At 34.9% G+C, this 144,179-nt stretch overlaps 6 protein-coding genes across 6 annotated transcripts; 4 read left to right on the forward strand and 2 right to left on the reverse strand.

Annotated features, from left to right (window-relative positions):
* Positions 1-2,326: 2,326 nt before the first annotated feature.
* LOC141392697 (long-chain-fatty-acid--CoA ligase heimdall-like) lies at positions 2,327-9,443 on the forward strand. Its single transcript, XM_073965577.1, has 7 exons — positions 2,327-2,369; positions 6,942-7,641; positions 7,724-8,127; positions 8,179-8,473; positions 8,610-8,900; positions 8,964-9,264; positions 9,342-9,443. The coding sequence occupies exons 2-7, from the start codon at positions 6,967-6,969 to the stop codon at positions 9,425-9,427; spliced, it is 2,052 nt and encodes a 683-aa protein (XP_073821678.1). The 5' UTR covers positions 2,327-2,369; positions 6,942-6,966; the 3' UTR covers positions 9,428-9,443.
* A 12,450-nt stretch (positions 9,444-21,893) lies between these two features.
* On the forward strand, positions 21,894-29,440 carry LOC141392698 (long-chain-fatty-acid--CoA ligase heimdall-like). The gene is made up of 6 exons (XM_073965579.1): positions 21,894-22,642; positions 22,702-23,102; positions 27,948-28,245; positions 28,308-28,598; positions 28,662-28,959; positions 29,036-29,440. Exons 1-6 carry the CDS (start codon positions 21,986-21,988, stop codon positions 29,110-29,112), a joined length of 2,022 nt encoding a protein of 673 aa, XP_073821680.1. The 5' UTR covers positions 21,894-21,985; the 3' UTR covers positions 29,113-29,440.
* A 14,667-nt stretch (positions 29,441-44,107) lies between these two features.
* On the forward strand, positions 44,108-71,659 carry LOC141392699 (uncharacterized). The gene is made up of 5 exons (XM_073965580.1): positions 44,108-44,285; positions 65,645-66,760; positions 70,196-70,786; positions 70,961-71,152; positions 71,215-71,659. Exons 2-5 carry the CDS (start codon positions 65,867-65,869, stop codon positions 71,323-71,325), a joined length of 1,788 nt encoding a protein of 595 aa, XP_073821681.1. The 5' UTR covers positions 44,108-44,285; positions 65,645-65,866; the 3' UTR covers positions 71,326-71,659.
* An 8,275-nt stretch (positions 71,660-79,934) lies between these two features.
* Positions 79,935-88,698, reverse strand: LOC141393890 (long-chain-fatty-acid--CoA ligase heimdall-like). Its single transcript, XM_073967500.1, has 7 exons — positions 88,437-88,698; positions 81,715-82,417; positions 81,249-81,649; positions 80,887-81,184; positions 80,539-80,829; positions 80,192-80,489; positions 79,935-80,126 (listed from the first exon to the last, which is right to left on the reverse strand). The coding sequence occupies exons 2-7, from the start codon at positions 82,369-82,371 to the stop codon at positions 80,050-80,052; spliced, it is 2,022 nt and encodes a 673-aa protein (XP_073823601.1). The 5' UTR covers positions 82,372-82,417; positions 88,437-88,698; the 3' UTR covers positions 79,935-80,049.
* A 5,692-nt stretch (positions 88,699-94,390) lies between these two features.
* LOC141392700 (uncharacterized) lies at positions 94,391-101,571 on the forward strand. The gene is made up of 4 exons (XM_073965581.1): positions 94,391-94,506; positions 100,203-100,793; positions 100,966-101,157; positions 101,220-101,571. Exons 2-4 carry the CDS (start codon positions 100,467-100,469, stop codon positions 101,328-101,330), a joined length of 630 nt encoding a protein of 209 aa, XP_073821682.1. The 5' UTR covers positions 94,391-94,506; positions 100,203-100,466; the 3' UTR covers positions 101,331-101,571.
* Positions 101,572-109,500: 7,929 nt separating this feature from the next.
* On the reverse strand, positions 109,501-116,066 carry LOC141392701 (long-chain-fatty-acid--CoA ligase heimdall-like). Its single transcript, XM_073965582.1, has 7 exons — positions 115,937-116,066; positions 111,307-112,009; positions 110,843-111,243; positions 110,481-110,778; positions 110,133-110,423; positions 109,782-110,079; positions 109,501-109,714 (listed from the first exon to the last, which is right to left on the reverse strand). Exons 2-7 carry the CDS (start codon positions 111,961-111,963, stop codon positions 109,638-109,640), a joined length of 2,022 nt encoding a protein of 673 aa, XP_073821683.1. The 5' UTR covers positions 111,964-112,009; positions 115,937-116,066; the 3' UTR covers positions 109,501-109,637.
* Positions 116,067-144,179: the final 28,113 nt, after the last annotated feature.

Raw genomic sequence — 144,179 nt, forward strand, 5'->3', positions numbered from 1 at the left:
GGGAGTGACCGATGTAATCCATACTTTGCACATCCTAATATATCTACCAGATATAGATCAGGTTCGAATATGGACTATATTTGTCTACCCCTTCTGGTACCTCTCACACACAATTTCGGATAAGTTCACTTTCATTTTTGTTGAAGCGATTTGCATTCGCTTCCTCCATTACGACGGTAAAAGTTTAGGGGCATGTCCATATTTCTTAGGAAAACAGCCCGAAAGGTTACAAAAATCCCTATAACTCTCGAACTGTTCAACCGATTTGGTCCAACATTTGGTCTTCGTCATATTATATCCAAACTTAGTTTCATGGGGCAATACCGGTCCACAACTTCTAGGACGATATCACTTGAATGGGGCAACCAATTTGGTCTACAATTTGGATCTCCTAATATTTTGTCAAAATTTAATTTTACTTCTAAAATGGCCCATATCGGTCCTCCGTAAAGGTACCTCCCCCACAAAGGTTCAACATTTGTGTCTTAGTGCAGTTAACTACTAATCCACATTTTTGTCGACAAGTTCAAATGTCGCAAAAGGGCCACAAAATTCTGAAGAGACCTTAAATACATTCGATCTGTCCGTAGGTGAAAGTTTCACTTCACATTGGATGAGGGTATATATCTGTCGGCAAAGCTGACTGACTCTTTTTTACTTGTTTTTAGACTGAATTCAGTTACACATTTCAATTTTAATCAAATTCGGTCGTCTGTAGTGTGTTTGGTGCAGCAAATACGTCAAATCGGCCGAAAATATATATGGGAGCTATATCCAAATCTGAACCGATTTTCACCAAAAGCAATTGCTTTCTTCCTATGGCTAAACAAATTATATTACCCAATTTTCAGCTGAATCGGACAAAAAATGCGACCTGTACGTTGAGAACAAAAATACATGGACAGACTTGCAGTGTCGCCATTTGAGATTTTTTTTTTGAAAGTTTGACAGTTTTTAGCCTAGTCGTACTCAGGTCAGTTTGACATATGACCATGTATTGGGTTGTTTACAGTGGCTCCAAAACATGGTTTTGAACAACATCTTCTGGCGAAGATGATTTGCTGGAATCAAATGAAGTCACTGGATCCCCAGTTGGGGCTGTACGGCGTATAACCCATCAATTTCACGGTTTGCCCGGTCAAACAGGCGCTGGTTTGAATCGATGTGTGAGATCTCGCATAGTCATGATGCAGAACGATTCGTCTTCTCTAGTTCGTTTTTCGAATTTCTCAGGAGACTTCTTTCTTTGCACTAATCCACGAGATTTGCTGGATCTAGCGAGAAAAATCCATTTTTGCGACCAGGTGTTCATGCACTATCGAATGTTAGTTGGTAGAAAAAATGCAAAAAAATGTCTCTGTCTCATGGTATTTAACGTGGCGATCTTGAATTATCCTTTCACGCACGGCTTAATTTTTTTCTGACACAACGGCCGTTTTTGGACGACTCTTAAGACCTTCGTTTTTTACCAAGCGTCTGCCTCAATTAAATTCATTGAACCAGTTTTTCATAGTCCTATAGGATGGTCCTTTATCGACATACAAAGATTTAGTTTGATCTATGCACTCTTGCCGTGATTATCCACGTCGAAATTTGTGAAAAATTATGGGACGAAAATGTTCACATCTAAATTCCATTTTTTCGCAAAGTAATTTATTCAAGTCACGGTAAATAATCCAACACATGGTCATATGTCAAACTGGCCTGAGTACGCCTAGGCTAGAAACTGTCAAACTTTCCAGAAGTTTTTTAGTACCCCTCCTATTCCACAATAAAATTTTTTTCAATTTGCACAAACATAAATCACCCAATAGTTAAATATAGCTGATTTATTGTTTGCTGGAGGAAGAAGAAGAGTTGCAAGTGATTGCTAGAAGAAATTTGTCCAGCAAGAATTTGCAAACACTCAGTAAAAGAACTGTCAAAATGTCTCTCTTGATTCGCTCTCTTTTGCTGGACTTTTGTGCTAACAAACGGCTTCCAGCAACAGTTGGTACAAATTGTTACAAATTTTAGGGTAACCAGACAAACCTAATGTTCATAGCCAGATTTCATTGATAATAAAATCGTTAGAAATCAATACTGATATTATTTGAAATGCATAATTATTTAGTAGAGCTGCTGAATGTAATTAATTGTTGTTCAACAAGTACTGATCATTGAATTAACAGTAAGCATACATGTGTATGTTTGTTTGTACATTTGTTCTACGAGTACATTGCCAATTATGACTTGAGATCAAATTTCAAATATCATGGAAAATTTAAATCAATGTACAAAAAAACGAATTATAAAACTATAAATATGTACTCCATAGATGCACGACGTTTAGTTTAAATTTATATATAGGCGGATAAATGTATAACCAAGTAAGACAAGACAATATATTTAAATAGTTTTAAACATTTTTAAAAAATCCTGCTTGGAAGTGATAAAGTTACATTACACGGTGCTCTTGAACCAATTTCAAATGAAAGGTGCTTAAACCAGGGAAGTTTTTGCGGATTCTGAAACTACAATGTCCATAGACGAGAAAAATATAAAACAAAAAAAAAATTGCAGGAGCGCTTTTTAAATAAATCCCGATTCAAGTTGAAATTTTTAGGGGTTTTTTGGTTTTCACGATTTTGCTTGGAAACCACAAGTCCTATCGAAATTGAACTAAAAAAAGTGTTGGAGCTATGAAAATTCTTTACAAGATTGACGTCTATGATATTTTCGTAGGTTTTACCGTTCAAATTGGGACAATACATTGACTGTACAACAATGTCATACATGGTGCGCCTTAACTAACTTTAAGTGATATCCGCTTACACCTGGGAAGTTTCTGCGGATTTTGAAATTTGATGAAAAAAATGCAAAAACAAGAAAAATTGCTGGAGGGATTTTAAAATAAATCGCGTTCAAAATTCACATTTGTGGGTTTATTTTGGGGTTTCGCGATTTTGCTTGGAAACCGCAAGTCATATCGAAATGGGGCTAAAAAAAGTTGTAGCTGTGAAAATTCTCTAGAGGACTGACCATAATGATTTGTTCCTAGATTTACCATTTTTGCGATATATAAGTTTAAGTTGGGAAATTGCAGTCATTGTTTTATAAGGATACGATACAGTCAATGCATTGTCCCAAATTGAACTTCTCTTTCTCAATAACGGTAAAACTTACGAAAATATCATAATGGTCAATCTTGTAGAGAATTTGCATAGCTACAATATTTTCTTTAGTTCCTTTTCGATAGAACATGGGGTTTCCAAGCAAAATCGTGAAAACCTAAAAATCCCTAAAAATGTCAACTTACGAAACAAATACAAACACATGTAAGAGGTTAGATCGAGGAAATAGCAGATTTCATGAGTCGGAAGAACATCAAGGTCGCTGCGGTGCAAGAAACCAAGCTCAACAACAACTGTAGCTTACAACATTGTGATGGTTACAATGTGCTAAGGAAAGATCGCACCAGAAGTGGAGGTGGGGGATTAGCTTTCCTATTGCACCAGTCTGTCCAATACAGACCTATCTCGCATGAGCCTGTCTCTAATGACCCGTACATGGAATGTATGGGGGTAGCAGTCAGGTGTGGAAGTGCCGAGATAGATTTGCTGAACGTATACATCCCGCCGAGAAATAGCTGTATCTCAGATTACGTGCTTAACATTAGCCCGCTTTTGGAAGGTCATAATCGTCTGGTCCTGGGGGACTTTAATGCGCATCATGAGATGTGGCATTCGGCCCTCGGAAACGACAACAGAGGTACAGCGCTGGCTGAGCAGATTGACAGCTCTACGTTTTGCACGGTCAATGAGGACGCTCCTACCAGAATTAGAGGAGAGTGTCACAGCTCGCCAGTCATAACCATCATGTCACCTGGTCTGACAAATGACGTTACCTGGCAACCCGTCATTTCCCTTGGATCAGACCATCTCCCCATAATTGTCTCCATTAGCAGACCACCCGATTTCATTACCTCTGAACGCCGCACATTCGTCAATCATAAGAGAGCTGATTGGCCGGGTTTCAGAGAGTTCACCAATCACCGGTTCAGAGAACAGCCCAATCCTTCTGATGTTCGGGTAGCGGAATGGACGTTCCGACACATCATCACTGCTTCAGCCGCTCGCCATATCCATGCTGGTCGAATACCCGAAGTAAGACCAAACTTCCCAGCAGAGGTGACGAGATTAGCAAATGAGCGTAATGAGCTTCGCCGAGCCAACCCCGATGACCCCAGAGTCAGGGAGCTGACACTGGAAGTTAACAGGCTGGTCGGCGAGCATAAGCGGAACAAGTGGTTAAATCATCTGAAGAGTTGCAACATTGGAGCCGGTATAGGTGAATTGTGGGCAACGGTTAAGTCACTCTCGAACCCTGGAAAAAGGGAAGGCAGGACCTCAGTCACGTTTAGCGACGTTACGTTGACTGACCCGAAGAGGTGCCCAAGTTATTTCAATCGACAGTTTGTCGAGCATTCCAAGAGTGACAGGGCGAAGAGAAGATTATTACGTCGCATCATATCTCTTCCTGCCGAGGAGGAACCACCACAGTTTACAATGGATGATGTTGCCAATGCCATCAGGAACGCTAAGTCATCTAAAGCGTTGGGCCCTGATGGAATCTCCATGGTAATGCTGAAGCAGCTGGATGAGCCGGGAGTGGAGTATCTCACTTAAGTTCTCAACTTGTCGCTAACCACCCTCATTGTTCCCGAAGTCTGGAAAATGGGCAGGGTGGGCCCACTACGGAAGCCCGTCAAAGATGCCAGCAAAAGTGAATCGTACAGGCCGATTTCAGTTTTGTCGCCCTTAGCAAAGACCCTTGAGGCCTTAGTCCTCCCCAGTATCAAAAATAGCTATCAAGTTGCCGATCATCAGCATGGATTCCGTAAGCAGCACAGCACGACAACTGCGCTGCACGCCATTACCACACATATTTGTCAAGGACTCAACCAGAGACGGCCGTGCGATAGAACAGTGATGGTAGCGCTTGACTTATCAAAAGCCTTTGATACAGTCAGGCACTCCACGCTGTTTGAGGACATTGAGCAGACAACCCTCCGGCCAAGCTTGAAACGTTGGATAGTCAATTATATGTGTGGACGCCAGTCGTACGTGGAATTCAGGAACAAGAAGTCCAAACCCCGTAAAGTTAAACAGGGAGTTCCCCAAGGTGGGGTGATATCTCCGGAACTGTTTAACCTCTACCTCTCCTGTATTCCGCCCCATCCAGACAGCGTCGAGATCGTAACGTATGCGGATGATTGCACGATCCTGGCGTCGGGTACCTATCCTGATGACATCGGTGAGAGACTGAACAACTATTTAACCGATCTTACCACCTTTTTCCATTCGAGGAATATGCAGATTTCCGCCACAAAATCAACAGCCACTCTGTTTAACACATGGACAGCGCAGTTTGGAAGAGAATTGAATGGCGTGGACGACGGTAGCAGAATTCCGACCACAAACTGCCCCAAAATTTTAGGGGTCACATTCGACACTACTTTCACGTCGTGCGCGCACGCCATAGCTATCTGCGACAAACTGAAAAGTAGGAACAAAGTCCTCAAGTCCCTAGCCGGCAGCACTTGGGGTGCAGATAAAGAAACCTTTTTGACCACATATAACGCGATAGGTCGGTCTGTGGTAAGCTATGCGGCGCCAGTCTGGTCCCCGAGTTTATGTGATACGAATTGGAAAAAGATTCAAACTTGCCACAATGCCGCCCTGAGAACAGCAACAGGGTACATCCTCAAATCTTCAGTGAACCATCTACATGAGGAGGCAAAGATTCTTCCAGTAAAGCAACACAATGAGATGCTTTCGTTGCAGTACCTGCTTGGATGTTACCGTGTGAGCCATCCCAATCACCATCTTGTGGGTATGCCCGACACATACTGGCAGATCAGGAAGGATATCCATGCTCTAGAGGGAGAGGTCCAACGATACAGGAGAGGACCCCTAGATCAACAAGCGTGTCAAGCAGGTTTAAATAGTATTCACACGGATGCAGTTGCCAAGGCCGTAAGCATTTATAGTGTGAATAAAGTCCGTCAGCTGTCACGACAAACTAGAGTAGTTTTGGCTCAACTACGCTCGGGATATTGCAGTCGCCTAAATTCTTATTGGGCGGAAATCGACTGCGCCGTGCAAGACATCTGCCCAGTATGTGGCATGGGCCCGCACGACACAAAACACCTTTTCAACTGCCCAGCCAAACCTACTCATCTAACTCCAGTGGATCTGTGGTTACATCCCATCGAAGCAGCCACTTTCCTGGAACTGGAGATAGACCCAGAGCCAGATTGAACAGAAGAACGAACATACAAACATAATAACAAACACTGTTACAACAACTACAACAACAAAAATTTCAACTTGAATCGCGATTTATTTATAAAGCGCTACGGCGATTTTTTTTTTGTTTTTTAATTTTCCAGAATCCTCAAAAACTTCCCAGGAGTAAGCACCTTCCATTTTAAGTTGTTTCAAGAGCACCGTAATTACATGTCGAAATAAAGGAGGCGAATGTACAATTGAATCCAGTATTCAACGAAAACGACTTCAAGACTATGCCAGATTAATCAGTGGCAAAATATTGAAATTCTTTCTGTTATACCAAGTCCTGTAGTGCGATTCTCTAACACATTTTTTGAGTTACTGACAAAAATCGGTAAAATTAAACATAAAAGTTGACAACACTCTTGCTATCGGTAAAACTTTACGACTGCTTTTATTCGTCGCTAACATACCGAAAATCGTCGGTAATTACCGAAATTATAAGTATTTTAATTTTACCGACAATTGTCGGTAACTCTAAAAATGAGTTAGAGAATCGCACTACTGACCGGTTTTACAAAGAAAATTTGATTGTCTCTGTCGTTATTTGAAACCAAAGGTCCCTTAGTTTTTTTATACCAAATGTTGCTTTCTTCTTTCTATTTCCAGTAGCTTCAACTGGAAACCATTTACCATGGCCCAACTTAGACCAGCCGAAAACATTATCTCTTGTAGTCTTCAGGAACCAGTGAAAATATGTGCTTCAGCTGAAAACCTAAATGAATTCAAACCAAAAACTATTCTAGAACTTTTTCGCGAATGTTGTGAAAAATATAGCAAATCCACAGCATTAGCCTACAAAGAAGGGCAACACTCCCCTACCAACAACAACTGGATTAAGGTAAACTATGAAGACTATTACAAACGTGTAGAAAAAGCTGCCTTAGCATTGCTATATCTAGATGTTGAGCCTCGTTCTGCGGTTGCTATTTTGGCGGGAAATTGTCCCGAATGGTTTTGCCTAGAATTGGCAGCGATGCGTATAAACGCCGTCGTTGCTGGTATTTATACAACAAATTCCGCTGAAGCGGTATATCATAATTTAAATATATCCGATGCCACAATTGTGGTGGTCGATGATAGCAAACAAATGGCCAAGATACGGGCAATACGAACACGTTTGCCGAAGTTAAAAGCTGTTATTCAATTGCATGGACCCTATGATTTTGTGGAAGATAAAAATGCAAAAGATGGTTTTTATTCTTGGAAGGATTTAATGGCAATGGAGTTTGATGAAAGTTTACGAATGGAGTTGCGGTGTCGTGAACGTGATGTGGCGCCCAATGTGTGTGCTTTACTTATATTCACTGTAAGTATATCTTTCCAAAGGCCAATATCAATTTTGTTATTAGGGGAATACTCTGTTATTTCTGTTTGTCTCCCTCCTCTAGTCTGGTACTGTGGGCCTACCAAAAGGTGTAATGTTATCACACGATGCCATTTTATATGCAGCACAAGCCTTGAATAAATCTTTGAGCTTTTTAAAACCTGGCCAGGAATCTTGCATAACCTATTTGCCTCTGAGTCACATAGCTGCACAATTCTTTGATATTTTCTTGGGTATGATCAACGGTGCAGCGGTGTATTTTGCCGATCGAAATGCTATGAAGGGTACGTTGGCTGATACACTCATGGAGGTTCAACCTACATGGTTTTTTGGGGTACCACGTATATTTGAAAAGCTTATTGAAAGTCATAGGAAAACCGAAGCTAAGCTATATAACAATGAAACAAAAATATTCTTGGAAAATGCCCGAAAAGTTATGTTGAAATATCACATGGATCAAATGACAGGGTAAGAATTGGGAAAGTAATGTGAAATTAATATAAAATATAATACTTCTAGAAATTCGGAAGCACTTGGGGCTCCATCTTGGGCCTCACAACTCACCAAAGATATTACAAAAAATTTGGGTTTGAGTCGTGTAAAAGTTTGTTTTGCTGGTGGTGCCCCAGTCTCTGAGGAGATAAAACGTTATTTCCTTAGCCTAAATTTACCTTTGGTTGAGGCTTTCGGCATGTCTGAGACCAGTGGTGGTATTAGCTTTGATTTCGAACAACCAAATCTACAAACCTGTGGTAAAGCAATTGCTGGTACTGAATTTCAAATTTACAATCCTGATTTGTTTGGTGAGGGGGAGGTAAGGTATCTGAAAAAAAAATCGTCACCCGAAATGCCCAAAGACGTAACCCTCAAAGAGTTACGTTGAGGGTTACGTCTTTGGGCATTTTAGGTGACAATATATAATGGATTTCTCAAATTTCAACATTTCCTAGATTCTAATACGCAGCCGTGGTAATTTCATGGGTTACCTAAAAGAACCGATTAAAACTTTGGAGGCCTTTACAGAAGACGGCTATGTAAAAAGTGGTGATCGAGGCCATTTAGATGCCAACGGCAATCTTCACATTAACGGCAGGATAAAGGAGTTAATAATTACCTCTGGCGGTGAAAACATATCACCGGTATATATTGAAGATATTATCAAAAAGGAATTGCAGTGCATAAGCAATGCCATGGTTGTGGGTGATAATAGGAAGTATTTAACAGTCCTCTTAACTTTTAAGGTAAGAAAAATAATATTTCCTTTTTTGAGAAATTAAATTAAATACGAAACATTTCTTTTGTAGACCCTTATTGATCCCGACACTGGTTACCCCACAGATATTCTATCATCCGAAACCCTACAATGGTTGGCAACACTAAATATCAACCACTGCACAAAACTTAACGAAATCCTCAATATTCAACTGCCAGAAAGTCTTCACAAATTGGATCGTAATAAAATGGAAATCGTACTAGATCCCAGAGTATTTCAAGGTTTAAATGATGGCATTCAACGTTATAATCAACAAGCCCTTTCAAATGCCCAAAAGTTACAGTATTTTAGTGTGTTGCCACATGATTTCTCTATACCAACTGGAGAGTTAGGTAAGAATGTTAACACCATATTTTTCTATGCCGATTAGAAATAGGAATATTAAATGTTATTTTGTTATGTTTTTCAGGACCCACTTTAAAAAGTCGTCGCAGTTTTATCCACAAAAAATATGCCACCATTATTGACAGAATGTACCAAAATAAATGTTTTTAAGTTTAGTGTTTTAAAATTAATTTTCTTCATTTTATTTATTTACTTTTTTGTACCTTCCATGACAAGTTGGTTCAGAACTCCACTCCTTGGTAGGTTGGTATTGCACATGGACTATACAATTATACCGCCCAATTTTTGCATTTTTATTTATATTTTTATATTTTTAGTGGGGTTTCAGGATTGCAGGATTGACTGTAATAGGTAAATTCTTTGTAAGATCGGCATGTCGACATGAGAGGTTGCTCTGTTAAAATGTCACAGTGCTGTGCTCTTGAACCAAATGCAAATGGAAGTTGCTTACACCTTGTTATTTTTAGGAGAAATGGAAAAATTACATTTTTAACGAAATAATGCGCATTCAAAGTTAAGATAATTCAAATTTCTAATGAAATTATTTAAATCACTAAATGATTATGTCTTATTGCTCAGTAGTGCGATACTCTAACATATTTTTTGAGTTACCGACAAAAATTGCACGATTAGAACGTGAGCATTAGGGTTATGACTTTTTTACAACCTCGTATACCTGTATGATATTTTCATGAGTTTTTACCTAAGATTACATAAAATCTTAATTATAAAGAGAGTCGATAAAAAAGCTTCCGCAAAAGCAAAACGGTTTTAAGGTTTTTATTTTTCAGAACTTTTCACAATTTTTTGAAGCCCCTTAAGAAGTTACTTAACTGATAACAGGGTATAGGGGCACATGGCATAGCCAAAATTACATAACCGATTGTTTCTCACTAATTTTATCATCGTATTATTGAATATCGTCATATCACCAAAAGTCGTTACTAACAAAATAATATTTTTACAGGAGAAGCAAAAACGTTCTAAAATGAAAAACTGTTTTATGGAATATTATTACTCTTATGAAGGCGAGTATATGGGATATTATCAATCGTATACGAATGGAAGTAAGTAATGAACGCAAAACCGCGAAAACGATTGGTTTTGGGATCTGTCAATACAACAAAATCGGCAATGTTATCCCATTTTTCGAAATACCTTTTCTTGAATAGGATCGTTATTTTTTAACGTAGAAGCTTGACATTTCGCAAGAGCATGTATTTTAGTCTTATGTACTACATTCAATCAGAAAACTAAATTTGACTTGTTTGGAAATACGACTTTTTTTATATTACGCTGTGTGTAATTTTTTGAGTAATGTTTTATTAACCATATTCTGACCCCGCAGTTTGATAGAAGACCAAAAAAGAGAAGACACGTCTCTCGCCGTTATACCCTATCTCATCAACTTTCGCGGTTATAGGCTTCCAAAGGATTGAGGCGGACCAGAACCAGAGAAAACAGGTTAAAGATCCTATTTGCTTTGCTATTTTGATTTTTAACAACCGTTTTACAGAGTTCGTATGTTATAAAAATATATTTATTGTTTTGCAGTTGGTTATCTGTAGACCAAAACCCGAGAAAAAATTAAAAAGAAATTACATCTAGACGATTATGACCTAGAAGATAAAGTTTGATGGAGTTTATGTGTTCACAATTGTTGTTCTTTTTGAGATGTGCTACAACTTTGCCTCTAAGGTAAATTCAAATTTACTAACGGTTTGGAAGATATAGTTATGACAATATGACCCCTCTTGACATCAAAGTCTCAAACCGTTGAAGGTCTATAACCGCAAAAGTTGATGAGATAGGGGAAAACGGCGAGACATGTATCTTCTCTTTTTTGGTCTTCTATCACGCTGCGTTGTCAGAATGTGGTTAACAATTTTCATGTTGCATAGTGTTATATATAACTTTATTTCACATATCATAAAAATTAACAAGTAAAAAGTCGTTAAGTTCGGCCGGGCCGAACTTTTTATACCCTCCACCATAAAATAGTCTTAATTAAAATGGAATAATTAGGGTCCTTTCACAATTTTAGGTGGAACAATATTTCGACAATGGATAGACTCCTACTGCCTCCCACTATTGCTTAAATTACACCGTGAACACAAATGTTGGGGCAGAGATAATTCCTTTTGGAGATGAAAGCCCTTGGTGTGTGTATATTAAAAACCCCGAAGGACAGATGCGCCGTGAGTCGAACTTCCGCGTTATGGCGTGATGAAGTTTTTGCAAGAGACCCTGTAAGCCATCATGAATTAGCATTATATCTTTGTTTGTTGTTTTTGTAGAGCACTTAAGCAACAGTGAACAAAGATATAACGCTAATTCCTGATGGCCCACAGGGTCTCTAACAAAAATTTCATCACGCCATAACGCGGAAGTTCGACTCACGGCGGATCTGTCCTTCGGGGTTCATAATATACTCACCAAGGCCGTTCTTCCCCAAGAGGAATTTTCCGTGCCCCAGACTTTCACCTCCATTTTGTTGCACAGTGTTATCTGATCTAATCTAAAAAAATGTGTTCAGCTAGGTGAAATGTACCACCTACGGGGCTATATCGAAGAGTCAACTTATCTTTAAATTTTTTGGCGGAAAAGTTTTATAGCTGCAGGGAACTTCAAGAGTCAAATTGAGGGTAGTTTCATCAAAACAATGTAGACCCTCAAAAATGGACCCATGTTGACGAATTTTAGTGAAGAAATTTCGTGACCACTGAAAATTCCCGAAAATCGGGAGGGTCAGTTATATGGGGGGATATACCAAAACATGGACCTATATTGACGATAATTTTTGAATAGACAAAATTGTAGCTAAAATTCTCAAAATACCGATCATTACCGCTAGTTCGGTTAAAAATTGCAGCTAAAATTCTCAAAATACCGAAAATCGGGAGATACCGTTATATGGGGGCTATACCAAAACATGGACCTATGTTGACGATGTTTCGTTGGAGATGTTTTATGACCACTGAGAACTTCAAATGTCAAATTACAGCTATTTCGGTTAAAAACTGTAGCTAAAATTCTCAAAATACCGAAAATTGGGAGGTACCGTTTTATGGGGGCTATATCAAAACATGGACCTATGTTGACGATGTTTGGTGAAGATGTTTCATGACCATTGAGAACCTCAAATGTCAAATTGCAGATATTTCGGTTACAAATTGTGGCTAAAATTCTCAAAATACCGAAAATCGGGAGGTACCGTTATATGGGGGCTATACCAAAACATGGACCTATGTTGACGATGCTTGGTGGAGCTATTTCATGACCACTGAGAACCTCAAATGGCATATTACAGCTAGTTCGGTTAAAAATTGTAGCTAAAATTCTCAAAATACCGAAAATCGGGAGGTACCGTTATATGGGGGCTATACCAAAACATCGACCTATGTTGACGATGTTTCGTGGAGATGTTTCATGACCACTGAGAACCTCAAATGTCAAATTGCAGATAGTTCGGTTAAAAATTGTGGCTAAAATTCTCAAAATATCGAAAAATCGGAAGGTACCGTTATATGGGGACTATACCAAAACATGGACTTATGCCCATATCCTTTATGATATAAGTTTGTTGATCACTAGGAACCCTAAGTGCCAAATTATAGCTAATTCGATCTGCAAATGTGGCGAAGAACGTCAAAATACCTCAAATCCGGAGGTACCGTTATATGGGGGCTATACCAAAAAGTGGACCGATATAGCCCATCTTCGAACTTGACCTGCCTATGGAAAAAAGACCCTAGGATGCAAAATTTCAGCACTCTATCTCAATTATTGCGGACGCTAGAGTGATTACAACAGACGGACAGACGGACAGACAGACGGACAGACGGACAGACGGACATGGCTAGATCGTCTTAGAATTTTATCCTGATCAAGAATATATATACTTTATAGGGTCGCAAATGATTAGTTCGATGTGTTACAAACAGAATGACAAACTTAATATACCCTCCATACTATGGTGGAGGGTATAAAAATGGTTTGTGCGGGACCTTGTTCAATATTTAGATGGAATAAAAGTTATTTCAATCATAAATAGGCAAAAGTCATTCATTCGTACGACAGGAAATAATTTTTTGAGAAAAAGTGTTTTTCACTTCATCGTTAAAAAAAGTCAAAGAGTTTTGAGTGGAAACTTTTTTGATAATAAAATGGAATAAATGTTATTTTAGGCACTAATAGGCAAAAGTTCATTCATTCTCATTCTCTGAGAAAAAATTTCAAAAAGTCATAACTCTAGTGAGCTTCCTATGTCCAGTCCACCAAAAAGGGAGGTAAGACTGTGTGCTCTTATTAAGGGGCATTAGTCTCTTTCTTATTGCATATAATATAGTATCTGGCATATTGTGTGAGTGACTAAAGCCTATAGTGCCTTTAGAGCGGATATTTACCTTGAGACAAATCCAGGAAAAGACTCAATAAAGCAGCCTTCGATGGCCCTATACATTCAAAGGTATTCCAAATCATGTCTGATTTTGGTATCCCCGCAAAGTTCATTCGGCTTTGTATGATGACATTAACTCCGAAGAGTTTATTACCAAAATAGGTTTCAGACAAGGAGACGACTTATCGTGTGATCTCTTCAACATCCTGTTGGAAAAGTTTATACGAGATGCGAGGGTCAAAAGAAGTGTAACAATACAAACATATGGCGAAAACCAAAAATGTTTTACAATCGATGAATCCGAGTTTCACCCATTCAGAATTCGCGAACTGTTAACATATTCTGTATAGTATGATATACATTCTTTAATATGAAGTGTTTTAGGAGGGATCCCATAATATCGACCATTAAAATTAATTTACGTGGAAGCTGTGTTGGCATCAATAGGTAAATGGTAAAAATGGGTTGAAGCCAACAAGTTTTTTTGTGCTCCCTTCCGATTTCTGGCTTAACCTTACATTTTATAGACATATGTCAAAAGAAAGACTCAAAGAATACTTCATGCGCAATATGATACTAGTGTATCATTTTCGATATATCGACTGCATCTACCTAAAATTGATGCTGACATTTTGAAGCCGGAATTTCGGGGTTTTTTGATATTTTTTAATAATTCGGACGCGCAACAAGATAATATTCAAAACTAATAATAGGATTATAAAACTCGTGATTCTACGTCGTTTAATGCATATCTCATGAGTGTGCTCCTTACAGCATCATAGTAATTGGAGTCTAAAGGCCAATATTTGATGCGTGAATTTTTTTAAAAAAAAAAAACCTATTTTTTGTGTTTAAAATTTACAAGTGCCATTCAATTTCCTTTGTACCCCGCGTGAATTTAGTTTTTTTTACGCGACGGATCTAATGAGCCCATCCGTGATCGAATCCATCCACTAAAACCGCGGATACAGATACCCTGAAAATAGGAAAATCATCAAAAATTTATTTTGACAAATCCGAGTACTATGTCGCAATTTTCTTTAAAATTTTTTACGTAAATGAAATCCTTTATAATCCTTTATACGCGATTATGATATTGGCGAAAACGCGAGTCATAAATTACAGAGATTCGCGAGTAATATGGGTTTTTTTACCAATAATAGAATGTGGAGGCACATCCGCGGTTCTTGAAGAATCTGTTTGAAATATGTGTATATATATAGACGTATTTTTGATGGGTGCTACTAAAAACGGATGCGCATCAAAATCGTATGCAAATTGCGCGATTTTTAGCCACTTTAAGGTTTTTTGCATTGTGCGATGCAACTGGCGGCACACTTTGACCGCTGAGTGAAACATCAAAATATGCACAGATATTGAAAGAGATTGATTCGCTGTATCCAAAAACGGATGCGCATCAACTGATTTGAACTAATTTGCGAATAATAGGCTTTTTAATTTTTTCACATTTTTTGAATGATTGTAATTTCAATATTACTCTTAATTTCCTATCCTTATAAGTTATCAAAGTAAGCGAATAAGCTTTCACGATGGTAAACTATATTTCTTGATGAAGTTTTAGCAGTACCACATTAATTATTGTATGGGATTTTAGCGAAATAGTTGCAGAACTCCCAAATATTTTTTTATAATTTTTCGAATCAAACCAAAAATATATATTTGCAACAATATTTTTCAACAATTAGTTTTTCTCCTTTGTTGTTGCTATAATATGCAATTTATGTACCCAATCTCGGCTCTGCGAACAGTGGCCCCAAAACAAAATCACCCCAAACTTAAAATGCAAAATGGCCCCAAATTTGGGGTCTGAGTGCATTGCGAAGTTTGGCCCCATTATGTGTCCAGCATTTTGGCCCCAAAAAAAGACAAAATTACCCCAAAACCAAAATGGCCCCCCAAATTTGGGGCCATATTTCATTACATTTTTCACCCCAAAATAAAAAATACAAATTTACCCCAAAAAAAAAATCACTTTTTTTATTAAAAAAAAAACTACAATACTGTCTTTAACTGACTCCCTGCAGTATGGACAAAGGAAGTGTGCTGAATTTGATAATGTTGTAGTGCATGAGGAACAGCACTTCAAATGTCTACAAGGGAGAAGTACTACATTTGCTAAATTATCCTTGCAAACAACACATTCTCTTTCGTTGTTTTCATCCTCAGTATTCGCCGTTGTTATTTCTTCTTCACCGGATAGACATTCCTCATCTGGATCTTCTTCAAATATATTTTCAGGTGGAATAAGTTGATTCATATTATTGTTGTAAATTACTCTTGTTAAAAATGTTGCAACAGTAATTTTTCCACCGTTTAATAAATTGGTTGCTTCCTCAATTATGGCATCCCTAGCTACATAATTTTTTTGCGGTATTTTTTGAGTGTACCGCCACTTTCGGCAAGCATTTCAAACTCACGGCTTTTAAAAAATTCTTCTCGGCGTAAATATTTTACAAATTTGAAAAAGTTGCCATTGGCAGCAATGCATTTTTTCAAAATACCGTTATAGGCTTCAACAGCGGAAGTTGTGCGGGTATTTTGGCTGGAAACGCTCAAATTTTCGCATCCGTTCTGAAGAAAATTATGAATTAGAAAAAATGTATTATAAAGAGATTTTACTTACTTTCTTTATCCATTGATTTTCAAAATATTTGAGGAACTTTGAGAATTTCCTTTCACTGTCCATTAAATTAATTTCCGTCCGAACTTGACGAAATCCATCTTTTATTAACGCTGAAGGAAGCAGGGGGAGTGCCAAAAGTTTATAGTAAGCTTTTGAAGCTGGCTTTGATTGTCTCAGATAGTTAATGAAGTCTTTACATTTGATCGAATTTCTTCTGACAGCTTGACAAAAGTGAAACCTAAAGTTTAATGTATATTTATATAAGAAGGAAAATCGTAAAATTTGCACGAACTATTTGAAACTGCTCTTATAAGTATCCAATTGAAAAATATTGATTGATATTGATTTTTGCGTCCGGAGGGCGAAGGATGTCGGAAGGGGAAATAAAAAAATCGCGCGCGATTTTTTCCCTTACGGCAGCCTTTACCATTCTGACACAACACATCCTTATCAATATCTTTTTACAAATGTATACATGATATATTTTGTCACATTTGAATTTTTTGGAAAATGATTGTATAAAATCTTACCAACATCAAATACACTTTACATTTGGGAACACAGTCTTCAAAGCCTTCCTCAATCCTTGTTCATAATCTGTTATTACCACAGCCGGATTTATGTCGAAAACATTTTCCTTTATATATTTGAAAAGGTTCTCATACATCTGAGAAGACTTTTTGTCAGTTAGCACAAAAAATATTGGAAATATCTGAAAAAAAAAAACATATATTAAAAACATATTTAACAAAATAGAACGAATGATGTTTTACTTACGTGGTCACAGTACTCGATGTATATTACCAACAGCTGGGTAAAACATCCACTAGGAACAATACTAAATGTTCCATCGATAAGCCATTTTCGTTGATTATCAGTGACATTATCAACAATTAAATTGAGAGATTTTTGAGATGTAAAAATACAATATGTAAACTCGTCCTCGACAATGCAGGCGGTATAAAAAGGTCTAGGATTTTCCATATCTTGGGATTTTCCATAAGCCTCCCACACTGCCTCCATTGTAAATGCGTCAATGATCTCCTTTCCATTTTTTGGAGATGTAATGAAATTCTTGGACGCAATGAACTGTAGCCCCCGCCTTAATTTCTGGAATTCCAAGTCCTTTGTTTCATTTTGTAACCTCGAATGTAAACTGAATTACAAATTTTAACAAAGTGCAAAATGACCCCAAAAATTACAAGGCATTTTTTGGGGCATTTTTGCATTTTCCGAAACATTTACATTTACAAAATAACTATGAAACGCAAATGGCCCAAACAATAAACAACGTAGAATTTTGGGGTTTTCTTGCATTTTAATAATTTGGGGCAATTTTTCATTTTCATTTAAATGCAATTTTTCCCCAAAAAATATATGCAAAAATACCCCAAAAAAGGTGAAAAATAGCCCCAAATTTCGTGTTGTTGTAGCCCATATATTTTTTTGGGGTCATTTTGCACTTTGAATTTGGGGTGATTTTGTTTTGGGGCCACTGTTCGCACTGTTCGCAGAGCCCCCAATCTCTATATATTTGGTATCATATTTTTCTACGCATTGTCTAGATTCCGCATATATTTTTTAATTTATTTTTTGAGGGTTTGTACGGACTCTAGGACAGGATAATTTGGATTTACTTCAACATTTTTTTATTATTTGTTGATTTTCCGCGAAAATAATAATAAATTTAATAGCTATTTAAACATCTACGAATAGATATGGAATGCTGTTAACGATTTATGCATACATTTTCTCATAACAATAAATAAGATATTTTTAAATATTTTTTCTTTATATGAGAATAAAAACCGCTATAACTTTTGCGCGCACCTTCCAATGCACGATGGGGCCAATAGCAGGTTTTCGAGGCAAAAAGTCAATTATTGAAGTGAACAATTTGAAAAAAATAATAATTTCAAATTTCATATAATTTCAAATTTCATCAAGATTGGACATACATAGCGTGATTGGTGCACCAAATACCTAAAATCGGGCGAAAATATATATGGGAGCCATATCAAAATCTGAACCGATTTCAATATAACTTGGCAAACTTATTTGTAGTCCTAATTCCGTGATATTTTCCAAATCGCATAAAAATTGGGCAGAACTTGCGTGTTTGGTCCATCAACTGCTTAAAATCGAGCGAGCTATATGTATATATGAACCGATATGAACCAAATTTGGCATATTAGTTTCTAAGCCCATTATAAACATCTGTACAAAATTTGGAAGGTCTAGCTTGCCCCAGTGATTTGTTGCCTCGAAAACCTGTCATTGGCCCCTTCGTGCAATGTTGTGAACGCGAACAGATTTAAAACCAGAATTTTTTTCTTAACCTCTATGCCAAAAATTGTAGATGTGCTCGCAAAAAAATTTTTTAATTTTTTTCAAATGGAATTGCAAAGGATTTTTGATTTTCGCCATATATATTCTTGATCAGGGTAAAATTCTATGTCAATATAACCATGTCCGTCCGTCCGTCTATCCGTCCGTCCGTCTGTTGAAATCAAGATACAGTTCACAATTTTTAAGATAGAGCTTTGTAATTTGGTATAGACGTTTCTATAACTCCTAGGATGTTTGTTATTGCAAATGGGCTATATCGGTCCATGTTTTGATATAGCCACCATATAATGGTACCACCCGTTTTTCGGTATTTGTAAGGGTTTAGCTTCATTATCACACCGAAATGACTGAAATGTGGTACTTAGTCTTCGCTGGGGTATACAAAAATTTTGTCGATATAGGTCCACGCCTTCATATAGCCTCCATAGAACGGTACCTCCCGATTTTTGGTATTTTGAAGGTTGTGGCCTCAATATTCCTCCGAAATGGCTAAAATTTGGTACTTAGTCTTCGCTGGGGGTATGAAACTTTCCCCCAGAATTTTATCGGTATAGGTCCACGCCTTCATATAGCCCCCATAGAACGGTACCTCCTGATTTTCGGTATTTTGAAGGTTGTGGCCTCAATATTCCTCCGAAATGGCTAAAGTTTGGTATTTATTCTTAGCTGGAGGTATAACTCATTCCCCCAGAATTTTGTTGGTATAGGTCTACGCCTTCATATAGCCTCCATAGAACGGTACCTCCCGATTTTTGGTATTTTGAAGGTTGTGGCCTCAATATTCCACCGAAAAGGCTGATATTTGGTATTTAGTCTTCATTTGAGATATAAAACTTTCCCCCAAAATTTTGTTGGTACAGGTCCACGCCTTCATATGGTCCCCATAGAAGGGTACCTCCCTACTTTAGGTATTTTGAAGGTTGTGGCCTCAATATTCTACAGAAATGTCGGAAATTATTATAAGATATTTAGTCTTCATTTGGGGTAAAAAACTTTCCATATGAGAATTGTCAGTACAGGTCCACGCCTTAATATAGCCCCCATTGAACGGTACGGTAAGAAAATTAAGTACAAAATAAGTAGTAGCCAATACAAATCAAACTGTATTCAAAATTTGCCATCAAACGTATTTTAATTGCAAAATTCTACCTGCAGGAAAATAAAAAGTAAGAAAATAACAAGTTTTTGTTAAAATTTGAAAACACTTTCTGAAAAACGAAAAGCGCCGTAGGCGAAAATATTTAAAAAAATCACAAGATTTTTTACCATATTTTTTCACTATTTAAGGAATTAAAAAATTTGGTTAAAATGTCCAAACACTTTCTGAAATATTTTTGAAAAATCGATCGAGATTGTATACAAAAATATTTTCACAATTTAACAAGATAAAAAGTTTTTGTAAAAATATTTAAATATTTTCTGAAACCCGAAAAGCGCCACAGGTGCAAAAAGATAAAAAGTTTTTGTAAAAATATTCAAATTCTTTCTGAAAAGCGAAAAGCACAGGCTTAAGTATTTTTGAAATAAATTCTACCGATTTTATTAATAAATATTTTCACAGTTTAACAAATACCGTAGTATTGTAAAACTTTTCCGAACAGCTACTTAGGTAATTTCGGGCATAGTTTCGTTTTTAACCATTTTATGAAATCAGGAGGATTTTGTGGATACTTTGGCATTAGTTGGCACTTGGGCCTTCTCAAATGTATAACTTCGCTTACATTCTAACTTCTAGCCTAAAATTTTAACTATAAATTTCAAAATTAGGCAAAGAAATAATTTTGAATTGAAGAAAACAAGGTGGGAGTTATGTCCGCGATTTTTTTGGGTGTTATGTCCGTGAAGCAAAGCGGACATAACACCCAAACTCAATTTGGGAATTATGTCCGTGGGAGTTATGTCCGGGCACCGTAACTTACTATATCTGCTGAAGAATGAATTTAATGTCCTTATTTTTTATTATTTTGTTTTTAAGTCTTTAATAAAACAGCGTATTTATACCCAAAAGTCACTATACATAATATAATTTGACCTATTTTATTAATATCGTTTATAACGTCGATCACTTATGGCGACCGAATTTGGTCGCTCCCTTGACCGACGTTATAAGCGATTTCGACTGTATTACTTGAAAAATATAATTTTTGCCTCAAAAACTGACATCGATCCGATAGTGGATTGTTAAGGTTTTGCCCACATTTGCTTCTTAGTATTTTAGATTTCCTGGGGGAAAACTCTCGCATCATCTCCGGATCTGAACCGATTTTTTCTAATTTCAGTAAAATCGAAGAGTTCAAACATTGGTAAAAATGTATTTTAAATTCAAATCCCGAAAACCCACTGTGCATTTTTTTCTATTTTTATTAGATTGTTGATTGTTGTTCGTTTAGGTAAAAAGAAGGAGAATTAACACAGTAAAAAAACTGATTAGATTCAGTGACGAGAATCGACACTATAGTCTTCCCTATCTTACCTCTTGGCGAACAGTGCCAAATTTTCTCCACTAATAAATTCATTGTTTTAAAGTAATAAAGCAACAATAGGATTAAAGCATTAAAAATCTGGCTTGAAAATGTCTGCATCATTTTAAGGTAGATACAGAAACTTTTTTTAAAAGTATCATGACGCTTATTTAGTATGGTTCTACTTTTACTTTGACAGGAAGATCGTCGAATATGAGATTTTGTCACAAATCATGAAAAAGCATTAAAAACACGTTTACTTCCACCAATTCCAAGCTAATTTTCTTTGCTGGGAAAGATAATTCCAAGTATATGGATAAGCACGAAGTGAACGATTTGACTTTGTTTTAAACATTTTGAAAAAAATCCAAATCAAATATTTTCTCCAAATCAAACATTTCATCAATGACTAAGCAACTTTCAAGCCCTATCACAAAAATTTGCAAACAAAATTAGGTCATGTCACTCTATTTATGTTCACCAGAACTTCTTATTTTCATTCAGAGATAAGGACAAAAAACTCTATGCCGGCCATCTACTTTGTTGAAGTTGAGCTTGTTTACCTGAATTCATATTCTACATTGTTTGACCCTGTATCTTCAGACGGAGGACGGTGTACTAAATCTGTCATGTCTTTTCAACAAATAAATAGCATATTTTACACGCCTTGCCTTGATAAGAAGAATATCAAAGATCAATGTATGTTCTTCCCGCATCAGCTATGCGATTAAATGTTTTTGTTTCTGTAACCATTTCAAGGTTCTTTGTTCTTCATATCACTGAAAAATGCACAGCAATGACTTCTTGTCAAAGATCTGTCAAAGAAATTCAGTTACAAATTGTACGGCCTTACGATGACAACGCTTAAAACGGCAAGCAGTTACACCTCTTGCTCTCTCCACGAGCCTGTAAAAATATTAGCCACTGATGAGAACCTCTTGGATATAAAACCACAAACTATACCCGAATTTTTCCATCAATGTTGTGAAAAATTTAAAGACTATCCCGCATTGGCATATAAAAATAAATTGGATGCATGGACCACGGTCTCCTATGGAGAGTATGAAAGGAATGTGGAACAGGCAGCTTTGGCATTACTCTACTTGGGAGTGCAGCCTCGAAGTTCGGTTGGAATTTTGTCGCATAATTGTCCTGAATGGTTTTACATTAATTTGGCTGCAATTCGTATAAATGCGGTATCCGCTGGGATATACACCACTAATTCAGCTGAGGCTGTATTTCATGTCCTCGAAACATCTGATGCCAATGTTGTAGTGGTCGATGATAGTAAACAGTTGGAGAAAATTCGCTCAATACGTTCCAGTTTACCTCACCTGAAGGCTGTGGTACAACTGCATGGACCCTATGACTTTGACCAGGAACATCAAAAAGATGGCTACTATCGTTGGTCGGATTTATACGAAATGCAATTTAGTTCGTCCTTGAAGGAAGATTTGGTTTTGCGGGAACGCGAGGTGGCAGCAAATGATTGTGCCTTACTCATCTTTACGGTAGTTGTCCAAGGAGATCTCAGTTTTAAAATTATTAATTACAATTTATTTTCTTTCAGTCCGGTACCGTTGGCATGCCCAAGGGTTGTATGATATCTCACGATGGCATTCTGTTCAGTGCTAAATCCATTAATCGCAACTTGAATTATCTCAGTCCTGGACATGAAAAACTCATTTCTTACTTGCCGCTTAATCACATGGCAGCCCAACTCTTTGATATCTTTATGGGCATGGAATATGGTGTTGTCACATATTTTACCGATCGTAACGCTCTAAAGGGTACACTCGTTCAAACATTTGTAGAAGTTCAACCCACAGTGTTTTTTGGTGTTCCAAGAATTTTTGAAAAAATTCAGGAACAAATAGTTTTATTGGAAGCCAATTCCGGTTGTCTGAAGAAATGTTTACTGCAGAAAGCCAGGACCATCATGCAGCAATATCACTTGAATCGGATTGAAGGGTAAGCATTGCACGATTAAAAACAATAATTTGAAAAAAAAACTCGGTTGAAAATTCAAAAAATTTTCAAATGCACACGCTAAAAAATAATTTTTCAAACTCCCGCTGAAAACTAATTAAAAAACAATTTTTCAAATTCACGCTTGAAAAATAATTTCAAAAAATTTTTAAACTCACGCTATGAAATGATTTCAAAACAAAACGCAGAAAAAACAAAGTTTTTTAAAAAAATCCACGTTTGAAAAAATTTGTCAAAAAATTCAAGCTTGAGAAAAATTGTCAAAAAACCCCAGGTTAAAAAACACTTGAAAAAAATTCAAAAAATCGACGCTTAAAAAAATATTAAAAAACACGCTTGAAAAAATATTTTTTTTAAAAAAAGTCCACTATTAAAAAATGTCTTTTTAACAAAATCCACGCTTGAAAAAATATTTTTTTAAAAAATCATTTTTAACCTCACTTGGAGAAATATTTAAAAAAACCCTCCTTAAAAAATATTTTTTTTACAAAAAAATCCATGCTGGAAAAAAATATTGTTTAAAAAAATATTGTTGCAATTTTTTTTAAAAAAGTCCAGGCCTGAAATGATATTTTTTTAAAACAATCCCTGCATAAAAAATATTTTTTTAGAAAATCCACGCTTAAAAACTATTTTTTCAAAAATACATGCTTGAAAAAATTTTTAAAAAAAAATTGCGTTGGCACAAAATTTTTTTAAAAATATCCAAGCTTGAAAAAATATTTGTTTTAAAAAATCCACGCTTGAAAATATTTTTTTTTAATATTTCTTTTTAAATCCAAGGCAGAAAAGTTTTTTTTGATAAAAATCCACGTTTTAAAAAATATATTTTTTAAAAAATATCCACGCTTAAAAAAATGTTTTTTTTTTAAATCCATGCTTAAAAAATATTTTTCAAAAATCAATGCTTGAAAAAATATTGCATTAAAAAATCGCGCTTAAACTATCTTTTTTAAACATCAATGCTTAAAAAAATATTTTATTTAAAAAAATCGCGCCTAAATATTTTTTAAAAAAAAATCCACGCTTAAAATATATTTAAAAAAATCCATGCTTGAAAATTTACGCTTGAAAAATAATTTCAAAACATTGTCAAACTCACGCTAAAAAATGAATTAAAAAAAATGTCAAAAAATTCAAACTTAAAAAAAATATTTAAAAAAAAAAAACCTGGAAAAAAATAAAAAGTATCTTAAAAAATCCACGCTTGAAAAAATATTTAAAAAAATTCCAAGCTTAAAAAAATATTTTCTTAAGAAATCCAAGCTTAAAAAAAATATTTTCTTAAGAAATCCAAGCTTAAAAACATATTTTCTTAAGAAATCCAAGCTTAAAAAAATATTTTCTTAAGAAATCCATGCTTAAAAGTATTTTAAAAAATCCACGCTTGAAAAAATATTTAAAAAAATTCCAAGCTTGAAAAAGTATTTTAAAAAATCCACGCTTGAAAAAATATTTTAAAAAATCCAAAATATATAAAAAAAATTCCAAGCTTAAAAAAATATTTTCTTAAAAAATCCACGCATAAAAAGTATTTTAAAAAATCCACGCATAAAAAGTATTTTGAAAATCCACGCTTGAAAAAAATAAAAAAAATTCAAAGCCTAAAAAATTCCAAGCTTAAAAAAATATGTTTTTAAAAAATCCACGCTTAAAAAGTATTGTAAAAAATCCACGCATAAAAAGTATTTTGAAAATCCACGCTTGAAAAAATATTTAAAAGATTCAAAGCTTAAAAAAGTATTTTTTAAAAAAATCCACGCATGAAAAAGTATTTTTTAAAAAAATCCACGCTTGAAAAAATATTTTAAAAAATCAACGCTTAAAAAGTATGTTAAAAAATCCACGCTTAAAAAGTATTTTAAAAAATCCACGCTTAAAAAGTATTTTAAAAAATCCACGCCTTAAAAGTATTTTCTAAAAAAATCCACGCTTAAAAAATATTTTTTAAAAATCCACGCTTAAAAAAATATGTTTTAAAAAAATCCACGCTTAAAAAAATATGTTTTAAAAAAATCTACGCTTAAAAAATATTTTTTAAAAAAAAAATCCACGAATAAAAAATATTTTTTCTAAAATACATGCTGGAAAAATATTTTTTTAAAAAAATTCGCGCTTGAACAATTTTTTTTTTTAAATCCAAGCTTAAAAAATATTTTTTTTTAATCCACGCTTGAAAAAATATTTTTTAAAAACAAAATCCGCGCTGGGAAAAATATTTTTTTAAATTCAAGGCAGAAAATTTTTCTTCACGTTTAATAAAATATTTTTAAAAAAATCCTCGCTTAAAAAAATGCTATTTAAAAAAAATCCACGCTTTAGGAAATGTTTTTTTTTTAAATCCATACTTGAAAAAATATTTTTTTAAAAAAATCCACGATTTAAAATATTTTTAAAAAAAAAAATCCACTCTTAAAAAATGTTATTTTAAAAAGATCCACGCTTAAAAATATTTAAAAAAATCCATGCTTAAAAATTCACGCTTGAAAATAATTTCAAAACATTGTCAAACTCACAGCTAAAAAATTAATTAAAAAGTTTTTCAAAAAATTCAAACTTTAAAAAAATACTTAAAAAAAACAACACTTGAAAAAAAATACAATACAATACAAAAATTCACGCTTGAAAAAAAAGCGAAGCTTAAAAAATATTTTCTTGAAAATCTACGCTTGAAAATATATATATATATATTTTTTTTAAATCCACGCCAGAAAAAAATATTTTTTTTAAAAAATTCCACTCTTGAAAACAAAAATTTTTTAAATCCACGCTTGAAAAAGTATTTTTTTTTTAAATCCACGCCAAAAAAATATTTTTTTTTAAAAAATTCTTTTTAAAAAATTCCACGATTGAAAACAAACATTTTTTAAATCCACGCTTCAAAAAATATTTATTTAAAAAAATCCAATCTTAAAAAAACAATTTTAAATCCACGCTTGAAAAAATATTTTTTTTAAAAAATCCACTCTTAAAAAAATTTTTAAATCCACTCTTGAAAAAATATTTTTTTTTTAAAAAAATCCAATCTTAAAAATTTTTTTTTTAAATCCACGCTTGAAAAATACTCTTTAAACATCCACGATTAAAAAATATTAAAAATAAATCCTCGCTTAAAAAATATTAAAAATAAATCCTCGCTTAAAAAATATTAAAAATAATTCCACGCTTAAAAATATTAAAAATAAATCCACGCTTAAAAAAATATTAAAAATAAATCCACGCTTAAAAAATATTAAAAATAAATCCACGCTTAAAAAATATTAAAAATAAATCCACACTTAAAAAATTTTAAAAATAAATCCACGCTTAAAAATTTTAAAAATTAATTTACGCTTAAAAAATTTTAAAAATAAATCCACGCTTAAACAATTTTAAAAATAAATCCACGCTTATAAAATACTTAAAAAAAATGCACGTTTGAAAAATATTCGTAAAAAAATCACGATTAATTTTTTTTAAAGATCCACGCTTAAAAAATTATTTTTTTAAAAAGATCCACACTTTAAAAATTATTTTTTTATAAGAATCCAAGTTTGAAAAAATGTTTTTTTAAAAAGATCCACGCTTCAAAAATATTTTTTTTTAAAAGATCCACGCTTCGAAAATATTTTTTAAAAAAATCAATGCTTGAAAAAAATATTTAAAAAAAATCCACTCTTAAAATAATATTTTTTTAATCCACGTTTGAAAAATGCTACTAAAACATCCACGATTAAAAAATATTAAAAAAAATTCACTCTTAAGATAATATTTTTTTAATCCACGCTTGAAAAATACTACTAAAAATCCATGCTAAGAATATTTTCTTCAAAAATCCAGGCTTATGAAAAAATATTCCTAAAAAATCCTGGGTTATTAAAAAATCCAGGCTTATGAAAATATATTCCTAAAAAATCCTGGGTTATTAAAAAATCCAGGCTTATGAAAAAATATTCCTAAAAAATCCTGGGTTATTAAAAAATCCACGCTTATGAAAAAACATTTTTAAAAATCCACGCTTATTAAAAAATATTATTACAAAATCCACGCTTATGAAAAAAAATTAAAACATATTTTTAAAAAATCCAGGCTTATGGAAAAATATCCTTACAAAATCATATAATTGTTCCACAAACATCCCAGATGGGACAAGGGAGACTTCTTTCCTATCAATGAGTGCACCCCGATTCATATTAGCTCAATGATATGGGACCTACTGTTTATCGCCGAGTCCGAACGGCGTGTCTTAAGACACCACTTGTAGAGAAGTTTTACATGGCTGAAATACTCAGGAAATGTCGTCAACATTACATTGCACCGCGGTGGCACCCTTACAAAATCCACACTTGAAAAATTATTCTTAGTAAATCGACGCTTGAAAAAAATATTCTTAAAAAATATTACAAAAATACATTTTTAAAAAAATCCGTAAAGTAATTTCATTTAAAAAAAATCACGCTGGAAAAAATATTTTTATTTTTTTAATCCAAGCTGAAATTTGAAAAAAAAAATATTAAAAAATTCGCACTTGAAAACATATTCTTAAGAAATCTACAGTTGAAAAAATATTCGTATAAAAACAAAACTTAAAAAAATCACTATTGAAAAAATATTAAAAATTCACGCCTAAAAAAATATTATTAAAAATTAGAAGGGTTGGCGTTTTTTAATTTGGGATGACGACTTCTATTTTGTTTTTCAAAATAGTCAGGCATAATCCCATAGTCGTTGTTTCAATAAAATATTAAAACAGCGACTATGGGATAAGCCTGACTATTTTGAAAAACAAAATATTCTCAAAATTTTAAATCCACACTTTAAAAAACTCGCTCTTCTCTTTTTCTCCAGAAAACCCAATTCCTTCCTGAAATATTGGCTAGCATCAAAAATAACCAATCGCATTAAGGAAGCCTTAGGTTTCTCTGCCATGAAAGACTGTTTTATTGGTGGTGCACCAGTAGCTGAAGAACTGAAGCTTTTCTTTTTGAGTTTGGACATACCATTGACTGATGTGTTTGGCATGTCCGAGACGAGTGGAGGTGTTATCTTTAATTTTGAGAAAACCAATCTGGCAGCTACCGGAAAGCCCATTGAAGGAGTGGAAGTTAAGATAAAAGATCCCAGTGGTGAAAAAGGTGAAGGAGAGGTGGGTAGACAAATTTCTATTTAAAGAAAAAAACAATTTATTGATAAAATTTAATTTCACAGCTTCTGATACGTGGTCGAACAAATTTTATGGGCTATCTAAAGGAACCGGAGAAAACCAAAGGCACATTTACCGAAGATGGTTGGCTTTTGACCGGCGATGTGGCCTATTTGGATAACCAGGGAAATGTGTTCGTTAGTGGTCGCATAAAGGAACTTATTATTACGGCAGGTGGTGAAAACATATCGCCATTGTATATTGAAAATATTATCAAAAAAGAACTGCCATGCCTTAGTAATGTCGTGGTCATTGGAGATCATCGTAAATATTTGACAGCTCTGTTGACATTCAAGGTAAAATTATTTTGAAACAAAATTGTTAAATTATAAAATGAAATGAAATTCTTCTATTTTCAGACCGACATAGATCCCCATACCGGTTTTCCCATGGACACCCTATTGCCTGAAACTAAAGAATGGTTAGCCTCTTTGGATTTACATTACACCCATCTGTGGGAAATGTTACACATTGAGATGCCGGAAAATATACAAGATTTTGATCCAAACACTGTTGATGTCCAGCTTGATAACAAGGTTCAAATTGCATTGGAAGATGGCATAAAGCGTTACAATCAGCAGGCCATATCGAATGCCCAAAAAATCCAATATTTTAGCGTTTTGCCACATGATTTTTCAATACCTACAGGGGAAATAGGTAAGAGAGGGCCAGTAATTTTTATATTTTGTATATTAATTAAATAAATTATTATAATTATTTAATTGTTTCTTAGGTCCAACTTTGAAAGTACGCCGCAACATAGTTCAATCCAAATACGCCAAGGTCATTGACAAAATGTATAACAAGTGATAAGAATGATGGGAGAGCCATAACAAATTCAGACCTGCTTGTGTCTGTCAGTTGCCAAAAGCAAAGAAGAAAATTATTGTTTCAATGACCGAATAATGGATGTGTCGCTTATCAATAAAATGTCGTCTACACAAACAAAAAATATAAAGTTAAGAAAAAAATTAAAAATATTTTTAAATTGATTTAAAATATTTATTTATAATTTAAATAAAATACTTTCACTGACCGAATAATGCATGTTTGAGTTATCAATAAAATGTCGCCTACACAAAACAAATATATTGTTGTTGTAAAAAATAAATACAAATTATTTTAAATTGATTTAAAACATTTATTTATAATTTAGATAAAAAACTTGAAAATGAACTGGGTTAATTTAAATCATTATCAAGTTACTATGAATCACTTTATTTATATTCTTTATTGAGAACAGGTTTCACGAAAAATTATGGAGTAACAGATTTTACTCCCCTTATCTTACCTGTCAAAATTTTTGTTTATTTGGTCGAAAAATCAGGTTTGAAAAAAAACTCAAGGCAAAAAAATTGTCAGCAATGTAGGCATGAAAAAACTCTTTAACAAATCCACGCTCAAAGAAAAGTTTCTAAAAAACCATGACAAATATTCAAAAATCCACGATTGAAAAAATCGTAAAAAAATCCACTCATAAAATAGTTTAAAATAAAAAAATTAAAAGATTAAAAGCTTTGAGAAAAAATCTTTAAAAACTACTCTTAGAAAATGTTTAAAAAATCTATTAAAAATCCAGGCTTTCAAAAAATCACGATTGAAAAAATCTTTAAAAAATCCACGCATAAGAAATGGTTTAAAATAAAAAAAAAAATATTTAAAAAAAATTAAGATCTTTAAAAGCTTCTCTAAGAAAAAGTTTAAAAATCCTCACCGAAAAAAACAATTAAAATCTATCCTTGAATTTTTTTCCAAAATAACCACCATAAATATTAAAACAACAACAATGGGATTAAGCCAGACTATTTTGAGAAAACAAAATTGCAAACGCTATCCCAATAAAAAAACGCCACAATGCTTCAATAACCACCCTTGAAAAAATGTTTCAAAATATAGTTCAAATAACCAAACTTGAACAAATTTTGTAAATTTTTTTAAACATAAATGCTAGATTTTTACAGTATTTTATTTAACTTGCTTTGGTGTCCGTTTAGTTCAAATCTGGTAACTCATTTTTAACACAGTTGCAGTTGAACAATCGGAATAAAAGTTTGCACACTTTTCAGATTTGGATGACAACACACGAATATGAAATCAAAACCAATATTGGTCCATTTTTCTAGTATTTTAACGGTGTTTTATTTAAATTACATTTTAAATCTGGTAACTCAATTTTGACACAGTTGCAGTTGACCAATCGGACTAAAACTTTGCACACTTTTCAGATTTGGGTGACAATACATGAATATCCAATATAGGTCCATTTGTTCCTATAGCTCCCATATAGCGGTACCACCCGATTTAGTTCAAATCTAGTAAGTCATTTTTAACGCAGTTGCAGTTAACCAATCGAACTGAGACTTTGCACACTTTTCAGATTTGGATGACAATACATGTATATGGGTCCATTTTTTCTTACAGTCCCCATATAGCATATCGGGTGGTACCGATTTCAGCTATTTTGAGAATTTTATCTTAATTTTTGCCCGAATTAGCTGTCATTTGGCATTTGAGATGTCCAATGATACAGACATTTACCCACCAAAAATTGTGAACATAGGTCCATGTTTTGGTATAGCCCCCCGTATAGCGGTACCACCCGATTTCAAGTATTATGAGGATTTTATCTTCATTTTGGCTGTAACTTGGCAATGGGACCCACCATTGGTACAGAAACTTCCTCACTAAAAATTATGGACATAGGTACAGGTTTTGGTATAGCCCCCATATATCGGTACCACCTGATTTCAAGTGTTTTAATGATTTTATCTTCATTTTTAACCCGAATAGGCTGTAATTTGGCATTTGGGGTTCCCAATAGTACTGAAACCTCCCCACCAAAAATTGTGAACATAAGTCCAGGTTTTGGCCCCCATATAGCGGTACCACTCTATTTCAGGTATTTTGAGGATTTTATCTTCATTTTTGCCCGAATTAGCTGTTATTTGGCATTTGCGATTTCCAATGATACAGACATTTACCCACCAAAAATTGTGAACATAGGTCCATGTTTTGGTATATCCCCCTTATAGCGGTACAACCCGATTTCAAGCATTATAAGGATTTTATCTTCATTTTTAGGCCGAATTGGCTGTAACTTGGCATTTGAAGTCCCAACTGGTACAGATACTTCCCCACCAAAAATTCTTGACATAGGTCCGGTTTTTGGTATAGCCCCCTTATAGCGGTACCACCCGATTTCAAGCATTATAAGGATTTTATCTTCATTTTAAGGCCGAATTGGCTGTAACTTGGCATTTGGAGTCCCAAAAGGTACAGAAACTTCCCCACCAAAAATTATGGACATAAGTCCAGGTTTTGGTATTGCCTTTATATAACGGTACTACACGATTTCAGGCATTTTAAAGTTTTTGTTTAAATTTTCGGCCTAAACTGGCTATAATTTTGTTCTCAGTGGTCAAAAAAATGTATTTACTAAAAACTTAAAAATAAAAAATAATTATAAAAAAATTAAATGTCAGTGTTTTATTTATAAATGCACTTAAAACTAGAAAATAATTTGTCGCGTAGCCTTAATAAATATTTTCTTTCTCATGATGGAATCTTTCAAATAAAACGCTTGCTTTTAAATTATAAATGGTGGCAAAATTAAACGGTAAGTGTTTTATTTGAGAGATTCCACCATGAGAAAGAATATATTTATTAAGGCTAAGCGACAAACTATTTTCTAGTTTTAAGTGCATTTCTAAATAAAACATTGAAACTTATTTTTTTATAATTATTTTTTATTTAAATCCTCATTTAAAAAATTAAGTTTTTTCTAATATACACACTTGGGAAATGAATTAATTTTTTTTTAAGTGCCCACGACTGAAAACAAGTTTTAAATTTTCAAAAATTTTTTTTAATATCCAATCTTGAAGAAACGCCCGATTATTTAAAATCCATTTTTGTAATATGCGTAACATGCATTTTTTAAATCCACACTTGATTTTTTTTAAATCATAGCTTGATTATACCCTCAGTCTTTAAGTAACGAGGATATCTTCACTTTCATGCGGCTAAAATGTGCCTCATCGAAATAATGGTTTTAGACCCCAAGTACGTTTGGATGAAATCCATTTCACACAATTTGGAGTTGATTTAGCCATGTCCGTCCGTCTGTCTGTCTATCTATCTGTCTGGTTGGAGCGCATGATAACTATCGAACGGATCAACCGATTCGGTCCAAAATTTGGCTTGGTCCACTCCTTCAGGTACCTCCCCCACAAATGTTCAAAAATTGTCGCAAAACTTGTGCGCACGATAACTCTTGAAGGGAATAACCGATTTGGTCACTTTGCACATTATGAAATTTCTACCAGACTTAGATGAGGTTCCAATATGGACTCAATCGGTAAACTCCTTCGAGTACCTCCCACACAAAATTTCGGAAAAGTTCAGTTTAGCACCTGCTCTCGAATCGCCTTGGTTTTTGTTGTAACATCTTGTATTCACTGTCCCTTATACGAAGGTACAAGTTTCCTCAGGGGCAAGTCCATACTTCCTGAGAAAATAGCCGGAAAGTTGAAAAACAAACCCTATGATACCATGTTTAAGGGTGGAAGCGCAAGATAATTCTCGAGCGGATGCCGATTCCGGCCTAAATTTGGCCTTCGTAATATTGTTTCCAAACTAACTTTAAGTTCGTAGATAAGCCATATCGGTCCACTCCTTCAGGTACCTACCCCACTAAAGATCAAAAATGTTCGGAAAAATTGTGCGCACGATAACTCTTGATGGGAGTGAACGATTTGGTCCATACTTTACATATTCTCATAAATCTACCAGATATATATCGGGTTCGAATATGGACTATATTTGTCCACTCCATCCCGTACTTCCCACACAAAATTTCAGATATGTTCACTAAAAGACCTACTCTCGAATCACTTTGATTTTTGTTGAAGCAACTTACATTCGCTGCCTCAATTACGATGGTAAAATTTGTTTTAGGTGCAACTCCATACTTCTTGAGAAACCAGCCCTAAGGGTGTAAAAACCCCCTATGGCACCCCCATGGTCTATGTCGGTCCATTCCTTTAAGTACCTTTTCGCAAATTTTTTGAACTTTAATCCTAATACACATTTTTCGGTTTATGCGACCAACATTTTGAAACCCCCTAAATACATGAGTTTTTTGTGAAAAAAGTGTTTCAATTTGCACGGGCTGAGGGTATATCTCTGTCGGCAAAGCCGACTGATACTTTTTTACTTGTTTAGATTAGATTAGATAATTTAGGCTAATTATTCCATTTTAATTAAAACTATTACTTCTGGTGTAAGAAAACGTATCGACTTTTTACTTTTTTAATTCTGTAGTGCGATTCTGTAATTAGTTAACGACAAAATTACTGACAATTCTCTATAACTTACTTATAATTTCAATATTTAACTAAAATTTTTCGGTAAGTTACCGACCAATTTGAATTTGTCGCTAACCTCTACCGATAATATTGTCACTGAGTTCCACAAGCGAGTGGTGTCTACGCATATATTTGATTGCCCAACACGGCTGCTGGGAAGTCTTCTATATGTCCTCAAAGAGCATAGCATGGGTGTTAAATACGTTCGATAGCTCAAGAGACAAAATAACTGTTCGCTCATACGGCCTGCTCTGGCTCCGTCCTCGACTGATATGTGTCGATATGGCAGACAAGGACTTAGCCAGAAATACATTTCGATACCATTTCAGGGTCGCAGGAACAAAATTTGATCTTTTGCGAGTAAAATGTGCAAAAAAAGTAAAGTACTGGCGAGTGGGAGTACTCGAAGAGTGCGAGTAAAAAGTCCGATTTGCTCGTTTTCACTCGCGAGTGAAAACTACCTGCGAGTGGGAGTACTCGAAGAGTACGAGTTTTACAAGAAGTTTACTCTCCATTCCTTTGTTTTATTTGGGAGCACTCGCGAGTACTCTTGGTTTAAAAATAAGAGTGCGAGTGAAAATACTCGAAATAGAGTATGAGTTTGCTCGAAGAATAAAATCGAGTGAAAAAAATATTTTTTTGCTGTTTGTGTGTGGTTGCGTGTATAGTAGCGAACAGGGTTTGATGTTCCAGTGGACTGAATATGGAAAGAGCAAGTTGTTCGGAGGTCCAGAGGAGGTTGTTCCGAAGTTCGGAGAGGGTGGTCGGAGGTCCAGAGGAGGTTGTTCCGAAGTTTGGAGGACAGTGGTCGGAGGTCCAGAGGAGGTTGTTCCGAAGTTTGGAGGTGGGTGGTCGGAAGTCCAGAGGAGGTTTTTTCGAAGTTCGGAGAGGGTGGTCGGAGGTCCAGAGGAAGTTGTTCCGAAGTTCGGAGGACGGTGGTCGGAGGTCCAGAGGAAAATCGAGTATAATCGAGTAGGAAAAATGTATTTTTTGGCCGTTTGTGTGTTCGGAGCTTCGGATGAACTTGTGTTCCGAAGTTCCGAGAGGGTGGTCGGAGGTCCAGACGAGGTTGTTCCGACCACCCTCCTCCGAACTTCGGAACAACCTCGTCTGGACCTCCGACCACCCTCTCGGAACTTCGGAACAAGTTCATCCGAAGCTCCAAACACACAAACGGCCAAAAAAATACATTTTTCCTACTCGATTATACTCGATTTTACTCAATGAGTAAACTAGTACTCTGCATCGAGCATTTTCACTCCCACTCGTTTTTTCTTGCAAAACTCGCACTCTTCAAGTACTCGTACTCGCAAACACTTTTCACTCGCGAATAAAAACGAGCAAGCCTGAAATATGCTTCGCGAGTGACGAGTAAAAATAGAGTATACTGGATTTATTTGTACACCCTACACCACTATGTGGAAAGGGTATTATAAGTTTGTTTTGGTAAAAATTCATGTAACACCGCGAAATATTCGTCGGAGACCCCCAATGTGGTATATCAATCTTCATATCTCGGCGAGATAAAGCGATTTCGAGATGTGTGTCCGTCCATCCGTGTGTCCGTCTGTCTATTATAAATTGTAATCAAACTCCAGGTGACGTAGGGGATGGAAGATACCAAGGAACGGTCCTGACCGGTTTTAACATGGCAAAGCCCAGGATTTATCTTGGTCCCTCTTTCATCTCAAGTGGACACTGACCTCCCCGTGGTGTCACCTGGGGAACTGCCTTTAACACCCGTTAAAGGTAGTGAGCTAACATGTGCCGCGCGTTCACCCATAAGAACGTTAAAAACTTGGGTTTGGGCGTCGGGTTAGTAACCCTCCCCTAGAAAAAAACAGCCTACTATGAAAAAACGAAAGAAAAGAAAAACAAACCCCTCTAAAGTTGACGAACCCCGCAAACGTTTTAAGGATCATGATCTGCGAATCTGCACCTGGAATGTTCGCACTCTTTATAGAGAAGGTGCAGTCTTTGCATTGGCAGACGTACTTGGAAAGTACAAAGCCGATATTACTGCCATACAGGAAATACGATGGACTGGGAAAGATGTCACAACAACACCTAAAGGTGACGCACTGTATTATAGCTGCCATGACACAAAGCATGAGTTTGGTTGCGGTTTTGTAGTTGGTCGGAGGTTAAAACATCTGGTCTCCAGCTTCACCCCAGTGAATGAAAGACTTGCTACAATTCGATTTAAAGCAAAATTCTTCAACATCAGCTTTATCTGCGCTCATGCCCCAACCGAAGACAAGGACGAACAGACCAAAGATATATTCTACGAGAGCTTAGAAGAAACATATGACCGTTGTCCTGCCCATGACATTAAAATTGTTCTAGGCGATTTTAATGCCAAAATTGGAAAGGAGAATATCTTTGGACAAACAGTTGGGAAATTCAGTCTACCTAGTGAAACATCAGACAATGGAATGAGGCTGATAGACTTCGCAGCGGCAAAAAACATGGTAGTTAGCAGTACCAGATTTAAGCATCTCGATATTCATAAGGGCACTTGGCTGTCTCCAGACCAAAGAGCAATAAATCAAATTGATCACGTTGTGATAGATGGAAGACATTCATCGAGCGTGCTGGATGTACGATCGTTTCGAGGAGCAAACATAGATTCGGACCATTACCTCGTTGCAGCAAAGGTACGTACCCGTCTAAACGTTGCAAATAAAGCACGGACAGACACAACACGAAAGTTGGACATCGCCAAGCTGCAAACACAACAGATAGCCACAGCATATTCCACTCAACTGACCCAATTGCTTAATGATAGCGCTTCTCGTCCCGATAACATATCAGCACAATGGCAAAATATTGCCCACTCCATGCAAACAGCCGCAAAATCAGTACTTGGATACCAGAGACCTCCACCAAAGAATCCGTGGTATGACCAGGAGTGCCGTGCGGCTACCGAAGAAAAAAATGCGGCATATAGGGCTACTTTACAATCAGTAGCAACGCGTAGCGCACGAGAGAGGTATCGGGAGAAAAGGAGAGAGGAGAAACGTCTTTTCCGCAGGAAAAAGAGAGAAATGGAAAAGAGGGAGTGTGAACAAATGGAGATGTACAGGAGACAGAACGAAGTCCGAAAATTCTACCAAAGAGTGAAGCATCAAACTGATGGCTTTGGTACAGGAATATCCTCCTGTAGAGATCAACAAGGTAATTTGGTAACGTCGGAAAGTAGCCAAAGTCAAGTTCCGTCCATATCTAGTTTTTTCGAAATGTTTGACTTAAGATATCTTAGAATCCTCGCATTTTAGGTAAATAATGTCTTTGGTAACTTTACTGAGGAGGATATGGGGAATATTTTTGTTAAATGTCTTAACAATGCGGTTCATCAAATGGGTCTTTTGGGTCCTTTTTTTCGAAAATCTTTCAAAAACTCTTTTAAAACGAAACTTTTAATATGAAACTTAGTTCTAGGTTAAAAATTTCAAAAGAAGAAAAATTCTACACAAAATTCCACTATGAGTTTCAGAATAAACCATACATCTAGGTATACTACTTTTAAGACAATTAAAATACAAATTTGTATATTTTAGGATGAAATTATTTGTTTTAATTTTTACTGTTAATTTTACATAATTCCATGCTGGATCAAATTCTCACAAAATCCTTCACTTTTTGGGGATATTGTTAAAAAAAGAAATGTTCCAAATCAAATTTCACTATGAGTCTCTGAGTAAAAGAAATCTGTAACCATAATATATAACATTTTTATCAGCCCTTACTTTTGGTATAGGGTTTAGGGCATTATATTACAATTTTTATCCAGATTGTCGTATTTTTAGTACTTTTAACTTAAATTACACCCTATGTAATTTCTTGAGATTCCTGGCGATTAGATAAGATTTTCAGAATTAGTGTGTTCTGGGACCTATAGTAGAATTTTAGGACGAATAATTTTGTAGAATATTTGAATTTGATAAAAGAGTTTTTGAAAGATTTTCGAAAAAAGGACCCTTTTGATGAACCGCATGAGGATTAAGACTTTTAACAAAAATATTCCCCATATTCTCCTCAGTAAAGTTCCCAAAGACATTATATACCTAAAATGCGAGGATTCGAAGATATCTTAACTCGAACATTTCGAAAAAACTAGATATGGACTGATACAGATAGTGTGCTCAGGATATGAAAAGAACATTTTTCCAAACTGTTGGTATCCGATAGCAGTGAAGACGGCGAAGATACCACAGATCCAATCCCAGATGATGGTATTGAATGTATACCGCCCAGCCAAGATGAGGTAAGGACAGCAATAAACAGGCTGAAGAATAATAAGGCGGCAGGAGCAGATGGCCTACCAGCCGAGCTGTTCAAAACCGGAGGCGACACGCTGATAAGGTGCATGCATCAGCTAGTTGGCACCATCTGGCAGGAAGAACGCGTACCAGACGATTGGAACGTGAGCATCCTATGTCCAGTCCACAAGAAGGGTGATAAGACTGTGTGCTCCAATTATAGGGGCATAAGTCTGCTCCCTATTGCATATAAGATAGTATCTGGCATATTGTGTGAGAGACTAAAGCCTATGGTCAATGAAATTATTGGACCCTATCAGTGCGGCTTTAGACCTGGCAAATCCACCATTGACCAGATATTTACCTTGAGACAAATCCTGGAAAAGACCCAAGAAATGCAGATCGACACCTTCCATCTTTTCGTCGATTATAAAGCAGCATTCGACAGCCCTATACGTTCAAAGGTGTTCCAAGCCATGTCTGATTTTGGTATTCCTGCAAAGCTCATTCGACTTTGTAGAATGACATTAACTGAGACGAGATCCTCAGTTAAAATTGGAAAGAACCTCTCCGAAGAGTTTACTACCAAAAGAGGTTTCAGACAAGGAGACGGCCTGTCGTGTGATCTATTTAACATCCTACTGGAAAAGGTCATACGAGACGCGAAGGTCAAAAGAAATGGAACGATATACACGAACAGCCACATGTTACTGGCTTATGCCGACGACATTGACATCATGGGTCGATCGGTAAAGGAAGTAACTGACACCTTTGCAAAAGTCGAAAGAGAATCTGCTAAAGTTGGTCTGGCAGTAAACGGCGTAAAAACCAAGTTGATGGTATCGACGCGTAATATGTCCATAAACACCGCACCATCTGTGAATACCTATAATTTTGAGGTAGTAAAGGACTTCGTCTACCTCGGCACCGCCATAAACACAACAAATAACATCAGTTGTGAAATACGAAGAAGAATAGTGTTGGCTAACAGATGCTACTTTGGGCTGAGTAAGCAGTTTAGGAATAAAGCCACCTCTCGTCAAACAAAAATAAAACTGTACAAAACACTGATACTACCCGTGCTAATGTATGGTTCCGAAGCATGGGTACTTGCTCAAGCAGATAAGGCAGTGCTTTGTGTGTTTGAGAGAAAAATTCTTCGAAAGATCTACGGGCCAATCTGTGTTGACGGCGAATATCGGCGTCGTATGAACATCGAGCTGTATCAACTATACAATGACATCAATATAGTTGAACGAATCGAGATACAACGATTGCGATGGCTAGGCCATGTTATAAGAATGAGTGATGATGAACCCGCTAAAAAGGCGTATAAATACGGGCCGCATGGAGGTTCTCGCAGATCTGGAAGGCCAAAGCTTCGTTGGAGCGAACAAGTGAAACGAGATATCACAAAGCTACATATCCCAGATTGGGAAAATACAGCAGCAAACAGAGAGGATTGGAGATTTTTTCTTAGTTCGGCTTATGGAACAAATGTTCTGTAAAAGGCCAGCTAAGTAAGTAAGTAATCAAACTCCAGGCCTCAGTTATGGGCCGATCGTCACGAAATTTGGTATGGTGGTTGGTTTCAAATTAGATGATCGCGAAATATTTAGCGGGTGAAATGGACCAAAAACATAATTTTTATCCGATTTTGTAGATGCTCTGTAGGTCGCAATAATAGGCAGATCGCCTCGAAATTTTAAATAAGGTAAGAGTATATGACAAAGAACAAGCTTGCAATTTGGCGATCAGATAATATTTAGAGGGTTAAATGGACCACAACTTATGTGTGAAAATTGTGAAAATTCTTAATATACAGCTTATATCATTCTGGGCAAACAAGCTATACTTTGAAGAGGAACGCTTGACCTTTCTATTGATCTCAATTGTGTTGGTATACATGATATGATAACAGAGTTACAGCCTAAAACACCCTGTTATTTGTTTGCATTGTAATCATAAACACGCTAGAGGTCGCAATTATAGCTCAATAGTCACGAAACTTTGCACGAGGTAAAAGTTTAGGTAGAGGAAGATGCTTACAATTTTGGATGATGATCTGATATTATTTAGAGGGTGAAATGGACCATTACTTTTGTAGGAAAAATACAAAAAAATTTTGGTCTATATTTTATTTCCATACCGGCAAAGTAGACTACATATGAAAATAGAACTACTGATCTTCCCCCTGATGGAAATTGCAATAGAGTGTCTGCTAGATAACGGACCTACTGCTTAATATATAATGGGTTTTGTGTAGAGAACCACATTTACCCATTCCCAGTTGTTGCATTATTGCAAACTACATGGTGCCCTAACGTTTTAATTGTCCAATTGGATTTTTATACATACATTGCAGTATAGGTCGCTTTGCCACCTTTTTTCAAAACGATTCCCCACGGTTGCAAAATATCCTTCAGTAAGGTTTCTGAGTATTTCAGTCATGTAAAACTACTCTACAAGTGGTGTCTTAGGACACGCCGTTCGGACTCGGAGATAAGCTGTGGATTCCATATCATTGAGCGTTGTCCCTTTTGGAATGTTTGTGAAACAATTATTATGTTATTATTTAAGCTTGGTGTACGGTACGGTACCAGAATCCACAAATTTACTTCTTACAATAAGTTTATTTGTTCCATAAAGAAATTTTGATATGTTGAAAGCTAATTCCATGTAATAATAGGGTACACGCACAGAAAAAATATTTTTCGCTTTTGTTGGAACAAAAATATATGTTTTGGTTCCAAAAATGAATTTGTTTTGTTCAAACATTGTAATCCAAATCCAAAAATACCATCTTTTGTTCCAAACATAGAAAACAAAAACAACTTTCGAATTTCCGCAATATTGTTAAAATAACAAATTAACAATACCGATTGTAGGAACTATCATAATCTAATTTTGTTTACAAAAAGTATTGTCAATACAGAAAAACCAGCCCAGAAATTTTTGATTTGAGTGCATATACTTCTCATATACACTTTTCGCATAACTTGGATATAAATGTCGCGTATAATATTGCAATCATTGATGAACACAATACATGGTTTGCTGCATTGGCTGACAACAAAGACAAACAAAAAGCCACAAGAACCCACCACAACATAAGGAATAATTAAACACCATAACAAACATGAAAAGGAAAGAAGAATGAAACAAAACAGAAACAGAAACAATGAAACAAAACAGAAACAAATAAAAACAAGTGAGAAAAGGCTATAGTCGGTACGGGGCCGACTATGGGATACCCTACACCACTACCCCTGTGCATAATCTTTTCACTAGAAAACAATTCTTTTACGGAGGCTAACTGAACCAAAATAATCAATATTTAGTTTTATATTTGACTACTCTCCAACCAACCAACATCAATAGGCTTCTATCTCGGTGAGAAAATTTCGTGATGATCCGATCAAAATTCCGACCTGTAGTGTGATTGCAGAAAAAGTGGGAGAAAGGGATGCATTATCGGATGCATTGCGATATCTCTATTATTTGACCACCTACGCCAACCTAATTTGCATAATTTTAAAGATGGGATTTTCTACTTTCTTAGTCAAGCTTTGCTTTTAGAAGGTCCCAACCAAAGGTGTGACATCCGTCATTATTATTAAAATCGCAAAAATGAAAAGTTGGGTTCTATTAGCGACTATTGCGATATCTTCGTTGTGTGACCACCTACGACAACCTACGTTACATCGTTTCAAAGGTGATATTTTCTACTTTCATTGCCAAGTTTTGCTTTTTATATACCCCTTATAGACGCTGAGATATTTGCTTTGGAATAAAATGTAGACTTTTTCTCCAAATAACTTTTTTGCTCATTCCTACCCCTAATTATTATCCGACCATTACCAAAATCAATAGGCTTGGTTGATCACCTACGAGAACTTACTTTACATCATTAGAAAGGTGATATTTTCTACTTTCATTGTCAGGTCTTGCTTTTGGTATACCCCATACAGAAGCTGAGATATTCGCTTTGGAAAAAAACTTTGTTTTTTATCCAAATAAGTTTTTTGAACATTACGACCCCTAAATATTATCGGACCATCACCAAAATCAATAGGCTTCTTCATCTATGAGGCCCCCATTAACCTTAAAAATTTCGTGACGATCCGATTAAAATTGCGACCTGTAGCGTGATTTCCAAAAAAAAAATGGAAAAATGGGATGTATTACCGACTATTGCAATATCTCCGTTATTTGGTCACCTACGCCGACCTAGTTTGCATCATTGTAAGGATGGAATCTTCTATTTTCATAGTCAGGCTTTGCTTTTGAAAAGTCCCCAACCAAAGCTGTGATATTCGTCATTATAACTAAAATCGCAAGAATGAAAATTTGGGTTTTATTTGCGACTATTGTAATATCTTCGTTGTTTGATCACCTACGAGAACTTACTTTACATCATTAGAAAGGTGATATTTTCTACTTTTATTGCCAGGTCTTGCTTTTGGTATAACCCATACAGAAGCTGAGATATTCGCTTTGGAAAAAACGTTGTCTTTTTATCCACATAAGTTTTTTGCCCATTCCGACCCCTGAATATTATCCGACCATCACCAAAATCAATAGGCTTCTTCCCCTCCGGGACCCTCATCAACACCCAAAATTTCGAGACATTAATTTTGGTATATATAAGTATGGGTCTACGACCATTATTTCGATGCGTTACAAACTTTTTGGGCAAAACCAACTTATAATACCCTCCCCACATAGTGGTGTAGGGTATAACAAGAGTGTCACAAGTACATACACACAAAAACAAAGGTAAAGGCAGCATGTCATACAAACACACCACAACTCACCAAAATTGTTTTTTCAACACGGCATCGAATAGCGAGAGAAGAGAAACAAATTTTCGAAGAAAAGAGAGAAATATTGTTCAGTTGACACAAACTATTTTTGGATTTACAATACTACATGAGGAATCCAACAATATGTTAACAATACATATTTTGCTCTTGGAATATTGTTGGATCAAACATATTTTTTTCTCTGCGTGTATAACATGGTCGGCCCCGTCCGACTATAGATTGGCTTACTTGTTTCTACTAGTGCGAGTACTCCCACTCGAACTTGCTCGAATTTCACTCGCGAATAGAATTCGACCGAGTATTTCGGAGCTCTGATGATGAGCCTGAAATCCAGAATGTCAGGCATGTAATGCGTGGCACAACTATACATCGTCATTCATCAAATACCCATTAATCACCTCTACCCCTGTAGTCCCACAGGGGACTTCCATATTTTCCATTTATGGGTCACAAGAGTGGAGCCAGATATGTTTATATGTTCTGGACAGACTGGTATGTAACGAGGGCAAATTCTCCTCATACGCGTCTTGTAGGATTCTGCAGCAGAACGTTTTAACCATAGAAACGTTGCATATTACAGATAATGGTGAGCTTTAGGGGGACAACTTTCGGCAAAAAGTCCAAAAAGTTCTCTTGAACAGTCCTTAAGACTTCTCGTGTGAGATATGTAAGTGTCCCTTGTCCGTGCTTTGATTTGTTTGTTCAGATAATCATTACGTCTAGCGCGACAACATTACAATGCATTACTCACTTTTAAAGCATAACACGACCTTATCACACCAACGTGAAGAGACCAATGTTCTATTATATCTACATGAATATAATTCATACGTAAACAAACATTAAATAATTTCCATGTCGATGTTTACTCAAAGAGATGCTTCATAGCTCCGAAAGTACATACTTTTTATTGCCAGAAACAAAATATCTCTCTTTCACCATAAATTTCCACAAAATTCAATATGATTATTGGGAGTTGGGGGAGGGGAAACCTTTCCTATAAGAACCTTTTAATTTCCATAATGTACCATTTCTATTCATTACTTTTATAGCTGTTATCTGGCTATTGTTAATCTTCAAGTTAACAGATACACAATTCTATTTAGAGAGCAAAAAATATATAAAAATTGTTTATATTTACTGTTATGGTTAACAATTTGATTTGTTGTTACTGTTGTTGTTGTCGTTGCCACTTTTTTAACATAATTTACAGCAAGTGCTAATTGATATAAAATATTTAACAATATCTCATTTCATATTATCTTGCGATATCTGAGCAGGTAGGCAGGCAGACAGACGGACATTCATCTGTCTCGTAAGTTGGCACTTAGATAAAAGCAATTTGCAAATTTAGTTTCAATTTAACGGTCGTGAATTTAATAACAACGTAGAACAAAATATAGAATCGGAGTGCGGGTTTTGTTTAGTTACCTCGCCGGTTTTATGGTTTCTAAAACGTATAACAGATGAAAGATTGCAAAACACATACATACAAATTTGTTTTCTGGAAAAGAGTTATAAACAAAATTGTAAGAAAATTTTGTGCATTTAAGAACTCAATATTCATTTTACCAGATATATTTCCCTATGGGATATACATAACATACTTAATTGCCTAGTTGGCCTTCTACGGGGCATTTGTCCTATAGGCCGAACTAAGGAAAGATTTCCGTTCCTCTTTATTTGTTGAAATTGATTTTCCTGTTTTGTCAAAGATATTTAATTTGTACATGGGATTGGATAGTAAACATAATAAAATTAAGGAAACCAAAAAATTAGGTCAAAATATTGGAAGGTATAGGCGTGGGGTGCCCCTAAAGACGAACATTTTTCATTTTTGGGAAATATGTAATTTTTGCAAATTTCTGGAGAAAGACGTAGCTATTTCTGTTCATTGTTTTTTTGTAAGGTAGGTAGGATTGTGGTCTTTAATAAATTACAGTAGCGTTTACCCTACAGGTACTAAATTTTATGAAATTGCAAATTTAGTGGAAAAAATAATAGCACCACCACGAATAACTGTGGAAGAATGTGTTATGTAGATGTGAGTGAGGCTTTATGTCTATGCTTGGAGGAAACTATTTTAATTTCTCAGTTGGATGTCCTCAAAAATTCGAAATAGAACCAAAAATATATACTTTGACTTTGTCGTTAGAGACTAAGCCCTATACATGGCAACAAAACTGTGAAGAGTTAACTCGTTTTTGTTGCAATCCTAGAAAATATGACTCTATTTAATTTAGAAGATAAGTTGGAACTAGTTTGGTCCTTCCAAAAGGATACGAACAGCAATAATCTGGGTTATAATCTGGAGGAAAATCAAAGAGATTGTGGTATAGAAGGCCATTCTCTAGGCTTATGCGTTGTTCCTACATTATGACAAATAAAAAAATATCAACTAAGGTCAATAAGGTAACTACTGAATCAAAACCCACGACCAAAAATCATATTGGGAAGTCCCTGAAGAAGAATCCTGCAACCAACACCAGAAGCCGCTTGGTTCGATACCTACTTATCGACAGGCGGTACTAACGCCATCACCTGAAGAATAAATTAATAGGCACTTGCTTCGGTTGACGTACTTCTACTCTTGATGGATACAGTGTAGATAAGTGTCGAATTTCAATAATTTTAAAAGAATTTTTAATAATGTTGCTATTATTTTTTTCGCCAAATTTTTGGGGTTTTTGTAAAAATTGGTATATATTTTAAATAAGTTTCGAATATAACTATAATTTTTAAATTCTTTAGAGTCGTTTAGTCCCAAATACGCATGAAACTGCCAGCAAAATGTGCATATGTAAATATGAATGCTCGCGAACTATTTTTGTGGGTAGTGGAGCTATTATTTTTTTTGCAACTGTTTTTGGAACAACATGGAACAATCTTCTGTTTTCAGAGAAAGATGCCCGACAGTCTCCTATATAATTTTGTCCCCGTCCCGTTCCGTCCGTTTAATACTTTTTTAATTTAATGATTGGGTTTTACAAAACACGGTGCTCTTGAAGCAAATTTAAATGGAAAGTGATTGCACCTGGGAAGGTTTTACAGATTCTGAAACTACAATGTTCATAGATGAGAAAAATCAAAAAACAAAAAAAAAACTCGCCAGAGCGCTTTTTAAATAAATCGCGGTTCAAGTTGACATTTTATGGATTGTTTAGATTTTCACGATTTTGCTTGGAAACCGCAAATCCTATCGAAATGATGCTATAAAAGTTCAAATTGGGACAATTCAAATTCAATTCAATTCTGAATCGCCCCCTTATAAAACAATGTCATGACTGTAAATTTCCAACTTAAACTTATATATCTAAAAAATGGTACAACCTAGGAAAAGTTACGTAAGCCAGTCTTGTAGAGAATTTTCACGGCTATAAGATTTTCTCAGGTCCCGTATCGATAAGACTTGCCGCATTCAAGCAAAATTGCGAAATCCTAACAACAAAACCTTAAATGTAATCTGAGCTTCTTTATCTCAAAAATGGTACAACCTGGGAACAAATTAAAAAGGTCACTCCTCTAGAGAATTTTTTTCTTTAGCATCATTTCGATAGGACTTGCGGTATCCAAGCAAAATTGTGAAAACCTAAAAACACCTAAATATGTGAATTTTGGCCGCCATTTATTTAAAAATACCTACAGCGATTTTTTCTTGTTTATGGATTTTTCTCATCTATGAACATTGCTTTTTCAGAATTCACAAAAACTTCTCCTGTGTAAACGGTTTTCATTAAAAGTTAGTTAAGACGCGCCCCTCATGATATTGTTTTATAAGGAGGTGATACAGTCAGTGCATTGTCCTAATTTGAACTTCTTTCTATATCTCAAAAATGGTAAAACCTACGAAAGTATCAAAAAAGTCAATCTTGTAGGGAATTTTCATAGCTACAACATTTTTTATTTCCATTCAGGATAGGACTTGCGGTTTCCTAGCAAAATCGTGAAAACTAAAAAAAACCTTAAAAATGTCAACTTGAATCGTGATTTATTTAAAAAGCGCTCCGTCGATTTTTTTGTTTTTTGATTTTTCTCATCTATGAACATTGTAGTTTCAGTATCTGCAAAAACTGCTTGCACCTACCTTCCATTTAATTTTTTTTCGAAAGCACCGTGTTTTGTGAAAACCCGAGAGGTATTTTTTTAATCTTAAAAAAAATTAAAATTTTTTGTATTTTTTTTTAATTTGTGAAAAAAAAATTTCGATTTTTTTTAGTTCTTAAGGTATTATTTTAGTTTATTTTAATATATAAGAAGATATAAAAAACACAAAATAGCAAAAAAACTCTAAAGTTTAACTTTGACCTTGAGTTTCTCTGCAACTACCAGACCGAATTTGACCGCTTATAATTTATCTGAATTGTGTGCTGATTGTGTTATCTGTTTAACAAAAAAGAACTATGAAAGTATCTATATCCGTTCAAAAGTTACAGAATTTTCTTGCAAATAATTTTTCTCTCAAATACACCAAACACTGCCTTATCTGCTGCGCTAGTACCCAGGCACGGGTAGTATCAGCGTTTTGTAAAGTGTTATATTTGTTTGATGAACTGTGGCTTAGTTGTTAATCTGCTCATTTAAGCCAAAGTAGCATCGGTTGGCCAATAAATTTTTTCTTATTATTTCACAACTGATTTTATTTGCTGTGTTAAGGCGGTGCCGAGGTAGAGGAACTCACTTTTACTTTAACTACCTCAAAATTATAAGTGCCAACTTCTACAGTTGGTCTGAACTCTATGGACGCATTGCGCGTCGACACCATAATCTTGGTGTTGTCGCCGTTAACCGCTAGACCCACTTTAGCAAATTCTCCTTCGACCTTCATAAAAGTATCATTTACTTCTTTTACTGTTCGACCCATGAAGTCTATATCATCAGCATAAGCAAGTAACATGTGGCTATTGGTGTAGATTGTGTCATTTCTTTTAACGTTTGCATCTCGTATAACCTTTTCCAGCAGGATGTTGAATAAATCACACGAAATGCTGTCTCCTTGCCTGAAACATCTTTTGGTACAAAACTCTTCTGGGATGTTCTTTCCAATTTTAGCTGAGGATCGAGTATCAGTTAAAGTCATTTTACACTCACTTTTACTTTAACTACCTCAAAATTATAAGTGTCAACTTCCACAGTTGGTCCGTCGATACCATCAACTTGGTCTTGTCGCCCTTTACCGCCAGATCTACTTTAGCAGATTCTCCTTCGGCATTCTTAAAGGTGTCAGTTACTTATTTTACGGATCGACCCATTTTTGTATTTTGCGTTTGTATCTGGTATAGGATTTTCCAGCAGAATATTGAATAGGTTACACGAAATGCTGTCTCCTTGTTTGCAACCTCTTTTGGTACTGAACTCTTCGGAGGAGTTCTTTTATATTTTAACTGAGGACCGGGTATCAGTTAATGTCATCTTAAAAAGCCGAATGAGCTTTGCGGGGATACCAAATTCAGACATGCCTTGGAATAATTTTGAATGAAGATGGTTGTCGAAGGCTGCTTTATAATCGACAAAAAGGTGGTAGCTGTCGATCTGCATCTCTTGGGTCTTCTCCGGGATTTTTTGCAGGGTAAATGTGTGGTGTATGGCGGATTTGCCAGGTCTAAAGCCGCATTGGTATGACCCAATAATTTCGTTGACCATATGCTTTAGCCGTTGGCACAATATCCCTGACATTATCTTATAAGCAATGGGGAGCAGACTTATTTATGTCCCTGTAGTTTGAGCACACTGTATCCCTTCTCCTACACTATCTCCCTTCTTGTGGATGGGAAACATGATCCTCAGGTTCCGATCGCCGGGTACGCGTTCTTCCCACCAGATGGTGCTAACTAGCTGATGCATAAACCTTATGAGCGTGTCACCTACGGTTTTGAGCATCTCGGCTGGTAGGCCATCGGCTCCTACAGCATTATAATTTTTAAGCCAGTTTATCGCTGTCTTTACCTCATCTCAACCGGGCGGTATACATTCAATACCATATTCTGGGATTGTTTCTGTGGTATCTTCGACGTCTTCGCTTGTATTGGATGCCAACAGTTTGGCTCTATACATATCCTAAGCACACTATCTGCATCTGTTACCAAATTACCTCTCTACAAGAGGATGCGTCTGTGCTAAAGCCATCAGTTTGATGTCTCTCTTTGGTAGAATTTTCGGACTTCATTTTGGCTCCTGAACATTTGGATTTTTTCGCACTCCCGCTTTTCCATTTTTGTCTCTTTAAGTGTTGATTTTCTCTAAATATATTTTTAGGAGGGTTGGCGTTTTTATTTGTAATTACCACTTCTATTTTGCTTTTCAAAATAGTCAGGCTTAATACCATAGTCGTTGTTTTAATATTTTATTAAAACAACCTTAATTTATTAGTAGGAAAAATTGGCGTTTTTTACCAAGGGGTAAGACAAGGAAGGCTATGTATAGTTTCGGATCTCGCCACAGATCCTAATCAGTTCGCTTGTTACTTGTGTTTTTTTTTTTAACAGAAAACTTTTCATACCCAAGTGTCAATTGCTCGCTCAAATAGATATGTGTTCAAAGAAACTCAAAAAGTTTCATGTTGAAAAACAGGAAACAAGGGAACTGATGATGACTATAGTCTTCCCTGCCTTACCCCTTGGTAAAAATCGCCAATTTTTCCCATTAATAAATTAAAGTTGTTTTAATAAAATATTAAAACAACGACTATGGGACAAAGCCTGACTATATCGAAAAGCAAAATATATTTTTATTTTAAGAATGGATTTTTTAAAAATATTTTTTATAAACATTTATTTTTCTAAGCCTGATTTTTTAAAACTATTTTAATACGCTCGAATTTTTTAATAATATTTTTTCATATGCATAATTTTTTTTCAAATATTTTTTCATATGCGCTTATTTTTTAAAAATATTTTTTTTTCATAAGCGCGTATTTTTAAAAATATTTTTTCATAAGCTCGGATGTTTTAAAATATTTGTTCATAAGCTAGGGTTTTTTAAAAATATTTTTTCATAAGCGAGAATTTTTTAAAAATAAAAATAATCACGCTACACGTCGCAATTATGGACCAATCTTCACGAAATTTTGTGTGGAGGTCGAGTCTAGACCAGAATAGATCCCTATAGTGTTTGGCGATGATCGTAATATATTTAATGGATATTAAATATTTAATGGATGAGGTAAAATGGACCAAAAACAAAATTTTTATCCAATTTTTTTTAGCGGCTCTGTAGTCTGATCGGCGCGAAACTATATGTACGCTATGGGGTTACGACACAGAAGCAGTTTGCAATTTAACGTGATGATCAGATAATTCCTGAAACTACGTTAAACCCATGTAAATTATATTTAGAAGAGGAACACTTGACATTTCCATTGATCGTTATTATGTTGATGTACGTGGTCAGATAACAGAGTTACAGCCTAGTATATGCAGGGATACCTCAGTTTTAATTGAGGGTAGTGTAACCTCACGGTGCTCTTGAACCAAATTTAAATGGAAGGTGCTTACACCTGGGTAGTTTTTGTGGATACTGAAACTACAATTTTCATAGATGAGAAAAATCCAAAAAACAAAAAAAATCGCCGGAGCGCTTTTTAAATAAATCGCGATCCAAGTTGAAATTTTTAGGGGTTTTTAAGGTTTTCACGACTTAGCTTAGAGACCGCAAGTCCTACCGAAATGGGACTAAAAAAATGTTGTAGCTATAAAAATTCTCTAAAAGATTGGCTTTTATGACATCTTCGTAGTTTATACCGTTACTGAGATATAGAAGTTCAAATTAGGACAATGTTATGCACAGTGCACCATAACCAACATTAAATGAAAACCGCTTACACAAGGGAAGTTTTTGCGTGTTCTAAAACAGCAATGTGTATAGATGAGAAATATCCAAAAACAAGAAAAAATCGCTGGATGGATTTTGTAATAAATCGCGATGAAAGTTCACATTTTTAATTTTATTAGGGTTTCACGATTTTGCTTAGAAACCGAAAGTCCTGTTGAAATGCGACTAAAGAAAATGTTGTAGCAGTGAAAATTCTGTACAAGACTGGCTGATTGATATTTTCCTAGGTTTTACCATTTTTGAGATATAGAGGTTCAGATCATACTTTCTGACTTTTTTCTTAGATCTTCAGGATTTAGCTTGAAAACTGCAAATCCATTCGAAATGGGACTAAAGAATATGTTGTAGCTGTGAAAATTCTCTACAAGATAGGCTTTCGTAATTTTTTCCTAGGTTGTACCTTTTTTGAGATATATAAGTTTAAGTTAAGGATATTGCAGTCATGGCATTGTTTTATAAGGAGATGATACAGTCAATCCATTGTCCTAATTTGAACTTCTATATCTCAATAACGGTAAAAACTATGAAGATATCATAAGAGTCAATCTTGTAGAGAATTTTCATTGCTACAACATTTTCTTTACCCAAATTTAGGTTAGGACTTGAAAACCTAAAAAAACCATGAAAAATGTGAACTTGAATGGGGATTTATTTAAGAAGCGCTACTGTTGCCCTGCCCATGACATTAAAATGATTCTAGGCGATTTTAAAACCAAAATTGGAAAGGAGAATATCTTTGAACTAACAGTCTGAAAATTCTAAGTCGATATAATGTCCGTCCGTCGGTTGAAGACAGAGCTTTGTAACTTGGTATAGAGGTTTCTATTACTCCTAGGATGTTTGGTGTTGCAAATCGGTGCACGTTTTGATATAGCCCCCATAGAACGGTACCACCGGATTTTCATTATCGCACCGAAATAGCTGGAATTTGGTACTTAGTTTTCGTTGGTAATATAAAATTGTCCCCCAGAAATTTGTCGGAATAGGACCACGCCTTCATATAACCCCCATAGAACGGCAGAAATGGTTGAAATTTGGTATTTAGTCTTCGTTTGGGTATAACACTTTCCATATTAAATCTCTCGGTATAGGTCCACGCCTTCATATAGCCCCCATAGAACAATAACTCACAATTTTCGGTACTTTGAAGGTTGTGACCTCAATATTCCTCCGGAACGGCTGAACTTTGGTACTTAGCCATCGTTGAGGCTACAAAACTTTCCCTCAGAATTTGGTCGGTATAGGTCCACGCCTTCATATAGCCCCCATAGAACGGTAGCTCCCGATTTTCGGTACTTTGAAGGTTGTGGCAACAATAATCCACCGAAATGGCTAAAATGTGGTATTTAGTCTTCTTTGGGGGTATAGAACTTTCCATATGAAATTTGTCTATATAGGTCCACGCCTTTATATAGCCCCTATAGAACGGTACCTGCCGATTTTCAGTATTTTGAAGGTTTTGGCCTCAATACTCCACCGAAATGGCTCAAATTTGGCGTCTAGTCTTCGTTGTGGGTATACAATAATTTCCATATTAAATTTTTTGGTATAGGCCCACGCCTTCATATAGCCCCCATAGAAAGGTTCCTCCCAATTTTCCATATTTTTAAGGTTGTGTCCACAACAACCCACCGAAATGACTGAAATTTTGTATTTAGTCAACGCTAGAGGTACAAACCTTTCCGACTGAAATTCGTCGGTATAGGTCCACGTTTCAATACAGCCCCATAGAACGGACTTTCCCGATTTTCGTAATTCTGAAGGTTGTGACGTCAATATCCCACCGAAATGACTGAACTTTTTTATTTATTCTTCCATAGGGTTATAACATATTCCAGATGAGAATTATCAGTATAGGTCCACGTCTTTCTATATCCCTCATAAAAGCGTACCTCTTGATTCTCGGTATTTTAAAGTTTTTATGCACATTATCTTTGGCGGTATAGATCGACGTTTTGATATAGCCCCCATTGAACGGTACCTCCCGAATTTCGGTATTTTTAAGGTTGGCCGCATTATTTTACCTAAATTGTTGGAATTTGTTATTTAGTCTTCTTCATAAACGAAATGCAAGTAATTGTTCCATTTTACTGCAATACAAGTCGTGGTGGAGGGTATAACAAGTTCGGCCCGGCCAAACATGACGCCGTTCTTAATTGTTTTTATTAATTTCTCGTTGGAGATGAGCTGAATGATCGTAGATTTTTGCATATGAAAAAGGAAAGCCGAAGAGATTCCCACACAACGGCCACATTATGTGGCCGGTTTCGCTGTTAGTTACGCAGCTCATCAGACATATCGGCTGTGGATGTTGATTCTCTGGCAAGGCTTCGAAACTTATATTTATTTCGAAATTATTGTAATATTGTTTCAGACAATTTGGAGTCGATTTGGCAATGCCCGTCCGTCCGTCCGTCTGTCTGTCTCTCAAACGGATGAGCCGATTTGGTCAAAAATTTGGCTCTCGTAATATTTTGTCCAAACTTAGTATATGTTCGGAGATGGGCCATATCGGTCTACTCCTTCAGGTACCTCCCCCACAACTAAAAACCCCCTATGGCAACATATGTATTGACTGGAGAGATCGAACCGAATATTGCGTTCGTCCACACTTTGGATATCGTAATATTTCTTTAAATATTAGATGAAATTCGAAGCTGGTGCTTATAAGTCCGCTCCTTCAGGTACCTCCCCCACAAAAGTTCAAAAATATTTACAAAAATGGTACGCGCGATTTCTCATAGAAGTAGCAACCGATTTGGTCCAAACTTTGGATCTCTAAATATTGTCGAAACTTAGTTTATGTTCAAATGTGGGCCTTATCTGTCCAATCCTTGTGGTACCACTTACATAAATGTTCAACATTTTTGTGTGGTTAAGGGTCTGTTCGAGGATCCTTTGGACATTTTTACAAAGGGTTTTCATAGTGGCCCTGTTTACAGCGATATAATGTATTTCTTAGACTAGTGTGATAAAAACAGCCCTATATATCGTTATCCCAGCAATTTTTTGAGCTTTAATCGTATCCATACTTTTGTCGGTTCATACGCCCAAAATTTTGAAAACCCCCTAAATACAGTTTTTTGGGAAAAAGTATTTCAATTCACAGAGGCTGAGGGTATATCTCTGTCGGCAAAGCCTACTGATACTTTTTTACTTGTTTTAAATAATTTTTCATTAGCATGAATATTTTTAAATATTTTTTCATAAGCGTGGATTTTTTAAAAATACTTTTCATAAGCGTGGATTTTTTAAAAATACTTTTCATAAGCGTGGATTTTTTAAAAATACTTTTCATAAGCGTGGATTTTTTTTAAAAAATATTTTTCATAAGCGTGGATTTTTTTAAGAAATATTTTTCATAAGCGTGGATTTTTTTAAAAATTTTTTCATAAGCGTGGATATTTTTAAATATACTTTTCATAAGCGTGGATTTTTTTAAAAATACTATTCATAAGCGTGGATTTTTTTAAAAATACTTTTCATAAGCGTGGATTTTTTTAAAAATACTTTTCATAAGCGTGGATTTTTTTAAAAATTTTTTCATAAGCGTGGATATTTTTAAATATACTTTTCATAAGCGTGGATTTTTAAAAATACATTTCATAAGCGTGGATTTTTTTAAATATACTTTTCATAAGCGTGGATTTTTTTAAAAATACTTTTCATAAGCGTGGATTTTTAAAAATACATTTCATAAGCGTGGATTTTTTTAAATATACTTTTCATAAGCGTGGATTTTTTTAAATATTTTTTCATAAGCGTGGATTTTTTTAAATATTTTTTCATAAGCGTGGATATTTTCTAAATATTTTTTCATAAGCGTGGATATTTTTAAATAATTTTTCATAAGCATAAATATTTTTAAATAGTTTTCAATAAGCGTGGATTTTTTAAACATTTTTTCATAAGCATAAATATTTTTAAATAGTTTTTAATAAGCGTGGATTTTTTAAACATTTTTTCATAAGCATAAATATTTTTAAATAGTTTTTAATAAGCGTGGATTTTTTAAACATTTTTTCATAAGCATAAATATTTTTAAATAGTTTTTAATAAGCGTGGATTTTTTAAACATTTTTTCATAAGCATAAATATTTTTAAATAGTTTTTAATAAGCGTGGATTTTTTAAACATTTTTTCATAAGCATAAATATTTTTAAATAGTTTTTAATAAGCGTGGATTTTTTAAACATTTGTTCATAAGCATAAATATTTTTAAATATTTTAAATAGTGGATTTTTTAAACATTTTTTCATAAGCATAAATATTTTTAAATAGTTTTTAATAAGCGTGGATTTTTTCAACATTTTTTCATAAGCATAAATATTTTTAAATAATTTTTAATAAGCGTGGATGTTTTAAAAATTTTTTCATAAGCATAAATATTTTTAAATAGTTTTTAATAAGCGTGGATTTTTTAAAATTTTTTTCATAAGCCCGGATGTTTTAAAATTATATTCCATAAACGTGGATGTTTTAAAATTATTTTTTATAAGCGTGATTTTTTTAATATTTTTTAAAATATTTTTATATATTTTTTTTTTAATTTTTTCATAGCATGGATTTTTCCAAAATAGTTTTTTTCATAAGCGTGGATTTTTTAGATATTTCTAATGTCTGGTAATATTTTCAATGATTGTTGTGTTCCCTTTTGTGGAATATATAAAACACATTTTTTAATTAATTTTTGCAGTTTTTTCATCGATCTGTCATTTTATAGACAACATAAGTTAACCTTTAACTTCAAAGTTAAACAATATGTTTATGATTTCTTGAGTTTGTGCCTATTCTCTACATGTTTCCCCTTTGCCAGACGCTGTCATTCAAACATCAGAACAGCCAACCAGAACATTGCTCATTTAAACTACAGCGATTTTGATAAATTTTGTGTGTTTGTCAAACGAAGACAAACAACTTACCAAGCAACCAACCCAACCAAATAGTCCAAATAGTCTGCTTGTTACTCATTTAACTAGTTATACCAGTCACAGCGTCAACAGACATAAGAAGAACGACGCTGTGAGATTTGATGCAGTAAGATATAGCGCCAGATCTCCATATGTCTAATACACAGCTTCCAACAACTAACCGAACCGAATCAACCAACCAACCCACCAAGCAAGCATTTATTCATTGTAAATATTATTCAATTGTAAACAACGGTGGTATTATCTTGACAGTTAACCACCAAACACATCGCATTATGGCTATGGAGTATGGGAGGACAAGATAAGTACACACGATGTACATGACGGGGGCTACAAACAGAAGAGATCCAGACAGACGACGCATTTGCTAAATGGCATGACATGCTTAGTTAGAGAATGGCAAGTATGTAGCCTGCGATTAAGGTAACATTTGAGACAATAGAAAACGGGTGGAAAAAAAACTGAACAGTAGTTTTGACTAATTTGTCAGATAACAATGGATGACAGTGGGGTAAAAAGTACGTACGTAAGAAATAATGTACGCGTATATATGTATGATATTGTGTAAATCAGATAGTAGTTAAAAAATAAAAAACAAGTAAAAAGTCGTTAAGTTAGACCGGGCTTTTTATACCCTCCACCAAAAAATATTCTTAACTAAAGTGGAATAATTAGTTTACTTTCCCGTCCACAATTTTAGGTGCAAAAATTGTTCGACTACGGATAACCCAAATGTCCACGACCACTGATAACCCGAACTTGCTATATCCTCCACCACGAGTTGTATTAAAATAAACTGAACAATTAGTTTCCTTTCGTTTATGAAGAAGACTAAATACCAAATTTCAGCAATTTCGTCAATATATACCGACAATTTCCTGCGGAAAGTTTTTAGACTCGAAAAAGAGTAAATAAATTCCAAATTCCTAATATTTCGGTAAAACCTTCAAAATGCCGAAAATCAAGAGGTACGCTTGTATGGGTGATATAGGAACCCGCGGACCTGTACTGATAATTCTCTTCTGGAATATTTTATAACCCATGGAAAACTAAATAACAAATTTCAGTCTTTCGGTGGGATATTGACTTCACAACCTTCAGAATTACGAAAATAGGGAGGTACCGTTCTATGGAAGCTATATCGAAACGTGGACCTATACCGACGAATTTTAGTCCGAAAGGCTTTTATCTCCAAAAAAGACTAAATAACAAATTTCAGCCATTTCGGTGGGTTGCTGTGGTCACAAACTTCAAAATACCGAAAATCAGGAGGTACCGTTCTATAAGAAAGCCGACAAGATTCATATGGAAAGTTGTATACCCCAAATGAAGACTAAATACCAAATTTCAGCCATTTCGGAGGAATATTGAGGCCACAAGCTTCAAAATACCGAAAATCGGTAGGTACCGTTCTATGGGAAAGTTTTATACCAGCAACGAATACTAAACACCAAATTTCAGTCATTCATATTGAGGCCACAACCTTCAAAATACCGACAATTGGTAGGTACCATTCTATGGTGGCTATTTTAAGGCATGGACCTGTACCCACACATTTATGGGAGAAAGTTTTATACCACCAACGAAGACTAAATAAAAATTTCAGTGGATTATAAAAAAAAAATCATAATAGTTGATTTTTAAATTATCATTTTCATAATCGTGGAATTTTAAAAATATTTTTCATAATCGTGGAATTTTAAAGATATTTTTTTCATAATCGTGGATTTTTAATTTTCTTTTTCATAGTAGTGGATTTTTAAATTATCATTTTCATAATCGTGGATTTTTAAAAATATTTTTTCATAATCGTGAAAATTTTAAAGATATTTTTTTTCATAATCGTGGATTTTTTAAAAAAAAATTTCATAATCGTGGATTTTTAAAAATATTTTTTCATAATCGTGGATTTTTAAAAACATTTTTTTCATAATCGTGGATTTTTAAAAATATTTTTTCATAATCGTGTATTTTTAAAAACATTTTTTTCATAATCGTGGATTTATAAAAATATTTTTTTTATTTCAAAATCTTGGCATTTTAAAAATATTTGTTTTTCATAATCGTGGATTTATAAAAATATTTTTTTTTTTAATAATCGTGGATTTATAAAATTAATTTTTTTTAATAATCGTGGATTTGTAAAAATATTTTTTTCATAATTGTGGATTTGTAAAAATATATTTTTAATAATTGTGAATTTGTAAAAATATTTTTTTCATAATCTTCGATTTTGAATTTTTGGGTTTTTGTGAACCTATATTAGCTGTGTGGGTGCAGAAGGTCGTGGGTCGATTCCCCGGCTAGGCAACATCAAATTTTCAACGGTGGCAAAATATACCCACAACGAAGCCTAAATACAAATTTTCAGCCATTTCGATGTACTATTGTGGCCATAACCTTGAAAATACCGAAAATCGGATGGTACCTTTCTATGGGGGCTATATGAACCAACAAATTTCTGGAGAAAAGTTTTATACCCCCTGCGAAGACTAAGTACCAAATTTCAGCCATTTCGGTGTGATAATGAGGCTAAAGGCTTCAAAATACCGAAAATCGGGTGGTACCGTTCTATTGGAGCTATATCAAAACGAGGACCCATATGGCCCATTTGCAATACCAAACATCCTAGGAGTAGAAGATACTTCTATACCGAAATTCAAAGTTCTATCTTCAAAATTGCGCGCTATATCTTGATTTCAACAGACGGACGGATGGAAGGCAGGCAGACATAATTATATCGACTTAGAATTTTACCCTAATCAAGAATATATATACTCCATAGGGTCTCCGATGAATTTTTCGATGTATTACAAACGGAATGACAAATTTAATTATACCCTCCATAATATGGGGGAGGGTATAAAAATGTTTTCATTGAGGTGGTACCTTTATATGGGAGCTATATCAAAGTGTGGACCTATGTTGACAAATTTTTGTGGCAAAGTTTTGTAACTGCAGGGAATTTAAAATGCCAAATTACGGGTAGTTCCATAAAGGAATGTAACTAAAACCCTCAAAATACCGAAAATTGGGAGGTATAGTTATATGCGGCCTATACCAAAGCATGAACCTATTTTAACAATATTTGGTTGGAAAGTTTCGTGACTGCAGAGAACCTCAAATGTCAAATTTCGGATAGTTCTGTCAAAAAATATTGCCAAAGCCCTTCGTTACCACTGGGAACCTTTGGTTAAAAATTTTAGCTTAAATCTTCAAAATATCGAAAAACGGGAGGTACCATTATATGGCTGTTCTACCAAAACATGGGCCTATGTTGACGATTTTTGGTGGAGAACTTTCGCGACCTCTGAAAACCTGAAATGTCAAATTACAGCTAGTTCGGTTAAAAATTGTAGCTAAAACTCTCAAAATACCGAACATCGGGATATACCGATATATGTATGGGGTCTACTTCAAAACATTTGCCTATGTTGACGATTTTCGGTAAAGAAGTTTCGTGGCTGCAGGGAATCTTATATGTCAAGTTACGCGTTGTTCAGTCAAAAAATGTAGCTACAACCCTCAAAATACCGAAAATCCGGAGGTACCGTTATGTGAGGGCTATATCTAAACATGAACCTATGTTGACAGTTTTTGGTGGAGAAGTGTTGTGACCCCCTAATAACCTTTAATGTCGAATTACATCTAGTTCGGTTAAAAATATTAGCCAAAATCCTCAAAATACAGAAAATCCGGAAGTACCGTTATATGGGCGCTGTACATAAACATGGACATGGCTAGATCGACTCAGAATTTTATCCTGATGAAAAATATATATACATTATAGGGTCGCAAATGATTATTTCAATGCAAACTTAATATACCCTTCCTACTATGGTGGAGGGTATAAAAAGAGAAACGTGAGAGAAGAGAAATGGGGCTAAAACGCTAAAAAAATCGGACTTGGTAATAATAAGGATCGACCTTAGTTACGTAGCTGGCTTTATCAGAACGTTTGTTTCTTTCACTCTCTCTCTCTCTCTCTCTCTCTCTCTCAAGTTTTCGCCTGAATGGAATGGATGGAGTAGCAGACGGTTTACTGTGAACTTACAATGCCTTTGAATTACTTACCAGCACGCCAGCTTTATTACATTTTAAAAAAACTTGGCCTGGGTTTTTAAAAATTTTTTGTAAACGTGTATTTTTAAATACTTTTTTATAAGCGTTGATTTGTTGAACATAGTTTTTTACGTGTATTTTAACATTTTTTATAAGCCCGGATTTTTTAAAAATATTTTTGCATAAGCGTGGATCTTTTAAAAATATTTTTTATAGAGTGGAGATTTTTTAAATACTTTTGCATAAGCGTGTATCTTCTAAAAATATTTTTGCATAAGAGTGTATATTTCACAAATATTTTTGCATAAGCGTGGATATTTTACAAATATTTTTGAATAGCGTGGATAAAAAAAAAACAAGTAAAAAAGTATCAGTCGCCTTTGCCGACAGAGATATACCCTATGTGAATTGAAATTTTCATCTACGGTATTTTCAGAATTTGATGGCCCTGTTTGGACATTTGAATTTGCCGACAAATATGTAAATTAGGACTAAAATTCAAAAGTGTTATGGAGGAGGTAAGTGGATCTTATTTTGGGAGTCATATCTTTCGATAGATATCGCGCTCACTAGTCGTCGTATAACTCGTATAAATTCGGACCAGTATGCAAGGAAGCATGGATTTGAACAGCATCGGTATACATTTCCAAATGATCTTCGAACAAACCCTACCCTGCACGTAGATGCAAATGTTGAATTTTTTGGGGAGGTACCCTAAAGATAGGACCGATATGGACCATTTGTTGGACAAAATATTAGGAGATCCAAAGTTTGGACCAATATGGTTGCCCCTTTCCAGAGATATCGTGCATACAATTTTAGTGCAATTCTTAAATATTGGGGGGAAGTACCGGAAGTTGTAGACCGGTACTGCCCATCTTCGAACTGAATATAAGTTTCGACAAAATATGACGAAGGCCAAATTTTGGAACAAATCGGTCCACAATGTTTTCTTAAGAAGTATGCACTTACACCTTCAATAAACATCAAAGTGATTCGAGAGCAGGTCTTAGAGTGAACTTCTTCGAAATTTTCTGTTGGAGGTACCCGAAAAAGTGGAAAAATAAAGTCCATATTCGAACCTGATCTATAACTGGTAGATATATTAGGATGGGTAAGATATGGACCAAATCAGTCACTCCCTTCAACAGTTATCGTGCGCACAATTTTTCCGAACATTATTGAACTTTTGTGGGGGAGGTATCTGAAGGAGCGGACCGATATGTCTTATCTTCGAACTTAAACTAAGTTTGGACAATATATTACGAAGGCCAAAAAATTTGGGCCGAATCGACAGATGCGTTCGAGAGATATTTTGCTCTCCAACCATTACACCCGGTATCATAGGGGTTTTTCAGGCTATTTTCTCTGGAAGTATGGACTTGCGCCTGATGAAACTTGTACCGTCGCACTGTGGTCGAAAGCACTGATCTAGCGGCGCGAAATTAATAACATTCAAACGAATTGAGATACGTCACTGAAATTTGGCACAAACTCAGCTTGTACCTGTGGGTAATAATGGGCCAAATATGAACAATATCGGTTGATGTTTTGGTATAGCCCCCGTATAACGGTACCATGAGATTTTCGGTATTTTGAGGATTTAAGTCACAATTACCTGTACTTTGGTACTTAAGGTTCCTAGTGGTCACAAAATATTTTCACCAAAAATTATGGACATAGGTGCACGTTTTGATATAGCATCCATGTAACCGTACCTCCCAATTTAAGGTATTTTGAATATCATGACCAAATGTTTATACCAACTTGGCTGTAATTTTGCATTCCGTGTTCTCACTGCGTATAAAATCTTCTTACAAAACATTTTCAACACGGATTTATGTTTCGATGTAGCCCCTTTTATGGTACCCCGATTCGTTGAATTTTTTTCTTATTATTCCATATTTAATAACATATTTTGCTATAATATGGTATTATAGTGTCTCCGGGGGTAGAACTACTCCTTGCAAATATTTCTCAAGGTAGGTCCATATTTTGATTTTGCTCCCATACAAATGCACAGCTAAATTTGTATGAATTTCATGCAAAATCCCTTATTTTAAAAATGCAGTCATCAAAAGATTTGCAAATATTTGCAGCCCTAATGTGGTTATTCCGTATCCAGAGAGTCCAATTTCATTCCCCAAAAAATAATCGAACCTAAGTTCGGCCAAGTTTACAAGATGCACTCTATGGAACAAGCGCGTACAACCCATAAAAACACTAAAAAAAATTTAATTTATTTAAAATTTAAACAAATATGAATTTAATTTTTTTGCTACAATTTTTTAAAATCTGCTGCAACAAAATCTCTTGTATTTGATAGTGAATAACTGAGTGAATATTTACAACAACAAAAATGAAAAAACAAAATCTTTGCCTGCAAAGTATCTGGAATCGATACAATATAAAATATTTCGCAATTTTATAGTTCGATTTTTTGACTTTCGCGCCGCTAGATCAATGGTTTCGACCAGTGTGCGCTGTAACAAACATTTTGAAGAAAATTATTTTTTAAACAGAAAGTACACACCGCCACCATTCCACTGAATATCACACCTGTGTATTTGAATATTACCAAACTCTTACAAACTGCGTTTAACTTCTGCGCTCAGTTTTGATATTTTTTATTTTGTTTTCGAAATGTTGATTTTAACTTCGAATTATACCGTGAGTTTTGCTTATTTTTGAAAACAAATTGCACATCCATATAATTTGACAAGTTCTTTCTTCGAATCAAATTAGAAAACAAGCGCTTTTAAAAGTGCAAAAATCGCCTTTTTGCCTAAAAACCTGTCCAAATTACCTATAGTGCTTTCATACGGGCAAAATGTGCCTCATCTAAATAATGGTATTAGACCCTAAGTATGTTTGGACGAAACGTGTTTCAGACAATTTGGAGTCGATTGAGCAATGTCCGTCCGTCTGTCTGCCTGGAGCGCACGATAACTCTCGAAGGAATGAACCGATTCGGTTCAAATTTTGGCTTTCGTAATATTTTGCCCAAACTTAGTGTAAGTTCGAAGATGGGCTATATCGGTCTACTCCTACCGGTACCTCCCACACAAAAGTTCGAAAATGTTCGGAAAATTTGTGCGATCGATAACTCTTGAAGGGAGTAACCGATTTGGTCCATACTTTGCAAATCGTGAAATGTCTACCAGACTTAGATGAGGTTCCAATATGGACTCAATCGGTCCACTCCTTCGGGTACCTCCCACACAAAATTTCGGAAAAGTTCAGTTTAGGACCTGCTCTCGAATCGCTTTGATTTTTGTTTTAGAAACTTGTATTCACTGCCCTCCATACGACGGTACAAGTTTCATCAGGGGCAAGTCCACACTTCCTGAAAAAATAGCCCCAAAGTTGCAAAAAACCCCTATGACATCGTGTGAGGTGATTGGAGCGCAAGATAACTCTCGAACGGATCTGCCGATTCGGTCCAAAATTTGGCTTTAGTAACATTTTGTCCAAACATAGATTAAGTTCGAAGATAAGCCATATCGGTCCACTCCTTCAGGTACCTCCCCCACAAAAGTTCAACAATGTTCGGAAATATTGTTCGTATGTTAACTCTTGAAGGGAGTGGCGGAATTGGTCCATATTTTACACATTTTAATATATCTACCAAATATAGATCAGGTTCAAATACGGACTATATTTGTCCACTCCATCCGGTACCTCCCACACAAAATTTTGGGTAAGTTCACTTTAAGACCTGCTATCGAATCACTTTGATTTTTGTTGAAGCAATTTGTATTCACTGCCTCAATTACGATGGTAAAATTTTTTTCAGGGGTAAGTTCACACTTCATGACCAAACAGCCCAAGGGGTGTAAAAACCCCCTATGGCGCCATATGTAGTGGCTGGAGATCCACGTCTATAATTGTCAATGTCGATCCCTTCCTTTAAGTATATCCTCCGCAAAACTTTTGCTCTTTAATCCTAATCAACATTTTTGTCGGTTTATACGCCGAAAATTTTTAAGACCCTCTTATACATACATACGTTTTTTGGGAAAAAATTGTTTCAATAAACACAGGCTGAGGGTATATCTCTGTCGGCTAAGCCGACTGATACTTTTTTACTTGTTTTTATAATCGTGTATTTTTAAAAATATTATTTTTCATAGTCTCGAATTTTTAAAAATATTTGTTTATAATATTTATTTCATGATCGTGGATTTAAAAAAAATTGTTTCATACTCGTGAATTTTTCAAAATATTTTTTTTTCATAATCGTATATTCTTAAAAATATTTTTTTTTTTCAAAATCGTGGATTTTTAAAAATATTTTTTCCATAATCGAGGTTTTTTAAAAATAATTTTTCGTGGATTTTTTAAAATATTTTTTTCATAATCATAGATTTTCAAAAAATACCTTTTTTCATAATCGTGGTTTTTTTAAAAATATTTTTTTTTTATAATCGTGGATTTTTAAAAATATTTTTTTCATAATCCTGGATTTTTAAAAATATTTTTTCATAATCATAGATTTTTAAAAATATTTTTTCATAATCATATATTTTAAAAATACCTTTTTCCATAATCGTGGGTTTTTTAAAATATTTTTCCTAATCGTGGATTTTTAAAAATATTTTTTCCTAATTTTTGATTTTTAAAAATGTTTTTTCATAGTCGTGTTTTTTAAACATATTTTTTCATAATCGTGGATTTTTAAAAATATTTTTGTTTCATAATCGTGGATTTTTAGAAATATTTTTTTCATAATCGTGGATTTTTAAAAATATTTTTTTCATAATCGTGGATTTTTAAAAATATTTTTTTCATAATCGTGGATTTTTCAAAATATTTTTTTCATGATCGTGGATTTTTAAAAATATTTTTTTCATGATCGTGGATTTTTAAAAATATTTTTTTCATAATCGTGGATTTTTACAAATATTTTTTTCATAATCCTGGATTTTTAAAAATATTTGTTTCATAATTATATATTTTAAAAATACCTTTTTCCATAATCGTGGGTTTTTTAAAACATTTTTTCCTAATCGTGGATTTTTAAAACATTTTTTCCTAATCGTGGATTTTTAAAACATTTTTTCCCAATCGTGGATTTTTAAAAATGTTTTTTCATAATCGTGTTATTTAAACATATTTTTTCATAATCGTGGATTTTTAAAAATATTTTTTTTCATAATCGTGGATTTTTAGAAATATTTTTTTTCATAATCGTGGATTTTTAAAAATATTTTTCATAATTATGGATTTTTAAAAATATTTTTTTTATAATCGTCGATTTTTAAAAATATTTTTTCCATAATCGTGGGTTTTTAAAAATTTATCTTTCCTAATCGTGGATTTTTAAAAACATTTTTTTCACAATCATGGATTTTTAAAAACATTTTTTTCACAATCATGGATTTTTAAAAACATTTTTTTCACAATCATGGATTTTAAAAAAATATTTTTTTTTACATAATCATGGATTTTTAAAAATATTTTTTTCATAATCTCGGTTTTTTTGAACCTATATTAGTATTGTAGCCGCCGAAGGTATATCCTACCCTTCTGCAAGCTTTATTACCAGTACTTAAAACTCATGGTCGGCCCCGTCCGACTATAGCCCTCTCTTACTTGGTTTTTCATAATCTTGGATTTTTAAATTATTTTTTTCATATTCTTGGATTTTTAAAAATCTTTTTTTCATAATAGTGGATTTTTAAAAATATTTTTTTATAATCGTGGATTTTTATAAAAAATTTTTTCATAATCGTGGCTTTTTAAAAATTTTTTTTTATAGTCGTGGATTTTTTTAAAATTTTTTTTTTATAATCGTGGATTTTTTGAAATATTTTTTTTTTATAATCGTGGATTTTAAATTTTTTTTTTCATAATCGTGGATTTTTTTAAATTTTTTTTTCATAATCGTGCATTTTTAATTTTTTTTTTCATAATCGTGCATTTTTAATTTTTTTTTTCATAATCGTGGATTTTTAAAATTTTTTTTCATAATCGTGGATTTTTAAATTTTTTTTTCGTAATCGTAAAAATTAAATTAAAAATTACTTTATTTTCTCTCTTCCTCCCACTGTATATTCCTCATTTAGCAAAAACAACGAAAGCTGAACAAACAACTCTGGGCTACAATAAATCCTTTTAGCTACTGTAAAAACAACACAAAATGAATAGTTTATGAAACAAGAGAAAAGAACACCACAGACAAAAGCACCTGAATTAAACAATAAAACGACGTGGGACCATCAAGTTGCTGCAGAAAAACCAGGTATAAATCAAGCGGAACGGAGAACACACAAACACACACTTTTAACATGGATATAAATGGCTTTTTCCTGGCATTGACCACAGTAATCGTGGTCGTGCTGCAAAATAGCCACAACACAGCTGCTAGCAGTATCCTGCGAACAATACATGGACAATCGCATCACCTGCATAATTGTAATAAAGACAAATTATTAGATTTCCCAGACTTTGGCATTATCACAGAGCTAAGTGTTCACAATTGTTATGTGCCATCGCTGGAGAATGCATTCTTTATACGCTTTAACTCGCTTACACATTTGGAGATAGTTGATAGTCAACTGGCAGAATTGGAGGATTATGCATTACATGGTCTGCGCCAATTACGTTCATTGTCATTGGCCCATAATAACATTACCGAAGTCAAATCATGGTCTAATGAACAAATGACAGCCTTGACAAGTTTAGATTTGAAGCGAAATTCCATACGTGTGCTGACATTGAAAAGTTTCTATCGTTATCCCAATTTGCAACGTTTACATTTGGCTGGTAATCTTTTGGAGGATATTGATGATGGTATATTTCGTTGGATGCCCCATTTGAAATATTTGAATTTGGGGAGGAATCGTTTAATAACTTTGGATAATCGTAACTTTCATGGTATGCATCGTCTGTCATATTTGGCTTTACATTTCAATGAAATCAGGGATATTGAAGCGGCATCTTTTGATACAAATTCCCATTTGAGAACATTACGTTTGGAGGGGAATTTATTGCGTGATTTGGATTTCCTGAAAGTTAAGAGTTTAACACGTCTGCAGCATTTGAATTTGTCATTTAATCTGTTGGATAATTTAGATGTTTTTGCATTTTCAAAGGACTTCGAATTGATGACATTGGATTTGTCACACAATCGATTGGAGGAGATTGCTGAGGATGTTTTTCAGGGTTTAGAGGCTCTGGAGGTAAGATAATGAACATTAAATCAATTCAAAAATATTTTTTCATTAGCGAGAATTAAAAAAAGTCATAAGTGAAGTTTTTTTAAAAATTTCTTTTCATAAGCGTGGATGTTTTTAAAATAAATTTTTCATAAGCGTGGATGTTTTAAGAAAAACTTTTTCATAAGCGTGGATTTTTTAATTTTTCTTTTTTTTATAATCGTGTTTTTTTTACAAATAATTTTTTTCATAATCGTGGTATTTTTAAAAATAATATTTTCATAATCAAGGATTTTTTAAAAATTATTGTGTCAGAATCGTAGATGTTTTAAAATTTTTTTTTTCATAATCGTGAATTTGTTAAAAATTATTTTTTCATAATCAAGGATTTTTTAAAAATTATTGTGTCATAATCGTAGATGTTTTAAAAATTGTTTTTTCATAATCGTAAATTTGTTAAAAATTACTTTTTCATAATCGTGGATTTTTTTAAAATTATTTTTCATAATCGTGGATTTTTTAAAAATTATTTTTTCATAATCGTGGATTTTTTAAAAATTATTTTTTCATAATCGTGGATTTTTTAAAAATGATTTTTTCATAATCGTGGATTTTTTCAAAATTATTTTTGCATAATCGTGGATTTTTTAAAAATATTTTTTTTATAATCGTGGATTTTTTAAAAATAATTTTTTCATAATCGTGGATTTTTTAAAAATTATTTTTTCATAATCGTGGATTTTTTAAAAATATTTTTTTATAATCGTGGATTTTTTAAAAATAATTTTTTCATAATCTTGGATTTTTTAAAAATAATTTTTTCATAATCGTGGATTTTTTAAAAATTATTTTTTCATAATCGTGGATTTTTTAAAAATATTTTTTTATAATCGTGGATTTTTTAAAAATAATTTTTTCATAATCTTGGATTTTTTAAAAATAATTTTTTCATAATCGTGGATTTTTTAAAAATTATTTTTTCATAATCGTGGATTTTTTAAAAATTATTTTTTCATAATCGTGGATTTCATAAAAACTATTTTTTCATAATCGTGGATTTTATAAAAACTATTTTTTCATAATCGTGGATTTTATAAAAAATATTTTTTCATAATCGTGGATTTTATAAAAAATATTTTTTCATAATCGTGGATTTTATAAAGAATATTTTTTCATAATCGTGGATTTTATAAAACATATTTTTTCATAATCGTGGATTTTATAAAACATATTTTTTCATAATCGTGGACTTTATAAAAAATATTTTTTCATAATCGTGGATTTTATAAAAAATATTTTTTCATAATCGTGGATTTTATAAAACATATTTTTTCATAATCGTGGATTTTATAAAACATATTTTTTCATAATCGTGGATTTTATAAAAAATATTTTTTCATAATCGTGGATTTTTTAAAAATTATTTTTTCATAATCGTGGATTTTTTAAAAATTATTTTTTCATAATCGTGGATTTCATAAAAACTATTTTTTCATAATCGTGGATTTTATAAAAACTATTTTTTCATAATCGTGGATTTTATAAAAAATATTTTTTCATAATCGTGGATTTTATAAAAAATATTTTTTCATAATCGTGGATTTTATAAAGAATATTTTTTCATAATCGTGGATTTTATAAAACATATTTTTTCATAATCGTGGATTTTATAAAACATATTTTTTCATAATCGTGGACTTTATAAAAAATATTTTTTCATAATCGTGGATTTTATAAAAAATATTTTTTCATAATCGTGGATTTTATAAAACATATTTTTTCATAATCGTGGATTTTATAAAACATATTTTTTCATAATCGTGGATTTTATAAAAAATATTTTTTCATAATCGTGGATTTTATAAAAAATATTTTTTCATAATCGTGGATTTTATAAAAAATTTTTTTTCATAATCGTGGATTTTATAAAAAATATTTTTTCATAATCGTGGGTTTTATATTATAAAAAATATTTTTTCATAATCGTGGATTTTATAAAAAATATTTTTTCATAATCGTGGATTTTATTAAAAATATTTTTTCATAATCGTGGATTTTATAAAAAATATTTTTTCATAATCGTGGGTTTTATAAAAAATATTTTTTCATAATCGTGGATTTTATAAAAAATATTTTTTCATAATCGTGGATTTTATAAAAAATATTTTTTCATAATCGTGGATTTTATAAAAAATATTTTTTCATAATCGTGGATTTTATAAAAAATATTTTTTCATAATCGTGGATTTTTAAAAATTATTTTTTTATAATTTTTTAAAATTTTTTTTTTGTGGTCTTGGATTTTTTAAAAAATATTTCTTCATAATCGTGTATTTTATAAAAACTTTTTTTTCATAATCGCGGATTTTTTAAAAATTAATTTTTTAAAAATTATTTTTTTGTAGTCTTGGATTTTTTAAAAATTATTTCTTCATAATCGTGGATTTTATAAAAACTATTTTTTCATAATCGTGGATTTTTTAAAAATTAATTTTTTAAAAATAATTTTTTTGTAGACTTGGATTTTTTAAAAATTATTTCTTCATAATCGTGGATTTTATAAAAACTATTTTTTCATAATCTTGGATTTTATAAAAACTATTTTTTTCATAATCGTGGATTTTATAAAAACTATTTTTTCATAATCGTAAATTTTTTAAAAATTAATTTTTTATAATTTTTTAAAAATTATATTTTGTAGTTTTGGATTTTTTAAAAATTATTTTTGTTTTGGATTTTTTAAATATTATTTTTTTGTAGTTTTGGATTTTATAAAAACTATTCTTTCATAATCGTGGATTTTTTAAAAATTATTTTTTTATAATTTTTTAAAAAATATTTTTTCGTAGTCGTGGATTTTTTTCATAATGATGTTTTAAAAATAATTTTTTCATTTTTTAAAATTTTTTTTTAATTTTTATTTATTTTCGAAAAAATTATTTTTTGTTATGGTGGATTTTAATTTTTTCGTAATCGTGAATTATTTTATTATTTTTTTAATTATCGGGGATTTTATTTTTTTTTTAATTATCTTGGACTTTTTACAAATTATTTTTTCATAATTGTGGATAGTTTAAAAATTGATACTTTAAAAAAATAAATTTAAAATATATATTTTTTTAATTTTTAAAGATATTTTTCATAAGTTTTGATATTCAAAAAATATTTTTTTCGTATTTTTGTTTTTTTTTAATATGTTTCCATAAGTTTTGATTTTTAATAGTTTTGAATTTTTAGAAAACCTTTTTAATTTTTTAAAAAATTTTTTATTGTTTAAATTTTTTCTTAAGTTTTGATTTTTAAAATTTTTTTTGAAAATTATTTTTTATAAGTGTTGATTTTTTAAAAGTATTTTTTCAAAGGCTTTAATTTTTAAAAAATTTAATTTTTTTTGGTTTTTAAAAAATATTTTTTTATTAGAAGCATTGTGGCGTTTTTTTTTATTTTTTCTATTTTCAGCGCCTCAACATCAGCTATAACAGCTTGGAAAATATCCCCTCCCCCATATTTCAAGATCTCAATAGCCTCGAATATTTAGAGCTGAGTCATAATAAAATTTCACAACTATCCCCAGATGTGTTCAATGCCACGCGTCAACTGCAATATTTAGATTTATCTTATAATTTATTGGATGACATTGATGCCAGTATCTTCAATGGCTTATCTTTTCTGCGCGACCTGGACTTATCTCACAATCACCTGTATCGCGATGAATTTATTGAAATGCTTGCCGAAATACCAATGCACAATGAGCTGCAGTTAAATTTAACAGGGAATCATTTTCGCCTACTTAATATAACAGCATTGCTCAGCTTTGGTCACGTCGAATTGGCTGGCAATTGGTGGAGCTGCAAGTGGTTGGTTCAAGAAATGATGCGAATGCCTAAGAGTATAAATTTTGGACAAACCTATGCCGTACATACGGAGTGGAGTTTAGCACTGCTCGAAACTAGTGGCATCGATTGTTATGATGAGGATAAGAAGCGTAGTGTAATTATATTGGATACTTCGAAGTTGTGGGAGCAGAGAATGGAATCTGTTACACGTGCGGTGAGTACAACTAATAGACCTTTTGTAGGTATTCTGTTCTAAGAAGACATTTCAGGGGCTGCTGTCCTTAGAACACACATCAAGATGCCTCTGTACTCTCACAGTACTTCTAAAAATATTTGTTTCGTATATAATTTTTTAACGCCTTACCTCTGCTTCATTTTTTACCTTTAGCACTCTACACCCCAGGAAACCCAACCATCACCACCACCACTATTTTGGCCTAAGATACGCATGGACAAATTTGATTCTCGCTCTGTGGTAATATGGATGCTAATTGCCATTGCCTTGGCTTTCTCCGCCTTGAGAATAGCAAGAAAATTAGTTGATCGCAAGGAAAGATTAAAGAAACTAAAACAAATGAAGGTAAATGATGTTTACAACAAAATATATTCTTCAATTTTCTGATACCACTGCTTTGCTTACAGGAAAAATTACACCGAAATCAAGTCAAACTACCCGCAGTAGATGAAGCCGAAACCGATAGTCTTAGTGATACTGATGACAGAGTTGTACCTAGAATGAATCACAGGGCATAGATTAATTTCAAATACTTAATATAGGCATATGTGTATTTAAAGGTTTTAAACTAAGATATGTATTGTGTATTAAAAATTAAATAATATAATAATATTAAAAATGTTTAATAGCAAGAATTATAATAAATATGTAATTAGTAGCTATGTGCAGCTTAGCTTAATTTAATTAATCTTGCTACGAAAACAAGGTCAGTGATCTGCGATAAAAGTGAAACAACAATCAGCCTTTGTATTGATGAATCAAAATCGGAATACATATGTATGTGTGTATACGAATCAATTAAGAGAGTTAATCGTTTTAAAAACAAATAAATATTCTAATTTATTAATTAAATTTTTATTTAATTGATTTATTTGATTTTTTGGACGATATAAACCAGTAGGTCGGAAGGTCGTCGACTTTTTTCACAAACATGCTTTCCTGTAGCAGAAACACTAGATTAACTTTTGATGAAATGATATTTCAAAATCCACAGCTATGAAAAATATTTAAAAAAATCCAAGCTTATGGCAAATATTTTAAAAAATATGTATTTAATTTTTTTTTCATAAGCGTGGATTAAAAAAAGAAACAAGTAAAAAAGTATTAGTCGGCTTTGCCGACGGAGATATACCCTCAGCCTGTGTGAATTGAAACGTTCACCTATTGACAATATCAAATGTAATACCGGTTATATATTTCCAAAGGATCTTCGAACAGATCCTAAACTGTACTTAAACAAAAATTCTTAGAAACAAAGCTTACGAAAGCCAAATTTTGGACCGAATCGGCAGATCCGTTCGAGAGTTATCTTGCGCTCCAACCATTATACACGGTGTCAAAGGGATTTTTTGCAACTTTCAGGCTATTTTCCCAGGTCCATTCTTGAATACAAGTTCTTACAACAAAAATCAAAGCGATTCGAGAGCAGGTCCTAAGCTGAACTATTCCGAAATTTTGTGTAGGTACCCGAAGTAGTGGACCAATTGAGTCCATATTGCAACCTCATCTATGTCTGCTAGAAATTTTACGATGTGAAAAGTATGGACCAAATCTGTTACTCCCTTCAAGAGTTATAGTGCGCACAAATTTTCCGAACATTTTCGAACTTTTGTGGGGGTGGTACCGGAAGGAATGGATCGGTTCAGATTTGGATGTAGCTCCCATATATATTTTTGGTTGATTTCACATATTTGCTGCACCAAACCCGCTATATATACATATATCTGATTTCAATGAAATTTGGAATGTGTGACTGAATTCGGTCTAGAACTAAATGTACCAAATTATATCGAAATCGGTTCAGATTTGGATATAGCTCCCATAGATATTGTACATATTCACAGTAGTGTAGGGTATCATATAGTCGGAACCGCCCGACTGTGATCCTTGCCTTACTGGTTTTAAAATATTTGTTCATACGCGTGGATTAAAAAAGAAAAATATGCGTGGATTTTTTCAAAATATTTGTTTTTTCATAATATTGGATTTCTTTTGAAATATTTTTTCAAAGCGTGTATATTTTAAAAATATTTTGTTCATAAGCGTGAATTTTTTAAAAATATTTTTTTAAAGCGTAGACTTATAAAAATATATTTTTTCAAAGCGCAATTTTTTTTTAATATTTGTTCATAAGCGTGGATTTATAGTAATATTTTTTCAAAAGGTGCATTTTTTAAAAATATCTTTTCTTTTTCACAGCATGGATTTTTTAAAATAGTTTTTCAAAACGAGGATTTTGTAAAAATAGTATTTTATAAGCGGGGGTTTTTTAAAATATTTTTTCATAAGCGTGGATTTTTTAAAACAGTTTTTCATAAGCGTGTATTTTTTAAAATATTTTTTCATAAGCGTGTATTTTTTATATTAGTTTGATCATAAAATTGGGTTTTTTAAAAATATTTTTTATGGTTTTGGTTTTTTAAAAATATGTTTTCATTGGCGTGGGGTTTTTTAACATATTTTTTTCAAAGCTTGGATGTTTTACAAATATTTTTTCATAAGCGTCGATTTTTTGAAATATGTATTTTTTCTGTAAGCGCGGATGGTTTAAATGTATTTGTTCATAAGCGCGGATTTTTAAAAAATATTTATTCATCAGCGTGGTGGTTTCAAAAATATTTTTGAAAGCGTGGACTTTTCAGAAATATTTTTTAAAAATATTTTTTAAAGCGTGGATGTTTTAAAAATATTTTTTCATAAGCTTGGATTTTTTTAAATATATATTTTTTCGTAAGCGTGGATGGTTTAAAAAGATTTTTTTCAAAGCGTGGGTTTTTCAAAAATATTTGTCATAAGCGCTGATTTTTTTTAAAGCGTATACTTAAAAAAAATTTTCATAAGCGTTGATTTTTTTAAATATTTTTTATAATATTTGTTCATAAGCAAGTATATTTTTTTTAAAAATACTCTTATCATAAAAGAAGATTTTTTAATATACACTTTTCATAAGCGTAGATTTTTTTAAAAATGCGCTTTTCATAAGCGTAGATTTTTTAAAAATACTCTTTTTATAAGCGTAGATTTTTAAAAATACTCTTATAGATTTTTAAAAATACTCTTTTCATAAGCGTAAATTTTTTACAAATATTTTTTCCTGAGCGTGCATTTTTTTCAAAAATAATTCTTTCACAATCGTGAATTTTTAAAAATATTTTTTCAAAGCGTGGACATTTTACAAAATATTTGTTCATAAGCGTGGATATCTTATTTTAAAATTATTTGTTTATATGCGTGATTTTTTTAAAAATATTTTTTTTTCAACGCATCGGTTTTTTACAAATATTTCTTGCATAATCGTGAATTTTTTAAAATATTTTTTCAAAGCGTGGATATTTTAAAAGTATTTGTTCATAAGCGTGAATATTTTATTTAAAAAAAATAGTTCATAAGCGTGGATTTTTAAAAATATTTTTTTAAAGCTAGAACTTTGTAAATATATTTTTTCAAAGCTTGATTTTTTTAAAAATATTTTTTCAAAGCTTGAACTTTTTAAAAATATTTTTAAAAAATTTGTTTTTTTTTAAATTTTTTCATACGAGTTAGTTTTTTAAAAAAATTTTTTTTGTACACGTTAGTTTTCTAAAAATATTTTTTAAAGCGTGGTTTTCATGAGAGTGGACTTTTTAAAAATATTTCTTAAATAAGCTGGATTTAAAATAAAATTATTTTTTCTTAAACGTGGATTTTTTAAAAACATTTTTTATAAGCGTGGAATTTTAAAAATATTTTTGCATGAGCCTGGATTTAAAAATATTTTTTCATAAGTGTGGATTTTTTAAAAATATTTTTTATAAGCGGAAATTTTTTAAAACATTTTTTTTATAAAAACGGATTTTTTATACCCTCAGCTAATGAATTTTTTGAGTATTTAAAGTGGGGTTTATGGTCGGTTTTAGTAATATCAACATCGTTAGAGAGGGGTTTTTAAGAATTTTTGGGGAAATTAAAAGACCTAAGCCAGTTTTAAAATTTTTTGAGTATAAAAGGTGTTTTTTTGGGACATCACGAAACGGAAGTTTTTAAGAATTTTCGGGGACATCTAAATCCACAAAACGAGGTTTATGGTTTTTAAGCAATAAAAGTGGGTTTTAGGGGAAACCAATCCATATTTTTGCGAATTTTCGGGAACATCACTGAATCAGAGGTTTTAAGCATTTTATGAATTTTAGGGTGGATTTTGGGTACATCAATATATGATTTTATGGAATTTTTGGGGAAACTAAACGAGGGTTTTTAAACATTTTTGGGGACATTCAAAATTGATTTTTGTGGTGTTTTTGAATTTTTGACGACACGAGTATTTTTTTCATTATTTGTGAGAACAAAAAAGTGGATTTTTAAGATTTCTTTTGGCGATATTAATAACCTTTTTGAGAACATTACTTTTTTTCTTCGTTGGCATAAAAGGACTTCTTTAAATGTCCCTAAAAATCTACTTTTACACACGCTCCTTTAAAATTTTTGACAAAATTGTCGTATATTTTGTCAAAATTTTGAAAGGAGCATCAGTAAAAGTAGATTTTTGTGGACATTTAAAGATGTCTTTTGATGTCAACGACAAATTTCTTCTAGCAAGCAGTAGCAAATCTTCTTCCTGAAAACAATCAATCAGCTGTTTTTAATTATTCGGTGCTTTGTGTTTGTGAAAATTAAAAACAATTTTATTGTGGAAATAGCAAGCCTGATTGTATTGTTTTTTTTCGGAGAACAAAGTTGCAAAGTGGAAAAATTCCTTGTTTGGGTCATTTTCTTTTTATACCCTCAGCATTTATGCTAACGAGGGTATATACACTTTCATACGGGCAAAATGTGCCTCATTGAAATAATGGTTTTAGACCCCAAGTATGTTTCGACGAAATGTATTTCAGACAATTTGGAGGTGATTTAGCCATGTCCGTCCATCTGTCAGTCTGGCTGGCTGGCCAGGGCGCATGACAACTCTCGAATGGATCAACCGATTTGGTCCAAAATTTGGCTTTCGTAATATTTTGCCCAAACTTAGTTTAAGTTGAAAGATGAGTTATATCTTTCCACTCCTTCCGCTACCTCCCCCACAAAAGTTCGGAAAATTAACTCTTGAAGGAAGCAGCCGATTAGTCCATACTTTGCACATCGTGAAATTTCTACCAGACTTAGATGAGGTTCCAATATGGACTCAATCGGTCTACTCCTTCGAGTACCTCCCACACAAAATTTCGGAAAAGTTGAGTTTAGGATCTGCTCTCGAATCGCTTTGATTTTTGTTGTAACAACATGCATTCGCTGCACCCCATACGACGGTATAAGTTTTATCAGGGGCAAGTCCATACTTCCTGAGAAAATAGCCTGAAAGGTACAAAAAACTCCTATGACACCGTGTGTAGTGGTGCAGCACAAGATAACTCTCGAACGTATCTGGCGATTCGGTCCAAAATGTGGTCTTCGTAATATTTTGTGCATGCTTAGTTTAAGTTCGAAGATAAGCCATATAGGTCCACTCCTTCAGGTACCTCCCCCACAAGAGTTCAAAGATGTTCGGAAAAATTGTGCGCACGATAACTCTTGACGGGAGTGACCGATTTGGTCCATACTTTACATATCCTAATATATCTACCAGATATAGATCAGGCTCGAATATCGACTATATTTGTCCACTTCTTCGGGTACCTCCCACACAAAATTTTGGATAAATTCACTTTAAGACCTGCTATCGACTCACTTTGATTTTTGTTGAAGCAACGTGCATTCGCTGCCTCAATTACGACAGTAAAAGTTTTTCAGGGGCAAGTTCATACTTTATGAGAAAAGTTGTAAAAAAACCCATGTCACCATATGTAGTGAGTGGAGAGCTCGAACCGAATACTGCGTTCGTCCACACTTTGGATATTGTAATATTTCTTCGAATATAAGGTGAAATTCGAAGGTGGTGCTTATAGATCAACTACTTCCGGTACCTCCCGCGATTTCTCATAGACGTAGCAACCGATTTGGTCCAAACTTTGGATCATTAAATATTGTCGAAACTTAGTTTATGTTCAAATTTGGGCCATATCTGTCCAATCCTTGTGGTGCCACCCACACAAATGTTCAACATTTTTGTGTGGTTAAGTATTTCAATCCACACATGCTGAGAGTATATCTCTGTCGGCAAAGCCGACTGATACTTTTTTACTTGTTAAATATTTTTTCATAAGCGTGGATTTTTTAAAATATTTTTTTCCATGAGCGTGAATTTTCTGAAAATATTTTTTATAAGGGTGGATTTTTACAAATATTATTGAATGCGCGTGGATTTTTTAATTTTTTTTTCATAAGTGTGGATTTCTTAATTTTTTTTTCATAAGTGTGGATTTTTTAAAAATATTTTTCATAAGCGGAAATTTTTTAAAATATTTGCAAGAATTTAAAAAAAAAAAATTATTTTATGCGCGCAGATTTTTTAATTTTTTTCATAAGAGTGGTTTTTTAAATATATTTTTTAATAAGCGTTGTTTTGTTTAAAATATATTTTTTAAGCGTAAATTCTTAAAAAAAGTATTTTTTCTTAAGCGTGGAAAAAATATTGTTTATACGCGTAATTTTTTTTCATAAGAGTGGTATTTTTAATATATTTTCTCATAAGCGTGGATTTGTTTAAAATATATTTTTTAAGCGTAAACTCTTAAAAAAATCATGACATTGGATTTTTAAAAAATATTTTTTCTTACGCGTGGTTTTTTTAAATTTTTTTTTTAATATAAGCCTGAATTTTTTAAGAATAGTTTTTATAAGGTTCGACTTTTTACAAATAGTTTTTAAAAAGCGTGGATTTTCTAAAATAATATTTTTATATTCCACATCTATGATTTTTTTAATCCACACTTATAAAATATTTTTTTTTTAAATCCACACTTATGAAAAATTATTTTTTTAATGCACGCCTATGATTTTTTTTTTAAATCCACACTAATGAACAATTTTCATAATTCACGTCTATTAAAAAATATTTTTTTTAAATCCACGTCTATTAAAAAGTATTTTTTTAAATCCACGTCTATTAAAAAGTATTTTTTTTAAATCCACGTCTATTAAAAATATTTTTTTTAAATCCACGTCTATTAAAAAATATTTTTTTCAAAATCCACGTCTTTTAAAAAATATTTTTTTAAATCCGCGTCTATAAAAAAAAATTATTTTTTAAATCCACGTCTATTAAAAAATATTTTTTTTAAATCCACGTCTAATAAAAAATATATTTTTTTAAATCCACGTCTATAAAAAAAAATTATTTTTTAAATCCACGTCTATTAAAAAATATTTTTTTAAATCCACGTCTATTAAAAAATATTTTTTTTCAAAATCCACGTCTTTTAAAAAATATTTTTTTAAATCCGCGTCTATTAAAAAATATTTTTTTTAAATCCACGCCTATTAAAAAATATTTTTTTTTTAAATCCACGCTTGTGAAAAAATATATTTTTTTTTAAATTCACGCTGACGAAAAGAATATTTGTAAAAAATCCACGCTTGTGAAAAAAAATATTTTTTAAAAAATCCACGCTTGTGAAAAAATATTTTAAAAGAATCCGCGCTTGTGAAAAAATATTTTTAAAAAAATCAACGCTTGTGAAAAAATATTTGTAAAAAATCCACGCTTGTGAAGAAATATTTTTAAAAAATCCACGCTTGTGAAGAAATATTTTTAAAAAATCCACGATTTATGAAAAAATATTTAGAAAAAATCCAAGATTATTAAAAAATTATTTTTTGAAAATATTTTTTCAAAATCGACGTCTATTAAAAATATTTTTAAAAAATCCACGCCTATTAAAAATATTTTTAAAAAATCCACGTCTATTAAAAATATTTTTAAAAAATCCACGCTTGTGAAAAAATATTTTTAAGAAATTCACGTCTATGAGAAAATATTTTTAAGAAATCCAAGTGTATGAAAAAATCTTTTTAAAAAGTCCACGTTTATGAAAAAATATTTAGAAAAAATCCACGCCAATGAGAAAATAATTAGCAAAAATCCACGCTTATGAAAAAATAATTAGAAAAAACTTACGCTTATGAAGAAATATATAAAAAAAAAATCCAAGCCCATGAAAAACTATTTAGAAAAAAACTTACGCTTATGAAGAAATATTTAGAAAAAAAAAAAATCCAAGCCCATGAAAAATATTTAGAAAAAAACTTACGTATATGAAAAAAATATTTAGAAAAAAACTTACGCTTATGAAAAAATATTTAGAAAAAAACCACGCTTATGAAAAAATATTTAGAAAAAATCCACGCTTATGAAAAAATATTTAGAAAAAATCCTCCCTTATGAAAAAATATTTATACAAAATCCACGCTTTTGAAAAAATATTTTGAAAAAAACCATGATTATGAAAAAATATTTAGAAAAAAAATCCACGCTTATGAAAAAATATTTAGGAAAAAACCATGATTATGAAAAAATATTTAAAAAAAATTACGATTATGAAGAAATATTTAGACAAAAATCCAAGATTAAGAATATTTTTAAAAAATATTTTTTTTAAATCCACGCTTATGAAAAAAATATTTTTTTTAAATCCACGCTTATGAAAAAAATATTTTTTTTTTAAATCCACGCTTATGAAAAAAATATTTTTTTAAATCCACGCTTATGAAAAAAATATTTTTTTTACATCCACGCTTATAAAAAAAAATATTTTTAAAAAATCCACGCTTGTGAAAAAAATATTTTTAAAAAAATCCACTCTTGTTAAAAAATACTTTTCAAAAAGTCCACGCTTGTGAAAAAATATTTTTAAATAATCCGCGCATATGAAAAAAAAAATTTTAAAAAATCCACGTTTATAAAAAAAATATTTTTAAAAAATCCAGGTCTATGAAGAAATGATTAGAAAAAATACACGCCTGTGAAAAAATATTTAAAAAAATTTACGCTTATGAAAAAATATTTAGAAAAAATCCACGTCTATGACAAAATATTTATACAATATCCACGCTTATGAAAAAATATTTAGAAAAAACCCACTCTTATGGAAAAAATATTTATTAAAAAATTGCGATTATGAAAAAATATTTTTAAAAAACCCAAGTTTATTAAAAAAATATTTGTAAAAAATCCACGTTTATGAAAAATATTTTTAAAAAATTCAAGCGTATGAAAATGTATTGTTTAAAATCTTTTTTTATTTGTTTTTTTATTAATCTCTAATTGACATCAAAAAATAATTTCAAATTTCGTCTTATAGACTTTTGCAGTGCATGCTCCCATTCCGTTCTTATCATTTGTTATACATTTTGTCAATTATCTTGGCGTATTTCTGATGAACTATATTGCGACGCATTTTCAATGTTGGACCTGAAATTAGGAATATAAAAAAACTGTTTAATTTCTCTATTATATGTATGTATATCCCTTCTTGCCTAATTCTCCTGTGGGTATTGAAAAATCATGTGCCAAAACTGTAAAATATTGGATTTTTTGAGCATTTGATATGGCTTGTTGATTGTAACGTTGTATTCCAGCTTCCAATGCTCTGTGTAGCTTATCATCAAGTTTTACTTCAATACTGTTGGGATCAAAATTTTCCAAATTTTTGGGTAGCTTAATGTGTAACATTTCCGAAAGCCGTGTGTAATGTAAATCCAACGAGTTTAACCAATCTTTGGTTTCTGGTAACAAAGTTTCCATGGGATAGCCATTATGGGGATCCATGTCGGTCTGCAAAGAAAAATGTTGAAAAGGTTTCAAAAAGTCTTGGTCACCTTACCTTAAATGTCATTAAAACTGTCAAATATTTCCTGCCATCACCAATAACAATAACATTGCTAAGACACGGCAGTTCCTTATTAATTATATCCTCAATATGTATGGGTGGTATGTTTTCACCACCTGCTGTAACTATGAGCTCTTTTAGGCGACCACATATAAACAAATTCCCTTGCGTATTTAAATAACCCAAATCACCGCTTAAAATCCATCCATCATTGGTAACAGTATCCTTGGTTTTCCCCGGTTCCTTAAGATAACCCATGAAATTTGTTCGACCACGCATCATAACCTGTCAAATAGTTTTATTTAAGTAAGAGATTTGTTAATGCCACAATCTTGGTATTACCTCTCCTTCTCTACGTTGACCACTGGGATTTCTTATTTGAACTTCTACCCCATTGAGGGGTTTCCCAAGGCCAGCATCTAGGGACTTTCCAAAATTGAAAACAACTGCACCACTCACCTCAGACATGCCATAGATATCAGTCAATGGTAAATCTAAACTCATGAAAAAATTCTTCATCTCTTCAGAACTTGGTGCCCCACCAACGAAGCAGTCCTTTACATCACCCAAACCCAAGGCAACATTGATACGATGAATTACCTTTGAGGCTAGCCAATACTTCACCGATGAAGTGGGTTTCCTAGGAGGATAACAAAATAATTAAGTTTCAAACTCCTGTGGAAAGCAATGATAAAATCTGTTACCCTTTTGTACGATTTACATGATACTCCCGCATAAAACCCCTTGCCGTCTGCAGCAAACATTTCTTCGTTGTGCTGGATTTATCCTCAAGTTGCATTAGTTTTTCATAGATTTTTTCAAAGACCCTTGGAACTCCAAGCAAAATTGTGGGCTTTACTTCTATGAAATTCTTAATAAGTGTACCCTTTAAGGCATTACGATCGGCAAAATAGGTGACAGCTCCATTATCCATGGCCATAAATGTATCAAAGAGTTGGCCGGCCACATGGTTAAGGGGCAAATACGAAACTATTCTTTCGTGACCTTTATTGATATAGGTCAAGTTGCGATTTATGGTTTTTGACAAATATACCATGGCATCATGGGATATCATGCAGCCTTTGGGCATGCCAACGGTACCGGACTAGAAAACAAAAATAAAATAAAAAAAAAATCTGTAAAAATACCAACACATTTTTCACGACCTACCGTAAATATAATCAAAGCACACTCATTAGCGGCCACTTGACCTTCTCTTAAGCGTAGTTCCTCTCTCAGCGAAGATGTAAATTGCATTTCAAACAAATCCCTCCAACGATAGTAACCTTCCTTTTGTTGATCCTCACCAAAGTCAAAGGGTTCATGCAGCTGTATCACAGCTTTCAGTTGTGGCAAACGTGTGCGGATTTTTCGAATTTTCTCCAACTGGCCGCTATCATCAACCACCACAACACTGGCATTTGAAGTCTCTAGAACATGAAATACCACTTCCGGAGAATTGGTGGTATAAATTCCTGCCGATACGGCATTTATACGCATTGAAGCCAAATTTATAAAAAACCATTCGGGACAATTGTGAGCTAAAATTCCCACAGATGTACGCGGCTGCACTCCTAAATGCAATAAAACTAATGCTGCCTGTTCCACATTCTTTTCATATTCTTCATAGGTTATGGTGATCCAAGTCTCTGAGTTATCTTTATAAGCCAATGCAGTAGAATATTTAAATTTTCCACAGCATTCATGAAAAAATTCCGGTATAGTTTGAGGTTTGGTTTCCTTAAGATTTTGTTCGGAGGCCAAAATTTTCACAGGTTCATGCAGGGAGCATGAGGTGTAACTAGTAGCCGGTTTCAACGGTGCCATCTTCCGGTTGTTATTGCCAGCTATTAAAAAATCCTGGATTATAGCTCTGTAAAGGTATAAACAATATATTATAATATAACCCGGCGGATAGAAGGAGGTAGATGGTCGTGCTACCCTACCATATAGGAGGGAAATGATCCGTCTAAGGTGGATGGGCACGACCACCTACCTTTGGAAAGCTCTATGTTTCCCGCGGACAAAAACTGACTACAGGGGTGTTCCTCTAAAACAAAAAACAAATATGGAGGACCAAGAAGAGATACAAATTACGGTGCAGGGACTAAATAACCCAGTACCGGCGGGCAACAGTGATCTGCTGCGAGTTGCACCTCGCCGTCATCAAGCGATCGTGAGCAAACATCTCCCACAGGTGTGGGTGCCTTGGCATCTGTGGTCGACGGTACTGCTACAAGTACACAACCGAAAGGTAAAATGGAGGAGGAGAAAGGGAAGCGAATGTTGTGGAGAAGCCCGTTAATGAGGAGGTCTACAACATGGTATAGGAGGTAAGCGAAAGCATATCTAAACTTACGACGGAGAAAAAAGCGCGGTGGACTGGAGCTAAGAGACGAAAGTACAAGAAAATCCAGGCCCGGCTAAACAAAGAACACCAGGCCGCACATAAAGAGATCAACACTCCCTCCACTTCCTCAGAAGCCGCGAAGAGGATCCATCACCTTCCAGAGGAAGAAGATTGCCGCAGAGACCCGTACGGAGCCGCCATCTACTTACACCAAGGTAGTCAGGAAAAACTACAGGGAGGAGAGGTGCTATACGGTGATCGACACCAGTGGAGGATCTGGCAGAATACCCAAGGAACACGAACAGGCCATCGGAAAAATGGTCAGGGATGAAATACTGGACCATATTTTAAAAAGTGGACCAATAATAATTGACAGCAGCGAGCTTAAGGGGGACCTCTTAGTATTCCACTGGGTCCGCACGCGAATCCAGCCACTCTCCAGGAACTGATCAACAGCGTAACAACTCCTTGGGAACGCGGCAAATTGAAGCTAGTGAGGAAGGACGAAATACCTAACCTTACTAAAGCGACGGTATACATCAGAAAGAGGATGGCACTCTCCTTGTGGTTGGAATTGACGACCTCTCACTAGCCAGTCTATCAAAGACAAAGGACAAGGCGTAGTACATCTGCAATGCAGTCATCTTTAAAGTTGGAAGGGAACGAGTCGGGGAAGAAGATGATGCCCATCACTCTAGCTAGGAGGATAATCCACCTAGCAACACCGAAGAGGGGACCAGGAAAAACAAAGGGACAAGAGGTGCTATGCGCTGATCGACACCAGTTGAGGATCCGGCAGAATACCCAAGGAACACGAGCAGGCCATTGGAAAAATGGTCAGCGATAAAATACTGGACCATATTTTGAAAAGTGGACCAATAAAAATTGAGAGCAGCGAGCTTAGTCTGTTAGCCTCTTAGTATACCACTGGGTCTGCACACGAACTCGGCCACTCTCCTTTAAGTGATCTACAGCGTAACAACTCCTTGGGAACGCGGCAATTTGAAGCTAGCTAGGAAGGACGAAATACCTCAACTTACTAAGGCTACGGTATACGTCAGAATTGACGACCTTTCACTAGCCAGTCTATCAAAGACAAAGGGCAAAGCGTAGTACATCTGCAATGCAGTCACCTTTAAAGTTGGAAGGACACGAGTCGGGCAAGAAGATGATGCCCATCACTCTAGCCAGGAGGATAATCCACCTAGCAACACCGAAGAGGGGGCCAGGAAAAACAAAGGGACAAGAGGTGCTATCAAAGACAAAGGGCAAGGCGTACTACATCTGCAATGCAGTCATCTTTAAAGTTGGAAGGTCACGAGTAGGGGAAAAAGATGATGCCCACCAATCTAGCCAGGAGTATAATCCACCGAGCGTAGTACATCTGTAATGCAGTCATCTTTAAAGTTGGAAGGACACGAGTCGGGCAAGAAGATGATGCCCATCACTGTAGCCAGGAGGATAATCCACCTAGCAACACCGAAGAGGGGGCCATGAAAAACAAAGGGACAAGAGGTCCTCTGCGCTGATCGACACCAGTGGAGGATCCGGCAGAATACCCAAGGAACACGAGCAGGCCATTGGAAAAATGGTCAGCGATAAAATACTGGACCATATTTTGAAAAGTGGGCCAATAAAAATTGAGGGCAGCGAGCTTAGTCTGTTAGCCTCTTAGTATACCACTGGGTCTGCACGCGAACTCGGCCACTCTCCATTAAGTGATCAACAGCGTAACAACTCCTTGGGAACGCGGCAATTTGAAGCTAGTGAGGAAGGACGAAATACCTCAACTTACTAAGGCTACGGTATACGTCAGAAAAATGATAGCAGCCTCCTTGTGGTTGGAAATGACGACCAGTCTATCAAAGACAAAGGGCAAGGCGTACTACATCTGCAATGCAGTCATCTTTAAAGTTGGAAGGTCACGAGTCGGGGAAAAAGATGATGCCCACCAATCTAGCCAAGAGTATAATCCACCGAGCAACACCGAAGAGGGGGTCGAAGCCATCAGCGACTCCCAACAAGCCAGCTTACTGGATGACTTATAATTAAGGTCCTCCAGATAAACTTCCAACGCAGCGAATCGGCAACTCAAGCCCTGATGGATAAAATAAACAAAGATAATATATACATAGGATTAATCCAGGAACCTTGGGCCGTAAAGAACAAGGCTTCCGGACTGAACTATATTATTTACCAACTTTTTTATGCTAACACAGGAAACCGACCTAGGACCTGTACTATATGTCATATAAACTTATGCTTTCTTTTCTCTCCAGAGTTGTCAACTTCGGACGCTACAGTGTTGAAGCATGGGGATGCTAATATATACCTAGCGTCATTATACCTGCCGTTATATATACATATATTGACGCCAAAAAATACCGAAAATCTGAAGGTACTGTTCTATGGTGGCTAAATGAAGACGTGGACCTATACTGACAAATATCTGGTGGAATGTTTAATACCCCTAGCGAAGACTAAATACTAAATCTCAGTCATTTCATCGGTAACTGACAAATTTCAGGAGGAATGTCTTACACCCTCACGAAGACTAAATACCAAACTTCAGCCATTTCGGTGGGGAACTGAGGTCACGGGGATGGGACTATATAAAGACGTGCAAGTATACCGGCAAATTTCAGGTGCAGAGTTTTATACCCCCGACAAAGTACCAAATTGCAGCTTTTTCGGTGGGATATTGAGGCCACAACCTTCAAAATACCGAAAATTGGGAGGTACAGTTCTATGGCTATATGAAGACGTGGACCTATACCTACAAATTTCAGTTGAAAAATTATATATTCGAAAATCGGGAGGCCACAATCTTCAAAATACCGAAAATTGGCAGCTACCGGTGAAAATTTTTGTACCCCCAGACTGAATACTAAATTTCAGTCATTTCGGTGTTATAATGAGGCTAAAACCTTGAAAATACCGAAAATCGGTATCTGCCGATCGATGGGGGCTATATGAAGACGTGGACCTATACCGATAAATTTCAGGTTGAAAGTTGTATACCAACGAAGAATTAACACTAAATTTCTGCATTTCGGTGGAAAATTGAGGCCACAAGCTTCAAAATAACGAAAATCGGGAGGTTCGGGGGCTATACCAAATTTAAACATGGCTTTGAATACCTTTGAACCTAGCGGTCTATCGAAGGCTGCTTTATAATCGACAAAAAGATGATAGATGTCGATCTGCATCTATTGGGTCTTCTCTAGAATTTGTCGCAGGGTAAATATCTGGCCAATGATTGATTTGCAAGGTCTGAAGCCGCATTGGTATGAACCAATGATTTCGTTGACCATAGGCTTTAGTCGTTCCCACGATCTTATAAGTAATATGGGACAGACTTATGCCCGTGTAGTTGAAGCACACAGTCTTATCTCCCTTTTTGTGAACGTGACATAGGATGTCTAAGTTCCAATCGTCGGGTACGCGTCCTTTCTGCCAGATGGTGCTGGTGATAGCCGATGCATAAACCTCATCAGCGTGTCACCTCCGTTTTTGAACAGCTCGACTGGTAAGCCATCGACACCTGTTGCCTTATTATTCTTGGCCGGGCGGTATATATTCGTTAACATCTTCGTCGTCTTCGCTCGTTGTCGTATTCCCCATCAATCCCATGTGTGCAAAAACAGCTATTCGGGGTCAAAGGTCAAAATTTATGGATTGTTTAGATTTTATGATTTTTTCTTGAATACGGTGTTTCTAATCAAAAAGTGAGTAGAGTGGAGATATTGCACATAGAATTCTCTACAAGTTCGGTCTTTATAATTTGTTTCCTAGAGTGAACCATTCTTGAGATATAGCGGTTCTAAACAACACATCATTTATACGCACTTATAAGGGAAAAAAACGCACAAACTGGAGTAACCGGGTCTGTTGAAAACTAAAATTATACATATTTAAAAAAAATTAAACAAAATCGGAGCGTGTTTTGTAGAGTTATTCCATGTTAGAGTCATTTTATGCAAAAATAGCCCATGTGTAAACGAAAGTCCAACGGGAACGACCCCAACGAAAACTCTCCGATTTTTTTTAAATTTTGTCAAAAGGTAGGGTTTGTTGTGTTGATTACCGAAAATCGGGAGGTTCGGGGGCTATACCAAATTTAAACACGGCTTTGAATACCTTTGAACCTAGCGGTCTATCGAAGGCTGCTTTATAATCGACAAAAAGATGATAGATGTCGATCTGCATCTATTGGGTCTTCTCTAGAATTTGTCGCAGGGTAAATATCTGGCCAATGATTGATTTGCAAGGTCTGAAGCCGCATTGGTATGACCCAATGATTTCGTTGACCATAGGCTTTAGTCGTTCCCACGATCTTATAAGTAATATGGGACAGACTTATGCCCGTGTAGTTGGAGCACACAGTCTTATCTCCCTTTTTGTGAACGGGACATAGGATGCCTAAGTTCCAATTGTCGGATACGCGTCCTTTCTGCCAGATGGTGCTGGTGATAGCTGATGCATAAACCTCATCAGCGTGTCACCTCCGTTTTTGAACAGCTCGACTGGTAAGCCATCGACACCTTCTGCCTTATTATTCTTGGCCAGGCGGTGGTATACATTCGATAACATCTTCGTCGTCTTCGCTCGTTGTCGTATTCCCCATGAATCCCATGTGGGCAAAAACAGCTTTTCAAAATTTATGGATTGTTTAGATTTTATGATTTTTTCTTGAATACGGTGTTTCTAATCAAAAAGTGAGTAGAGTAGAGATATTGCACATAGAATTCTCTACAAGTTCGGTCTTTATAATTTGTTTCCTAGAGTAAACCATTCTTGAGATATAGCGGTTCTAAACAACACATCATTTATACGCACTTATAAGGGAAAAAAACACACAAACTGGAGTAACCAGGTCTGTTGAAAACTAAAATTCCATGGGCGGCGGATCCGGTTCGCCGGTTATTCGACCCGAAAGACCAGATTTAAAACCGCGTTAGACCCGGATCTACTGAATCGATTACCGCAAAGTGGGTTTGATAGCTTATAGAAATACCTAACACAGGGCCTTGTTATTTTAACCTGTCCGCTGTTCTTACGCGGCTTACTACTTCCCTTGTGTAATTTGACACTTATATCACGATATCTCAAGAAAGGTGACTCCTATGAAAAGTCATAAATATTATTCTGGTAGATAATTTGTTAGCTAACAACTTTCACTTTAGTCGATTTCTGATAGGTCTCACCGTTTTTGAGACAAATAAAAAAACTGAATAAGGCCATCAAAAAATAAATCCGAAAACCTAAAAAACCTTAAAATTTGACCTTTGACCTCGAATAACTAAAAAACACAAGTATGGAGAAAACCCAGCTCAGAACGAAATCCATTTAGCTTTTCTGCGAAATTTGAAGTTTTTTTGGAATTTTTTTAAATCCTATTGTCGGAGTTTCAATCGTGATAGTCGTCTAACAAAAAATACTGCTTTCAGGTAGTTTTCGACAAAAAATTTTTATACCAATCCACATTGTAGAATCAAAAAATATATATTTTTTCACATATTCACTATTAATTTATTCTTACCTGAAGTACTAAAATAAAGATTATCCTTCTTGGGGAGCAAAATCTAATCAAATTTAAGCAAAATTTATTTCACTTTGTGAACACTGTAGACTTATGACTTCCCAAAGGGGGCGATTACTTCAGACTGACTGCGTGGTTGAATTGCATAGCTCAGTGAGAAAATTTCTTTACACGCTTAATTGAACAACTAAGAATCTGGTTTATAGATATAAATTATTTTAACTTATTGTTTTTACTTATTTCGTTTTTTAACAATAAAATTGACTTGTGTTAATTTACAGTAAATTTTATATACCAGCTTATGGGCCTGTTCTTTTAACGATGTTGCTTACCCAGCAAAATAAATTGGAAGTAGTGCAATGTGGACTTGTTCTGTCACGGCATGTTTTGATGCAGTTCAAACGGAGTCGTGAAAAAGGCACTCCAGTCCTCTCATTTTAACCGCATCCAAAGAATCACATCCACTTGCGCTTTTTAACAACATCCGGATGAAGTTCAGCGGAGTCCAGTGCAGTCCTCTCATTTTAACCGCATTTGGATGCAATTCAAAGAATCACATCCGCTTGTCACATTTTAACAACATCCGGATGCAGTTCAGCGGAGTCGTGAAAAAGGCACTCCAATTCCTCACAATTTAACAGCATCCGGATGCAGTCCAAACGGAGTCGTGAAAAAGGCACTCCGTTCGCTACATTTTATTAGCAGTTGTTAGAGATCCCTACATGTACATAAATCAGTTTGTACATCTCCACAGACAGCGGCATACATTTTCCAAAAAGAGATAAGCGTGTTAACATTTCCAAACATTTGTTAATACATACAAACTAAATAATATTTAATTTGTGAACATTTTTCCGGTTACTCACGAGAAGAAAATTTCCGAATGGAGTGCTGTTGGAGTACATGTCGAAATCTTAACTGGTGATGGGAAGACAACCCATTTAGCAGATGAAGCAAAACAGTTCAGCTTGGATTAAATGGAGAGCGGAGGAAACACGCATGTTTGCGATTGAATTCAATGGAGAATTTTCATAATTTGTGTTAATGTAATAAAGTTCTTAACATTTTTGTTTTACACAAATAATAAGTGCATTTTATTTGTTCTGGGATATTTTGTAATGGCTTGCACAATTTCCGCAGAATGCCTGTATCAAAACACGTGCTTTGGACTGCCTCCTATTCTACCCCAAAGGGTTAGTTAGAATGCAATTCCAAAGGGTCAGTTAAAATGCAGTGCCAGAGGGTCAGTTAAAATGCAGTGCCAAAGGGTCAGTTAAAATGCAGTGCAATGGAGTGCCTCTTTCAGTAGTCACGCTCTTGTAAAAATCATGAGTGAACATGCATAATTTGATGCACTTCCAGATCACTTGTACATATCATTTAACTGCCTCTTTGGAGGCAAACATTTTGCTGGGTACGTTTGGTAGCTACGTAAGTCTGCTAACACAGTAAATAAAAAAATAAGGCGTCAGATACATACCTATGTAAATAAAGCAAAAGACACAAAATATTAAAAAAAATTGTTTGGGGAGATATTTAAAAAACAAATAAAATAATGTAATCCAAAAAATCAATATTGAATTAGGTAAATTTTTTACAAATGCATTTTTAATTCAATGACAGGGGATATCTGAAAAATAAAAAACAGGTTTTTAGACCAGAAAATGTATTAAATATTATTTCAAGAAATCTTTTGAAAACAGTTATAATTATATTTGTTCATATATAGATAGCTAACCTAGAAACGGGAAGTATTTTTCTTCAATTTTAATTTGTTTTTTTTTTTTTTTTTTATTCGAACTAGGGGAGTGAGTTTCTCATTCCCTAGTCTAAGCATCACTTCGCCAATACTTCTTTTAAGATAAACAAGTAAAAAAGCATTAAGTTCGGCCGGGCCGAACTTTTCATACCCTCCACCATAAAATATTCATTCATGTCCCCAACTTTAAGTGAGTACGTTAAAATGTCAGAAAATGTACATAAAATGCTTCATTTGGGAGGCCCTTTTTCATGGTGCCTATATCTAACTGTTGACAATTTTTGGTGGGCTGGAAATTGGGAGGTACTGTTATATAGGGGTTATAATAAAACATGGGCCTATGTTGACAGTTTTTGATGGGAGCCTTTAATGTCAAATAACTCCTAATTCGGTTAAAAAATTTAGCTAGAATCCTCAATATATCGAAAATCGGTACATAACGTGGGAACTTCAAATGTCATTAACAGCTAGTTCGGAGGTATCTGGGCTATACGAAAATGTGAACTTAAATGAACAATTTTTGTTGCAGAATTTTTGTTGACTTTTAAATTTCAAATTACAGAAAGGTACGGAAAATCGGACCTACGCACAGAGGGGAAATTAGTGTTAAAAGTTCATCAAAAGCCCTAGAAAGCTCATTTATAGTCCGATTGATATAAAATTTTGCACAAAGCATATCTTCTGTATAAGGATTAATCCTATAGAAGATAATGAAAATCGGTCCAGATTTGGATGCAGCTTCCATATATAATCGCATCTGATATGAGATAAAAATGCACCAAAATCACTGAAATTTGACACATGCAACCTGAACTAGCCTAAAAAAACATTGAGCCAATTTTTAAACAAATCGGTACAGATGTATATATAGTCCCATATACATATATTTCATTCCAAATTTTATTTTTTGAAACTTACTTAAATTAATTTTTTCTCAATTCACATGAGAAAAGCCGTGAATGTTTTTGAATAATGCAAACATATTTGATAGCTGTTGGTTTACTCTGATAAATAAGAACCCCGGTTATAAGGCGGAGCAAAATTTAGTGTGAGTAAACCTTGCAATTCCATATAAAAATATTTCATATTTTAGTTGAGAAAAATAAGATTTTTTCGGAATGGCGCAAATATGCGCAATTTTTTATGATTGAATCTGATATTTGAGACTCAAGCGCATAAAACATTAGAAGAAACTATGGTCGGGAAACGACGGGGAAATAGACTTTTTCACTATTGAAATTGTAGTAATCTTAAAAATTATCATAAAAAAATTTCATAAAGAGGATATGTATCACCATTATTAAAGAGCAAAGATGTAAAATCAATCTGAAAATTTTAAATTCTAATCTTGTTCGGAGACTGTACAAAAACAATAAATCTTGAAAAATATAAATTTTCGCGAAAATAATGTCATTTTAATGTTCACCTAATTTCTTAGTTTTCGAAAATTTACTTTTTGTTTTCAGTATGGCTGAGTTCAATCGACTGCTGCATTGGATTGGTTAATCTTACAAAGTTGAGGATGGTTATAGCAAATGCAGAAAAGAGTCTGGTTGCCGTTTATCAAAATTTTGTCATAAAAAAACGATTTTCATATTTTGAGTTTTGAGCAACTTTAGGCCTATGTTTCCCCTCTGTGCTACGTTCGGTTAAACATTTTAAGTAAAATCCTCAAAGTACCAAAAATCGGGAAGTATCGTTATATTGGGGCTATGTTGAAAATTGTTGATGCAGATGTGTGGTGACCACTACAACCTTCAAATGTCAAATTACAGTTAGTTCTGTTAAAAATTGTAGCTAAAATTGCCAAATTACTGAAAATTGGCAGGTACCGTTACATGGGAGCTATATACGAACATGGACAATTTTTGATGGAGAGGTGTTGTGACCACTAAGAACTTCAAATGTCAAATTACTGCTAGTTCGGTTTAATGTTGTAGCTAAAATCATCAAATTACTGAAAATCGGGAGGTACCGTTATATGGGGGCTTTCTTGACAATTTTTGGTGGAGAGGTGTGGTGACCACTAAGAATTTCAAATGTTCAAATTACAGATAATTCGGTTAAAACTTGTTGGTAAAATTCTCAAAATACCTGAAATCGGGCGGTAACGTTATATGGGGGCTATTCCAAAACATGGACCCATGTCCACTAGTTATATAAGTTTATTGACATTTAAGAACCCTAAATGTCAATTGATAACTAAATCTGTCTGAAAATGTAGATAAAAACGTCAAAATGCCGTAAATCGGGGGTCCTGTTATATGGGGGCTATACCGAAACGTGGACCTAGGTCCCCAACTTTTGTCACATAAGTTTATTGACATTTAAGAACTTCAAATGTCAAATTATAGCTTCATCGGTCTGAAAATGTAGCTAAAAACGTCAAAATACCGTAAATCGGGGGTACCGTTATATGGGGGCTATACCAAAACGTGGACCTATGTCCACAACTTTTGTTATATAAGTTTATTGATACTTAAGAACCCTAAATGTCAAATTATAGCTAAATCGGTCTAAAAATGTAGCTAAAACCGTCAAAATACCGTAAATCGGGGGGTACCGTTATATGGGGGCTAAACCAAAACGTAGACCTATGTCCACAACTTTCTTTATATAAGTTTATTGACATTTAAGAACGCTAAATGTCAAATTATAGCTACATCGGTCTGAAAATGTAGCTAAAAACGTCAAATTACAGCAAATCGGGGGGTACCGTTATATGGGGGCTATACCAAAACGTGGATCTATGTCCACAACTTTTGTTATATAAGTTTATTGACATTTAAGAACCCTAAATGTCAAATTATAGCTACATCGGTCTGAAAATGTAGCTAAAAACGTCAAAATACCGCAAATCGGGGGGTACCGTTATATGGGGGCTATACCAAAACGTGGACCTATGTCCACAAGTTTTGTTATATATGTTTATTAACACTTAAGAACCCTAAATGTCAAATTATAGCTACATCGGTCTGATAATGTAGCTAAAAACGTCAAAATACCGTATATCGGGAGGTACCGTTATATGGGGGCTATACCAAAACGTGGACCTATGTCCACAACTTTTGTTATATAAGTTTATTAATACTTAAGAACCCTAAATGTCAAATTATAGCTAAATCGGTCTAAAAATGTAGCTAAAAACGTCAAAATACCGCAAATCGGGGGTACCGTTATATGGGGGCTATACCAAAACGTGGACCGATATAGCCCATCATCGAACTTGACCTGCCTGCAAACAAAAGACGCATTTTCCCAAAATTTCAGCGTCCTATCTCCATTTTTGTGGATGCTAGAGTGATTACCACAGACGGACGGACGGACGGACGTGCTCAGATCGACTTAGAATTTTACCCTGATCAAGAATATATATACTTTATAGGGTCGCAAATGAGTATTTCAATGCGTTACAAACGGAAAAACAAACTTAATATACCCTCCATACTATGGTGGAGGGTATAAAAAAGCTACAACTTGTATATTCACATGACACGATTGTTATCCACTTTACATCGCATTAGAGCTTCTATTTAGTGCTGTCAAGGAAAATGAATGAATATAATTGTTGATTTACAAGAACAATTAACTTTGCTTCTCATATGGACTTGTTTTTAAAAGTTATTACAATTTAAAAGAAAAAAGTTGTCGGTACGTGGGAAAGAAAAAAAGTGAAAGTGTTTATTCTAAATCAAGTCATTATTTAAGGAAACAATCAAAAAAAGAATCAGTTGACAGACAGCTAAATTATCCCGTATGTGACTGTACAAAACACAATGACGGACTATGGACCTATGTACTTACATTTAATGTGAAGAGAATCCTAATTAATAGCATCTAGCATGCTTTAACAAGTAAGAGCGGCGTTAATTTCGGCCAGGCCTAACTTGTTATACGCTCCACCTCGAGTTGTATTGAACAATGAGTTGTAACGCTCAAAAGTCGTGGGTACACGTTTTTGATTACATTAAATAGTGATGGTATATTAAACTGTATTTATTTCAAATGTTAAATTCAAATTTAACGGGCGAAATGCCCTCTAGCGGTGGCGAAGAGCATTAACCTGATGAATGAGTCCTCCTAGCGGCAATGTGGACGAACATAAACAATCTGTCAACAAGCAGTCAGCTGGCATCATCAGCAGGTATAAAAGGAGGTGCTTCAGAGACAATCGTGGCAGTCGTCTCACAGTGGTTCAGAATCGTTTTTTCCTGGTCAAAATTCTGTAACTTTTGAACGGATAGAGATATATTCATAATTCTTTTTTTGTTACACAGATAACACAATCAGCTTTCAGACGAATTATAAGCGGTAAAGTTCGTTCCGGTAGTTGCAGAGAAATTCAATGTCAAAGTTAAACTTTTGAGTTTTTTAACAATTTTTCATCAAAATATGAGTGTTTTTTGTGGTTTTTATATCTTCCTATGTATTAAAGATGGTCAAACACCAACAAATAAATAAAATAATTACCAAAAAAACTAAAAAGAAAAATTCGAAAAAATGTCGAAAAAATTTTTTTCAAAAATTTGTAAAAAAAAAATTGTACAAAAAAAATTTAAATTTTTTCAAAAATTAAAAAAAATTCTCCTTAGGTTTTAATAAAACTTATATAACTCGTATAAAAACTCATATACTCAAAAAAGATGTAATTTGTGTCAAAAAACTGTAATTTATATGGAAACAGTATAGAAAAACACACACTTTTACCCATGTAATTTCAATAAATTGAAAAAAGTGTTAAACGGACGGAACGGGACGGGTACAAAAGTATATATAGGCTGGAAGGGGAGACTTTCGGGCATCTTTCTGTGACAACAGAACTTTGTTCCATGTTGTTCCACAAAAGTTCTAGTCCACTAAATTTGGAATTTCATAAAATTTAGTACCCGAGGAAAAATAAAATAGATCATGTTGTGTAAACGCTACGGTAATTTACTAAAACGATTTTTAAAGGCCACAATCCTTCCTACCTTACAAAAAAACAACGAACACAATAACTGTTATAGTTTCAGAGAAATAGCTTCGCCTTTCTCCAGAAATTTTCAAAAATTACGTATTTCCCAAAAAATGGGGAAAATGCTCGTCTTTAGGGGCACGCCACGCCCACACCTTCAAATATTTGGGCCTAATTTTTTGGTTTCCTTAGTTTCAATATGTTTACTAGCGAATCCCATATAGAAATTAAATATCTTTGACAAAACAAAATTTTTATTTTTGCCAGGAAAATCGATTCCTGAACCATTGTGCGTCTGTTGACGGGTGTGGAGTCAAGTGGTGTGCAAACGAACCTTGGTTTGTGTGGTAGTAGAATAGCTAGTACCCAGCTAACAATTTTTTCCGATTTTTTTCCGAATTCGGAACGAAACTCTGCACAAGTATGCGATTCTGATGTCGAATTCGTTCAGAAATCGGAACAAAATTGTGTGAAGGTGCCCACGAATTCGGAAAGTTTTATCGGAAAAAAATCGGAAGGAATATTAGAGTTTCTTTCCGAATTCTGAACGAATTCGCAAAAAAACTCGAATGAAAAAAGGGAAATTTTAAGGGAATTTTCGATTATCTGCACAATTTCGGAAAAAACTCGGAAGGAACATTCGAAAATCGGGAAAAATTCGGAAGAATTTCGGATGCTTGATCCGATATTCGGAAAAAAATCGGAAAATTATCGGATGTTTGATCCGATATTCGGTAAAAAATCGGAAGATTATCGGATGTTTGATCCGATATTCGGAAAAAATCGGAAGATTATCGGATATTTTATCCGATATATGGAATATTTTCGTAAGGTTTTATCCGAAAATCGGAAAAAATTCCGGTAATTTATATATCGGAAAATGTTCGGATGTTTAATGCGAATTTTTTTATTCTTTATTTCATCATCTTCACAAGTTGGATTTATAGTATTCATTGCTGCTGCCCGCTGATATTGTGTGTTTGCAAAATTATAAAACACAACTTTTTCTAATAAAGTTTCCATGTGTCATCAAGATGTTGTTCTTTATTTGGCGTATCTAAAATAGAATTAACAATATTTGTTATTATAAACAGCTTTTTACAAAATGAGTATGCAAACTTCCAATTTTAATTTGTTTTAAAACACACAATAATTTGTTCCGCTACGTCTTACTCACTTAACTGCTGCGAAATAACTAAAAAACAAGGTACAGCATGCAAACAAAGCAAAGAAATTTCCCTTGCCGCTGGCGTTGTTTGTATACAATCAACTCTCAACCAGAGTTCGGGATTTTTGCTCGCGAGAAAAATACACAGATCAAAAATTCTTTCAGATTATGTGCAGAGTACTCGGAAACTAATCGGAAAGAAAACAAATCAAAATTTCCCTTCCGAGATTGTGCAGAGCACTCGGAAAATAATCGGAAAGAAAGGTTACGAAATCTCGGAAAAAAATCTGATATCAGAGCCATCGGCAAAAATTGTTGGCTGGGTAGTTTCTACGTAGTCGAGTGGGGTTGTAAAACGAACCTCGACGCGCAGAAGAATTAGTGTTTGTCCCGTCGAGTGGGGTTGTAAAACGAACCTCGACGCGCCGTAGAAATAGTGTCTGTCTCGTCGAGTGGGGTTGTAAAACGAACCTCGACGCGCCGTAGAAATAGTGTCTCGTCGAGTGGGGTGCAAACGTTAATAAAGTGTGTTTATAACGTATTATGAAAAAAGGAAATCAACTGATGTGTTTCTCTCTCTAATGTCTCTAAATCAAAATAAATGTTTGTGACGACCCTGGCCTCCCTCTGAGCATACCCCAGCATCAAAGTAGAAAATACGTCGTCACATAGTTTCCCTTCGTTTATAAAGAATACCAAATTCCAGCAATTTCGCTAAAACAATATGGCTAGCTTTTAAAATACCGAAATTCGAGAGGTACCGCTTTATGGGCGATATATGAAGGTGTCGCACAGTGTTGCCGCAGTGGACAGAAATCGAAAAATGTGATGTTAAGTTTTATATATATTTATTTTTTGTCGATATGTGCATCCATAAGGAAGTTATAGTTCTATAAATATGAAAAATATTTTCAGGTAATCTAAAGCGAAAATCATGTGAAAATTAGATGACTTTTAAAATAACTATTTCCGATAATTTTGTTGATAATATTAAAAGGTTTGGATTGGGATTTGATGAGTGGGCTAAAAATATAAAATTTTAGTACAATAAGTTGGCATCAACTGGACATGGGCAAAGTGCCGTTATCAAGAATTATTATTATTATTATTATTATTTTTTTTTTTTTTGATAAAATATTATAAATTCTTAATATTTCGTAGAGTATATTTTTGATTGCCACCTATTGCCACCTTGGCTCTTGATTTCCGTTAATTGGCAAGTTGTAAAAACCCGCTAAAACTATATCTATTCTTGATCAGCGTGCAATTCTACATCGATATAGCCATGTCCGTCCGTCTGTCCGTCTGTGGAAATCACTCTAGCGTCCGAACGGATTGACGTAGTTGGATGAAATTTTGGGAAAATCTATTATATGTACGTAGGACTTTTGGTATTGAAAGCGGGCTATGTAGGTCCACGCTTTCGTATAGCCCCCATACAAAATGACGCGTGACGCGTCGTCGTTTTAAGGAATTTTTAAGATATTTGTCCCATTTTACCACCGAATTGGTTGTAGTTTGGTATTTTGTGTCTCCAGAGGCCAAAAAACATTCCTACCAAAGTTGGTTAATATAGGTCCACGTTTTGATATAGCCCCCATAGGACGATATCTCCCGATTTTCGGTATTTTGAAGGTTTTGGCCTCATTATCACACCGAGATGGCTGAAATTTGGTATTTAGACTTCAATTGGGGTATAAAACTTTCCCCCAGAAATTCGTAAGTATAGGTCCGCGTCATCATATAGCCCCCATAGAACAGTACCTTCCGATCCTTCCACATTAATCCACCGAAATGGCTGAAATTTGTAGTGGAGGGTATAAAAAGTTCGACCCGATCGAACGTAACGCTTTTCCTACTTGTTTATTTATTATTTATTTATTTTTTTTTTTTTTTTTTCAGTAGCTGAGGTTATATCTCCGTCAGCACAGCTGACTGATACTTTCTTACTTGTTTCACCTATTTTTATTTATTTACGCGTTCATAACTTCCACGCAAATTAACTTTTTAGCCAAATTTTTGAGCTATTTAAAAAATTAATTTTTTTAAAAAAATTAATTGAGTGACGTAGGGGTTGGAAGATACCAAGGAACGGTCTTGAGCGGCTTTAACACAACAAAGCCCAGGATTTATCTTAGTTCCTCATTCATCTCAAGTGGACACTGGCCTCCCCGTGATGTCACCTGGGGAGCTGCCTTTAACACCCGTTAAAGGTAGTGAGCTAACATGTTTCCGCAAAAAGGCAGATGCTGCACTAAAGCATTTAAATTGTACAATATACAACCACTATTCGCGAGTTATAAACGGGTAAACCTTGGCAACGATGTTAAATTTTCAATAATATTGCCCATATACTCTTTCATACGGGCAAAATGTGCCTCATCGAATTAATGGTTTTACACCACAAGTATGTTTGGACGAAATGTGTTTCAGACAATTTGGAGTTGATTTAGCAATGTCCGTCCGTCTGTCTGTCTGGCTGGTGCGCACGATAACTCTCGGCTTTCGTAATATTTTGTCCAAACTTAGTTAAAGTTCGAAGATGAGTTATATCGGTCCACTCCTTCCGGTACCTCCCCCACAAAAGTTCCAAAATGTTCGGAAAATTTGTGGGCATGATAATTCTTGAAGGTAGTAAACGATTTGGTCCATACTTTGCACATCGTGAAATTTCTTCCAGACTTAGATGAGGTTCCAATATGGCCCACTCCTTCGGGTACCTTCCACACAAAATTTCGGATAAGTTCAGTTTAGGACCTGCTATCGAATCGCCTTGATTTTTGTTGCAACAACTTGTATTCACTTCCCCCCATACGACGGTACAAGTTTCATCAGGGGCAAGTCCATACTTCCTGAGAAAATGGCCGGAAAGGTGCAAAAAGCCCCTATGACACCTTGTGTAGCGGTTGGAGCGCAAAATAACTCTCGAATGGATTTGTCGATTCTGTCCAAAGTTTGGCCTTCGTAATATTTTATCAAAACATAGTTTAAATTCGAAGACTGGCTATATCGGCCCATTCCTTTAGGTACCTCCCCCACAAAACTTCAAAAATGTTCGGAAACATTTTGCGCACGATAACTCTTGAAGGGAGTGACCGATGTAATCCATACTTTGCACATCCTAATATATTTACCAGATATAGATCTGGTTCGAATATGGCCTATATTTGTCTACTCCTTCTGGTATCTCTCACACAAAATTTCGGATAAGTTCACTTTAAGACCTGCTCTTGAATCACTTTGATTTTTGTTGAAGCGATTTGCATTCGCTACCTCCATTACGACGGTAAAAGTTTTTTCAGGGGCAAGTCCATATTTCTTGGGAAAACAGCCTGAAAAGTGTAAAAAACCCCTATGTCACCATATGTGGCGTTCGGAGAGCACGATTTGGTCCAACATTTGGTCTTCGTCATATTTTATCCAAACTTAGTTTCATGGGCAATACCGGTCCACAACTTTCGGTACTTCTCCCCAATATTTAAAAAATTTTCACTAAAATTCTAAGACGATATCACTTGAATGGGGCAACCAATTTGGTCCAAACTTTGGATCTCCTAATATTTTATCAAAATTTAGTTTAACTTCTAAAATGGCCCATATCGGTCCTCTCTGCTCTACAAAAGTTCAACATTTGTGTCTTAGTGCAGTTAATTCCTAATCCACATTTTTGTCGGCAAGTTCAAATGTCCAAAAAGGCCCACAAAATTCTGAAGAGACCTTAAATACATTCGATCTGTCCGGAGGTGAATGTTTCGCTTCACATTGGCTGAGGGTATATATCTGTCGGCAAAGCCGACTGACACTTTTTTACTTGTTTATTTTTAAAATAAAAAATATTTTTCAATATTTTTCGATTTTTTAAAAATATTTGTTTCCTGTTTTCAGCGCATCAACATCAGCTACAACAGCTTGGAAAATATCCCCTCCCCCATATTTTAAGATCTCAATAGCCTCGAATATTTAGAGCTGAGTCATAATAAAATTTCACAACTATCCCCAGATGTGTTCAATGCCACGCGTCAACTGCAATATTTAGATTTATCTTATAATTTATTGGATGACATTGATGCCAGTATCTTCAATGGCTTATCTTTTCTGCGCGACCTGGACTTATCTCACAATCACCTGTATCGCGATGAATTTATTGAAATGCTTGCCGAAATACCAATGCACAATGAGCTGCAGTTAAATTTAACAGGGAATCATTTTCGCCTACTTAATATAACAGCATTGCTCAGCTTTGGTCACGTCGAATTGGCTGGCAATTGGTGGAGCTGCAAGTGGTTGGTTCAAGAAATGATGCGAATGCCTAAGAGTATAAATTTTGGACAAACCTATGCCGTACATACGGAGTGGAGTTTAGCACTGCTTGAAACTAATGGCATCGATTGTTATGATGAGGATAAGAAGCGTAGTGTTATAATATTGGATACATCGAAATTGTGGGAGCAGAGAATGGAATCTGTTACACGTGCGGTAAGTACAACTAATGGACCTTTTGTAGGTCTTCTGTTCTAAGAAGACATTTCAGGGGTCTGCTGTCCTTAGAACACACAGTAAGAGGCCTCTGTCCACAGTACTTCTAAACATCTACATTTCGTATATAATTTTTTAACGCCTTATCTCTGCTTCATTTTTTACCTGTTAGCACTCTACACCCCATGAAACCCAACCATCACCACCACCACTATTTTGGCCTAAGATACGCATGGACAAATTTGATTCTCGCTCTGTGGTAATATGGATGCTAATTGCCATTGCCTTGGCTTTCTCCGCCTTGAGAATAGCAAGAAAATTAGTTGATCGCAAGGAAAGATTAAAGAAACTAAAACAAATGGAAGTAACTGATGTTTACAACAACATATATTCCTCAAATTTCTGATACCACAACTTTGCTTGCAGGAAAAATTACACCGAAATCAAGCCAAACTACCCGCAGTAGATGAAGCCGAAACTGATAGTCTTAGTGATACTGATGACAGAGTTGTACCTAGAATGAACAACAGGGCATAGATTAATTTCAAATAATTAATATAGGCATATATTTAAAGGTTTTAAACTAAGATATGTATTGTGTATTAAAAATAAAATAATATAATAATATTAAAAAAGTTTAATAGCAAGAATTATAATAATTATGTAATTAGTAGCTATGTGCAGCTTAGCTTAATTTAATTAATCTTGCTACGAAAACAAGGTCAGTGATCTGCGATGAAAGTGAAACAACAATCAGCCTTTGTATTGATGAATCAAAATCGGCATACATATGGCAAATAACAAAATTCCTTTGCAATTCCATTTGAAAAAAATTAAAAAAAATTTCGCGAGCACATCTACGATTGTTGGTATAGAGTTAAAGGAAAAAAATCTGGTTTCAAATCTGCTCGCGTTCACGAAATTGGCCGATGCGCGCAAAAGTTATAGCGGTTTTTATCCTCTTATAAAGAAAAAATATTTTAAAATTTCTTATTTTTTGTATTGAGAAAATGTAAGCATATATCAGTAACAGCATTTGATATCCATCCGTAGATGCACCAAAATTTCCAAAATGTGTTTTTATTTTCGCGGAAAATAAAAAAAAAATTAAAAAAATCTGGCAATAAATTCAAATTATACTAACTAAGAGCCCGTATAAACCTCTAAAAACTAAATTAAAAATACGTACAGAAATTAGACAACGCGTAAAAAAATGTGAAACCAAAATTATAAACATTGGCTTTATAAATTGCATATTATAACAACAACAAAAGAGAAACAACTCATTGTTGGAAAATATTGTTACAAATATATTTTTTGGTTTGTTTCGAAAAAATTAGAAAAAAATATTTGAGAGTTATCCAACTATTTCGCTAAAATCTAATACATAAATTAAAGTATTCTGCTAAAACTTTATCAAAATATATGGTTTACAATCGTGAAAGCTTAACTGCTTACTGGGATAACTTATAAGGATAGGAAATTAAGAGTAATATTGAAATTACTATCATTTAAAAGATATGAAAATTAAAAAGTCTGTAACTCGCGAATTAGTTAAAGTCGGTTGATGCGCTACCGATTTTTGATAAAGCCAATCAATCTCTTTCAATATTTATGCATATTTCGATGTTTAAGTCAGCGGCCATTGTGTGCCGCCAGTTGCATCATGCACTGCAAAAAACCTTAAAGTTGGTAAAAGTCGCGCAATGTGCATACGATTTTGATGCGCATCCGGTTTCATCAGCGCCCATCAAAAATACGTCAAAATACACCTATTTCAAATAGATTCATCAAAAACCACGGATGTGCCTCCACATTCAATTTTTGGCGAAATACCCATATTACTCGCGTATCTCTGTTTTTATGACACGCGTTTTCGCAAATATTATAATCGCGAGTAAAGGATTCTATTTATGTAAAAATTTTTAAAGAAAATCGCGGTTTAGTACGCGGATTTGTCAAAATATATTTTTGCTGATTTTCCGATTTTCAAGGTATCTATATCCGCGGTTTTAGTAGATGAATTCGATCGCGGAAGGCTTCATTAGAACCGTCGCGTAAGAAAACTAAATTCACGCGGGTTTCAAAGGAAATTGAATGACAGTTGTAAATTTTACACGCAAAAAATATGTTTTGTAAGAAAATTCACGCATGAAATTTTGGCCTTTCGACTCCAATTACTAGGATGCTGTAAGGAGCACACTCATGAGATATGCACCAAACGACGTAAAATCACGAGATCTATAATCGTGTTATGAGTTTGGAATATTATCTTCTTGCGCGTCCGGATTATTAAAAAATTCAAAAAACCCCGAAATTCCGGCTTCAAAATGTCAGCATCAATTTTAGGTGGATGCAGTGGATATATCGAAAAATCATACACTGCTTTCTTATTGCCCATGGAGTATTCTGTGATTCATTCTTTGGGAATAGGTCTATAAAATGTAAGGTTAAGCCAGAAATCGCATGGGAACATAAAAAAACTTGTTGGCTTCAACCCAGTTTTACCCATTTTTCTACATTGACGCCAACACAGCTTCCACGAAAATTAATTTTAATGGTCGACATTATGGGATCCCTCCTAAAACACTTCATTTTAAAGAATTGTAGTCATACTTTATAGAATATGTTAACAGTTTGCGAATTCTGAAAGGGTGAAACTCGGATTCATCGATTGCAAAACATTTTTGTTATTTACCATATGTATGTGTGTATACGAATCAGTTAAGAGAGTTAATCGTTTTAAAAACAAATAAATATTCTAATTTATTAATTTAATTTTTATTTAATTGATTTATTTGATTTTTTGGACGATATAAACCAGTAGGTCGGAAGGTCGTCGACTTTTTTCGCAAACATGTTTTCCTTTAGCAGAAACACTAGATTAACTTTTGATGAAATGATATTTCAAAATCCATGCCTATGAAAAATATTTATAAAAACAAGTAAAAAAGTGTCAGTCGGCTTTGCCGACAGATATATACCCTCAGCCAATGTGAAGTGAAACTTTCACCTACGGACAGATCGAATGTATTTAAGGTCTCTTCAGAATTTTGTGGCCCTTTTTGGACATTTGAACTTGCCGACAAAAATGTGGATTTAGAATTAACTGCACTAATGTTGAACTTTTGTGGGGGAGGTACCCTTAGGAGGACCGATGTGGGCCATTTTAGAAGTTAAACTAAATTTTGACAAAATATTAGGAGATCCAAAGTTTGGACCAAATTGTTTGCCTCATTCAGGTGATATCGTCCTAGCATTTTAGTGAAATTTTTTAAAGAAGAAGTACCGGAAGTTGTGGACCGGTATTGCCCATAAAACTAAGGTTGGATATAATATGACGAAGACCAAATGTTGGACCAAATCGGTTGAACAGTTCGATAGTTATCGTGCTCTCCGAAAGCTACATATGGTGACATAGGGATTTTTTTACACCTTTCGGGCTGTTTTCCTAAGAAGTATGGACTTGCCCGTGAAAAAAACTTTTACCGTCGTACTGGAGGTAGTGAATGCAAATCGCTTCAACAAAAATTAAAGTGATTCGAGAGCAGGTCTTAAAGTGAACTTATCCAAAATTGTGTGTGAGAGGTACCAGAAGCAGTAGACAAATATAGTCCATATTCGAATCTGATCTATAACAGGTATATATATTATTATGTGCAAAGTATGGATTACATCGTTCACTCCCTTCAAGAGTTATCTTGCGCACAACTTTTCCGAACATTTTTGAACTTTTGTGGGGGAGGTACCTGAAGGAGTGGACCGATATGGCTTATTTTCGAATTTTAATTATGTTTGTACAAAATATTACGAAGGCCAAATTTTGGACCGAATCGGCGGGTCCGTTCGATAGTTATCTTGCGCTCCATCCACTACACATGGTGTTATAGGGGCTTTTTGCATCTTTGTGGCTATTTTCTCAGGAAGTATGGACTTGCCCCTGATGAAACTTGTACCGTCGTATGGAGGGCAGTGAATACAAGTTGTTGCAACAAAAATCAAAGCGATTCGAGAGCAGGTCCTAATCTCAACTTATCCGAAATTTTGTGTGGGAGGTACGCGAAGAAGTGGATCGATTGAGTCCATATTGGAACCTCATCTAAGACTGGTAGAAATTTTACGATGTGCAAAGTATGGATCAAATCGGCTACTTCCTTCAAGAGTAATCGAGCGCACAAATTTTCCGAACATTTTCGAACTTTTGTGGGGGAGGTACCGGAAGGAGTAGACCGATATAATCCATCTTTGAACTTGAACTAAGTTTGGACAAAATATTACGAAAGCCAAATTTTGGACCGAATCGGAAGATCCGTTCGAGAGTTATATTGCGCTCCAACCACTACACACGGTGTCATAGGGTTTTTTGTAACTTTCAGGCTATTTTCTCAAGAAGTATGGACTTGCCCCTAATGAAACTTACAGCGTCGTATAGAGGACAGCGAATACAACTTGCGTAAACAAAAATCAAAGCGATTCGGGACCAGGTCCTAAACTGAACTTATCCGAAATTTTGTGTGGGAGGTACCCGAAGGAGTGGACCGATTGAGTCCGTATTGGAACCTCATCTAAGTTTGGTAGAAATTACACGATGTGCAAAGTATGGACCAAATCGGTTATTCCCTACAAGAGTTATCGTGCGCACAAGTTTTGCGAAAATTTTTGAACATTTGTGGGGGAGGTACCTGAAGGAGTGGACCTATATGGCCCATCTTCGAACTTAAATCGAATCTGGACAAAATATTTCGATACCCAAATTATATCGAAATCGGTTCAGATTTGGATATAGCTCCCATAGATATTTTACATATTCACAGTGGTGTAGGGTATCATATAGTCGGACCCGCCCGACTGTGATCCTTTCCTTACTGGTTTAAAAATATGTTTTCATACGCGTAGATTTAAAAAAAAATATGCGTGAATTTTTTAAAAATATTTTTTTTCATAATATTGGATTTTTTTTAAATATTTTTTCAAAGCGTGGATTTTGTAAAAATACTTTTTCATAAGCGTGGATTTTTTAAAATATTTTTTCAAAGCGTGGATTTTGTAAAAGTACTTTTTCATAAGCGTGGATTTTTTAAAATATTTTTTCATAAGCGTTAATTTTTTAAAATATTTTTTCATAAGCGTTAATTTTTTAAAATATTTTTTCATAAGCGTTAATTTTTTAAAATATTTTTTCATAAGCGTTAATTTTTTTAAATATTTGTTCACAAGCGTTAATTTTTTAAAATATTTGTTCACAAGCGTTAATTTTTTAAATTTTTTTTTTTATTTTTTATATTAGTTTGATCATAAAAGTGGATTTTTTAAAAATATCCTTTCATAAGCGTGGATGGTTTAAAAATATTTGTTCATAAGGGTGGATTTTTAAAAAATATTTGTTTTTAAACGTGAATTTTTTAAAAATATTTGTTGATAAAAGTGGATTTTTAAAAATATTTTTCCAAAGCGTTGATATTTTATTTTAAAAATATTTGTTCATAAGTGTGGATATTTTATTTTAAAAATATAGTTCATAAGCGTGGATTTTTTAAAAATATTTCTTCCAAGCTTAAAAATATTTTTTCATAGCTTGAATTTTTTAAAAACATTTTTTCAAAGCTAGCATTTTTTAAAAAAATTTTTTCAAACCTTGGTTTTTTTTTAAATATCTTTTCATACGCGTTAGTTTTTTAAAAATAATTTTTTATACTCGTTAGTTTCCTAAAAATATTTTTCTGAAGCGTGGATTTCATGAGAGTGGTCTTTTTAAAAACATTACTTAAATAACCTGGATTAAAAAAAAATATTTTTTCTTAAGCGTGGATTTTTTAAAAATATTTTTTCAATGAGCGTGAATTTTTTAAAAATATTTTTTCAATGAGCGTGAATTTTTTAAAAATATTTTTTCAATGAGCGTGAATTTTTTAAAAATATTTTTTCAATGAGCGTGAATTTTTTAAAAATATTTTTTCAATGAGCGTGAATTTTTTAAAAATATTTTTTCAATGAGCGTGAATTTTTTAAAAATATTTTTTCAATGAGCGTGAATTTTTTAAAAATATTTTTTCAATGAGCGTGAATTTTTTAAAAATATTTTTCAATGAGCGTGAATTTTTTAAAAATACTTTATTGATTTATATTTAAAAAATATTTTTCAAAAGTGTGGATTTTTTAAAAATATTTTTCAAAAGTGTGGATTTTTTAAAAATGTTATTTCCATAAGCGTGGATTTTTTAAAAATATTTTTTAAAAGTGTGGATTTTTTAAAAATGTTATTTCCATGAGCGTGGATTTTTTAAAAATGTTATTTCATAAGTGTGGACTTTTTAAAAATGTTATTTCCATGAGCGTGTATTTTTTAAAAATGTTATTTCATAAGTGTGGACTTTTTAAAAATATTTCTCATAAGCTGAGATTTTTTAAAGTATTTATTATATGCAAGAATTTATAAGAAATATTTTATACGAGTAAATTTTTTAATTTTTTTTTCATAAGAGTAGATTTTTTAAAATATTTTTTCATAAGCGTGTGTTCCCAGCAAAAATTTGGATCCGTTAGTCATTATGTAACCCATTACAGAGTAATGTATTAAAAAATAACTACTTATATTACTTCTTATTAAGTAATGAGTACGGTGGCACAGATCTTGTGGGTCCGACTACAAATCCAAGGGTTGTGCGTTCAACGCGCACCGTCGGGCGGGTACAGTTGCTGGTGCGCATGTAAGCATATGTACACGTTGAAACAACCCTTAATGTTCGTGAGCGTGGCCGAGTGTGTAGTGTTAGGCTACAAAGCAGAAGTTCGTGTGTTTAAATCCAGCAGATGGCGAAATAAAAAAAAAATAAAATAAAAAATATGAAGTGTGTTGAAATTGAAAACAAATTCCACCTCAACTGTTTTAAAAATAGAAAATATAATTTTTTTATTTTTATTCTAGTGGTTATATTGGTCATAGAATAACTAGTTATTCAGTGCGACATTCCCTTGTTAAAATAATGGGTTAGTAGGGGGTTTTGTAAGTAGTTACGACTACCAAAAGGTACTATAAAACCCATTATTTTGGGAGGACTTTTTTTGCTGGGTTTGTTTAAAATATATTTTTTAAGCGTAAATTCTTAAAAAAATCATAACATTGGATTTTTATACCCTCCACCATATGGAGGGTATAATTAAATTTGTCATTTCGTTTGTAACACATCGAAATATTCGTCGGAGACCCTATGAAGTATATATATTTTTGATCAGCATAAAATTCTATGTCGATTTAACCATGTCCGTCTGTCCGTCTGTCTGTTGAAATCAAGATACAGCTGGCAAAGATAATGAGTCAATATTTGGTACAGAAGTTTTGATTACTTGCAGGATGGTTTGTATTGAAAATGGGATATATCGGTCCTCGTTTTGATGTAGCCCCTATAGAACGGTACCTCCAGAATTCGGTATTTTTAAGGTTTCAGCTTCATTATTCTACCAAAATGGCTGAAATTTGGTAGTTATCGTTGGGTGTATAAAACTTTCCACCTGAAATTTGTTGGTATAAGTCCACGCATATAGCCCCCATAGAACGGTACCTCCCGATACTCGGTATTTTGGAGGTTTTAGCTTCATTACCCCACCAAAATGGCTGAAATTTAGTATTTAGTCATCGTTGGGTGTATAGAACTTTCCACCGGAAATTTTTTGGTATAGGTTCACGCCTTCATATAGCCCCCATAGAACGGTACCTCCCGATATTCGATATTTTGAAGTTTTAACTTCATTATCCCATAAAAATGGTTGAAATTTGGTAATTAGTCTTCGTTGAGGATATAAAAAATTGTTCCACTTGAAATTTGTTGGTATAGGTCCATGCCTTCATATAGCCCCCATAGAACGGTAGCTCCCGATATTCGGTATTTTGAAGGTTTTAGCTTCATTATCCCACCAAAATGGTTGAAATTTGTTTATTAGTCTTCGTTGAGGATATAAAACGTTCCACCTGAAATTTGTTGATATAGGCCCACGTCTCATATAACCCCCATAGAACGGTACCTCCCAATATTCGGTATTTTGAATAAAGCTATTGTCCTACCAAAATGGTTAAAATTTGGTAATTAGGCGGGGCTAAGTACTTTCGTAGATGAAAGGAAACTAATTATTCCATTCTTTTTCACTTTAATTTTGGTGGAGGGTATAAAAAGTTCGGTCCGGCCGAACTTAACATTTTCTTACTTGTTTAAGCGTGGATTTTTTAATTTTTTTTAAATATAAGCCTGGATTTTTAACAATAGTTTTAACAAATATATTTTTTTAATCCACGCCTACAATTTTTTTTAATCCACACTTATGAAAAATGATTTTTTTAAAATCCAGGCTTATAATTTTTCTAAATGCAGGCTTAAAATTTTTTAAAATCCACACTTATGAACAATTTTCATAATCCACGTCTATTAAAAAATATTTTTTTCTTAAATCCACGTCTATTAAAAATATTTTTTTAAATCCACGCCTATTAAAAAATATATTGTTTTAAATCCACGCCTATTAAAAAAATATATTGTTTTTAAGTCCACGCTGACGAAAAAAATATTTGTAAAAAATCCGCGCTTGTGAAAAAATATTTTTAAAGAATCCGCGCTTATGAAAATATTTTTTAAGAAATCCACGTTTATGAAAAAATATTTTTAAGAAATCCACGTTTATGAAAAATATTTTTATGAAATCCAAGCTTATGGAAATGTATTGTTTAAAAATGTTTGTCGGCAAAGTCGCCTGAATTTTTTTATTTGTTTTTTATTAATCTCTAATTGACATCAAAAAATAATTTCAAATTTCGTCTTCTAGACTTTTGCAGCGCATGCTGCCATTCCGTTCTTATCATTTGTTATACATTTTGTCAATTATCTTGGCGTATTTCTGCTGAACTATACTGCGACGCATTTTCAATGTAGGACCTGAAATAAGGAATATAAAAAAAAACTCTTTAATTTCTCTATTATATGTATGTATATCCCTTCTTGCCTAATTCTCCTGTGGGTATTGAAAAATCATGTGGCAAAACTGTAAAATATTGGATTTTTTGAGCATTTGATATGGCTTGTTGATTGTAACGTTGTATGCCAGCTTCCAATGCTCTGTGTAGCTTATCATCAAGTTTTACTCCAATACTGTCGGGATCAAAATTTTCCAAGTTTTTGGGTAGCTTAATGTGTATTATTTCCGAAAGCTGTGTGTAATGTAAATCCAACGAGTTTAACCATTCTTTGGTTTCTGGTAATAAAGTTTCTAAGGGGTAGCCGCTGTGCGGATCCATGTCAGTCTACAAAAAAATATATATATTGAATATATTTCAAAAAGTCTTGGTCACCTTACCTTAAATGTCATTAAAGCTGTCAAATATTTCCTGCCATCACCAATAACAATACCATTGCTAAGACACGGCAGTTCCTTTTTAATTATATCCTCAATATGTATGGGTGGTATGTTTTCACCACCTGCTGTAACTATGAGCTCTTTTAGGCGACCACATATAAATAAATTGCCTTGCGCATTTAAATAACCGAAATCGCCGCTTAAGATCCATCCATCACTGGTAACAGTATCCTTTGTTTTTCCTGGTTCCTTAAGGTAACCCATGAAATTTGTTCGACCACGCATCATAACCTGTCAAATATTTTTTTTTAAATAAGAGATTTGTTAATGCCAAAATCTTGGTATTACCTCTCCTTCTCTGCGTTGACAACTGGGATTTCTTACTTGAACTTCTACCCCATTGAGGGGTTTCCCAAGGCCAGCATCTAGGGACTTTCCAAAATTGAAAACAACTGCACCACTCACCTCAGACATGCCATAGATATCAGTCAATGGTAAATCTAAACTCATGAAAAAATTCTTCACATCTTCAGAACTTGGTGCCCCACCAATGAAGCAGTCCTTTACATCACCCAAACCCAAGGCATCCTTGATACGATGGATTACCTTTGAGGCTAGCCAATATTTCACCGATGAAGTGGGTTTCCTAGGAGGATAACAAAATAACTAAGTTCCAAACTCCTGGGGAAAGCAATGATAAAATCGGTTACCCTTTTGTACGATTTACATGATACTCCCGCATATAACCCCTTGCCGTCTGCAGCAAACATTTCTTCGCTGTGCTCGATTTATCCTCCAGCTGCATTAGCTTTTCATAGATTTTTTCAAAAACCCTTGGAACTCCAAACAAAAATGTGGGCTGTACTTCTATGAAATTCTCAATAAGTGTACCCTTTAAGGCATTACGATCGGCAAAATAGGTGGCAGCTCCATTATCCATGGTCATAAACGTGTCAAAGAGTTGACCGGCCACATGGTTAAGGGGCAAGTACGAAACTATTCGCTCATGACCTTTATTGATATAGGTCAAGTTGTGATTCATGGTTTTTGTCAAATATACCATGGCATCATGGGATATCATGCAGCCTTTGGGCATGCCAACGGTACCGGACTAGAAAACAAAAATAAAAAAAAAAAATTCTGTAAAAATACCAACACATTTTTAACGACCTACCGTAAATATAATCAAAGCACACTCATTAGCTGCCACTTGACCTTCTCTCAAGCGTAGTTCCTCTCTCAGCGAAGATGTAAATTGCATTTCAAACAAATCCCTCCAACGATAGTAACCTTCCTTTTGTTGATCCTCACCAAAGTCAAAGGGCTCATGCAGCTGTATCACAGCTTTCAGCTGTGGCAAACGTGTGCGGATTTTTCGAATTTTCTCCAACTGGCCACTATCATCAACCACCACAACACTGGCATTTGAAGTCTCTAGAACATGAAATACCACCTCCGGAGAATTGGTGGTATAAATTCCTGCCGATACGGCATTTATACGCATTGCAGCCAAATTTATATAAAACCATTCTGGACAATTGTGAGCTAAAATTCCCACAGATGTACGTAGCTGCACTCCTAAATGCAATAAAACTAATGCTGCCTGTTCCACATTCTTCTCATATTCTTCATAGGTTATGGTGATCCAAGTCTCTGAGTTATCTTTATAAGCCAATGCAGTAGAATTTTTAAATTTTCCACAACAGTCATGAAAAAATTCCGGTATAGTTTGAGGTTTGGTTTCCTTAAGATTTTGTTCGGAGGCCAACATTTTCACAGGTTCATGCAGGGAGCATGAGGTGTAACTAGTAGCCGGTTTCAACGGTGCCATCTTCCGGTTGTTATTGCCAGCTATTAAAAAATCCTGGATTATAGCTCTGTAAAGGTATAAAAAATATATTATAATATAACCCGAGGGTGTTTGACAGTTCTTCTACAGGGCGCGTCCCACCGGTGGATATTGGGAGGTGGATGGTAGTGCTACTCTACCAGATACTAGTAAAATCACTTGTTACATGACCCGTCTATGGTGGGGGGGGGAACCTACAACCGACCACCTACATATGGAAACCTCTGAGTTTCCCGCGGACAAAAACTAACAACGGGGTTGTTCCCCTGAAATAAAACACAAATATGGAGGACAAAGAAGAGATAAAAGTTACGGTGCAGGGCATAAATAACCCAGTACCGACTGGGAACGGTGATCTGCCTGCGCGTCACACTTCGCCGTCATCAAGCGATCGTGAGCAAACATCTCCCACAGGTGTGGGTGCCTTGGCATCTGTGGTCGACGGTACTGCTACAAGCACACAACCGAAAGGTAAAATGGAGGAGGAGAAAGGGAAACGAATGTTTAATATTGACCCAACCATCCGAGACTGGGAACGACCCTGACTCCAAATTCGATAGCAACAGCAAACACAACACCAGCGTTGTGGAAAAGCCCGTTAATGAAGGGGTCCACAAGATGGTAGAAGAGGTAAGCGAAAGCATATCTAAACTTACGACGGAGAAAAAAACGCGGTGGACTGGAGCTAAAAGACGAAAGTACAAGAAAATCCAGGCGCGGCTAAACAAAGAACAGCGGGCCGCACCTAAAGAGATTAGATACCCGCTAAACAAAGTAAAAAAAAAGAACTTCCCAACCTCAAATGTCCCGAGCAAGCCTACTCAAGACCCACGCGAAGGAGACTGCCTAAAGAATCCTTCGACGGAGGGCGAGAAGGAGTGCTCGGACACGAAGAAGGTGACCTCGACCGCAGAATCTTCTGGAAGTTACAAGGACTCAGAAGAGAAGCTCAGGACCTTCCAGAAGAGGAAGATGGCCGCAGAGACTACAGGGACGAGAGGTGCTATGCGGTGATCGGCACCAGTGGAGGATCCGGCAGAATACCCAAGGAACACCAGCAGGCCATCGGAAAAATGGTCAGCGATAAAATACTGGACCATATTTTGAAAAGTGGACCAAAAAAATTGACAGCAGCGAGCTTAAGGGGGACCTCCTAGTATACCACTTGGGCCCGCACGCGAACCCGGTAAGCGAAAGCATATCTAAACTTACGACGGAGAAAAAGCGCGGTGGACTGGAGCTCGGAGACGAAAGTGCAAGAAGATCAACATTCACAGGAGCGAGTATACTAGGGGGTCCTCCTAGTATACCACTGGGACGGCAAGCGAACACGGTTCAGGTGAAAAGTTCAGGTGAAAAGTTTTATACTCGAAACAGAAACTATATAAAATTCCTCGAAAATCGGGAGGCCACTATCTTTAAAATACCGAAAATCAGCAGATACCGTTATATGGGACGTAGGTTTATACCGACAAATTTCAGGTGGAAAGTTGTGTACTCCCATCGAAGACTGAATACCAAATTGCAGCCATTTCGGTATTATAATGGGGCTAAAACCTTGAAAATACCGAAAATCTGTATCTACCGTTCTATGGGGGCTACATGAAGACGTGGACCTATACCGATAAATTTCAGGTGGAAAGTTGTATACCAACGAAGACCAAATATCAGCCATTTCGGTAGGATATTGAGGTTAAAACCTTCAAAATGCCGGAAATCGGGAGGTACCGTTCTATGGGGCCTATATGAAGGCGTGGAATAAATACCAAATTTGAGCCTTTTTGGTGTAATAATGAGATAAAATCTCCAAAATACCGAAAATCGGGAGGTACTATTCTATGGGGGCTATAGGCCATTTACAATGCCAAACCTCCTAGGAGTAATATACACTTCAGTCTATGTGAACTGAAACTTTCATCCACGGACAGATATAATGTATTTAGGGTCTTTTCAGAATTTTGTGTTCCTTTTTGGACATTTGAACTTGCCGACAAAAATGTAAATTAGGATTAAAGTTCAAAAGTGTTGCAGAGGAGGTACTTAAGGGAATGGGTTGACATAATTAGTCCATTATGGAAGTGGATCTTATTTTGAGAGTCATATCGTTTCCAAAGATATCGCGCCCGCTAGCAATTTCAGTGGCTCACTTCATAACTTTTAGACCAGTATGTCAGGAAGCATGGACTTGTCCACGGAAAACATAATAAAAAAACAGGACCACAATTAACAGAATCGGTATACATTTCCAAAGGATCTTCGAATAGACTCTAAACTGTATTTAGACAAAATTGTTGAACTTTTGTTGAGGAGGTGCCCTAAGGAGGGGACCGATATGGGCCATTTAAGAAGTGAAATAAAATGTGGACAAAATATTAAGATGTCTAAAGTTTGGACCAAATTAGTTACCACGTTAAAAAGATATCGTAGATACAATTGTAGTGACATTTTTAAATATTGGGGGGAAGTACCAGAAGTTGGGGACCGGCATTGCCCATCTTCCAACTAAAACTAAGTTTGGACAAAATATCACGAAGGCCAAATCTTGGACCAAATCGGTTGATCACTTCGAGAGTTATCGTGCTCTCCCTTCACTACATATGGTGAAATAAGGGTTTTTTTTATAACTTTCGGGCTGTTTTGTCAAGAAGTATGAAGTTGCCTTTGAATAAACTTTTACCGTCGCAATTTAGGCAGGGATTGAAGTTACTTCAACAAAAATCAAAGTGATTCGAAAGCAGGACTTATAGTGAACTTATCCGAAATTTTGTGTGGGAGGTACCCGAAGGAGAGGACAACTATAGTCCATATTCGAACCCATTCTGTATCTGGTAGACATATTAGGATGTGTAAGATATGGACCAAATCGGTCACTCCCTTCAAGAGTTATCGTGCGCACAATTTTTCCGAACATTTTTGAGCTTTTTTGAGGGACATACCAGAAAAAATGGACCGATATGGCTTATATTCGAACTTAAACTAAGTTTGGACAAAAGGCTAAATTTTGGACCGAATCGATTGATCCGTTTGAGAGCTATCTTTCGCTCCAACCACTACGCACAGTGTCATATGGTTTTTTTGCACCTTTCAGGCTATTTTCTCAGGAAGTATGGTTTTGCGCCTGAAGAAACTTGTACCACCGTATGGGGGGTCGTGAATACAAGTTGTCACAAAATTTTGTGTGGGAGGTACCCGAAGGCATGGAGCGATTGAGTTCATATTGGAACCTCATCTAAGCTTGGTAGAAATTTCACGATGTGCAAAGTATGGACCAAATCGGTTACTCCCTTCAAGAGCTATCGTGCGCACAAATTTTCCGAACATTTTCGCACTTTTGTGGGGGAGGTACCGGAAGGAGTGGACCGATATAACCCATCATCGAACTTAAACTAAATTTGGACAAAATTTTAAAAAGCCAAATTTTGGACCGAGTCGATTGATCCGTTCGAGAGTTATCGTGTGTTCCAGCCGGCCAGACAGACGGACTTGGCTAAATCAACTCCAAATTGTCGGAAACGGATTTTGTCCAAACGTACTTGGGGTAAAAAACCATTATTTCGATGAGGCACATTTTGCCCGTATCTTGATTTTAACAGACAGGCGGACGGACGGATGGACCGGCGGAAGTGGTTGTATAGACTTAGAATATTATGCTGATCAAGAATGATGAGTCCAGGTGGCGTTGGACGAAACTAGTATTCTCTGCCCTTCCCTAAAGTAAATCAATTTTAACTACCGCACTTTAAAAAACTTGTTGTTTTTAAAATTTGAAAACAACAAATCTGTGATTAAGCTGGGTCTTACTTTAAAAATAAAAAAAAAACTGATCAGGAATATATAAACTTTATAGGGGGTTCGATGTTTACAAACGGAAGGACAAAGTTAATTATACCCTCCATATTATGGTGGAACGTATAAAAATAGATATATTTTCACACATAGATATATTTATTCTCACCCGAAGTGCTAAAATAAAGACTATCCTTTTTGAGGGACAAAATCGAACCAAATTTATCAAATTTTTTTCACTTTATGAACACTGTCGACTTATGACTTCCCAAAGGGGGCGATTACTTCAGACTGACTGCGTGGTTGAATTGCATAGCTCCGTGAGAAAATTTCTTTACACGCTTAATTGATCAATTAAGAATCTGGTTTATAGATATAAATTATTCAGATTTGTTTTAACTTATTTCGTTTTTTAACAATAAAAATGACTTATGTTAATTTACAGTAAATTTTTTTACACCAGGTAATGGGCTTGTTGTGTTAACAATGTTGCGTTCCTTTGGTAGCTAAGTAAGTTTACTAACACAGTATATAAAAATATAAAGCTTCAGATACTTACAACCAATGTAAATAAAGCCAAAGACACAAAATATTTAAAAAAAAATATTTCGAGAGAGATATTTAAAAAACAAATAAAATAATGTAATCCCAAAAATCGATATTGAATTAGGTAAATTGTTTACAAATGCATTTTTAGTTCAATGACAGGGGATATCTGAAAAATAATAAACACGTTTTTAGACCAGAAAATGTATTAAATATTATTTCAAGAAATCTTTTAAAAAACATTTATAATTATATTTGTTCATATATAGTTAGCTAACTTAGAAACGGGAAGTATATTTCTTCAATTTTAATTTGTTTTTGTTATTCGCTTGAATGGCGTTTTATTTTGAACCAGTGAAGTGAGTTTCTCATTCCCTAGTCTAAGCGTCACTTCCGCAATACTTTTTTATACCCTACACCACACTGTGGTAAGGGGTATTATGTCTTTGTGCATTTGTATGTAACATACAAAAGGAAACGAAATAGACCCATAGTTCCTTTTGGGGATATACATATAATCCCTTTCTGAGTCGATTTATGCATGTATTTTTGTTCTTAACGTACAGGTCGCATTTTTTGTCCGATTCAGCTGAAAATTGGGGACTACAATTTTTTCAGCCATAGGAAGAACGCTATTGCTTTTGGTGAAAATCGGTTTAGATTTGGATATAGCTCCCATATATATTTTCAACCGCCATATACTTCCGATTTTGATGAAATTTGGAATGTTTAACTAAATTCGGTCTAGAAATAAGTGTGCCAAATTATATCGAAATCGGTTCTTATTTGGATATAGCTACCATATATATATTATCGGACGATTTCACGTATTTTCTGTACCAAACATGCTATATAAGTCCGATTTCAATGAAATTTGAAATGTGTTACTGAATTCGGTCTAGAAATAAGTGTGTCAAATTATATTGAAATCGGTTCAGATTTGGATATAGCTCCCATATATATTTTCGGCCGATTTCGCGTATTTTCTGTACCAAACACGCTATGTAAGTCCAATTTCAATGAAATTGGGAATGTGTAACTGAATTCGGTCTAGAATTAAGTGTGCCATGTTATATCGAAATCGGTTCAGATTTGGATATAGCTGCACCAAACACGCTATATACATAAGTCCGATTTTGATGAAGTTTGGAATGTTTGACTGAATTCGGTCTAGAAATAAATGTGCCAAATTATATCGAAATCGGTTAAGATTTGGACATAGTTCCCATATATATTTTAGATATTCACAGTGGTGTAGGGTATCAAATAGTCGGCCCCGCCCGACTTTGATCCTTTCCTTACTGGTTTAAGATAAAAAAGCTGCAACTTGTATAATTACAATAACACTATTGTTATCTACTTTACATCGCATTAGAGTTTCCAGTTTGTACTGCCTAGGAAAATGAGTGAATATAATTGTTGATTTACAAGAACAATTAACTTTTTTCTCTCATGGAATTGTTTTTAAATGTTATTACAATTTAAAAGAAAAAGTTATCGTTAAGTGTGAAAGAAAAAAGTGAAAGCGTTTAATTCTAAATCAAGTCATTATTTAAGGAAACAATCACAATAAGAATCAGTTGACCGACAGCTCAATACCCCTAGCATGTGACTGTACAACAAACAATGACATGCTTATGGACCTATGTACTTACTTTTAATGTGAAGAGATTCCTGATTTTGGGGGCCACCGTGGTGCAAGGGTTAGCACGTCCGCCTTGCACTCAGAAGGTCTGCGGTTCGAATCCCAGGCCAAGCAACATCATAATTTTCAACGGTAGCAAAATTCCCCCTCAGTAATGCTGGCGACATTTCCTGAGTATTTAAGCCATTAACAACTTCTCTAAAAGTGGTGTCGTAAGACACGCCGTTCGGACTCGGCAATAAAAAGTAGGTCCCATATCATTGAGAGAAGTCTCCCTTGTCCCTTCGAGGATGTTGTGGGAACATATGTATGTATGTATGATTCCTGATTTTAAAAATTAATAGCATCTAGCATGTTTTAACATGTAAGAACGGCGTTAATTTCGGCCCGGCCGAAGTTGTTATACCCTTCAAAACCAGTTGTATTGAAGTAAAACTGAACAATTAGTTTCCTTTCGTTTATAAAGAAGACCAAATTCCAGCAATTTCGGTAAAACAATATGGCTAACTCTGAAAATACCGAAATTCGAGAGGTACCGTCTTATGGGTGATATATGAAGGCGTCGCACAGTGTTGTCTCAGTGGACAAAATCGACAAATGTGATGTTAAGTTTTATATATGTTTACATTTCTTTCTTATTGTAAACACATCAGATACGATGAATCTGGAAGAATTTTGCCGATATGTGCATCCATAACGAAGTTATAGCTCTTTAAATTTGAACAAGTAAAAAAGTATCCGTGGGCTTTGCCGACAGAGATATACCCTCAGCCTGTGTGGATTGAAATACTTTTTTTTCCCAAAAAAAAGTATTAAGGGGGGTTTTCAACATTTTGGCCGTATGCACCGACAAAAGTATGGAAAGGATTAAAGCTCAAAAATTTGTGGGAATATCGATAGATAGGGTTTTTTATCACACTACCCTACGAAAAACATAATATCGCTGTAAACAGGGCCACTAGGAAAGCCTTCGGCAAAAATGTCCAAAGGATCCTCGAACCACACAAAAATGTTGAAAATTTGTGTGGGTGGTACCACAAGGATTGGACAGATATGGGCCAAATTTTAACATAAACTAAGTTTCGACCTCCAGGCACTACATATGGTGCCATAGGGGTTTTTTTTACAACTTTCGCGCTTTCTCAAGAAGTATGGACTTGCCCCTGAAAAAAATTTTACTGCCGTATTTGTGACAGCGAATGCAAGTTGCTTCAACAAAAATCAAAGTGGTTCGAGAGCAGGTCTTAATGTGAATTTATCCAAAATTTTGTGTGGGAGTTACCGGATGGAGTGGACAAATATAGTCCATATTTGAACCTGATATATATCTGGTAGATATATTAGGATGTGTAAAGTATGGACCAATTCGGCCACTCCCTTCAAGATTTACCGTACGAACAATTTTTCCGAACATTTTTTAACTTTTGTGGGGGAGGTACTTGAAGGAGTGGACCGATATGGCTTATCTTCGAACTTAAACTATGTTTGAACAAAATGTTACTAAGGCCAAATTTTGGACCGGATCGGCAGGTCCGTTCGAGAGTTATCGTGCGCTCCAACCACCTCACACGGTGTCATAAGTTTTTTTGCAACTTTGGAGCTTTTTGTGGACTTGCCCCTGCACCGTCGTATAGGGGGCAACGAATACAAGTTGCTAAAAGAAAAATCAAAGCGATTCGAGAGCAGGTCCTAAACTGAACTTATCCCAAATTTTGTGTGGGAGGTACCCGAAGGAGTGGACCGATTGAGTCCATATTGAAAACTCATCTAAGCCTGGTAGACATTTCACGATTTGCAAAGTATGGACCAAATCGGTTACTCCCTTCAAGAGTTATCGTACGTAAAATTTTTCCGAACAGTTTCGAACTTTTGTGGGGGAGGTACCGGAAGGAGTGGACCGATATAACCTTAGTTTAAGTTTGGACAAAATATTACGAAAGCCTAATTTTGGATCGAATCGATTGATCCGTTCGAGAGTTATCGTGCGCTCCAGTCAGCCAGACAGACAGACGGACGGACATTGCTCAATCGACTCCAAATTGTCTGAAACACATTTCGTCCAAACATACTTGGGGTCTAAAACCATTATTTCGATGAGGCACATTTTGCCCGTATGAAAGTGTATATACCCTCGTTAGCATAAATGCTGAGGGTATAAAAAATCTAATAATAAAAGTGTAATACATTATTAAATCTATTGAATTCTTTATTATTTTACTGTCGGTGTTTTGTTTTTTGTTTTTGTATGGCGTTATGTACTATCAAAATGCAATTTAGTTTTTTGCTTTTGTTTTTCTCATGTGTTTTTTTTGTGAAGCGCTAAATATAAAAGTGGTGGTCAAAGCAGACTTGACGTTGCAAGGAGATATAAAAGAAGAATTCCGATATTTCATACATCTGTAACACAATAAATTAAATTTTCTTGTGACGTCGATCTTTTTTGGTTTCTTATTATACTGAATTATTTTTAGAACACACGTTTGTAGTTTTGACCAAAACTATTGTAAATATATTTAATTTTACCTCAACTATGCTGCATTCTAACAATATTCATGGTCCATTTGGCCAACACTATTATAAATTTTAACAATAAATTTTGTTACTTCTGACAAAAACTCTATGAATTTTAACAATATTTATTGTCCATTTTGATCAATAATATTTTGCATTGTTGTTTGAAACCATCTCTTCTACTAACGTAGGTAACTTGTTATGTGTGTGTGTTTTTGTGGAGAGCCAAAAACAAAAATGTGGTTGAAACTTCCCTATAGGAAATGTCAATAGTGAATCTATACTGACTTACTACTGACATTGTCAACAGTACTACTGACAAACTGTAGACAACTCATGTAATTTCCTATAGACATTTTGTATGAACGTGACATTCGAAAGTCAGTACTGACATTGGAACTAGTATGTCAGTAGTAAGGCAGTAGTTGCTGAGGAACCATGTGTTGACATTCGAAGTAGTGAGTCAGTATAGACATTGGAGGTAGTAAGTCAATAGAGACATTGGAGGTAGTGTGTCAATAGTACATAAAGGGTAATATGGAAACATTGGTACCAAATTTTTCAATATTAAGTTTTTTGGCCAATTTAGAAAATTTTATAGATTAAAAAGCTATATAGTGTGGTTAATAAGACGATGAACTTATACTTTTGTTTAAATAGTATATTATATTAAAAAAAGACATAATTATGAAAATACAAAAAAAGTACAAATTGCGTATTACAGTATTTTTTATCTTTATAAAGGGCTAAGCCCAAGATTCCACATAAGCACAAAATTAGTAAATAAAGCCAATGTTTTCAAGGCTGTCTAACCAATAATAAAAAATGTTTTCATCGTCAGAAATATCATCGACTTTTTATTTTCTTGGCCATAAGGATTGGTGTGATTTATCTGCTTAAAATATTTCTTCTTCTGCTGCACTTAACGTTTTATCAGGCGATTCGCTGAATATTGATAAAACATCTAGGAATTTAAAAGAATAAACATGTATAAATAAGCATAAATAAACAAAATGTCCTTAAATTTGCTTACACATTACAGTTGTATAAACATTGGAAAAATCTCGCAATCGATTTTTGCAAAAAAAACCTTTCAACATTTTAACTTATTATTATGCCGTATTCGTCAGGCTCCACAATATTCTCTAAAGATTCCTTAAAATGTCTAGTTGTCGAACTTTCACCACAAATGTTATCCGAAACCTCAGAATTTGTATTTTGATATAGAATTGTCTGTTTTTTCACTTGTCTGTTATTTTCCTTTCCTAATTTCCTTTGCTCATACTTGTTGTTATTAAAATTATATATTTTATTGATTTTTCACAAAAACACTTTTTTAACGAACCGCCTTATTTTACGCCAAACAATTAAGAAAATGAAGAAAAAATAAGAAGATGTTTTTTTGGGCTATCAGTTTTCAATATAAAGAATGCTTCTTCTTATTAAGGTAAAAGTATCAATTGTTGACAACCTGTTAACAAAGTGTTGACTTTGTCACCATAATAGTAGACAAAGTGGTGACATGTCGACGCATGTCCCCATGCTTCCTACAGGGTTATTATACGAAGAGAAAAATATAAATAGTTTTTTTTTTTTAATTTGTGTTTTTGTGAACGAATTGTCGAATTTTTATTTTAAATTAAAATATAAAGGGCGCTTTGCACCAGTATAATAATTTTTCAATGCATGCTCAATGAAAAGCAAAGAAACGATTACTGCTGACACTTGTATTTTATTGCGTAGTTTTGTGTTTCCTTTTGTGTGTCTGTGTCTAACTAACTTCATGATACTAGTTTTTTTTTTAATTTAGCGGGTTAAGTATTGTTTGGCTGGCTTTTTAAATTTAGTTAAGAAAACATAAAAATAATCGCCGACAGCTGGAGTGGAATTAAGAATTATCTCTAAAACCAATTATGTACATTTAGTAATTTGTTACAACAATACATTTCTTCAACCGATTTTGTTTTGGACATAAAATTAATTAGTAAGTATCTTCTTAGTAAGTATCTCCTTTTTGTACTTTTACTAAGCGATATTTCTAACACATTTTCTTTTTCGTTTGTTTTTTTTATTGTTGAAAATTCAATCTCATTTGATTGCTTGAGTGGAGTATTCCCCCATTGGCTCAACTGCATTTATTACCCTCTATTACAGAGAGTAATGTTTTTCGAAACGAACTGACAGTGTTGCAAAATTTTACTGATCGCTACCAATATCATGATTTCATCCCGGCGAAGGGAATTATCAATTGGCTTCTGAGTTTTTGAAGTGATGCCTTTTTAGCGAAAAACTGAACTCTTTAAGTGTCTAGTATTCCCATATGAATGAGAATCACACTCACTTTTCGGCTTTTCCAAAGAAACACCAAAATCAAAATATTTTGCAACATGTCAGCAACGTATCAACTAAGAATTCATCGAATTCTGTGAGTTGAAAAAAACATCACCACAGTTGCCTGTGAGGTTGTTTTTGGAATTTTGTTTTTAACAAATTTCCCTTTGCGCGTGCCTCCGCTGTGTTTTGTTTGTTTTGTTTATTGTTGAAGATTCAATCTCATTTGATTGCTTGAGTGGAGTATTCCCCCATTGGCTCAACTTCATTTATTACCCTCTATTACAGAGAGTAATGTATTTCAAAACAAACTGACAGTGTTGCAAAATTTTACTGATCGCTACCAATATCATGATTTCATCCTGGCGAAGGGAATTATCAATTGGCTTCTCAGTTTTTGAAATGATGCCTTTTTAGCGAAAAACCGAACTCTTTAAGTGTCTAGTATTCGCATATGAATGAGAATCACACTCACTTTTCGTTTTTCGCTAAAAAGGCATCATTTCAAAAACTGAGAAGCCAATTGATAATTCCCTTCGTCAGGATGAAATCATGATATTGGTAGCGATCAGTAAAATTTTGCAACACTGTCAGTTCGTTTTGAAATACATTACTCTCTGTAATAGAGGGTAATAAATGAAGTTGAGCCAATGGGGGAATACTCCACTCAAGCAACATTTTCTTTTTCTTATTTAGCTTCAAATTCTACTAACAACTTGGAATCACAACATGCTTTATTTGCACAACAAGAGATGACTCTGTGTTAAACTAAATAAAATTAGCGTCAGTCGAAATGAAATTTATCTCACAGATTTTAAATCAGTGTTATTTTAATATTTTAACAATCATTTATGAAATAAACAAGTAAGAAAAGCGTTATGTTCGGCCGTGCCGAACTTTTTATACCCTCCACCACAAACTTCAGCCATTTCGGTGGATTAATGTGGCCACAACCTTCAAAATACCGAAATGCGGAAGGTACCGTTCTATGGGGGCTATATGATGGCGTGGACCTTTACCTACAAATTTCTGGGGGAAAGTTTTATACGCCTAAAGAAGACTAAATACCAAATTTCAGCCATCTTGGTGTGATAATGAGGCTAAAACGTTCAAAATATCGAAAATCGGGAGATATTGTATTATGGGGGCTATATCAATACGTGGACCTATATAAACATTTTATTGTAGAAATGTTTCTTAGCCTCTGGAAACACAAAATACAAAGTTACAACCGATTCTTCGGTCAAATGGGTCTAATACATTCAAAATATATTCAAATGACGCGTACTTTATATGGGGCCTTATATGGGGGCTATACCAAAACGTGGACCTATATAACCCAACTTTGGTAGGAATGTTTTCAGGCCCCTGAAGACACAAAATACCAAATTACAACCAATTCTGTGGTCAAATGGGTCTAATACATTCAAAATATATTAAAACAAGTGAGCAAAGGCTATAGTCGGGACGGGGCCGACCATGTGATACCCTACACCACTACCCCTGTGCATAAGCTTTTCACTGGTAAACATTTCGTTTAGGGAATATAAACCGACTACCACCAAAAATAATATGCCTCTTTGTCTCTGGGACCCCCATAAGCAACCAAAATTTCGTGACCATCCGATCAAAATTACGACCTGTAGCTTGATTGCAAAAAATTGAAGAATTGGATGCATTACTGGCTATTGTGGTATCTCCCTTGTTTGACCACCTTCGCCAACCTGCTTTACACCAATGTAAAGGTAATATTTTCTTTTTCCATTGACAGGCTTTGCCGTTGGAATACTCCTACTAGAAGCCAATATATTCACAAAGAATAAAACTTTGAATTTGTCTCCTAATGAGTTTTTCCCATTCCGACCCCTAAATATTATCCGACTATCACCAAAATCAATAGACTTCTTCCTATGGGGGACCCGCATTAACTCCCAAAAAATTCGTGACGATCCGATCAAAATTGCGACGTGTAGCGTGATTACAAACAAATCGGAAAATGGGATGCATTATCGACTATTGCCATATCTCTGCTATTTGACCACCTATGACAACCTAATTTACATCGCTGTAAAGGTGATATTTTCTACTTTCCTTGCCAGATTTTGCTTTTGATATACCTCTTAAAGAAACAGAGATATTGGCTTTGAAATAAAATGTTGACTTTTCTCCAAATAAGTGTTTGCCCATTTCGACCCCTGAATATTATCCGACCATCATCAAAATCAATAGGCTTCTTTCTTTTCGGGACCCCCATTAACGTCCAAAATTTAGTGACCATCCGATCAAAATTGCGACCTGTAGCGTGATTACAAAAAAATCGGAAAATGGGATGCATTATCGACTATTTCCATATCTCTGCTATTTGACCACCTATGACAACCTAATTTACATCGTTGTAAAGGTGATATTTTCTACTTTCCTTTCCAGGTTTTGCTTTTGATATACCTCTTAAAGAAACAGAGATATTGGCTTTGAAATAAAATGTTGACTTTTCTCCAAATAAGTGTTTGCCCATTTCGACCCCTAAATATTATCCGACCATCACCAAAATCAATATGCTTCTTCATCTGTGAGACCCCCATTAACCCTCAAATTTTCGTGACGATCCGATCAAAATTGCGACCTGTAGCGTGATTTCCAAAAAAATAGAAAAATGGGATGTATTATTGACTATTGCGATATCTCCGTTATTTGGTTACCTACGCCGACCTAGTTTGCATCATTGTAAAGACGGGATCTTCTACTTTCATAGTCAGGCTTTGCTTTTGGAAAATTTTCAACCAAAGCTGTGATATTTGTCAATATAATTAAAATCGCAAAAATGAAAATTGGGGTTTTATTTGCTACTATTGCGATATCTTCGTTGTTTGATCACCTACGAGCACCTACTTTACATCATTAGAAAGGTGATATTTTGTGCTTTCATTGTCAGGTTTTGCTTTTGGTATACCCCATATAGAAGCTGAGATATTGGCTTTGGAAAAAAACGTTGCCTTTTTATCCACCTAAGTTTTTTGCCCTTTCCGACCCCTAAATATTATCCGACCATCACCAAAATCAATAGGCTTCTTCCCCTCCGGGACCCCCATCAACGTCCAAAATTTCGTGACGATCCGATCAAAATTGCGACCTGTAGCGTGATTACAAGGTTTAGATGGACAGACGGACAGACGGACAGACGGACGGACGGACGGACTGACGGACGGACACACATAGCCAGATCGCCTCAGCTCGTCGAGACATTCATTTTGGTATATATAAGTATGGGTCTACGACCATTATTTCGATGCGTTACAAACTTTTTGGGCAAAACCAACTTATAATACCCTCCCCACATAGTGGTGTAGGGTATAATGACGCGTACTTTATATGGGGCCTTATATGGGGGCTATACCAAAACGTGGACCTATATAACCCAACTTTGGTAGGAATATTTTTTGGCCTCTGGAGACACAAAGTACCAAACTACAACCAATTCGGTGGTCAAATGGGCCAAATATCTTAAAAATTCCTTAAAACGACGACGCGTCACGCGTCATTTTGTATGGGGGCTATACCAAAGCGTGGACCTACATAGCCCGCTTTCAATACCAAAAGTCCTACGTAAAAATAACATATTTTCCCAAAATTTCATCAACCTACGTCAATCCGTTCGGACGCTAGAGTGATTTCCACAGACGGACAGACGGACGGACATGGCTATATCGATGTAGAATTGCACGCTGATCAAGAATATATATACTTTGTGGGGTCTACAATGATTATTTCGAGTAGTTACAAACGTAGTGACAAACTTAATATACCCCCATCCTATGGTGGGGGGTATAAAAATACAATGAAACTTTTTATACAGTATGCAAAGTTCATATTCGTACACCCCCCAAAATGTAATAAAATCGTTGTTTATTCAAAATTTTTTGTGCAAATATGGAACAAGTGATGGGAATCATGGTTTAATAAGAAAGGTTAGCCAAAGCTTTATGCCAATTTAATTTTTTTCATTCGAGTATGCCTAAAACTTCAAAACAATATAAACAAACTGTGTATGTGTGTGTGGTGTTTGAATAATATGCCAAACAATTTTAAAAACAATCGAATTCAATGATTTTTAAAATTGTTTTTAGACCATTTGTATGGAAGAAATTGGTGAGATTTGCATGGAAACAATCAGTTTATCATATTCACAACTCGATTATGTGGAGAATACTTAACGCTTCATTCATTTTTCGCGTTTTTTATAAAATGCTCAAAAAATGCATTGTAAACAAACCCACTTGTTGCTTTTATTTTGAAGTTTTAGGAATTCAAGAAAAACAAGGGTTCTATAGATTTTTTTCATTTAAATCTACCTCTTTACTTATACCATGATGGGAATTAGTATGAATAAGAAAGCTTTAAAAATATCAAAACGAGCTTTCAATTTATACCGTCATTTAGGTATAGATGGCGCCTATGTGGCTGGCAAAGTTCGTATTCGTACACCTAGGAGCACTATATATTTGTGGTATTTAAGGTTTTTTTAAGTGAAATTCCACTATTTATAGTTATTTTCGTCTTTGAGAATGCTTGAGCTGTAGAAAAATGTAAAAATAACGACATTTTTATTAAAAATTTTGCATGAATAGAAGGTCGGACGACCATTTGAAAAACTTAAGAAAAATATGATAGATATGATTAACTATGGGAATTTATTCCCGAATTTTGGACGAAAATAGCTTCTAGCAGTCCTTCTGCAATAATATTCGAGGTCTCATATGCAAATAAATGTTGCCAACACTTGGAAATGCAACGAAGCGTAATCCGGGCTAAGGTAATATATAGACAATTTTGGTTTCTACTCTGTAAAAATCGTAAGTTCCGGTTTTTATTTGGCATAAAATGTGTTGACTTTTTAGAATACTGTTTCGAAAATCATCTTATGTCGAAATCTGTGAGAAATTATGAGTAGAAATTAAGCTATACAAGTCTTCATACTGTCTGCGTACGACTGAAATTCTATGCTTACCATGAACGAGAGTTATGGCTTCCAAAACTGCAAAATAATCGTTTTTACTTCTAGAAAATATTATTTCTTTACCGAATGGTCCAAAATTAATACATAAATTTCAAAGGAATCGAGTAAGCTGCCCAGGAATGAACGTGGGGCAACCTATTGGAGAAATTCATTATTTTCGAGGAACTTTTCGTCTTCAATAATCCGTTATTCCTCGTTATTTCCGATATGTCTTGACATAGCATGATTTTCAAAACTGTATTCTAAAATTACAATAAATTGTATACCAAATATAGAACGAAACTTGCGATTTTTACGATGTAGAAACCAAAAATGTCTTCACGTTGCGTTAGCCCGGATTCCGATTCGTTGTATTTCCAAGCGCTGGCAACATTTATTTGGATATGAGACCTCGAATATTATTGCAGAAGGACTGCTAGAAGCTATTTTCGTCAAAAATTCGGGAATAAATTGCCATAGCTAATCATATCTATCACATTTTTCTTAAGTTTATCAAATGGTCGTCCGACCTTCTATTCATGCAAAATTTTTAATAAAAATATCGTCATTATTACATTTTTCTACAGCTCAAGCATTCTCAAAGACGAAAAAACCTATAAATAGTGGAACTTCGCTCAAAAAGTCCTTAAATACCACAAATATATAGTGCTCCTAGGTGTACGAATACGAACTTTGCCAGCCACATAGGCCCCATCTATACCTAAATGACGGTATAAATTAAAAACTCGTTTTGGTATTTTTAAAGCTTTCTTATTCATACTAATTCCCATCACTTGTTCTATATTTCCACAAAAAAATTTTGAATAAATAACTATTTTATTCAATTTGGAGGGGTGTACGAATATGAACTTTGCATACTGTATATATTTTTTTAAATGTAACTCATTAAAAAGGTAGGTATATAATGTTTATTCCAACCATTTCGCATTGCAACAATAAATATTGTTACTTCTGGCCGAAACTATTGTAAGTTCTAATAATATTTATTGTCCATTTTGACCAAAACTATTGTGAATTGCAACAATAAATATTGTTACTACTGACCAAAACTACTGTAAGTTCTAACAATATTTATTGTCCATTTTGACCAAAACTATTTTGAATTGCAAAAATAAATATTGTTACTAAAACTATTGTAAGTTCTAATAATATTTATTGTCCATTTTGGCCAAAACTATTATAAATTCTAACAATAAATATTGTTACTTCTGAACAAAACTATTGTAAGTTCTAACAATATTTATTGTCCATTTTGGACAAAACTATTATAAATTCTAACAACAAATATTGTTACCTCTGACCAAAACTATCGTAATTACATGTTTGGTCCAAAACGTTTTAGTGTCAAAGTGACAATACATATTTATATTTAGAACATATAATATAGTTCGTGTAATAATAACGATTTTTGGATTGACAATACTACATAAGAAATCCAACAAATATATTAACAATATATATATTGCTCTTGGAATATTGTTGGATCAAACATATTTTTATCTCTGCGTGTAAGTACATTAAGAGGCTAACCGCCTCAAAAATAACTACACTATGTGTTAGATATTTCCATAAGCTTGCAAACGATATCCACTTTGCAGTAATCGGTTCAGTTTTTAAATCTGGCCTTTCAGGTCGATTAACCCGCGAACCGGATCCGCCGCTGATGAAAATTACATTTTTCCGTAATCAGCGCAATAAACCCTACCTTCGGACAAAACTTCAAAAAAAATTGGGGAGTTTTCGTTGGGGTCGTTCCCGTTGGGGTTTCGATTAAATTAAATGGGATATTTCTGCATTAAATGACTCTATCATGGAATAACTCTACTAAACGCGTTCCGAATTTGTTGGTTTTTTTTAAAGATAGGTATAATTTCGCTTTTCAAGGAAACGTATATTTTTTGGGGGGACAGACCCGGTTACTTCGGTTATTTTAGCCGATTCGTCTGAATATATGCATATTTCCCTTATAAGTGCATAAAAATCATGTGTTTTTTAGAACAGCTATATCTCAAGAATGGTTCCCTCTAGGAAAAATTGTAAAGACCAAACTTGTAGATAATTTTTCTGTCTACAATATTTTTTTTAGTCACTTTTTGATTAGATCTACTGTTTTCAAAAAACAAATCCGAAAACATAAAATTTTTACCTTTGACCCCGAATAACTTTTTTGCACACATGGGATCGATGGGAACTTTTAGGACGTTTCTTCTAATGGCAAACCATAGCTCTCTACCAAAATTCAGCTTTTTGTGAATTTTTGCTATTTCAATGTCTATTTTGACTGGGCTATTAGTGATAAATGAGTGAGTGACTGACAGATCATCGCCCAGACGAAACGGCTGAAGCTAGAAGCTTCAAGTGTGGGTTGCTGTTGGCGTGTAGGGGTGAGATAAGGCTGGGTTTTTGGAAATTCGAACTGAAAGGGTACAAAAAGTACTAAAATGTACTAAATATAGTACCCTTTGTATTATGTAAAAGGGAAGAGCTAGAATTCTGAAATTTGGAGTGAGGGTCCCTAATGGAGAGTTAGAAAGATTTCAAAAAAGGAAATTCGAACTACAAGTGTACGATCAGTACAGTATTATAACTGGAGCACTCGCACATTTACTGCAAAGCTCATATCGGAAACCTCTGGAAGCGTCCTATATGGTTTCATATATTTTTAAATACATCTAATCTGCATTGTGTAAAATATTTATATGTAATAGCTTATCTATTTTCTTCTCCGCTTACGTCTATGTCGTATAGCTTCATGTCATGATTTTTGGCAAGAGAAAAAACCCATAAATTGTGATTATTAACAAAAATGGTCATAAAATATAATTCAATTGAAAATATTCATTAGCTTTGCTCCAGAGCCAAAAAGAGCTCTATCCAAAATCACAGAAAGGAGGCATAATAATTGTGAGTCGTATGCTCTTGTAATACATATGTTTCTCGCTTCTCCTTTAGTTCTGTAATATTATTTTTTAAGTTGACACTTTGATGTTTGTAATGATGTGACATTTGTTGGCATCAACTCGATTTTTAGATGTATGTAAAACATTAGAAACACAGAGGGAAAACCGGTGCTAGTAAGAAGACAAGCAACTGCACGGATATAAAACCAATACAAATCAGACCTTCACACAGATAAAGAGACCATATTGAATACCGTTTTTCTCCAAGTGTATAGCATAAATAGAAAAACTCCACCCACATGTCTGGGCAACTAAAATTTTTCTATTACATCCCTTTCAGTTTTGGGTCACTTTTGGATGTTATCAAATATTTGTAACAACAACACCAAGTATCGCATAAAATTTATTAATATTATTAAATTGGCTCTAAGCCAGCAATATAGTCATGTAATTGTTGCTTATCGTTTTCCTGGTGTCCTTCCTACAACAAAAGACATTCAATGTTGTCAGATGCAATTGCTGCTCTGATACTATCTTTTCTGGTCTTTGGTTATCTGCAAAGAGAAGAAAGAAGATGTATTCATATTGAAATATTATTACAGCTCTCCGAGCAATCTTTATCATCAACGTCATTTGAAGTATAATGTAAGCTATCAGTAAAAGTCACACACAGACAGGCCGACAGGATATCATATAACAAATTGGAGTATGTAAAAGGAATTCTCTAAATGTTGTAGACACTTTGAAGGTGGTTGATGTTGATGTGTGCATGCATTTACATTGTGGTCTGTAACCACAAATCAAAGTAAAATTGGCCACAGTTAACGTTGCTGATGTTAGGATTAGTTTATTTATTTATTTATTTATTATAGTCAATGGAATTCAGTTTCCTTACAGACTAAGATAACAATTCACAGTTTCTTAAATATATTAAAACAAGTAAGAAAAGGCTATAGTCGGGCAGGACCGATCATGTGATACCCTACACCTTTACCCCTGGGAATTAGCTTTCCACATATCAATTTTTTATGGAACAAATCAACTTATTGTAAGAAATAACTTTGTGCATTCTGATACCGTATCACACCAAACTTAAATAATAATATAATAGTTGTTTCACAAACATCCTAGAAAGGACAAGGGACCCACAGCTCATCTCCGAGTCCGAACGGTGTGTCCTAAGACACCACTTGTAGAGAAGTTTTACATGGCTGAAATAAGCAGAAAATGTCGAAAAACTTACTGAGGGATATTTTGCCACCGTTGACAATTTGATTTTGCCTGGCTGGGATATGAAGATTGGTATACCACATTTGGGGTCTCCGACGAGTATTTCGCGGTATTACATGAATTTTTACCAAAACAAACTTATAATACCCTTTCCACATAGTGGTGTAGGGTATAAAAATATTATGAAAATGGAAGGGCATAATAAATACTATTTTTAAAGTTTTCTTTAGACGTGCTAAACTCAATGTATGGCTTCAACTCTTTCTGAAAATTAGCATTTATATGATTTAGAACTAGGAAGGTTCTATTTAAAGGACTATTGCGAGCATAATTAGTGCGATGATAAGTAATATAAAATAGATCTGTTATTCTTAAAGTTGTAGGGGGAACAAAGAACGGTACCAAAGCCAATAAATCCGGAGAATCAATATGATTATTTATTAAATCAAAAACAAAAGAGGCAACTTGCATTTGCCTTCGGCACTGCATGCTCTGCAAACCCAATAACAAGCACCTGGAATTATATGACGGAAGGTCTAAAGAGAATAATGGCTTAAGTGCAAAGCGAGAAAAACGTCTTTGTATTCTCTCAATACGAGCAATATGTGTATTACAATAGGGATCCCAAATAATAGACGCATATTCTACCTTTGATCTAACAAATGCCACATAGATAATTTTAACAGTGCAAGGATCTGAAAATTCAACGCAATTGCGTTTAATAAAAGCTAAGGCTTTATATGCCTCAGGAACGATGTGGTCCATATGCGGAATAAAAGTAAGAGCAAAATCAAATATGACACCAAGATCACGAACAGATGTTGTTTTATTTAGTTCAAAATTTCCAATTGTAAAAGTAGATAAAATGGGATTATGCAATCTGTAGAAAGATACATGTGAGCACTTTGAAAAATTTAGTACAAGTTTACTTTCACTACACCATTTTACAACATTGTCTAAGTCTTTCTGCATATCGATAACATCATGCAAAGACTCAACTTTATGAAATAGTTTTAAATCATCCGCATAAAGTAGATAAGTGCATTTAGAAAAACATGATGATATATCATTAATGAATAAATTAAAGAATAGTGGCCCCAGAATACTACCCTGAGGTACACCGGAAGTTTGAGTGTAAGGTGAGGATACAAAATTCTCAACCTTAACCGAACACAAACGGTTATATAAATATGAAGCAATCCATATAAGGAAATTGGAATGAAATCCCAATTTGTACAATTTAGCTAATAAAATAGAATGTGATACTTTATCGAAGGCTTTAGTTACATCTGTGTAAATAGCTTCAACCTGAAAGCCACGCTCAAAGGCAGACAGACAATATTCCGTAAAAAGGATTGGTTGTGGTTGATCTACCGGAATAAAAACCATGTTGGTGAGGAGAAATAAAAGGATTGCACTTGAAAAACATTTTTTTGTGAATAATATGTTCAAATACTTTAGACACACATGATAATTTAGCAATAGGCCTGTAACAGGTTACATCGTCTTTTCTATCACCTTTAAAAACAGGCGTAATAGATGCAATTTTCCACCTGTCAACAAAAACACCTTCTTTGATAGACTGATTAAAAATAACAGCTAAAATCGGAGCTAAAGAAGAACAACAGTTTTTAAGAAAAAACGCACAAAGGCCATCAGCTTCAACTTTATAACTATCTTTCACGTTTCGAATGGCTTCAACCACATCATCAATTGAAAGTGACATATTTCCCAAATTAATAGCAGTTAGTGAGTTTACGTTTGGCAAATTACTGACGGATGACTGCTCAAAGTTGGATTCAAAAAAATTAGCAAACATATTCACAACATCGAAACCAGACTGCGATACCCTGTCATTATAAGTCAGTATGGCAGGAATGTCTGAGGATTTTTTCTTTGATTTGATAAAGGACCAAAAACTTTTAGGATTGGCTTTAATTTCATTCTCCTTATCCAGAATGAATTGTTTATAAAGGAATTTATTTAAAAAATTAAATTCTCTTTGGTAACACTTACTTACTTAGCTGGCCCATTACAGAACATTTGTTCTATAGGCCGAACTAAGAAAAGATCTCCAATTCTCTCTATTTGTTGCTTCGCTTTCTGGAATACCGCGCCTTTTCATCGCATCATCCACTTGTTTGCGCCATCTATTCCTTGGCCTGCCAATTCTGCGTGCACCGCCAAGCGGTCCGTGTTTATACACCTTTTTAGCGGGGTCATCATCGCTCATTCTTATGATATGTCCTAGCCAACGCAATCGCTGCATCTCGATACGTTTAACAATATTGATGTCGTTGTACAGCAGATACAGCTAGTGGTTCATGCGACGTCGATATTCACCGTCAACGCAGATTGGTCCGTAGATCTTTCGAAGAATTTTTCTCTCAAACACACCAAGCACTGCCATGTCTGCTTGCGCAAGTACCCAAGCTTCGGAACCATACATCAGCACGGGTAGTATCAGTGTTTTGTAGAGCGTTATTTTTGTTTGACGAGTTGTGGCTTTGTTTTTAAACTGCTTACTTAAACCAAAGTAGCATCTGTTGGCCAATACAATTCTTCTTTTTATTTCACAACTGATGTCGTTTGTTGTGCTTTCGGAGGTGCCGAGGTAGACGAAGTCTTTTACTATCTCAATATTATAGGAACCAACTTCCACAGTCGGTCCGAGCTCAATGGACGCATTGCGCGTCGACACCATCAACTTGGTCTTTTCACCGTTTACCGCCAGACCCACTTTAGCAGATTCTCCTTCGACCTTCATAAAGATATCAGTTACTTCTTTTACTGATCGGCGTATGATGTCTATATCATCAGCATAAGCAAGTAACATGTGACTATTGGTGTAGATTGTGCCACTTCTTTTGACGTTTGCCTCTCGTATAACCTTTTCCAGCAGGATGTTAAAGAGATCACACGAAAGGCTGTCTCCTTGTCTGAAACCTCTTTTGGTACCTAACTCTTCGGAGAGGTTCTTTCCTATTTTAACTGAAGACCTCGTGTCAGTTAAAGTCATTTTACAAAGCCGGATGAGCTTTGCGGGGATACCAAATTCAGACATGGCTTGAAATACCTTTGAACGCAGCGGGCTGTCGAAGGCTGCTTTATAATCGACAAAAAGGTGGTAGGTGTCGATCTGCATCTCTTGGGTCTTCTCCAGGATTTGCCGCAGGGTAAATATCTGGTCAATGGTGGACTTGCCAGGTCTAAAGCCGCATTGGTATGACCCAATTATCTCGCTGACCATTGGCTTTAGTCGTTCGCACAATATCCCTGACACGATCTTGTAGACAATAGAGAGTAGACTTATGCCCCTATAATTAGAGCATACAGTCTTATCTCCTTTCTTGTGGACGGGGCACAGAATACTCAGGTTCCAATTGTCGGGTACTCGCTCTTCCTGCCAGATGGTGCTAACTAGCTGATGAATAGACCTTATCAGCGTGTCGCCTCCGGTTTTGAACAGCTCGGCTGGTAAGCCATCAGCTCCGGCTGCCTTATTATTCTTCAGCCAATTTATAGCTGTCTTTACCTCATCTTGGCTGGGCGGTATACATTCAATACCATCTTCTGGGATTGGGACTGTGGTATCTTCGCCGTCTTCGCTGCTATTTGATACCAACAGTTTTGAAAAATGTTCTTTCCATATCCTGAGTACACTATCTGTATCAGTTACCAAATTACCTTGCTGGTCTCTACAGGAGGATGTACCTGTACCAAAGCCATCAGTTTGACTCTTTGGTAGAATTTTCGGACTTCATTCTGGCTCCTGTACATCTCGAGTTTTTCACACTCCCGCTTTTCCATCTCTCTCTTTTTCCTGCGGAAAAGACGTTTCTCCTCTCTCCTTTTCTCCCTGTATCTCTCTCGTGCGCTACGCGTTGCTACGGATTGTAAAGTAGCCCTATATGCCGCATTTTTCTCTTCGGTGGCAGCACGACACTCCTGATCATACCATGGATTCCTTGGTGGAGGCCTCTGGTATCCAAGTATGGATTTTGCGGCTGTTTGCATGGAGTGGGCAATGCTTTGCCATTGCGCTGATATGTTATCGGGATGAGAAGTGCTTTGATTAAGCAATTGGGCTGAGTGGAATATGCTGTGGCTATCTGTTGTGATTGCAGCTTGCTATGTTTAAGCGGGTGCGTACCTTTGCTGCAACAAGGTAGTGGTCCGAATCAATGTTTGCGCCTCGGAACGATCGTACATCCAACACGCTCGATGAATGTCTTCAATCTATCACAACATGATCAATTTGATTTCTTGTTTTCTGATCTGGAGACAGCCAGGTGCCCTTATGAATATCGAGATGATTAAATCTGGTACTGCTAACTACCATGGTTTTTGCAGCTGCAAAGTCTATCAGCCTCATACCATTGTCAGATGTTTCACTGTGGAGGCTTAATTTCCCGACTGTTGGGCCAAAGATATTCTCCTTTCCAATTTTGGCATTAAAATCGCCTAGAATGATTTTAATGTCATGGGCAGGGCAACGGTCATATGTTTCTTCTAAGCGCTCGTAAAATATATCTTTGGTCTGTTCGTCCTTTTCTTCAGTGGGAGCATGTGCGCAAATAAAGCTGATGTTGAAGAATTTAGCTTTTATTCGAATTGCAGCAAGTCTTTCATTCACTGGAGTGAAGCTGGATGCCAGATGTTTTAGTCTTCAACTAACTACAAATCCGCAACCAAACTCATGCTTTACGTCATGGCAGCTATAATACAGTGCGTCACCTTTAGGTGTTGTTGTGACGCCTTTCCCAATCCATCGTATTTCCTGTATGGCAGTAATATCGGCCTTGTACTTTTCAAGTACGTCTGCCAATGCGAAGACTGCACCTTCTCTATAGAGAGTGCGAACATTCCAGGTGCAGATTCGCAGATCATGGTCCTTAAAACGTTTGCGGGGTTCGTCAACTTTAGAGGGGGTTGTTTTTCTTTTCTTTCGTTTTTTTATAGTATGCTGTTTTTTCTAGGGGAGGGTTACTAGCCCGACGCCCAAACCCAAGTTTTTAACGTTCTTATGGGAGAACGCGCGGCACATGTTAGCTCACTACCTTTAACGGGTGTTAAAGGCAGTTCCCCAGGTGACACCACGGGGAGGTCAGTGTCCACTTGAGATGAAAGAGAGACCAAGATAAATCCTGGGCTTTGCCATGTTAAAACCGGTCAGGATCGTTGCTTGGTATCATCCATCCCCTTTGGTAATGCTTGTACTTAACTTCATCTTGCAGAATTCCATACATAACGAATTTTCTATGGAATTTGTTTCTCAAATTTTTTAACTTTTTGAGGCCTCTAGTATACCATGGATGATTTTCTTAGGAGGAACATTGGCTTTAAGGATATAAGAAATTTTATCTATGAACGGATCATAACAGACCGAGGTACTTTTATTGCTGAAAATTGACGCCCAGTCAAGAGAGCCTATAATTGAATTTAGCACGCTAAACCTACAGGCATTAAAATCCAAAGCACTACAATTTGGAGAGCAGGAATTTAGATACTGAAAACTGTTAATTTCAATGACAGTAGGTAAATGATGAACATTAGAAGGAGATATTGGAATTAAACATTCATAAACGTTAAATTTATAATCATCTGTAACAAAGATAAGGTCTAGAAACCTATGCACTGAATTAGAAAAATGATTAATTTGCACAAGACTTAAACTCAACAGAGTATCAATACTATAAATTTCGTGGCCCTTGTTTACATTAGTAGGCGTTAAGAAATCATTATCATCATATTTATACCAAGAGATGTTAGAAAGATTAAAATCACCCATAACGCAAAGACAAACATTTGACCCAATATTTCCTTCCAATGCCACAATATTATCTATATGTTTTGTATATATAGATTCATAACTATTTGGCAGAACGTATGATAAACAGAGCAAAATACTAAAATTTAGACCATCAATGCATACAGCTTATTGATCAAATAATCCCTCATCTTTATCAATAGAACAGAAATAAGATTTATACTTAGATTAAACAGCAATAAGTACACCACCTCCTCTAGAGCAACCAGTTCTTGATATATTTCTATCTTTTCTATACACCGAGTATAGATTTAGGTTAAAAAACTCCGCATCAAAAAAGTCCGCATTCAGCCAAGTTTCAGCAATAGCAATAACATCATAATCAGATTGGTTGGAAAAATCAAAAATATTTTTAGCTTTCGTACGAATACCAGACAAATTTTGGTAGTAAATTCTCAATCCATGTGTTCCATTAATCAGTGATTCACTGGCTGTGCTATTTACAAAGGGCCGAATTTTTATATCAGTGGGCCACAATTCTGGATTCACTATGTTATCATAATAACACGAAGAAACTCCAAGTTTAAAATTAATCTTTTTCAGATCATTGAGGACAGCATCCTTTTTCACCAACATATAACATTCCAGATCATGTTTTTCAATATTAGCATTACATCCAATAAAGTTAATTATTTGTTCACTTGTGACGCTTGGTTTAAATGATGAAATATGCACCCACTTTTTAGAAGCAACAACATCCAAGCCTGTCGAGAGATTATTCTCGCCATATATCACATTTCTTCTTCTCCGCCTCTGGACAGGCAACCAATTCGAACTAGCTTGTTGGTTTGAATCAAACAAAGCAGCATCATTAACAACACCATCAGTACCTAGTGTGTTAGTCGACGAAACAGATGACGCATAATGCACAACATGTTGGCTACTAGTGTTGTTTTGATTGTTTTCAACCGTAGACGCAATAGGCAAAACTGAAATTTGTACTCCACCACGAGCACGGGCAGTTACAGTCACATTGTTGTTGTTAGATTTCTGTTGTTGCAGTTTGTACTTTTCTTTTTGTTTGTCATTCGTATTATTCTCATTATGCTCCAATATTTTCTTAATCTCACTGATTTCAGCACTCAATGAAGAGTTGACATACAATTTAACAAAAAAAAAACATTGTTCCACAACATCCCATACGGGACAAGGGAGACTTCAACGTTTTGCACAAGAAGCTGAGGAGGATGACTAACCTTCCTAATACACCAGTCTGTCCAGTACAGACCTATCTCATTTGAGCTTGACTCTAGTGAATCATACATGGAATGCGGGGGGGGGGGGTAACAGTAAAATATGGGACTGCAGAGGTAGAGTTGCTAAATGTGTACCCAGCATCAGTTCGCTATTGGATGACAGTAACCTGGTCTGGTGCTCATCATGAGCATTATTATTACGTCCTTGGCAATCACCAGAGGGGTACAGCACTGACCGAGCAAATTGTTAGCTCCACATTTTGCACGGAGAATGAAGAAAGGCACGAGGATAACCGGAGATTGTCACAGTTCGCCAGACATCATCATTGCGGAGCTCGGTCTGATAAATGACGTGTCATGGCAACCCGTCATTTCCCTAGGCTCAGACCATCTTCCAATCATCGTCTCCGTAAGCAAACTACCCGACATCATAACCACCGAAAGGTATAGCGCTGGCTGAGCAGATTGATAGCTCTATGTTTTGCTCGGTCAATGAGGACGCCCCTACCAGAATTACAGGAGCGTGTCACAGTTCGCCAGACATAACCATCGTGTCACCTGGTCTGACAAATGACGTCACCTGGCAACCAGTCATTTCCCTTGGATCAGACCATCTCCCCATAATTGTCTCCATCAGCAGACCATCCGACTTCATCACCTCATGGGAAAGCTAGTTGGCCGAGTTTCAGAGAGTTCACCAATCACCGCTTCAGAGAATTGCCCAATCCTTCTGATGTTCGGGTAGCGGAAAGGTCGTTCCGAGACATCATCAATGCTGCAGGCGCTCGCCATATACCAGCTGGTCGAATACCCGAAGTAAGACCAAATTTCCCAGCAGAGGCGACTGGATTAGCAAATGAGCGTGATGAGCTTCGTCGAACCAACCCCGACGACCCCAGAGTCAGGGAGCTGACACTGGAAGTTAACAGGCTGGTCGGCGAACATAAACGGAAAAAGTGGTTAAATCATCTGAAGAGTTGCAACATTGGAGCCGGTATATGTGAATTCTGGGCAACGGTTAAATCACTCTCGAACCCTGGAAGAAGGGAAGATAGGACCTCAGTCACATTTAGCGACGTTACGTTGACTGACCCGAAGAGGTATGCAATTTATTTCAATCGACAGTTTGTCGAGCACCCCGAGAGTGACAGGGCGAAGAGAAAAGTATTACGTCGCATCAGTTCTCTTCCTGCCGAGGATGAACCACCACAGTTTACAATGGATGATGTTGCGAGTGCCATCAGGAACGCTAAATCATCCAAAGCGTAGGGCCCTGACGGAATTTCCATGGTATGACAGGGCGAAGAGAAAAGTATTACGTCGCATCAGATCTCTTCCTGCCGAAGATGAACCACCACAGTTTACAATGGATGATGTTGCGAGTGTCATCAGGAACGCTAAATCATCCAAAGCGTTGGGCCCTGACGGAATTTCCATGGTAATGTTGAAACAGCTGGATGAGCCGGGAGTGGAGTATCTCACTAAAGTTCTCAACTTGTCGCTAGCCACTCTTATTGTTCCCGAAGTCTGGAAAATGGGCAGGGTGGTCCCGCTACTGAAGCCAGGTGAATCGTACAGACCGATTTCGCTTTTGTCACCTGTAGCGAAGACCCTTGAGGCCTTAGTCCTCCCCAGCATTAGAAATAGCTACCAAGTTGCCGATCATCAGCATGGATTCCGTAAGCACCACAGCACGACACCAGCACTGCACGCCATTTCCAGACATATTTGTCGAGGACTCAATCAGGAGCGGGCGTGCGATAGAACAGTGATGGTGGCGCTTGACTTATCAAAAGGCTTTGATTCTGTCAAGCACTCTACGCTGTTCGAGGACATCGAGCAGGCAACCCTCCGGCGAAGTCTAAAACGTTGGATAATCAACTATATGTTTGGTCGCCAGTCGTATGTGGAATTCAGGAACAAGAAATCCAAGCCCCGTAAAGTGAAGCAGGGAGTTCCCCAAGGAGGGGTCATATATCCGGAACTGTTTAACCTCTACCTTTCCTGTATTCTGCCCCCCTCCAGACGGCATTGAGATCGTAACGTATGCGGATGATTGTACGATCCTGGCGTCTGCCTGATGACATCTGTGAGTGACTAAACTCGTATTTAACCGATCTTACCACCTTTTTCCACGCGAGGAATATGCACATATGCGCCACTAAATCGACGGCCACTCTGTTTGCCACATGGACGGCGCAGTATAGAAGAGAGCTGAATATCAGGGTCGATGGTAGCCGAATTCCGACCACAAAGTGCCCCAAAATTCTAGGGGTCACATTCGACACCACTTTTACGTCGTCCGTGCATGCCACAGCTATCTGCGATAAACTGAAATGTAGGAACAAGGTCCTCAAGTCCCTAGCCGGCAGCACTCTGGGTACAGATGTAGAAACCTGGTTGACCACGTATAAAGCGATTGGTTGGTCTGTGGTAAGCTATGCGGCGCCAGTTTGGTCCCCGAATTTATGTGACACGCAGTGGGATAAGGTTCAAATTTGTCAGAACGCCGCCCTGAGAACAGCAACAGGGTGCCTCCTCAAATCTACAGCGGACCATCTACATGAGGAGGCAAAAATTCTTCCAGTACTACAACATAATGAGATGCTATCGTTGTAGTACTTGCTCGGGTGTTACCGTGAGAGCCATCCCAATCACCATCTGCTGGCCACCGATACACCCAGGCATATCAAGAAGGATATTCATGCTCTAGAGACAGGCATATCAGGCAGGTTTGAACAGCATTCACACGGACACAGTTGCTAAGACCATAAGCAATTATTGTGTGAATGCAGTCATCGGAGTACATCCCCCATCTATCGCAGCTGATGGGCGACAGCTGCCACCACAAACCAGAGTAGTTTTGGCTCAATTACGCTCGGATTATTGCAGTCGCCTAAATTCCTATTGGGCGGGAATCGATCGCACCGTGCAAGACATCTGCCCAGTATGCGGCATGGGCCCACACGATACTAAGCACCTATTCAACTGCCCCGCCAAGCCTACTCATCTAACTCCAGTGGATCTGTGGTTACATCCCATCGAAGTAGCCACCTTCCTGGAACTGGAGATAGACCCAGAGCCAGATTGAACAGTAGAACGAACATACAAACATAATAATAAAACTCTGTTACAACAACAACAACATCATCATAAAAACTATCTATTCTGAGCCTTGGAAAAGCTAATTGACAAGGGTTCAGAGAGTTAACCAATCATTGACCATTTGCCCAGGTCCTCGAGTGCGAGAAATTTCGGGGACATTATCACTGCTGCAGGCGCTCGCAACATACTCAAATATCCCGACAGAGGCGACGGAAGCTTCATCGTACAAACCCTGACGACTAAAAAGTCAACAGGCTAGTAGGCGAACATAATCGGAAATGACGTGTCCTGGCAACTCTTGACTTAGACCATCTTTCGATCATCGTCTCCATAAACAATCTTCCCGACTTCATAACCTCTATCCGCAGTACTTTTCTGGAGCATGGAAAAACTGGTTAGCAAGGGTTCAGGGAACTAAGCAATCTTCGCTTCGAGAGCTGTTCATTCCCTCAGATCTTTGAATAGCTGAGAGCATTTTCGAGGACAATATCATTGCTGCAGCCGCTCGCTACATATCTGCTGGTCGAATACCCGAAATTAGACCAAATTTCTCAGCAAAGGCGACCGGATTAGCAAATGAGCGCGATGAGCTTCGTCGTACGAACCTTGAAACCCCAAGAATTAGAGAAGTTTCTCTTGAAGTCAATAGGTTAGTAAGCGAACACAAATATGGCTAGATCACCTAAAGGAATGCAACATTGGTACATGATTAAGTAAATTGTGGGTAAAGGTTAATCACTCTCGAATCCGGGAAAGAAGGATGATATAACGGCGTGACGGTAACCTATCAGAAGAGATGTGCGCGTTATTTTAACCGGCAGTTTATAGATAGAGTTTGCAACGTCGTATTAGAGCCCTCCAAGCCGAAGAGCTATTAGCACAATTTAAGATGGGCGATGTTGCAGATGTCATCCGAAACGCGAACTCATCTGGGGTTGAGTATTTAATACTTGTACCAGATGAATGAAAAGTTGGCAGGGTGGTCCCGCCACTGAAGCCAGTCAAGGATGCCAGCAGAGGTAAATCGTACAGATTGCTTGTCGCTAGTAACAAAGATTCTAGAGGCACTACTTCTTCCCATGATGAGAAACAGTTTCCAGTTGCCTAACATAAGCCTGGATTCGGAAAAAAGCGTTTTACCAAATCTAAGGATTCCAACTCTATCCGTCCACCAAATCCAAATTGTACCAAATGTAGTACCACTTAATACTTTTCGTACCCATAATTTCCAAAACTACCTAAGTCCTAAAATCCAACAGTAATCCTAATTTCATATTTCAGGCCTCAAGCGCTATACTCTCACCATAAGTACGAATTTCCAAAACTACCTTTATCCTACACTCCAACTGCAATCTCAATTCCAAATTTAAGGATTCCAGGTCTATTTGTTCACCCAAATCCAAGTTATACTTTTCGCACATTCATAGTTTTCAAAAACCCTTTGGTACATCTTTTTTACTCTGCATCAGTGACCCTCAGTCCAAATTTTAGGAATCAACCTCTATCCGTTTACCCAAATCCAAATTGTACTAAATTTAGTACCATTATTACTGTTCCTACAGTGATCCTAATTCCAAATTTCAGGATTCCAACTCTATCCGTTAGCCCATATACAAATTGTACCAAATTTAGTACCCATAAATACAAATTTTCAAAACTACCTCAATCGTACACTTCAACAATAATCTCAATTCCAAACTTCAGGCTTCCAATTCTCCATTGTAGCAAATTTAGTACTTTTCGTAGACACAAGTACGAATTTCCGAAACTACTTCAATCTTACACTCCAACAGTAATCTCAATTCCAAATTTCGGGATTCCAGCTCTAACCGTTCACCCAAATCTCCATTGTACCAAATTTAGTAACATTTAGAACTTTTCGTTCCCATAAGTACGAATTTCCAAAACTACCTCAATCCTACACTCCAACAGAAATCTCAGGATTCCAGCTCTATCCGTTTACTCAAAATCTCTATTGTGCCATTTCATACTTTTTGTACTCTAAGTACGAATTTCCAAAACTACTTTAGTCCTAGTAATATCAATTCCAAATTTAAGGATTCCAGCTCTATCTTACTATTCTGAGCCATGGAAAAGCTAATTG

Source organism: Musca autumnalis, unplaced genomic scaffold, assembly GCF_047663935.1.
Source record: "Musca autumnalis isolate F117 unplaced genomic scaffold, ASM4766393v1 scaffold_2, whole genome shotgun sequence".
Lineage (NCBI taxonomy): Eukaryota > Metazoa > Arthropoda > Insecta > Diptera > Muscidae > Musca > Musca autumnalis.

Excerpts from the sequence above, each read along its gene's own strand:
- LOC141392697 (XM_073965577.1), top strand. The coding sequence starts at position 6,967 with ATGGCCCAACTTAGACCAGCCGAAAACATTATCTCTTGTAGTCTTCAG. Across the intron at positions 7,642-7,723 it reads GTGCTTTACTTATATTCACT|TCTGGTACTGTGGGCCTACC; the intron begins GTAAGTATATCT and ends TCCCTCCTCTAG. Across the intron at positions 8,128-8,178 it reads CACATGGATCAAATGACAGG|AAATTCGGAAGCACTTGGGG; the intron begins GTAAGAATTGGG and ends TAATACTTCTAG.
- LOC141392701 (XM_073965582.1), bottom strand. The coding sequence starts at position 111,963 with ATGGCACCGTTGAAACCGGCTACTAGTTACACCTCATGCTCCCTGCAT. Across the intron at positions 110,779-110,842 it reads CATGTAAATCGTACAAAAGG|GAAACCCACTTCATCGGTGA; the intron begins GTAACCGATTTT and ends TTATCCTCCTAG. Across the intron at positions 110,080-110,132 it reads CAGCTTTAATGACATTTAAG|ACTGACATGGATCCGCACAG; the intron begins GTAAGGTGACCA and ends ATTTTTTTGTAG.
- LOC141392700 (XM_073965581.1), top strand. The coding sequence starts at position 100,467 with ATGCTTGCCGAAATACCAATGCACAATGAGCTGCAGTTAAATTTAACA. Across the intron at positions 100,794-100,965 it reads TGGAATCTGTTACACGTGCG|CACTCTACACCCCATGAAAC; the intron begins GTAAGTACAACT and ends TTTACCTGTTAG. Across the intron at positions 101,158-101,219 it reads AGAAACTAAAACAAATGGAA|GAAAAATTACACCGAAATCA; the intron begins GTAACTGATGTT and ends CTTTGCTTGCAG.
- LOC141392699 (XM_073965580.1), top strand. The coding sequence starts at position 65,867 with ATGGATATAAATGGCTTTTTCCTGGCATTGACCACAGTAATCGTGGTC. Across the intron at positions 70,787-70,960 it reads TGGAATCTGTTACACGTGCG|CACTCTACACCCCAGGAAAC; the intron begins GTGAGTACAACT and ends TTTTACCTTTAG. Across the intron at positions 71,153-71,214 it reads AGAAACTAAAACAAATGAAG|GAAAAATTACACCGAAATCA; the intron begins GTAAATGATGTT and ends CTTTGCTTACAG.
- LOC141393890 (XM_073967500.1), bottom strand. The coding sequence starts at position 82,371 with ATGGCACCGTTGAAACCGGCTACTAGTTACACCTCATGCTCCCTGCAT. Across the intron at positions 80,830-80,886 it reads GTCAACGTAGAGAAGGAGAG|GTTATGATGCGTGGTCGAAC; the intron begins GTAATACCAAGA and ends ACTATTTGACAG. Across the intron at positions 80,127-80,191 it reads AATACCCACAGGAGAATTAG|GTCCAACATTGAAAATGCGT; the intron begins GCAAGAAGGGAT and ends TCCTAATTTCAG.
- LOC141392698 (XM_073965579.1), top strand. The coding sequence starts at position 21,986 with ATGACAACGCTTAAAACGGCAAGCAGTTACACCTCTTGCTCTCTCCAC. Across the intron at positions 22,643-22,701 it reads GTGCCTTACTCATCTTTACG|TCCGGTACCGTTGGCATGCC; the intron begins GTAGTTGTCCAA and ends ATTTTCTTTCAG. Across the intron at positions 28,599-28,661 it reads CAGCTCTGTTGACATTCAAG|ACCGACATAGATCCCCATAC; the intron begins GTAAAATTATTT and ends TTCTATTTTCAG.